The sequence below is a fragment of the Gopherus evgoodei genome, chromosome 2, assembly GCF_007399415.2.
Source record: "Gopherus evgoodei ecotype Sinaloan lineage chromosome 2, rGopEvg1_v1.p, whole genome shotgun sequence".
Classification (NCBI taxonomy): domain Eukaryota; kingdom Metazoa; phylum Chordata; order Testudines; family Testudinidae; genus Gopherus; species Gopherus evgoodei.
In genome coordinates, this window is record NC_044323.1 from 201,075,753 (window position 1) to 201,219,931 (window position 144,179).

At 39.4% G+C, this 144,179-nt stretch overlaps 1 protein-coding gene across 1 annotated transcript; it reads right to left on the minus strand.

Moving 5' to 3' along the window:
- Window positions 1-4,421: 4,421 nt before the first annotated feature.
- On the minus strand, window positions 4,422-115,452 carry LOC115646637 (cadherin-7). Its single transcript, XM_030552678.1, has 12 exons — window positions 115,230-115,452; window positions 105,774-106,167; window positions 59,175-59,469; window positions 52,319-52,438; window positions 48,670-48,837; window positions 47,186-47,373; window positions 27,928-28,181; window positions 22,173-22,309; window positions 21,046-21,167; window positions 18,699-18,816; window positions 15,484-15,735; window positions 4,422-7,003 (listed from the first exon to the last, which is right to left on the minus strand). Exons 2-12 carry the CDS (start codon window positions 105,981-105,983, stop codon window positions 6,510-6,512), a joined length of 2,358 nt encoding a protein of 785 aa, XP_030408538.1. The 5' UTR covers window positions 105,984-106,167; window positions 115,230-115,452; the 3' UTR covers window positions 4,422-6,509.
- Between the last annotated feature and the right edge of the window lie 28,727 nt (window positions 115,453-144,179).

Consider the following 144,179-nt stretch of genomic DNA (forward strand, 5'->3'; position numbering starts at 1 on the left):
TAACACCTTCTCATCTGATGCTCCTTTGTATATAGGTCTTTCTCCCCAGCCCGTTAGATGAGAGAAGGAGGTGCCTTTCCTCTGACTTCCACAAGAGGAAGGATGGTTCTTGTGGTTATGGAACAAGACTAGTATTGGGAATTTAAATTTAGGATCTGCCACAGAATCAGCATGCCGCTTTAGTTACTCAGTGCCTCCTGTCCCCATCCATAAACTAGTGTTAAAACTTAACTCGCTCCTAGAGATGTTGTAAGAATAAGTTCACTAATGTTTATGAGGCAGAAAAGTAGCTGGAGGAGCTATGCTGACTCATGATCTTTCCCTGGGAACCAGTAGAGAAGTGGGGGTTGGGTTGGTTCTTCTCTTTCCCTCATCCCTTATAGTTGGGAGGAGTGAGGGGCCCAGCAACTTACAAGCTGTTCAGTCTTGTAACTAAGGAGAGCTAGGATCTGTTAGGCAATTAGCATTGTGGTTTCTGGAAGAGTGACAGGGTTCAAACCAAATCCCGGTTGCTTCTTCCTGCTTATAATTCTCTTGTAACTTAAACTGTGGCACGTTGCTGGGTGTAAAGTAAAATAGCTAAATCATTCCATCTCAGAAGAACTTCACAATCATGGTGGGTAAAGTGAACTACTCTGTGTTCTTAGTTTGAGACTACAGCAAGTATGCAACAACACAAATGGACTATAAATCTCCTGGGAATAGGAGTTCTGCAAATATTTCCAACACTTCCCGAATTTCATTTGTGTCAAAAATATTATAAACATAGCTGATTTTCCTGTCAAAGCCAATCTTAGCATTTCTGAGATAGGCCTGAGATGTAATCATTTACATGTGTTGGTGATTGTTCTTCACTGCTATCACAACATTACGCATAGGGATGGCCTAAGGTTTTAGGGAAGATTTTTTTGAACTGATTTTTTGCGGTACACACTGATGCTGGGTCCTTTTACATAAAAGAAAAGTGTATGGGATGGTTAAATGCACATTTCATTGCACATTCCATTAGCTTCTGGTTCTTTAGAACAATCTGTATACATAGATTAAGAAATATTTTCAATATATTTTATTTGACAGCAAATATTCCACTGATTTGAGAGTTTATAGAGAGCAATATCTATGTTTACAATCTTTGTTCTTTCTTGTGATTTCCACATATCCCTTTCTTTTGTTGCAGAATCTTCATAATAATTAGGTACGTTGATTTCTTCAGGCAATACATGTCCAGTTGTTCTCTGACAGTAACAATATGATCTAAGAGTTCGCAGATTTTATGTAACATCTCTCAGGTATTTTCAAGTATCCCACTCATCTTGTAGATAATGATCCCCTAGCAAGCCAAAACATAATTTAAACTATGACATTTTTGCCTAGCCAGCATGCTTTACTACACACACTGGTTGGTAAGCTTGTCTCAAACAGTGAATTGATCCATTAGAGGACATTCTGGATAAGGCAGACTCCTGCTTTGGTCTCTGACTCTTGTATCTCAGAGAACAAAAGGACAATTAGTTATCCTTAAAACCATTTTTGTGAACAGTGCTGAATGTTACCTGCTGCACTTGTGATGAATCTGAATTAGACTGTTGTTTATATGCAAGACTGATATATGCACTGAGATGGACAGTGTGGGAGGGGATGTGATGTCATGGCCAGGGCTCTGAACTGGGACTCAGCAGACCTGCATTCTATTCCTGGCTTTGTCATTGACTTTCCTCATCTGTAAAATTGGGGTAATGATGTTTCACTCCTTTGCAAAGCATTTTGAGCTTGATGGATGCTATATTACAATTAGCTAAAATAACGATCACACATAAACAATACCTATCTGTGCTGATGTGAATGTGAAGCTGCTTAGCATTCCTCAGATCAGTATAACTATGAACAGATTTTTAAAATGGGCATAGCCCTTCAAGGACAAGTGCTCTATACAAAAAATCAGCCATGTGATCAGCTACAATCATGAATTTGATAACAGATTTGCTGGAAACCACAGTCAACAGCAATGTGTGTTCCCATTTCAGCTCTGCAATATTCTTACAAGTGCATACAACTATGTGGTTTAGAGTGTATTTGCTTTTCATGATGACCAGGTCAGAAAATACCACTTGACTTTGTGTTATCCAGTGTTGGATACTTTGGAAACATAAGTGATTGGTATTTTATGTTGAACAATATGGCTTCACCCAGAATCTGTACAAGAAAAGAGGATGAGAAACATTTTGATATTGACAAGTGTGCATACACAGAAAATCAATAAAGAAAAGTAATTTAGAAGGGAAACATTGATTCAAGAAAGAAATCTGTAAAGAAAAAAGTCTCAGACAGTGAAAAAGAACAAACACAACAGAAGCAATAATATCTTTGATCCTGAATAATCTGTTTTTGTCACAACTGATGTCATGACACCTGGTAAGAGTACTGGAGTGATCACATCAATCCATCAAACAGGATCATATATTTCAAGAAGGACTGAGATCTATCTTGAACATTAGTGCTGTGTAGACTGACCTTATTCCTTTGGTAATAAGAAACATAGGGTCAGATTACTCACTCCATTACATCAGTTTTACACCAGAGTAAATCCACTGATTACAGTGGATGTACATGTTCATAGCAGAGTGAAGATCCTGGCCCATAATCTCACCTGAGTGTGACAGCTTGACTCAGACTTTGTCAGTAGTCCTGCTAGACCAGGGATCGGCAAACTTTGGCATGTGGCCTGCCAGGGTAAGCACCCTGGCAGGCCAGGCCAGCTTGTTTACCTGCTGCATCCACAGGTTTGGCTGAATGCGGTTCCCACTGGCCGCGGTTCTCTTCCCACTGCCCCCATTGGCCTGGAGTGGCCACGTGCCAAACGTTGCCGATCCCTGTAGTAGAATATTGTAGAAGCCTCATGGAATTTCAGTTAGGCATAACCATCATACAACTCAGTTGTGACTTGGTGGGAACAGGAAGGAGTTAAATTTTAATTATGAGTGGCTGGTTGGTTGATATTCTGCCAAATGAGGACTTCAGTGAATTCTCATTAACTACAAGAGCTAGTTAGAAATTTTCAAAATTTTCATGAAAAGTTTGTAAAAAATTGTGAAGGAAAGTCCGTTCAAAGGAGCTGTTTAGGAATGTTCCTTTGTCCTTGTGGGACACACAAAAAGAAGTAATACCCTTTACTTTCACCATTTAGAACTGGAAAAGTATAGAGGGGAAACAAACATGAATAGGATTATCGAACAGCTTCTGTATGAGGAGAGAGTAAAAAGATTGGGACTGTTAAGCTTAGAAAGGAGATGATTAAGCAGGGGATACAATAGAGGTTTATAAAATCATGAATGGTGAGGAGAAAATGAATAAGGAAATGTTATTTAGCCCTTCACATAACACAAGAACCAGAGGTCAACCAATGAAATTAATAGGCAACAGGTTTAAAACAAACAAAAAGAAGTACTTCTTCACACAAGTCAATCTGGGTTGTCATGAAGGCCAGAAGTATAACTGGGTTAGAAAAAAATAGATAAGTTTATGGAGGATAGATTCATCAATGGCTATTGGCTAAGATGGTTAGGGATGAAATTCCATGTTCTGGATGCCCTAAACTTCCAACTGCCAGAAGCTGAGACTGGATATCAGGGGATGGGTCACTCGAAATTGCCCTCTTCTATTCATTCCCACTTCAGCATTTGGCTCCGGTCACCGTCAACAGACAATGAGCTAGATGGACCATAGGTCTGATCCATTTTAGCCATTTTTATGATCTTATATTTAGTCAGCCACTTAGCCTCTTATAAGGTGTTCAACATCAGGCCCCATAAGAACAACAACAAACCCCCCTAAAATAAAGAATTGTAATCCAATGAAAAGCTCTGAAACACCATAATTTGATACTCTGAAGAATCCTTTGAAAAACTGCATTATATGTACTATAGTAACTTTTTAAATGTAATAATTTTTATACCCAGGAGACAAATGTGTGTAGTATAACAACAGAGTTTCACGACCATCTTCAAATTGTGTAATGAAAAATGAATACATGCAAGAATTTTCAGTGCATTAAATAAAGTGGAACAGATTTCTTCCAATAGCAAAAGCAAGGCAAAGCTGACACATTTTTATGAGAAAGGGGATATACTTTGTTTTTATAAATATAAAACAGGAAAAAAGCAAGACAGTTGTGCTGTTTACTTAAATAACACTGAAATCTCCTTTGAGTGATATGTGCTAAAATCAGCATTTTGACTTCATAATCCAAGTGCATGAATTATTTTATCATCTCACCAACAAGGAGATTATTATAAAATTGTTCTCCCATCACCTTGTTCATTTAACACCAACATAACACATTACTTTTATTGAACTGCACACGTTTGCTACTTTTTTCACTTTCTTTTATTGAAAATCTTACATATGTGACTAAAAGTCATGGGTAATTATCTTTCAGTTCCATTACAAAATCGGTCATCTATCTATCTATCTATATATCTATATATATAGATTTAATACAACTATAAGCAAATCTACTGAATCATGAAGCAATGATTGTCTACACAAATGTTATCCAAATTAAATAACTGTTTGCAGATGATCAAAATTATGTTTTGAATGAGGCTGAAGGCCACTTTCACATAGTTAATTGATAATGCTGGATTGCAAGAATTACAAAACCTTGAGGATATTTTCCCCCATCCCCATGTGCAATCCATACATTAGAATTCCACTTTAAGGGTCCTCTTTTCAGAAAGAAGCACTTTCAGGGTGAACCTCATCCACTATGGAGTGACTACTCGCTGCATACTTAGGCCCTAACCCTTCAACACTTATGCATGCCTCTGAAGTCCTAGCGGAGTCAAGTCATTGGAATTTAACACATGAATAATGTTTGTAAGGTCAGGGCCTTATTTAGGAACTCATCTACATATGCTTCCAAAAGAAAAAAAATGGAAAGAATATTAAAAGAAAACGTTATTGTTACTTGAATATATGCCTTATTTTCTAATAATAAATCATGAAAGATGAAGTATAAATATTGTCAGAATTATAAAAAAAAGTTTTATTCTAAGAAACCCTACTTCAAAATTGTACAATATTTTAAGCTACTGCAATTGTCCTTCTATTTTGGCACTCCTGAATCAGTGTAGAAAGTATGTGTTGTGAAGTTAATTCCTCTGGGGAAAATACTTATGTGAGTCAGGATCAAAAGATGGATTCTGGAGTTTATAGCATTACATTGCTTAACATATGAAAGAAAATTTTAACTGTCTTTTACTGTGATTCATTAACAGCAAAAAAGAAGGGGAGAAAAAAGCATGGTCTTTAAAGTCTTCCAAGCTCATAGGACATGTGACCTTGAAAACTAAATCTCGCACTAAGGACACTCCCAACTACCTCTGAGGCTTCTTTCGAGAATGCAATGTACAAATATTTTATTCAAATGCCTCAGACATGGTAATAGCTCAGAAGAATGACTGTGTGTCCTTGTAGCTGTGCTCCTTTCTGAGAGATGAATGGCAGGCTTGATTGCTTTAGTGTAATTTCGCCATTTCCATGCTTCATTTCCTTCATGTATCTGAGACTGGAGAAAAATCAGCATGTTCTGACAAGTCTAATACCACAAGGCAATAAAATGGACCTGAATTTAGCAGAGACTGGAGCTCCAAAATAAATATAACTCTATATGACAAATTAAAAAAAAAAAGATAAATTCTCCTGTACAAATCAGAAGAGATAATAAAAAATAACAAATAGACAGCAACTTTTTGCGTACCTACACAGGCATCACAAGACCGTTTTCAACTTTAAGAATCCCTTTCCATGTTTTTTATTTTATCTGGATTGTAAATTATTTCAATAAGTTGATGACAAACATTGCAGGTTTTCTTAGCATGGTTTGCAATTATTTTTGTTTGTTTTGATAGCCTAGGTATTTACATTTCTGATTAAACAGCCCTTTTAACCATCATCACCACCAATAAAAATATTCTGCTGGGTTTGGATTTTTGTTTGTTTGGTTTTGTTTTTTTGAGCAAACAAGCTGCATGCAACACTGTAAATAAAATTTGCCAAAAGATTTTGTATCAGAAAAGTACAATATATATTGTAAGACTGTTCTGAGTGGAAGATTGTGTTTGTTTGTTTCCTCTTCTACTTATCCCTTATTAGAGACTTTACAATCTAAACACGGCAGTACTGTGAAGGCATCTATAGGGTATCATTGGCTCACTGAAGTCACAGTGCACTACATATTCTTAGAAGTTAATTGCCTCTGCAGGTATATGAGGGTTGCTATCTATTTGGATATGGCTGAGCATCTCATTTTATCAAAAATGCCATCAAATGCTCAGGTTCTGTGTGGTCAGTGCAGTCCCTAGGACAAGTCTAATGAAAATATGCTTCACCAAGGCAAAAAAAACCCTAAAAGGTTAAAAATGGAAAAATATTTACAACTTGCCTTAGTCCAGATGTTGAGTTTTTGTTTTTGTTTTTCTTCAGTTCATTTACATAGAAAGGCTCCAAGGCTATGAGTAGAAGCTGTCAGGTCCAGTTCCGTACATATCTGCAAGTCGTTTAAAACGAGGCCCCCAGTCACTGAGGTAATCATAATTCTGATCAGAGTTTGAACTGATGGAATCTAAAGAGCTGAGTGACTCAGCCACTGAGCCATTTCCCTCAAAGGCATATGTCTGCAAGGAATCATATGGTGGAGCACAGGGATCCACATCAGCCTCTTTTAGTCTCTCCCAGATAAATTCCCTAAAAATGACATTATCTGGGATACTTTTAAAAGTTGGTCGGCTCAAGAACTGAATCTCGGGAGTCACATCCCTTCTGGTCTTGGTGTCTCGGATGATGTTGAGGTTTCTCAAGGCAGCCATATCAAAAGCCTCCGTGTCTTCTTCTCCACCACCTTCATCATCATATCTGACTATGTTTTCCCTGATATCTCTCTCCTCATCAAAAATTAGTGGCTCTTTTTTCCGCCGTCTCATGGTGACAATCAGCAAGACCAGCACTGGAACACAAAAGACCAAAGTTTTAGTGAAGCTGAAGTTTGAATTTATCCTCCACTCAGATCTTTCCCAGTAGTGGAACTATTCCTTAGTTTACACCATACAGATCCTTTCCTTATCCATGGAACACAATGTCCACATCATGCAGTTAGATTTCGAATCACCAGTAGGTTCTAAAATGGCTTTTAAACAAAGACCTTTTAGATATTAAAGAATCTATTTCTATTTCCACAGTAATTCTTCATCTTTAATGCTATATCCCACACTACCTGCTAAACATAAATTTAAGAGCCAGTTGAGGCTGATTATTACCATCTTACAGTCACAAAATGAAAAAAGAGACCTTTTTCTGAACTCCTAATTGCCCAAGCGGTAAAAGCACATTCATAAAGATACTGAATGGAGTTTAACAACCGTAGTTTGAGAATGGACTGAAATAAAGTATGTCACCATAGTTTCATTGATAAAATACCTGTTCCTTGATTGGGAAACTCTGAGTAGTTAAGTAATGTCTAATACAAGCCTGTTTTGAGTTCATGGATTAAAAGCATCTCTATATTAGACTGCATTTTGCTTTAATGTGCAAAATACTATAGTTGGTGCCTGTGAATTATGTTTAATGAGAATTGCAAAGGCAGCTTGTAAACACAACCCCTAAAGGTAATGCTTTAAAAAATTCTGATACTTCAGGTTTCTTTTTTTAAGCTTAAAAGCCAAGATTAATTTATAGAGACTGAGCCAAAGTACAAGGAGGAGATTCACTCAAGGCATATAATATACTTCCAACCATTTACAGTTTAAATACGTTTTTGGTAAACAAACAGGTACTATTCATAAACATAATTTGAAGGGACTAATGTGAATACTATATTCAAGTTTGAGAGATGACAGACTGTTACTCATCCTCCTAAAAATGATTATTTTATTTTAACATTGAAGCATCTGAATAACTTTGATGGGATTAGTGGGAGCTATAATTATACTTAAGGTTGTAAAAATCAAAAGACATTCAGTAGTAAAGCTGCTCTTCCACACTATCTCATAGCATTGTGCCTTGGTGCTATTTTAAAACTCTCCTACGAATATATTTTTATAAAAAAAATACATGATCCAAGGTTATATTCTTTGCTCCACAGCACTCATGTACTTCTGTTGGAGGTTACACAGACTTCCTGAAGGGAAAAATTCCTGAAAGCTAATTTAGATCAGTTTTGATTTAAAGGAACTCAGTTCTTCTTTAGGCTGATTCTTTGCATGCCATGCTTCTTCATGGACTGAACTTTTGTTTCAGAATTCAAAACACTGAATATAAAGTTTTATAATATAAGCAGAAGCACAACCAGATATATAGCGATATTAGGGCATACCACAATAAGAGTAGTTGAACTGAGATATTACATAATGAAATATAAATTAGACACCATTAACCCAAAAACATATTATGGGCATTAAATACATAAATAACTACCTTGGAACACTCCTCAACTACGTGAACTGTCCCCAGATATTCTCAAGTGTGACATCAATTCAGTACATAACGCAATATGGTAATCCTCATGAGAACATCTTTTCAGGGAGGTATTTTCTACAAAGATGTCAATATACACACAGGGCATAATTTAAGATGTGGGTCAAGTGGTAAAAATACCTAAGCAACTCAAAGCCATTCAGACTTCTATTCTGTTTAGAAGTACCACACCATCCTTCTTATGTAGCTTTTCCAGTCCAGTATCAAACTGGCCTACAGCACAATCAGACTTCAAAGACAAGTTTTTGCAGTTCCTTCCTGGACGCATTGTGTGCCTTCTAAAAGTAAGACTGAAACAAGTTTTCTTCCTGAAGTTTTCTCTTTTTGACAAATATAGTAAGCAATACATTATTTTTCATGTAGTAGCTACAGGGCATGCATCTAATGATCCATCTATTAGCAGATGCCTTGTGATTGTGAATTATTGCTGCACCAGCCTATATTTTTTGCATGACATCTACTGGCACAAGAAAGACATACATTACTTTAAGGCGGCACTGGTTTGATGAACACTATTCTGAGTCACATTTACATCAGTTTTAAATATTAGGAGTTTGACCTTTAAAAGGGATTTGAGTCATTTCCAAACATTTTTGTGTTAGCAGAATATATGTTTTGTTGTAAATTACGGTATGGTGAACATAATATGTACACTCCCTCTCTCCCTATACACGTATCTATCTATCTATCTATCTATCTATCTATCTATCTATCTATCTATCTATCTATCTATCTATCTATCTATCTCCTAGACACAATGGCTAAATTTCACTCATAACAGGTTTTCTTACTAAAAGTGATATTTTTAAATGAAAGACAAATTATGTCACTATCAGTGATAAATTTGTGATTTAATTTAAGATCACTATAGACAGAACTAAGGGTTTTCTCCATCTTTTAGTTCTTCTTTTATATTTTTTACCATGTCAGTGTGACAATTTTTATTGCCATGTAACAAGCACCTAATCACTTCTTTTACTCAAGTGTAAATGTGTTTTCACCCTCCTGTCATGCTGAGCAGACTTCATTTTAAGATTTAAATACCTGTTAATAAGTGAAAAATATGAAACTTAGTAGATATGCCTGCCTAGAGGTACAATAAAAATCAAGATAAAATGAATGTTTTATGTAGTATGCTTTGTACATCCCACTCTTGCTTGAAGCCAAGAAAAATATGAAGTCTTTCAAAAGGTTAAACATTTTAGCATTTAGATGGCTTTAAAAGATTATTAATTTCTAACTACTTCAGCAGCCATGAACAATAATGTTTAACCTCTAAATGAACAAAGCCTTAGCTGCATTGCAGGGACTGTGGAGATTATTACAGACCAAAACCAAACATCTGTGGTACCTAAAGCAAGCACGTCTGATTTAAAACGTAGTCTATTTCCCATTATGGCCTCTTTCCTTTCCCATGTTCATCACAGAACCAGTGATCAAGTGGTAAAGTGTGCCTGACTGACTAGAAAAGCTAATTTTATAGATTGTACAGTGGAAATAAAAGTACAGTACAAGCATTAGGTATAGATATTAACACTAAACAACCACACAGACAATAACATCACTGGTTGTTATATTTAATAAGCAAAGCAGCTAATACCAATTGTTACAAACAACTAAGCCATGAATAACCAGAACAAATAATGGCTGGGACTACACTTGGATTTTGTATCAATTCAACTAGCTTGGTAGAAAAAAGCCATTGAGTTAAATCATTACAATGCCCTTATGTGGATGCAGTTATACAGATATAAATATATTTATATCAGCACAGCTTGTTTGGGTACATTTTGTCAAAATCAGCTATGCTGATAATTGACACCTTTCTGTCACTGCAACCATAGTAAGGGTTATAACCGTTTACCTTAATCTGTTTCTGAACAAATATAGTTCAGTCAGTGGAAAAACTGTGCGTAGACCAGTCCCAAGTATATTCCTTTGTAAATCAGTGCCTCTCAAAGCCATTGTGAAATGTGTGTAAATTTGAAGTTCTCACTTACCTTAGTAGGCTGTCACCTAGCATGTCTCCCTGTCTCTGTTTTTGTTCTAGACTTTCATTTTGTACTCAAGACAATTGCTGTATCATTGTAAAGATGCAGTAATAGCCAACAGACAACCCAGAAGAGAGGACCACAAACAGGGCTATAAAGAACGGCATGCAGCTAATACCCACTGTCATACAATAGTCCCTTAAGCATGTTCTCTAATATAGCAATAAACCACACCAGGCTTTGAATTAGTTGAATTGGTTCATGCCTTGGATGTGTTATGAATCGTGAAGGTAAAGGCTGGATATCTTCAGCCATCTAAGAAATGCCTCAGTAGCATTCTAATTCATATACTCCTATGGCTAGTGCAATCAGATAGCTCTTGTGGCTAAAGTAGATTGGGACTAGGAGATCTGTTCCCAGATCTGCACAGGTTTTCTGGGTGACCTTGAGTAAATCAACCTGGCTTAAATTTTCAAAAGTGACTGGTAATGTTGTATGCCCAATTTGAGAGATCTTAGCAGGGGATGATTTTCAGAGAGCAGGTTCTTAGCACTAATCAGTCCCCCTTCAAGGTATCTCAGGTCGGGTATCCCAATATTGACTCACTCCAAAACACCATTTACTTAAAAAAATATAGGCCATAATCTCTTCATGAGTCAGTTTCACATCCTGTGTCCATCTTATCTATTTAGAATATAAGCTCTTTAGGACAGGGACTGTTTCTTACTATGTATTTGTACCAAAATTGCACAAAGAGTCGCATATCTCATTAGGACCCATGCATGGTACAATAATATTAACAATCAATAAACAATTTGTATCTACTTTTATTTTAATTTTTAAATCTACTTTTGGAAGTTTAATCATATTATTATATAATATAGCACATAGCAGTGTATATAATGAGGTACAAATACCTTTTTTTTTGTATGGGTTAGGAAAATGGGTGCTGATGGTGGGTTACCATTTCAAGTATGGAAGCTAAAAGTAGAAAAAGCACATTACTAACCAGACTCTGATTCTACTGCACTGCTGTTTCAACGTAATGGAAATTCCTGAGCTCTGGAAATAAGTTATGTGTAACTTTATGTACAAATAGTTCTTTTTGTGAGCTTTTACATATACATATTAAGTGCTTATTATAAAAACAATTATTATTGCATCTGTGAGATGTTAACTGAAAAATAAATTACACTGAATGAAATTACCATATAATTTTCAAAGGAGTTAAAGATTTCCTCTCTTATTTCTTAAAAGAATTATGTACAGTATAAAGTGAATGACACCCAGCATGGAACTTTTCATATGCTCTTCGTAGCATAAATTACAGCCATGTTTTTGTTGAAAACAACAGCTCTGCTGCAGAGTTGATACTGTGCAGCTTTTCTAAGTAATTGATTGACTATTGGAACTTTCTTGTGGAACACAGTTTAGAAATCAATCTTCATTAGTCAAACTAGAGGGAGAAAAGCTCACCCCTTTGGCCCCTCCACTTTGAGGCTCCAACTCTGACATTCACACAGGACTACATCTTCAAAGCCAGCTGTTTAACATGTACCTGCAGCTTTCCATGTAAGTATCAAAATGTGACTTTGTAGGCAGAAAGTGGTAATGGGCTCAGCTATGCAAATGTCCATTTGGACAAGCAAAAGTGAGCTTTGTGGGGATATTCAGATGGCCAGTTTTGAAACCCCACAAAATGCAGTTACTGCCAATTCTTTTGACACCTAACATCAACAGCCAGGCAGCAAGCAGCCATGTCCTTCATATGCCGCAGAACAAATTATTTAGATAATATGTTCTGAGATTCTCTCCTCTTCTCTTTGCCAGTGCTTATGAACAGTCTCCAAGGGATGAGAAGGAGCACTGTGGTGCCACAAGTTATCTGCTGCATTCCAATCTCGTTGCACTGAAGAGAATAAACAAGTTACTACCTGACAACTTGACAACTAACAAGTTGGGTCTCTGTTGAATGATTTCCCTAAGAAACACTGTCTTCTGTTTAAGAAACACACACACATACACACACACACAACAATCCTGTACACCATGAAATATTTTTTACAGGTCTTTGAAAATAACTGTCTCATTTATTTATATGCCAGAAATGATGGTATGTCAGTGTTGGGTGAAATGGCTTTCTATGAGTACAGAAATTGTATTTCTGTAAAGTACTTTGAGACAGATCCCAAATTGTGCAAACTTGTATTACTCTGTCAACTTCAACCAAGCAATGCCAATTTATACCAGATAAGGATCTGGCCCTTAGTCACTGATCCAAGTGTGCAAATATGGCAGGGCATGTGTTCAGGAACTTTCTTGAGTCATGCTGATGATCAGGGCAGTAATAATTTTTTCCATATGGCTCGATTCCATTTTTAACCTTATTAACCTTACATACTGTTCTTAAGTATTGACCAAGCAATTTAAGTACAGCAAAATAAGTAAAGAACAAACTTGAAAAGCTCCCTGCTTTGTCTGTCACAGGCTTAAAACACCAGAAACAAGAAACACTGCAACCTGTGTACAACCACTGTGTAAATTGATTGGGTTCTCCATACTGTTGTTGTTTTATTGTTCCGTTAACAGTGATCCAGGCAGTCTCTGCCTGTTAGTTTTGAGCCTGTCTGGGCAGTCCAGAGTACCAGAAGATATGATGTCTCAGGGAGGCACAAGGCATTCTTTGGGGAGGTGTGGCCTGCTCTCCACCAATGCATCAAATTAACTATGCAGGCTCCTGCAGGGAAGGAGAGGCAATAGACTTCACTTAGGCCATGTCTACATCTAAAATTTTGCAGCGCTGGTTGTTACAGCTCTATTAGTACAGCTGTATAGGGCCAGCGCTGCAGAGTGGCCGCACTTACAGCAACCAGCGCTGCAAGTGGTGTTAGATGTGGCCACACTGCAGCGCTGTTGGGCGGCTTCAAGGGGGGTTCGGGGAACGCGAGAGCAAACCGGGAAAGGAGACCAGCTTCGCCGCGGTTTGCTCTCGCGTTCCCCGAACCACCCTGCAAACCGCAGGGAAGGAGACCTGCTTGCTCGGGGGTTCGGGGAACGCGAGAGCAAACCGGGAAAGGAGACCAGCTTCGCTGCGGTTTGCTCTCGCGTTCCCCGAACCCCCCTGCAAACCGCAGGGAAGGAGACCTGCTTGCACGGGGGTTCGGGGAACGCGAGAGCAAACCGGGAAAGGAGACCAGCTTCGCCGCGGTTTGCTCTCGCGTTCCCCGAACCACCCTGCAAACCGCAGGGAAGGAGACCTGCTTGCACGGAGGTTCGGGGAACGCGAGAGCAAACTGGGAAAGGAGACCAGCTTCGCTGCGGTTTGCTCTCGCGTTCCCCGAACCCCCCTGCAAACTGCAGGGAAGGAGACCTGCTTGCATGGGGGTTCGGGGAACGAGAGAGCAAACCGGGAAAGGAGACCAGCTTCGCCGCGGTTTGCTCTCGCGTTCCCCGAACCACCCTGCAAACCGCAGGGAAGGAGACCTGCTTGTTCGGGGAACGAGAGAGCAAACCGGGAAAGGAGACCAGCTTCGCCGCGGTTTGCTCTCGCGTTCCCGGAACCACCCAGCAAACCTCAGGGAAGGAGACCTGCTTGCTCGGGGTTCGGGGAACGCGAGAGCAAGCCGGGGAAGGAGACCAGCTTGATTACCAGAGACTTCCTCAGGTATGCTGCGATACCTGCTTATTCCACGGAGGTCAAGAAAAGCGCTGGTAAGTGTCTATACTTGATTACCAGCGCTGGATCACCAGCGCTGGATCCTCTACACCCAAGACAAAACGGGAGTACGGCCAGCGCTGCAAACAGGGAGTTGCAGCGCTGGTGGTGCCCTGCAGATGTGTACACCTCCTAAGTTGCAGCGCTGTAACTCCCTCACCAGCGCTGCAACTTTCTGATGTAGACAAGCCCTTAGAGACTTCAAAGTAGCCAACCCCAGGAAGGGCACTGGATCCAATTGTTGTACACACAGTGGAGGAAACTACAGTAAAAGCCTATTGATTGGAAACACCTAAACTGATTCTGTATTTTAGCTACCTCTGCGGCTACGATACTAAACTGTGGACATTACAATCTCCCTACGCCTTTTGGGATAAAACGTTCACCAAGAATATTCATACAAACCTTGATCCAGCAAAGCACTTAAATATGTGCTCAGCTGGGGCCTCAAGAACACTGGGACTGCACCAGAATCTTGCACTGGGTGTGAAAAGATTAGGGAAGTTTAGTTTCCCTTTCTATTCCACAACCTTGAGTTTTTAACACTGTCACTGCCTAGTCAATTTCACTTCAGTCTCCACAGGGAAGTGAGAAATCCTGATACAACTAAGCTTCTAGTGTGATTTCACAATTTCAAAATCAGTTTTTCTCCCTCTTATCAAGTTTCAGTTTTGCCACGGAATGTAAAGTGCAACTGTGCTAACAGCTGCAGGTATAACAAAAGGACAGTGTGCAAATGCTATTCAATTAAATATGCTAATTCTCATCAAGAAATTAATTTGTGGCATTTGCTGTGTCTTTTGCTCTTTGCAAATCAATAAATATTATAAATGAGTATCTTTACAAGAAACAAACTATTGCTTATAAATATGCATATTATATATTCAGTAAGTAATGTGAATGCTACCAGCTATATTATGTTCAACAAGAGAGAGATTTCCATAAATCCATTTTTTCACCTGCAATGTCTATCTATAACTATTGTATTAGATGCAACTGATAATATTCCTTCTACCAGTACTTTCTGGCAGATTACCTTTGACATTATTTACCCAAATGTGAATAGCCAAACTAAATGGCTTTGTGTGGCTCATGTTATAAAATGCCTCTGTTGCTGGATTACTAGCTTTTTTTGCCTAAAGAAAACTGAAGATATAAAGAATAAACAAAGTGTGTGTGTGTGGGGGGGGGTTGTTTGTTGTTACTACTGTACTTTGTGTGTAAATGAACAAAACACCAAGGACATACCTAATAATGTCAGTACACAAGCAAGTATTGCTATAAGTGCGCCAGTGCTAAGTCCTGCAGGCAAGATGTATGCTTCCGCATTGCATGTTTGGGCTATGCCGTCGGCATCACAGTCACACACTCTGATAGTGAGGGTATTGGTGCTACTAAGTGAAGGTGAGCCACTGTCCACAATGAATATTGGCAAGTAGAAAACAGACTGTTCCTGCCTCCGGAATCCATTTCTCCTGGTTAGCACAGATGCGGTGTTGTCTACAGGAAGAAAAAGACAAGTGTAAGAAACTCAGAATTTTTAGAGGAATAGTCCACAGTAAAAATGCATTTTTTTCTGATGGACTTTAAGTTTTATATTATTTTATTAACCTCTATTTCCTGGTCCTCCACCATAAGGACCTGCAATGATATGATCTGCTTGAGGTTCTAGTTCTAGCTCATGCAAACACCATTAAAGCCTATATTTACCAGTAAAACTTATGCTGGAATTGTGGAGACCTATAAACTTTAGTCACACTTGCAGTGCCACATTCACGAAGCAAAATCCCAGAACGGGTGGGACACTGTAAATGAGATGAAAAAGTTTGTGCTTCACTTGTTACTTTAGGTAGCTATACGGTGTATCAACACACATTTCACTTCTAATTTTACAGGCTCTGTTTCCCCACCCTAAATGTGCACTGATATTAATGGAAGTTAGATTCACACAGGAAGAGGAGACAAGGAGAATAAGCCTCTGAAATCCACATTGTCACAGCTTGGGTCACTGTGTATGACTACCACAGGCACCCCCCACCCCTCCACAAAAAACAAACAAAAAAACGATGGCAACCACACACACAAACACATATTTGTGTGTGCAAATGCACAATTAGGTAATAGCACATCTAATTATTTGTCTGCATGCACAAAGACCCATTAGTGTACACAAATAATGCAAGAATCTGCACGTATAATGGGAGTCTGCACTTTTTTCAGGCTTACTCGGTGTACAGGAGTTTAAAACTGATCTAGAAATGACAATTAGTTTATATATTCAAGGTTACAAGTGAACTCCTCAAAATGGTGCACCGAGTAGCTTAAAGACATATGCAATGGAATCAATCACTTCAAAATCCATAATCACATCTCAGGTATCTTTCATAAGAAAATGAAAAGCTATATAGCCTCTAGTGACAATAAAATAGTAGAATAGCTGAGATTTAATTAACAGCTCACAAGCACTCAAAGATAGGTTTTTAAAACTTAATTAAGCTGCTCAAATAGATATGGCGGTCACAACTGATCTGTAATGTTTAGTACTACGTTTTAAAAGATATAAATAATAATTTTTCCTCCTGAATAAAGACAGTGAGAAATGACTATTTGCTGACGGTTCCTACTGCACTCAACAAATAAATGGATAATAAAGAATCAAACCTGTATATTTGGCAGGTATTTAAATTTTAAAATATTTTTTATTAAACGTGTTCTAAAATATATTAAAACAACTGAATAGCGTATTAGTGACTTGTTTTGTGACTTTTTCTTTTTCTTCCCCATTTTAAAGTTTCAGTAGTTCAGAATAACACATAATTAATTTACTTTTCCTAATAAACAACAAAATGAACACTTTGTGATCAGTAAATACTTGTACCCATGCTTAACTGTTCCACTGAATTCAACAAGGCTACCAACATACTTAAACTTAAGCATATGCTTAAGTGCTTTGCTGAATTGGAGCTTAAAGGCCCAGATGTTCCAAGAGTGATGCACAAAAGTGTGTGTGTTTGTGCAAATCCTGACATGCAGGTATTATTGTCTCTCTGTGGTACATATGAAAAAGTACATATACACTTTTGCCCACACCCATTAGAAAATATGAGCAATTATTTCTGAGCACCCAAGTCTGGTAAGTACAAAGTTAGATAATCAAAAAGGGACAACTTCTGCCCTAACACCTCTGTTGACTTTATTGCTGTGGCATGGGGTGTATTGATCTAGATTGTATGTTCTCTGGGGAAGAGACTGTATTTTTACAATATTATGGCACTTAGCACAATGTGTCCCAGAATCCTGCCTAGAATCTCAGAGGGCTAATGTATTCTAAGTAATAATATTAATAATAATAATAAATGCATTCAAGTCTTTAGGTCATGATCTAGAAAATCACTTCAGCATATGCTTACTTGACTTCACTATTATTGTTAATATAAGTAAAGTTTAGCACATTGGAGAAACAAACTATGGACAGCTGAATAAGGTTCTTTATCAACAGACTGATTTTTTGTATTGTGGTCCAGGAAAGACACTTCATTTCATTTTATATTTAGTTTGTATTCTTATTTTTATTCAGGACAAAAGGTGAATCAAAGTGTGGATACAGTTTGAAAAATAGTCCATACCAATAGTGCTTTTTCACTCAGCATATGTTTAATCATTTATTTTATTAACAAGAGCAACTTTTTTACTCCATTTCACATTGCAGAGCAAATAGAGCAATGCAGCAGTGAGATGGCTATTTTATTCTATTTGCTTCAACTATTAGCTAAGCAGACTGACAATGTCCAGCTGCCATACATATATAGCAACTAATGAGAACGCCAATTAGGAGTGTGTTCTCATCTATTTTCAGTGGAAATGTGATGTCAATGATGGTCCTTTGTGTAGATCTTCAGGGAAATACAGTCCTAGACAGTATGTGTAAATATTGTAGGCAGCCTAAAAATTGAGCACTCAGCCTTCTCCTCTAAAAACATCATTCAGTTGCTGAAAAGGTGGAGGGGTTTTTTTCCAAAGGAATTCTCATTTTGCCATGTCTTTGGGGCTCATTTCTTTATGCCCTGAGTTATATTAATAAAACATGAGGCCCAGGACATTTTTCAGTCACTGCTCCCAAAGTAATATCTAATTTGGATAAAGACCTAGAATACAGAAAAAAAGTGAAAAAAGGCACTTGGAAAAAAAAAAAAGATTTGAAGCCCCGCGGTTTAGCTCAAGGCTCAAAATTATTTAAATAAAAGTTTTTTCCTCTTGACAGATAATCTCTAGATAAAAGCTATTTTGCAGGGTTGATTGCTCTTAATTAATGTCCTCACTGGCAGGGAAGTTCACCCAAATGATAATCACCATGTGTCTGAAAATAGGGTGGTGGTCACCAAAGGCATCTAAGTCAGTGCTCACCAAAGGCACCTACTAAGTCAGTGCTCACCTACGGCACCCAACCACATTTATATTTTTACCTTTGTTGTCTTGCAGAGTAAAGTTGTGGTTATTTGCTGCTTCTGCTGTCAAACTGAAGTAGAACTGGTGACCGCTGGGTGGATCATCTTTATCAACAGCACTGATTTTCTGGATCACCTGAAACGAGAGAGTTAGTTTGAAGTTACATTGGGTTTTATATTTTATATAATACAAAGAAATAATACACACATGCCTTATACATACAGTGCTCATGGTCAAGTGATAAATTGCATTTGTCATGCACCTTCAGCCACCTGACTTGCATTCTGCCCCCAACACCTTGTTCTAACATTTCAACCTCGTAAGCAATTTTAGACACCATTAACTTTCGTCTCCCATCTCCCCACTGAAAATGGTGCAAGATAAATACTTTTCCTTTCCTTCCTCTACCCCAAACTGCACTGGCCTGAGGCATTATGTGGCCAATATTCATCCAGTTACAGGTTAAGATCTACTACATCACCACTCATTAGGGCTAGGAATAAGAGTTTTATAGTGTTGGAAAGGGGACACCTTATGTGTGAAAATAACAGTGGATATAATCTAGCACTAGAGAAAGAGAGACAAGCCTCTCACAGTTATTTGTGGGTGCAATTAATGCCACATTGTGTCTGCAAACCACAGGTGTAAAAGTAAAGGCCAGATTTTAGAGTTAATTTAGGATGAGTAAAACAGAATTGAGTATTAACTTAATCAACATATTCTGAAACATGACAAACCATACAAAATATAACAGACTAGACCACGGATCGGCAAACTTTGGCACGCGGCCCGCCAGGGTAAGCAGTCTGGTGGGTCGGGCTGGTTTGTTTACCTGCCGCGTCCGTAGGTTCAGCCGATCGCAGCTCGCACTGGCCGCGATTCACCACTCCAGGCCAATGGGGACAGCGGGAAATGGCAGTCAGCACATCCCTTGCCTCACACTGCTTCCTGCATCCCCCATTGGCCTGGAGTGGTGAACCCCAGCCAGTGGGAGCCGTGATGGGCTGATCCTGCGGATGCGGCAGGCAAACAAACAGGCCTAGCTCACCAGGGTACTTACCCTGGCAAGCCGCGTGCCAAAGATTGCCAATCCCTGGACTAGATTTGGGCTGCGAAACATTTTGCTGACGTTGACTGACGTCTGCAGGCCCGGCCCCCGGCAGCTCCCAGTGGCCATGGTTTACTGTTCCCAGCCAATGGGAGCCAAAGGAAGTGGCAGGCCACAGGGATATGCTGGCCACCACTTCCTGCAGTGCCTATAGGCTAGGAACAGCGAACCATGGACATTAGGAGCTGCAGGGGGGTGTGCCTGTGGATGGTCAATGTCAGCAAAATGTCTCATGGCCCGCGATCAGATTATCTTGATAGGTTGCATGCGGCCCATGGGCCACAGGTTGCCCACCACTGGACTAGATTCATGTCGTTGATGTTTATAATTTGTGAGTATGTGGTCATGAGTATCTGGACTAATTATTTAGAGCCAGGAACAGTGTGAGCAGATACTCATATGTAATTTGGTCAGTCCATCTTAATTCTCATGGCTTACAAGACCCACGCTGGGTTCAGTTCTAGGTTTCTTTTGAGCAAATGCGGCTAATTATGCTAATTTCTGTTGTAATTTTAAATTTTGTTGTAATTTTGAAAAATGGACAGAACAGTGATGTCTTTCATGAAAGAGGTGGAAGGCTGAGACTCTGGGAGATAGCACAGAGGTGGAAGTACTTCATGCAGAATAAAACTACTTCCAGTTTTTTAGGGGGTAAGAGGTTGGAGCAATGTGAATGGATCTCTTTGGGTCTGATTTTCAGAGGTACTTAGAACAAACAAATCCAGTTGAAGTCAATGTGTGCAAGGGGTGCTCAGAACCTCTGAAAGTCAGGCCTTGTGAGGGCAACCTTGTGCAAGTTCTAATACAAGAGAACTGTCATAGGGGATATTGTGGCCCTGAGACCCCTTTTTTCTAACTCAGCCAAACTTGTGCCACCCACATTTAAGTTTTAGGAGTGCTAGAGGATATAGGACTCAGTCATGTGAACTGCTGAGCACTCTTACTTCATAGTGGGAATTAAGGGTGCTCATCCTTGCACAGAATCAAGCTCGCATAGCATCATTTTGCTATGCAAGGACATCTGGAGTTTTACACGGCTTGTGCACATCTAATTTTTATTTCTGCAGCTCTTTCACCGTAGCCAGTATGGTGGAGTTTTTAGACTTTGTTTAATATTTGTTTATGCTGTGCAGCCATTCCAAAGTGTCGTTTGTATTGCAATAAGCTAACTGTCTTTTATCTTAAAGCTGGCATCATTTCAAAAGAAATTACTGTCTAACCAATGTGAATAAACATCTGGAAGTACTGATCTGCACCTGGCCAGGCTGAGCATTTTCACAGACAGTGGTCTCGTACTCCATGGCAAACTCGGGGGCATTATCATTGATGTCAAGGATAGTGATGGCCACATATCCTCTCCCAATCTGTGCTGGGTTCTCTGTGGAAAACAAACAAAGGCATAAACAAACACATAAACAAACAGCCTTTACAAGTTCTTTTTTTTTTGATCAATATGCCTTTCATTTGCATTTTTTCTTGTGCACAAACCTGTCAAAATGAATTAAAATACCCCCTAGAAATATAATGAAAAATAAACTCTAGGGTAGAAATCTGGCCTTTTTTCTGACAATGGGAGTTTTGCCATTTACTTCAGTGGGATAGTATTTCACCGTAGGGGTCAAATTCAAATTCCAATGTATAAACCTCAGGAGCAAAAAGTCCCTGGGGTGATGGGAATAAGGTGACATAAAAACCCTGCCATCTCCTGTGGGCTCACAGCCAGTCAGCATAGTACCATTCACCTAGGATGGGGCATGATTTGAATGGATATGAGATGCATTTATTCAGTTAATTCCCCTCAGTAATTGAGGGGAGCCCATGACAGAATGTATGGCTTCCCTGTAACTGTGGGAAGCATAAAAAAGTACCATCTACCCACCCAAGTCAATCTCCTTGCAATTCCATTACTATTAAGGGTGAATCTAGCTCTAGGATTTAGCACTTTTACTTGCAGACATGGTGTAATTCATCTCAAATCTGAATTACATCCCCAAATTGAAGCAATCATGGATTTTAGCAATACGGACCTATACTTTCTACTGGTATACAGGACAATTGCTAATCTATGGCAAAAGGGGTATTGCACAGTAAACTGATAATCAGAGTTGAGAGGACATGTGTCTTAATAAATAAAACACCTGTCTGCAGTGAGACAGGCCTAAATGACTGCACAAAGTGTGAAGCAGAGCAGGTGTTAGGTAGGTATCTATCTATCTATTTATCTATCTATTGCTTATTCATAACACAGTCCTCATCACAGTATCTATAATAAGATCTAAGATCTCAATTTTCATATTTTTATTCAATGCCATCAAGCAATTATTATGATTGAACCTGAAGCTTTTGTTTCTTCTATGTATAAAACCTTTAAATTGTAACTTACGACTCTCCATAGCCAAGACAGTGATGTTATGAACAGCATTAGTTTCTCTATCCAAAGACTTGGCAGTTGTAATGACTCCAGTGTTGGCATCAATATTGAAATATCTCTCCAGGTCTGTGTTTCGGTCGATTGAGTACCTAGGTGAAAGATTAAAGAAAACTTTTGATTTATGTTCAACTATAGTTTGTTAAAATGTTTCACTAATTTCTCACTAGATAAAAAGAGCACTCATTGTTTCCCTCTTTTTAGATGCTTTTTCTCCAATATCGCTCAGGTTTCCTGGAAGAAACAAAGCTGTATATGCAGCCTCTCAATGCTACAAAGTGAACGGTGCTGAGAGATGCTGGCTCTGTTCCCATACACATTGCCTTCTTAAGTTAGGTTACAGATATTGCCTTCTTTTTTCTTACTTTCTTCCTTAAGGTAGCCATTCATTTATTCATGGAATAGCATATTCCTGAACCCAACCTAATGTGAATGACAATCGGAAGCTTGCCATAGGGCTGTATCAAATTCATGCAGCTCCCAGCAGAGCTGGCACTGAGGGTATGTCTACATCTACAATTTTGCAGCGCTGGTTGTTACAGCTGTATTAGTACAGCTGTATAGGGCCAGCACTGCAGAGTGGTCACACTTACAGCAACCAGCGCTGCAAGTGGTGTTAGATGTGGCCACACTGCAGCGCTGTTGGGCGGCTTCAAGGGGGGTTAGGGGAACGCGAGAGCAAACCGCGGGGAAGCAGGTCTCCTTCCCCGCGGTTTGCTCCAGTGTTCCCCGAACACACACCCCCCCAAGCAGGTCTCCTTCCCCGCGGTTTGTTCTCGCGTTCCCCGAACCCCCGTGCAAGCAGGTCTCCTTCCCAGCGGTTTGCTCCGGTGTTCCCCGAACCCCCGTGCAAGCAGGTCTCCTTCCCAGCGGTGTGCTGTCGCGTTCCCCGAACTCCCGTGCAAGCAGGTCTCCTTCCCCGCGGTGTGTTGTCGCGTTCCCCGAACCCCCCTGCAAACCGCGGGGAAGGAGATCTGCTTGCACGGGAGTTAGGGGAACGCGAGAGCAAACCGCGGGGAAGGAGACCTGCTTCCCCGCGGTTTGCTCTCGCGTTCCCCGAACCCCCCTGCAAACCGCGGGGAAGGAGACCTGCTTGATTACCAGAGAGGCTTCCTCTGGTATGCTGGGATACCTGTTTATTCCACGGAAGTCAAGAAAAACGCTGGTGAGTGTTTACATCTGATGACCAGCGCTGGATCACCAGCGGTGGATCCTCTACACCCGAATTTCAACGGGTGTACGGCCAACACTGCAAACAGGGAGTTGCAGCGCTGGTGATGCCCTGCAGATGTGTACACCTCCTAAGTTGCATAACACCCTCACCAGTGCTGCAACTTTGTGGTGTAGACAAGGCCAGAGAGGAACAGAACTTCTGTCAGTAGTGGAAGAGCTCCTGTCTTCTCTGTGCGACAAGGCTGGGGAAAAAATGCATGGAGGAGTTCAGGGGATTACATGTTCAACTGCCAGCTCCTGGTGCTTTATTGTCATTAGACAAACACATTGAGTTTCTTGGCTTAACATATTGTTTGCTAGGAAGGGAGAGACAGCTCAGCAACAAACAGAAAACAACACAGAGGAAAGGGAGAACCTGTCCACTGTTTACTTTTTCTGTGTAAAAATGGGAGATGGGATTATGCAGGTTTAGGTTTGCTAACAATGATGCCTTGACATACCATTTTTATTTACTACTCAGTGTGAGTTAAAGAATCATCATCTTTTCAAATGTTAAAATTACTGTCATGACAATGCAACTACTTAACTTTTGGTATACAACTGATCAAACCTTTTAAAAATGTGGAAGGTCAAATTACAGTAGCTATCTCAAAGAGATCACTTGCCAGATATAATGAAAATATACCATTATGCATTTGTATTATATTGTACTATGCCAGTTAGTTCTGTGCTGTAGTACATTGCTTTCATTTGTCCCTTTAGATTGCAAGTTGCCTGGAGCAGAGACTTGTTATACACTTGGTGTTGCTTTACTATATAATATTATTGACTGAGGGTGCTACGTCAACAGAAGCACTAATGAAAACTTTTTGACTTCCATCATTTAGAACTTTCCCTCTCTCATCAGTAAACACTCCTTTTTATTTGATTGTATTTCCTGTCTTTTCTATTTCAATTTTTCCTTTTCTCCATGCCAGAACTGCTGTGTATTTGGTCAGCAGTGCTCATCAACTGTTTCATGGCTGGCATGTTATCCCTAGAGAGTATGCTGTACCTGTCACTTTTGCAATGCAGTCAGTCTTCCCCAGTAGCAGGGAGTCAGTCCCCTGCTAAACTCCAGGTTTTCCAGTTATTAAAACTATCACTAAGCAATCTGATGAGCCAAAGATTTACTGTTTTAAAAACAATGGATTACATAAATTGCAACACATATGTGTAGAACAAGAAGAAAAATGAATGTTCTATAAACATTCTGAAAAAGAGAGTAACATTTACTTACAAGTACTGCATCCATACTCAAATTCTAAAAATCTATTTCAATGTGATTTAATCTTTTAATTCCTGACTATCAGCTGTATTTGAAAATTAGTCAGGCAGGTCCTTTGTCAAAAATATTTCAAACCTCAATAATTCCTATTACCTTTTGAGATAACCCCTGCTTTTCTTACCGCATCCTCTATTTTTCTTAGATGTCAAGGTTTAGAAGTGTCTACTCTTATAAGCATACTATCCCACCCAAAATTTCAAGACATTTCCAGCCAATTCAGTTCTTTAGTCAAGATCAATTTTCCTTCTTGGAACATATATTGTTGAAATAATCATCTAAACTTACTAAATGGCTGTTTTATGCTCTTCCAATCCTGGTGAGTCTGATCCTTGATGTAAATTATAGCAGACTCAGGACAGATCTAATTTATATCAGAAGTTTCTCATGGCGTGATTTTGTCACCCAGGGATTATGATGTCATTGGCACACCCTGGCTATTTCCGTATTGTTTTCTCCAATCACACCCCCTCTGTGGAGCTGAGCTAATACCTGATTTTTTGGTTCACATGTAATTCTGAAAAGCTGAAAAAAAAATTGTTTCGGGACAAATTTTCAGAAAATTGAAATATCAAATAATAAAATTTAATTTTCATTGTGAACAGTATTTAAACATTTTTATTTAATTAATAAAATTAAAGGAAATTTCAAGAGGAAAACTCATTTTGAATCGAAAAATCAAAAAAAAGTTTTGTAAATGTTGAAACAAAATGTTTCAAAGAAAGGGTGGTATTTTTTTTTACACAAGCAATCTGGTGAAACAAATGAATAAAGAACAGGAGTACTTGTGGCACCTTAGAGACTAACAAATTTATTTGAGTATAAGCTGTCGTGGGCTACAGCCCACTTCATCGGATGCATGCAGTGGATAATACTGTATTTTCCACTGCATGCATCCGATGAAGTGGGCTGTAGCCCACGACAGCTTATGCTCAAATAAATTTGTTAGTCTCTAAGGTGTCACAAGTACTCTTGTTCTTTCTGAGGACACAGACTAACATGGCTGCTACTCTGAAAACTGAAATGAATAAGTGGACCATTTTGATATCGCTGAATCTGCTTCTTTTTGCAGAAAAAAGTTTTATCTGAAAAATTTTGGCCTGATCTACCCTTGAGTCCTACACAACCTTGAGATGCCTGGAGAGATCATCAAGATGCCAATTAAGCTAGTTTTATGGCTGCTTTGTGCTGCTGGAGTGGTGCAAATTGACAAAAGTGAGATCAAGAATTTGACCGTCACCTTTTTACAGGAAAAAAGAATGCAGTGAGGATGGATTGTATATAGATGGAAGTTGGAACTAACACTAACACTTGCAGTTCTGCTAAAACCAAATTTTATAAACCAGATGCTAACAACACTGCCAGAAAACACTGCCAAGGCAGAGAGAGCTTAGTGAAGATAAATTTCAGCCATAAATCCATGCCAACTCATCCATCTAGTACTTGTTTGTACATGTATTTTGAATTTGTTGCTAATCTATATTGAGGAAGAGAGAACACATATGTCACCTCTTTAAGTGAGATACATGCTTTATTTGTACATATTAGGGTTGCTGCATTGTAAATTACAGAGCCACAAGACAGTGACAAAATCACCTTTAATAAGTGTAAATAAAATTAGATAACAGAAAAGGTGAAATAATTAATTAGCACCATATAAGGTTTTCAGTGTGTATGCCAAATGAATAATATTAACAATAATAACATTTAGTAGCAACTTTCTCTTAAATAAATTGCCCTATTTTCCACGGACCTTGAATAGGTTAGAATTTTTGTGGGACAGAAATATTACATAAAACTGTTATTTATACTGTCTGTATCCTGTGGATGTCATTCTGACATCTAGTATTAACACCTATACAGTACTTAGAAAATGAATTACAGTGATCTGGCTGTGTTTTAACTTATGTGATCATTTTCTGTCACTGTCCCTCTCTCCCCACACAACCACAGACATAAAATTCACTCTTTTTATATGAGGTTCCTTGTCATATGTTCATAATACTTGGATCCCAAGCATGATATTATGGAAGAATGGCAGATTCTCCACCTAACCATGCAAGGGAAATACCTGAAATAGATGTTTCATTCTCTCCTTCGTAGAAGGGAAATGTGATCACATCTTTCCCTGTGGTGATGGCAGATATTTGACCTCAATGAGACCAGTAAAAGGCACTCAGCCAATGTATCTAAGCCATCCTCTCTATCCTGTTTAGGACATCATTATACTTATTGTAACCCCCTGCTGAATCTTCATCACCTACATGCAACCAAATATGTTTCTTGACTCTGTCCATTTCTATGATACATGGACAATTCACACTGTGGTGATGATATGGAGAAATAGTTAAAATTATTTGTGGAACCTCAGTTCCAAGTTTCTAAACTACAATATTAAAATGTTTTTGTTTTTACTGTTACTCATATATATTACTGTAGGGCTTAGTTATAAGGTTCTTTTCACTTATAGGCTGCGAGTAGGAATTTCAGAAGCACCTCAGGCTGAAAATCAATAGGACTCATGCTCCTAAATTCTTTTAAAAATCCAACTCCTTATATATATACAACCTTTATCTTAAAAATGATTTTTGCCTGGTAATTATACAGAGTGTGGGAAGTATACACATAATATATAATTAATTAATAATTATATTATAGTAGAAAGAGTAAGCCTGAAGCAGTTGAATAATAAAGCTGAAATAATGCAAACGCATATCTTTCAAACAAATAGATATAAAAATATAATTTGCTAAACAAATGAACCTCCAGTTTGTTCTTCGTGTGCATACAAATTCTACAACATACAAATTATCAATGCATACAGAAAATGCATCACATCTTTTTTGTACATAGTTTTCTCTGTAATAGGTTTGGCATAATTGATTTAATAGGGACATAAGCTATGGTTTGTAGATTCTTCCCAACCGCTGCTGAACTTGGATAATCAAGTGATTTTTTGTTTCAGAATCCTGAATATACATATATTTTAAAGAGATTTAAATAAATTGTTTGATCAAAGCTACTGCAACAATGGAGACAAAATAAGAAAACTTTTCAAACAGCACAGACATATGCCGCAAGAGAAAAAACTAAATAATCCCTTCTGGTACAAATGAATAATCCTGCAATATAGTGGACAAAATGACATGAAAGGACAACATACATACATATGTACGTATGTACTTACATACATAAACAAAGCCTTATAATTACCTAACAGGGCTGTTCGAGACATCAGGGTCATGGGCTGCAACTGTTCCAATGATGGTGCCAACCTTTGCTGCTTCAGACACTACCATGGAATACAAACGGGAGGTAAATACAGGGGGCTCATCCACATCCTCCACAATTATCTTCACTGTTGTCATATCGCTAAAGGGTCCCAGGCTTTGAAAGTGAGAGTCAACATGCTTATTTGCTGCTTCTATTCTCAGTGTATAGCTTGTCTTAGCTTCGAAATCCAGCTCCTAGAAAGAGAAAGTTATTTTGAAATGTAATTACTAATTAAAGAGATGGTGCAGCAAAGCTCTTTCATTTACAAATGTCAGTATGTATATAAAGAACTTTGCCCCTGGTATTCAGGCAGCATTTTTGACTGGCAGATCATAGAAAACTACTGATTTTTACCATTTAGCTTGCCATTATTTGCAGTTTCTCCTTCCATCTAATCCAAGATATTTTGATTGACTCCAAGGCTGCCAATTAAATGCTAAAGTTATTTTCCATCAGTGCATTAATTTAGTAGTTATAAAACAATATGCAACTGCCAAGGGAAAGAGCAAAAATTCAACAGGAGAAGCCAGTTCTGCTTAACCAAAATGGAGTGAGAGTACAAGCCGAAAAGCAAAACTTTACCATGTGGTTTTAATGAATCCTTGTTGTAGCATATAAAGGCAAATGAGATGTATTGTCTGAAGGGGATTTTCAAAAATGCCCGGTATTGGCCTAACTCTGCTCCCACTGAAGCTGATGGCTAGTGATGATTATTTTTGAAAATCCCTCTCTACAGATGAAATCCCCTTGGTTTCCCAGGGCCAGAATTTCACCCAATGTTTTTAATGTGTGTGAATCCTTCATTTTGTATTATGAATATTTACCATTAATATAATATCACCTTATAATTTCCTTTTTACTGCACCATGTAGGGCTACATGTTTGGCAGAGGAGTTACTCATTAGAAATTCACATTTAAAAGACTACAACAGTTGGACAGAATTTTGAGACAGTGTTAGAAAGATACTGACCAATGGGATTGTCCAAATGCAGAAGCAGTTTGGATACAATGCACTGCAGCAAATCAGCATCACATTGCATTGTCTGCATCATAGCATATTGCATCTGGATGTAGTACAGAGAACATTTGATCTAGACTATTTATCAAACAGTCTATGCAAAAGTTGCTTCGCTTGGTTTTGCCTCATTAATATCCACTATATAAATATATTTTTGCAGACAATTAATACTATATTAGAAGTCAATAAGAAACACACAGTACTCAATATTCCAGACCCAATAATCTTTTCTAGAACAGAAGGGTATGATTTGGAGAGTAGCCCCCTTGAAACTAGAGGACAAATTTTACTGATGTTGATATGACATCCTGCTGCAATAGAAGTCCCTGAAAGAAAGAAGTGAATTACCATCAGGGATATGCCCATACTCTACAATGTAATGTCTCTGGCTACCATGAAGGTCTAAACCTGATGCACTGAGTGCCTAGCTACCTAGCTACCTTCTACATTGCAGAAGTATTCATTTACAGAAAACAATGAAGGGACTGAAGCCTTGCTAAGCCTGCAGCTGGGTTAATCAGCTACACTTTCAAACTATGTTCATGAGACTATAAAATACTTACAGAAAATTGGTTTGATTGTACAGATACTGAAAAAAATGGTTAGCATCTGAAATGCCCTGCCACAATAATCTGCTGTTTTCTGCAAAACATTTTTATACACGCTTGGAGGAACAGTGTTTATGGGAATTATTAGCTAAATCAGAACCAAAACACAAATTGCTAACCTGCATACACTGTGGGCCAAGCTCTCCTCTCAGTTACACTGATACAGATAGATAGATATATATCTCCAAAGTAAGTCCATCAAAATCAATGATGTTTACATTAATTTTGCTGTACAACCTGTAACAGTGTATTACCTGCATAAATAAGAGAAGAATTTGGCTCATTGTGTTCAAAAGAAGCTGAACTTTTCTAAACCCCACTTGGAAGTTCACTGCTTTGCTGAAGAGGGATGGTCTTAACGTGTGCTTTAAGTTATGCACTTAAAGAACTGGTAGGGGAAGTAGAAGTGGGTGGCAACCTGGGCAGCAGTGACAATGGGATGGTCGAGTTCAGGATCCTCACAAAAAGAAAAAAGGAGAGCAGCAGAATAAGGACCCTGGACTTCAGAAAAGCAGACTTTGACTCCCTCAGGGAACTGATGGGCAGGATCCCTTGGGAGGCTAATATGAGGGGGAAAGGAGTCAAGGACAGATGGCTCTATTTTAAAGAAGCCTTATTGAGGGTCCAGGAACAAATCACCCTGATGTGGAGAAAGAATAGCAAATATGGCTTAAACATAAAAAAGAAGCTTACAAGAAGTGGAAATTTGGTCAGATGACTAGGGAGGAGTATAAAAATATTGCTCGAGCATGCAGGGATGTAATCAGGAAGGCCAAAGCACAAATGGAGTTGCAGCTAGCAAGAGATGTTACAAGAAGAAGGTCAGGAAAAGTGTGGGACCCTTACTGAATGGGGGAAGCAATCTAGTGACAGATGATGTGGAAAAGCTGAAGTAGACAATGCTTTTTTTGCCTCGGTCTTCAAGACAAGGTCAGTTCCCAAACTGTTGCACTGGGCAGCACAGTATGGGGAGGAGGTGAGCAGTCCTCAGCCAGGGTCGGCTTCAAGTTTTTTGCCACCCCAAGCAAAAAAATTTTCCCGCGTCCCCTTGGCCCTGCCCCAACTCCGCCCCTCCCCCAGGCGTGCTGCATTTACCCTCCTATCTCTCCCTCCCAGGCTTGTCTGGGAGGGAGAGGGAAGAAGTGGAGCGGCGGCGCATTCGGGGGAGGAGGTGGAGGTGAGCTGGGAGGGGAGCGGTTGGCTAAGCTGCAGTTCTGCAGAAAAGGGCCTGGGGATTACAGTGGATGAGAAGCTGGATATGAGTCAACAGTGTGCCCTTGTTGCCAAGAAGACTAACAGCATTGGGCTGCATTACTAGGAGCATTACCAGCAGATCGAGGGAAGTCATTAATCCCCTTTATTCGGCACTGGTGAAGCCACATCTGGAATATTGCGCCCAGTTTTGGGCCCCGCACTACAGAAAGGATGTGGACATATTGGAGAGAGTCCAGCGGAGAGCAATGGAAATTATTAGGGGGCTAGGGCACATGACTTATGAGGAGAGGCTGAGCGAACTGGGCTTATTTAATCTGCAGAAGAGAAGAGTGAGGCAGGATTTGATAGCAGCCTTCAACTAGCTGAAAGGGGGGTTCCAAAAAGGATGGAGCTAGGCTGTTCTCAATGGAGGCAGATGACAGAACAAGGAGCAATTGTCTCAAGTTGCAGTGGGAGAGATCTAGGTTGGATATTAGGGAAACTATTTCACTAGGAGGGTTACCTAGGGAGGTGGTAGAACCTCCTTGGAGTTTTTTAAGGCCCATCTTGACAAAGGCCTGGTTGGGATGATTTAATTGGGATTGGTCCTGCTTTGAGCAGGGGATTGGAGTAGATGACCTCCTGAGGTCTCTTCCAACCCTAATCTTCTATGATTCCATGATTCTATGTTTAATGATTTGGGCCTAAAGCATTCAAAAATCATGTCCAAGACAGTCATTCTGAGCAGTTCAAGTATTAAAATAAAGCAGATTCTCTTGATCTACTGTAATTTTGATATATGAGTGGACTATTTTTTAAATTTTTATTACAGAAACAAATACAGTTAGTTTGAATTTCAACCTCTATTTGGTTTTACATCTGAAATACAACAATCTGAGGAACCCACTTCAATCAGCCATTAAGTATCAGTATGCATGGTGCTAGCAGGGCCGGCTCCAGGCACCGGTGAAGAAGCAGGTGCTTGTGGTGGCCAATGGGAAGGGGAGGCACCTCCGGGTCTTCAGCGGCAGTTTGGCAGCAGCTCCCTCAGCCGCTCTTGGACCAAAGGACCCTCCCCCGAATTGCAGCTGAGGAATTAAGCAGCGTGGTTGAGCTACCACCAAAGTGCCGCTGATCGCTGCTTTTTTTTTTTTTCCTTCACCTCTTGGGGTGACAAAGAAGCCTGAGCCGGCCCTGGGTGCTAGCATGGTGTAGCCTGGCAGGAATTGTGGTATGTATAGTATCTAAAAGATGTTACAGAAATGGCAATGAAGCAATTGATATGATATGCTGTGCATCAGGCTTACAGAGAGAACAAGAAACCTGCAATGTGTTAAGGCTATTCTTATTTTCTAGCGCAACTACCCATACAAGTGAAATAAATTAGGTTCCAAACAATGTCATAGAGAGGAGGGGAAAATATTAAAGATGAAAAGATGATATGTTTTGAACAAAGCCTGGGAACTCTGAGGCAAAGTGCACACAAATTCTGTAGCCAAGTGTCTGAATTCTGTGGCACTGTGCTCTGGCAGTGGAAGCTTCATTTAAAATTAGAAAATTGAGGTTTTAATGAGCTAGCTGTGCAAATAAATAATACAGTCAGTGCACTAGCCCCGTTCTGTTTATTTTTATATTAATTTCAGTTTAATATGTACTGTCCCAACATTTTCAGTCTACAGCTGGTGATTGTACTGACAAGGTTTAACTGAATCATAAAAATTATCATGGGAGTAGCTGAAGCTTGGGGCAGCTTGGCAAAGGTTGCATATTTCTGCTAAAATGCTCAGAAATAAAAGAGTTAACATTGCTGCTATTTAACATATTAAGATTTCAGAGTTTAAAAACCATAAAGATGAATAGGTCAGCTCACATCCCTTCGAGCTACTATTTTAGGCTGTCTGAAGATTTAGGAAAATGTTGATCTGTTGGTTTGCACTTGGTTCACATTTTCAAGCCTATGTTCCCTCACAATTATGAGGCCAGAAACACAACTTCAAAAAGGAAAGAAAAGATTTTATTCTGGAACATACATCTGTGGGTTTTAAGGCTAGAAGAGACCACTGTGATTATCCATTCTGACCTTCTTATAACACAGCCATACAATTTCCCTGTATTTATTCCTGCTTCAAGTCTAATAGTGGTGCATGAACTAAAGCATAGCTTCTAGGGAAAAAAATCCAATCTTGACTTAAAATATCCAGTTATGGAAATCCCTCACAACCCTTGGTTTTTAAAAAAGTGCTTTCTTTCTAGTTTGAATTTATTTAATTTCAACTTCCAGTCTCTGATTCTTGTTACTCCTTTGTCTGATAGATTGAGAAGCCCTCTGTCACAGTTCCAGGGTTAACTGGACTTCTGCTGCTTCTGGGATCAGCTCAAGGGCTCTCCTATAGGTCTCATACTTCCAGCCATCACCTCTCTGAGTGGGGACCTTCTTCCCTCTTCCTCCAGACTAGGGATTTAGCCTTACTGCCCTCTTGCAAATCACTATGATTATCCCAGGGGTCTGACCTTAGTCCAGCACCTGCTATTCTGCTCTTCCAGTGACCAGAGAGCTTTCAGAGCACAGTACATTTACTTAGGAAAAAAATCATTATAGAGAAAATATATCAGAAACAGAAAACAGTCTATACACATATTAGCTTACCAGGTGTTACCCATCTTCCACTTGGAGATCCTGGTACATTGGCAGTACTTTAAAACCTTCCAGGAGGGTTTTGCCCTCTGGTTTACAAATTCATATCAATTTGAGGATTAAATGAGAGGCCCTTAGACAGTTCAGAGTGACCCTTTATACACAAAGCTCTTTCTTTGACTCCTGGACCTCTTGAACGTGGTCAGAACCAGTATATGCAATTACCCCTAGGGGGTGGTAGTTCTTTGGAGTTGTTTACCTGTCCTGAGATTTGCAGTAATTACACCTCACTGATTGTAATTCCTGGAGGAGCTTGGTAAATCTCACCTATAGAGCTAGAATACAATTCCTAGCTCACAAATGTTTATAAATATTCCCTGTGACAGAGTTTGGCACATCTCAATATAAGTCTTTTGAAGTTTCCATGCTTCCCAGGTCTCACATTTGGTACACACATACCCTTATCAGATTTCTTTTCTTTCTCACAGATGCTGAAAAAGTCATCCTTTTACCTTCTCTTTGTTATGCTAAATACAGTGAGACTTCCTTAAGTCTTTTATTATAAGGCATATTTTCCAATGAATTCATTCTGTTGGTTCTTCTCTATACCCTCTCCAATTTTTCAACATCCTTCTTGAAAGTAAGAACTCCAGAACTGGGCATGGTGTTCCATTAGCAGTCACAATGTGGCAGTTTCAAACACAGAGGTAATTTAACATCTGACTCTATAATTCTGCAACAACCAATACATTCTGTGGGTGAAATTCTGGCTTTATTGGAGACAATGTCAAAACATCCACTGACTCAAGCAGGGCCAGGTTTTCACCCTATGTCAAATTCTGATGCTGCAGAATCAAGTAATACACAGGGCCATAATATGAGCTAGAAACACTGGACACAAAATTTATATTAGAGGTTTCTTAGTATACTATATGCAAACTATTGCTAACTCTCTGCTGGATGATACTGGTAGCAGTTATTTAAAAAAATACATTGGTTTTATGTTTCAAATGTCCCTTTGATTTTAGAATTTTAGGCTGATTTTAGGTGGTTACAGTACTTAAACAATGGTTTATGTTGAAGTAAGATGTTTTAGATTACAGGAGGATTTCATCACATATGTAGAAATATATTACCAGGATGCAGAGTAAAATATCTTTTTATTAGACATTAGTGACCAGCTAACATCACTGCCAAAGTTGGCACTCCAAAGGAAAAAAGTTCATAAGGAATTCCATTTTAAAAGAAAATGTGTAAACAGTACAATATACTGCATCAGATAAACTCTGCAAAGCCTAATTCAAATAGGGAAGGGCACAACAAGTTAAAAAAAAGGTATGATTCAATGGTCAATTTTTATAGTTATTCCTGTTATTATGTGCAGTTCATAAAATGATTTAAATTAAAATTTCTGGTAAGTTTAAAAATTAAAACACATCTGAGCCTTTGGTTTGCTTACCACATACTAATATTCATTTGACACACTGACATGCACCTTTAATTTTTTACCATTTATTGGCCTCTTTTTCTAAGGGCAGAAATTGACTTCTCTTTTAGTTTGTAATTCAAGGATACACGAGTGATAGAGGATGCAATGTGAAATAATAAAGGGCAAATAAAATACATATTCATAAGAGGGAGGTATTTCATTACTGAGACGGATGGATGAATAAGATCATGTAGTTTACATATGTTTTACAAGCTGGCTTACTAGGGTATCTGAAGGGCAGTGAGACTGCAGTATGGGACATTCAGTGCTACTAATAGTTTCCTAAACCTACAGGGACCCTTGCTAAAGAAATATGGTCCAAAAACTGGTAAAATACATTTTTGATGGGGAAATATATTTAGTAATATAGTATAGACTTTGTTCACAAAAATAATTATACATTTTTAAGAAAAAAATTGGACTCATCATTAATTCTTGTGAATTGCCAGTCTTGGAGGGTGTTGGTAACCTCAGATAAGATGATGGAAGCCTTCAACTCTCAAATAAATCAGTGGTAACTAAGCACCCTGCAGAGGGTGTTCAGCACTAGACCTGGACAGAAAAGGGCATTTCTCTCCGGTTAAAATTTAGATTTTTTTTTTTTAAAAAATCATCCCAAATCCAGAGAAAAGCTCAAACGTTCAAAATTTTTCACAGGAGCAAAAAAAGTGAAAACTTCTGTTTCAGAAGAACTGAATTAAAATATTTCAGCTTACTGGACAGCCTGCCTCCCTGCCTAGTTTTGCATCAAAATTTTCAACAGAATCAACATCTTTCCGCGGAATGATTCAGTTCCCTCGAATCAGTATTTTTTGACTGAATAGTGTTCTGTCAGAAAATTTTCAACCACTATACTCACTACCTTTTAGGAACAGAATCTTATTTTTCAAAACTAATCACTGATATCAAGAGGTGGAAAGAGAAAACATTACATTGTGGAAGAGAAGTGGTGACTGCAGGAGACATCTTAAGTCTGTCTAGAACAGGAGTAGCCAACCTATGGCACGCGTGCCAAAGGTGGCACACAAGCTGATTTTCAGTGGCATTCACACTGCCCGGGTCCTGGCCACCGGTCCGGGGGGCTCTGCATTTTAATTTAATTTTAAATGAAGTTTCTTAAACATTTAAAGAACCTTATTTACTTTACATACAACAATAGTTTAGTTATATATTATAGACTTATAGAAAGAGACCTTCTAAAAATTTTAAAATGTATTACTGGCACACAAAACCTTAAATCAGAGTGAATAAATGAAGACTTGGCACACTAATTCTGAAAGGTTGCCGACTTCTGGTCTAGAATTACAGTTCTTCATTCCACCATTCTTTCAGGAGCCCCAGTTGAGTAAAACATTTAAATGCACACATTCCAAGTCAATGGGACTAGTTGACCCAAAGTTCACAGAAGTCAAAGGAAGGAACCCCATTGAATACAATGGACTTCGGATCAGGCCATTGCTGAACAGAGATGGGATAACTAATCTGATTAAAATTAAATGTGTGTATAAGTGTTTTGCTGAACTGGGACCCAGATCTCTGCAGAAAGTAACAAATGAATCATTGGCCTCATAAGATAAAGAAAAAATCATACAGTATATAATCCCCCTGACACCTCTGCAGGTACAAACTCAGGACATATGGGGTGTACTTTACCTCCTGAGATCCTGGGTCTTTCTGCCAATTTGTGTCTCTCTGATGAACTCATGACTCCCCTCCCCCGGTGATATGGATTAGTCAAACTGCAACCCTAATGGTGGTACCTCCTGGGAAATAATGGATGATCCATCCTAACTGTGAGTACTGAATTCCCTTCATAAATAAGTATAAAATTTTCAATTTACCAAGCAACTCCAATAAGCTTTGTATAAACAACAGAAATTATGAACACAAAAAATGCCAGGGACAAGTTATATTAAATAAATATATATTAATATGACTGGATTTTTAAAATATATAAACAGGTATCCATAGAGGACACCATAAATCTCTTCTTTTTTTTTCTTCTTTAGTCACTTAACACAACCACTCAAAGTTTCCCTGATTCTTAGTTGTTAAGTCATCCTGTGATGTTGCACTCCATATGTTTATGGAAATATGCTTAAGAGTGTGAATATATTGTAACTGAAATACGCTTTATGCAAAAGGTCTCTTTTAAGGTATCATTGCAAAGCTTATAATCTACTGAGGGTGTTCATCCTATTTGTGTGAATGTATCATTCCTGTATTTGAAGCTAGAAATATGAAATATTACTTTGAAATCCTATTGTAACTGCAAAGTGTGGGCCATTAATGATGGCTTGGAATCCTGATGGCTCCCATTAACTAGGACAATTATTTGTAAATGGCTCTGTTTACTTCTAAGCCTTCATGTATACGTGTGTGCCAGCCAGTGAGTAATGAAGTCTCAAAGGACATGTGAACATGTCACCTGATACTGGAATCCATCTTAAACCTGATGCTTTTCCATTTAGAAGGAAGGGTGGGAACACAGAGAGAGACAAAGGATTCCCGCCTTGTGCCAAAGATATAAAGGACGTGGAACTGGACAAAGGGGGCTGAAGTCATGAGAAATCCCCTAGTCACCACCTGAGCTGGAACTAACAAGAACTGTACCAGGGAAAGGATTGGGCCCAGAGTAGGAAGGAGTCTAGTCTGTGAAAGAAGCTTATTGGAACATCTCTGAGTGTGAGATTTACCTGTATTCAGTTTCTTAATGTATTAGGCTTAGACTTGTATGTTTCGTTTTATTTTGCTTGGTAACTTACTTTGCTCTGTCTGTTATTACTTGAAACCACTTAAATCCTACTTTTATACATAATAAAATCATTTTTGTTTATTAATTAACCCAGAGTAAGTGATTAATACCTGGGGGAGCAAATAGCTGTGCATATCTCTCTATCAGTGTTATAGAGAATGGACAATTTATGAGTTTACCCTTTATAAGCTTTATACAGAGTAACATGGATTTATTTGGGGTTTGGATCCCATTGGGAGCTGGGTGTTTCGATGCTAGAGACAGGAATGCCTGCTGAGTGGTTTTCAGTCAAATCTTGCAGCTTTGGGAACATGGACCAGACTTGGGTCCGTGTTGCAGCACGCCGGCATGTCTAGCTCAACAAGCAGGGTTCTGGAGTCCCAAGCCATCAGAGAAAACAGGCTCAGAGGTAGTTTCAGTACATCAAGTGACAGTCCCAAGTGGGTCTCTGTGACTGAACCCATCACACATCCCTCTAACATGGAAGTCCCACGTGCAGGTACTTATTCGTGGTGCAACTCGAGATGCTACAGGCACTATGGTCTAATGTGTATTTTGACTGAGAGATTGGATGATCTGCAGAGTCTTAGAAATAGCTTTTCAGCTCTAAACCCTCCTCACTCTGGGTGACAAGCATACCTATAAGCTTTCTGCTTTTTCTTCTGCTAGGCTGTGGCAGCTGTGGAGCAACTGAAAAAAAATTCGTCAATCTTCTGAGGGGAGCTGGACGCTCCCTTCCTCTCTGGCTCTCTCCATCGCTCTCTCTTTCTTTTCCTTTTCAAGTGACCCCAGAAGGAGGGGCTACTTCCTCTCTCCTAGGCATCTGGTCCCTGGGTAAAGAATTAATCAGACCTCCCCTCTTACAGGACATCTGGGATTGCTGCTTTATTTCCTTCCCTCCAGCCTCCTCTCTAAGAGAGTGTTCCCTGGCAACAGGATAGTAAACCTTCTGGGATGCAATCTTCACCCCTGGCTGGTCCCAGGTAAATTTCATGGGCTCCCTTATGGTATGGGAGTTGAAGATTTTTTTTTTCCAGGTTTTTTTTTTACTTCAGTAGTATATCCCAGTATACTATAGTATATGAAGCTACTGGCATTTCCTGTCTGTATTAGATCACAACTCAAAGAAAGTACTATTGAATGCATGTTCCACGTGCTCATATAATACATAAATAAAAAGGTCTACCATTTAGCACTTGATCATTATTTATATCTTTTAAATTGCTCATGCTCATAATAGTAATAGTGGAATCTGCCTGCATAAATTATTTTATGAAGAATATTTATTTTTGAGAAGAATATATTTCCTTGATTAAAGAAAATAATCCTTAAAAAAATTACTGATATTTTTCTAAAATACAATCCAGTGGCCTTGTGAAAACAATGTGAACTCAATCCAAATATTTATACATTGCAAAATAATCAGCAATTGTTCAACAATGGAGGAAATGTGATTGTTGATTGAATTACTAATTAGCTATCAGGAAATGATGAGAACAGATTTTCAAACCCATTTTCAAGCCAGTTACTAGGACAGCTAATTCAGCAAGGTTGTAGTTTTCTGCTAAAGGAGGATCCAATCTTACAAATACTTTCTAACAAAAGTAATGATGAATACTAAGTACAATTCAGTCCTGAACAGGTGCCAGCAGAGGAATGTGTTCTACTCTACTGTGAGCAGTGCCACACAGACTTCAATGGAACTACTTAGAGTAGAGGTTAAGATGTCCTGTTTTTCAGGCAATGTCTGGGGTTTAATTCCTGACTATCACTTCATGTCTAACTATGGCAAGTCACTTAATATCTCTGTTCCTCATTTTCCCATCTGTAATATGGAGGTAATAATAACTCTAGTATGGGTATTATATAGGGATAATAATATTGTCTGCCTTGTCTTTTTAGATTATAAATTCTTTGGAGCAGAGACTGTCTCTTAGCATATACGTGTACAATATCCAGCAAAATGATACCCTAATAATAAGATGAAGCAGCAGTAGGATCTAGCCATAAGAGTTTGATTCTGACATAGGATATAGTTCCCAAACTTCATAAATAGGACACTTGTGCCTTCTATGGCAGGCTTTAAATCAGAAAATCAAGCTACACACTTTAGGTAATCTGGGAGGATGGAAAACCCTTTCTCAATTATGATATAAGCAATATATATTACTGAGCTGGAAGAAATGTGTGTTGAAAAAAAGGTTAACTTTCAATATAGAAAATTACAAAGATACTGCACATTACAGACACTAATAAAAGGAAGAAAAGTACACTGGAAAGATCTGCAGATTTTGTTTTTTTTCCCTCTCTATCAATCTAATTAGCACTGATGCTTACATTATACAGAGTGTCATTTAACTGGTCTTCAGATTATCCTCTCATTACGAATACTATAACAGAAGCACAGTTTCCAGTAAAAGAATACCAAGCCAAAAGCTTACAAATCACCACATCAGTGTTGAAGGTTAAAAGGACAATGTATACTTTAGTTCTTTCTTCAGTACAGTGAATAGAGCTTGACAGCTTCATTAATATCTGTGCATTAGTGTTATCTGATTAGATCCTGTACAGGATCCATTCATCTTGTCTTTTTTTTTCCTTTCTTTCTTTTTTGGGGATAGGGATTTTGTCCTATCTGAAGGAAATTACAAAACAAGTCATCCATAGCACAGAAGCTGGATATTCAGTTATCCTTCACAGTAAGCCCATTTTTGTAATGTTCATTTTTTACTGTACGGTAACTTTGTAATAATGTACTTTACAGAGGTGAAAATTCCATTTTTAAGCCCAGTTGAGGTCTCATATTGAAAACCACAGTACATCAAACAAATGCACATTATATCTCAAAGGAACCAAGAACAGCTCAAGTTCTTACATTGTAAACTCTGATACAGAATTGAAAGCAAGTTTTCTAGCTGGAAAAAATGGAATGTTAACACTCAAAGGCTCACTCATAAAAGCCCTCTTTTTATAATTGCCAATATTACTCTTAGAAGCCAGCTCAGGTTTTAAAATAATCACTCAACAGCAACACACACACACACAAGTTTGCATCACTTGTTTTCAATTTTTTTCATATAACATTCAAATTGGGTGGTGATATTGGTGATGGAGGTGTATATGAGAGGAAAATGAAGACAAACTCAACAGCAGCTCTACAGGATCTTGCTTCTTGATACTTGTTACTAGACAAAAATTAAGTATGACCATCTTCCAACTGCTTTTCAGGATTTCTCACTGCAGTAAAGGTCTGTTCTGAAGTCCACTGAAGTCATTCCATTGACTTCAAAGGGCTTTGGATCTAGCTCTATCACTTTTAAGGACTTTATTATATATCCAATTTAAATAAAATAAGATATGCACAACCTACCTACTACTACCATTACCACTTTAAAAGCTGTGTATTTCACAAGACTTCTGGGGAAGGCAAACTTTTAGATGGAGTGGGATGGGATGGATATAAGAGACTTTGTTATCTATCAAATGCCTTGTACAATCATTTTCTTAATGTATTGTGTTATGGGGTGATGTTTTTGTGACTGTAAGATTAACTGTCGCCTACAACCTGGGTACAGACACTCTTTTAAATAAAACTGAAATCAGTATACATGATTCTCTTCTCCTATTACCCTTGGGTGTAAATGCTTAAGAACGCATATACAATATGGCCTGTGCAAAATTGTGGGTATGCTTTTTCATACAGAAAGAGAAGCATGTTCAAAACATCAGATGTGTGTACACCAGTCAGGATTGTGCAAATGGCCAGTGCAAATTTGTTTTGCAATTGTCCAAGCACATTTCTGTACAGACACTTTGAAAAAGTAAGTTTCCTCTATTGTAATTGGGGGTAATAATTGATCAAACCATGATTACACTTCCACATATCCTATTTCAACTCCAAAACTACTTCAGGGGGGAAGAATGTGATATAATTTCTACAATTACTTTATCAGTAGGGAAATTACTCTTCCCTTCAAAATGCTGCTAACTACAGTGTGTAAGTAATTTATATGGGTCCTTACTAAATAAAATATTAATAGCTAAATGTTGATAAGGCTCATTCAAGAACACCAAAATCAAAAAATAGAAAGAACAGTCACAGGGCAGGTCTACACTATGGGGCGAAGTCGATCTAAGTTACATAACTCCAGCTATGTTAATAATGCAACTGGAGTCAACGTACCTTAGGTCAACTTACTTTGGTGTCTACACCACTCTGGGTCGATGGGAGAAACTCTCCTGTTACCTTATGCTTCTCATTCCGGTGAAGTACCGGAGTTGACAGGAGAGCGATTAGTGGTCGATTTAGCGGGTCTTCACTAGACCTGCTAAATCGACCCCCGGTGGATCAATCATCACGGGTCGATCCTCTGATAAGAGGAGACAAGCCCATAGTCATGCTCCCTCTGTCCATTCTGAAATTGCTACAGTCATGTTCCCTCCATTGTCTCTTCAGCTCACTCTTCCAGCAAATAAAACCCACAATGTCAACAAAGTCATATCCCTTTTTTAAAAAATATAATGAATTTGAAGCATTCATACTTTAAAAATAAAGTGAATTTTAAACATTCATATTTCAAAAAAAAACAGCTAAAAGGTTAGAGAGACTAACACAGAGAATGACAGGCAAAGTTTTAAAACTCCATGTACGACTGGTAAGTACAGTTGGCACTTTTTCTTGTGAGTGGTGAGTGGTATACACATCTGTAGATTTTAAGCTTTAAAAAAAATTTTCTATCAATCATAGTTATTGATAATGCCCCCTTCCATGCCTCACCACTTAAAATATGTACACACACAACACCCCTGTGAGGTAAGAAAAAGCTATTGTCCCCACTTTAGAGATGGAGAACTGAGGCACAGAGAGACCAAGGGTAAAAATTTCAAAAGCACCTAAGGGACTTAAATCCCATTTTCAAAAATTACGTAGGGCCAGATATTTAAAGGAATTTAGGCCCCTAAAGATACATACAAGTGCCTAGCAGGGTTTACAAAAGCACCTAAGTAGGTGAGTTGCCTAACTCCTATTGATTTTACTTAGCTATTCACTAATGGTAGGAAAAATAGAACCTGAGGCTAGAGGACACACAGAGAAGCAAAAAAAACTCTCCTTCCATTTGAAGCAGCCAAGGGAGTAGTGAAGAGATAGTTGTGAAGATATGCCCTTACAAAGTTCAGGAAGTCAGTTTTGTGCTAGGAGAAAAAATAAAGCTAGCATACTCTTTCCCCCTTCCAGCAGCAAGAAGAATTGTTTTGTTTTGTTGTTTTTTGGTGAGGGAGGGGGGGAATCATGGTGGAGAGAGGAAGGGGCTCCAAACTGATCAGATAACTACAAGCCAGGAGTTGCTATGAAAGATGGACACCCTAAGCAGGTTACTAGGACAGCACCCTGCTACTAGTCCCAGGACTTTCCATCCTTCCAGTAGCTGGGAATAGGTATGGGCTGGGTTTTTCATGAGGCCACTGCCTCTGGGATGTTGATAGTGGGTCCTCATTCATTCATTATTTGTACTTGCTTCTGACCAGTAGGTTTTGTCTTCTGACTCATACAAATCTGGTAAATTTCTCAAGTCCTGATTTCAGGCAGTAAATGAAAACTGACATGCTAGGAACAATGTATCAATATATTGGTATGTGTATTTCTAAATATATGCAGATAAAATGTTTGCTCATACGAACAGTGCATGCATTATTAGGTAAGGAACAGATTAGTAACTCAAATGCATAATATGTGCCATGTGATATAGAAAGGATTTAATTTGCTGGTTGGTTGGGTTTTTTAAAATGCCAATAGCAACGTAAATGGCTCATTTCTATAATTATTATTATTTACTAGATAGATTAAACTTGGTCAATAGAAAAACTCCCATTGATTTCAATTTTCCAAGATTTCACCCATTACTATTATTTAATCTCCAACAGAGTGTTCTGCTTTGTAGAAGACATGACTCTTAACCCAAGGAATGATCTCCAAAATCAAAAGAAAATAAAAACAATTAATTTATGTGACATGAATTTGAAGCAAATTTAAATATCGACTGTTTCTCCTTTTCATCCAGTCCAATCCTAGTTTGCCTGGCATGGAGTTGGGTAAAGCATCACAAGCACATGCACACAATCAAAAGATGGGTCTTGTTCCCACCTCTTCCATTAACTGAGGGAAGGATTCTTCCAAAATGTTCAGGGAAAAGAGAGTTCTGGAATCTCTACTGATCTATATGCAAGACTTCTACATGGCCCTGCATAGCAATGCTGACTAAGATATTACTGGCCAAATCCTGCTCTTTATTGTGTTGCCAGGGAACAGTGGGAAGATGTAGGGATCCTATCTTCCCTTTGCTAAGTCCCTCCTAATGCTCAGGGGAATGCAAGTAGAGGGCAAAGCTACTGTCACATCAGGCAAATATTGCCTCAAATGGGGCCTCAACTAACAGTTATGAAATGTGACTAGGAGTCCAGTCAGTTATTGTGCATTGTCATTAGGCACTAGGCAGCAGCAGTACAGCATTCTCAACACCACGTCCTCCCAGGTCCTGTCATGGCAACATGAACCATGAGAACAGCAGATCCACTTTTCTTCCCTGTGGATCTCTCACCACTAAAAGATTTCATCCAAAATCAGCCTTCATGGAGCCCCCAGTTATACCTGTGCAACTCCACTGAATTAAGCAGGAATGAAAAGGTGTAAATAAGGGCAGAATATACCCCATTACCTTTATTTTTATTAATAATGTATTGGACACTTTAGAGTACAGCTACAAAGACTACAACTCCTTGTTTTGGAACATGTGCCCCTAAGATACAGATGTGTATCTTTCTAAAACCCTCCCAAAGTTCATACTTCAATCTCAACCTCAGCAAAGACACTAGCCATATTAAACGGGCAAGATATATTAGATACAAATAATCTCACTGAATACACAACTATAAATTAGCTTCTGAGTCTTAATATCAGCATCCCTGTGTCTGGCCCTTTCCAAACATCCGCTCAGCTCTTTCCTGAATAGATTATTTTACAATACATTATTTACATCTTTTGCTGACTTGGATAGTTTCTTTCATTTTCCCATTCAGTCTTAATATACACAAGTTCTGCTTTATTTGCTAATATCCCTAAATCTCAATCTATATCATTGATATCTTCATTTTAGGAAATCTTATCTTCATTTGTTTTAACTAATGATTCTATTAGATCTGTGTATGATTTGTAATTAAGCAAAATTAAGTTCTTTTAGCAATGGGACCAAAATTTTAATTATCTCTAAATTTGTGCCCTACTAAAGCCAGAATGTAAAATCATAATTTCTAAGAGAAAACCAAGTAGCAAGAAGCCAAAAATTAAACAGAGAGGCAAGTGTAACTGTGCTCCTATATTTATTCTAACAGCAAGTGGTCCTTTGCATGCCTGTTTGCTTGATTTGCACAGATGACTGTAGTAACTGTGCAAAAGCCAAGAGGCACAGTTACACATGCATTTTTGTACACTGAACACAAGCCTCCTTGTTCAGAAGTGTTTCCCATGACATCTAATTGCTTGATGTATGCACACAAATGACATCTGCACACACAAACAGATTACATATTAAATTATGGGCAAAAAATTTGGAGGCTGGGTTGAGGCTTCTTTGAAATTTTGTTCCTTAATACACACTCTGATTTTTGGGAAGAAGGCAATGAATTACTGACACTTGTGTAGAATACTTCCTGCAGTTGGTAGTACAGAATTGCTATTAGGTAAGTTCCAAGTTACGCTCATTCTCTTACACTTCTATGCAGAGCTCAGTCACGTTACCATGCAGTGACACCCTCTGGCTGATTCAGTTGTGAGCTAGCATGTTCGTCATTATAGTTGAAATCCACTCCACCTGCATACAGAACCCGTAATTGAATTCTGTATAAGTGGACTGCAGAGAAAGGGAATTGGGAAATGAAATCCTAGCCGCAAGCCTGGGATCAGTCCTGGAATCTTCCACTGTCAATCCCTCTCCCCCTCACTCAATGTTGTCTGCAATGGGATATACAAGCGTAGCAAGGAGGCTATTTCAACTGTTCACAGGCACCCCTACATACCCATCCCACTGTGTTCCCTTGTGCAACTCCAGTGTGGAGCTTATGTACTGTGGAGGGTCTTAAGCTTGCCATGTGCTTCAAGGGTAGATTTTAGTGTGTGAGGGTATTGCAAATAAGGCCAGGCTGCTAAAGGCAGGAAAATGGATGGGATGCTGGAAGCACCCCTATATGAGAAAAAAAGTCTGACTTTCCATTTTAAAAGATTACCATATTTCTGAGGCACTATTTTTTGTCCCAAAAAAGGTTTCAAATGTTTAACAGAATGGAGTAGTAGAGTGAGTCAAAATTTGATAACCTTCTTTTTAATGTGGTTCACCAGACATTTCATGAAACACTTTTCAGACCAAATTTTCACCACTGAAAAAGACAGGTCAAAACCCAACAACAAATATAACAATGACAACAGAGATAATAATAATAATGAATGGCAGTTATTTACCCCACTCTGCACAACACTGAAATTGAGATTCTCTGAGTCTAAGTTCCATGCCTACAGGCTGATAGCAAAATTAAAACATATGCATCAGCTCCTGACTTGGATCATAAGAGACCCCAGACTGATTCAATATTGTTCAGTGTGACACTGACAAATGTTCTCCCTCTAGGACACGTATAATTCTTCCAGAGCTGTACTTGGAGACATTAAATGAGCAAGCTGAAGAAGCCACACTGAATTTGGCTGCTGAACAAAGAAAAGGCTAACTTTTCACAAGCTATATTTCAAATATGTGTTAAGTAGAAATCAGCACAGTATTCAGGAAGTATGCTTGATCACTTCTGCCTTGAAAGAGGATATTTGCAAATCATGTTGCAGTGTTAGGAACTGATTCTGGGGGAAGCTGAACATTCTCACATTGCTCTGACTTCAGGGGAGTTCAGCAGCTCTCAGGAGGTACTCAGTACCTTCACAGGATCAGGCAGTACATTGCAATATCATGCAGAAATCACCTCTTCAGCATGTCAAGAATTTGTGGAATTTCCCACAGAACGGAAATTCTGGATCCTACACAGCTCTAATTGTGAATTCAGGGCCTTAAAAATTATGAGAATGGCTTAAAAATCATGAGATTTAAAAAAAAATAAACTTGGGATCCTTTTTATTTGCCTTGTGGCTTTTCTCTGCAATCTTGAGGGCTAGAAATCTACATGTTTATATATGAAAGCTGAGATTCTCAGATAATTCTATATGTGCTGGGACTTAAAAAAATTACACCAAAGATCATTGGCTCATGATAAAATCATAAGAGTTTTCAGTACAAATGATGTTCAGGCATTTTTTTAAAAAACTGAAATCAAAATGACATCTGCTAACATGACCCAGTAACAGCAGGTGAGGATCCTTCTCATCTTAACCATACAGTCTCATCCTTATACCTACTACGTTGGTCTTATTCCACCACAAATATAAAAAAAAAGAGTCAGTGTTACCTTCTGAATTGTAATGATTCCCTCCTGTGTATCTTTGTCAACAGAAATTTTGAAAACTCCAAGGCCATCACCATCCACAATCTTATATTCCATTTCAGCATTAGGTCCCACATCAGCATCTGCAGCTTTTATTCTGGCTACTACTGAAGCCACAGGCAAGGACTCTGGGACATTATACTGATATGACCCTGTGAAATTTAAAACAATCATTGAACCTGAGGTCATGACTTATATTAACTTGACAACTCTGTTGAAGATACCACATAAAAATTTTAGTTGAAAAACAGAACAACTGCCCTTTCAGGTGAAAGACAGTGGATATCATTTCTCCATCCTCTACTCTCTCCCACCAGGTTTGTAGGACTATTTAGACAGCATTTCTCTAAAGTAAGGTGTGAGGAAATAAGATGAACTGTTATTAAAAAGTTCAAGAGAACAGGATATTTTTGGTATATTTCCTATAATATCAGGGGAATAAAGTAAAAGCCAATAGAATGAGTATTAGCCCTAACTTTTATAACTGTAAATCTCAAAGAAGCCCTGCCCGTACTTGACTTGGTTGGATCTTGAGATGTACTCAGTTTCTGACCCTTTAATAAGTGCATCTCCCTCTCCCTTGAAAATTTCAACCTTGTAATTCAAGAAGAAGGTGATATACAATGCAGCTAGAAGAGATTTCTGAGTGTAGTGTGCAGCCAATACCATTCGCACCTCCAGAAATAGATTCACTGTTGTTCTATTAATACCACAAGCAATTGGTGGCAGGAAATCTAATTCTCCTTCTCTTTGGACATATTTGTTTTTCATATACACTTGAGAAGAGGCCAGAGTGGGCACGAATACATTCTGCATGCTATTCTAATTTCCCATAGCAATGAAAGACCATTGGAAGAAAGAAAAGGGATGAGATAAAATGTAATTTATAAACAGGGTGCCTCGAATTTGGTAATATACTTGTTTCTTTCCTCTTCTTGTTTAAGTCAAGAACCATTTTGGTCAACACAAGTAAATTGAGGGCAGATGGTTTTCTGGTTCTTCCAAGATTGATTTCTTATGAAACACTGAGTGTCTGCACAAGAAAGATCTTGCTGAATTTCCAAAGGAATGTGAACCGTATGCAAGAAAGAAAAAAATATGCATCTTGAAACCCAAGAAGTAAATGCTGCACTATAAATCTTTTATCTTTCCTTTGTCAGGGAAAGAGCAGAAGATATTAATACATGTATATAGTTTGCATCACTTTACTTAAACTGATCTGAAAAATATTTTTGTGTAGACTCATAAACAAGATAGATTTTTACAATATAATAATACTAATACTACTAATAATATAACCTAGCTGTGATATAACAATTTTTATCCAGAGATCCCAAAGCACTTAAAAGAAGAGATAAGTATTATAAGCTCCATTTTAAAGATGGCATGTACAGCATGCAAGAACATTTAGAAATGGTAGCAGTTGTTATAAAGTACCGGTAACTTACTCCGTGGAAAACGTGGTGGGTTATCATTGACATCGGTCAGGGTGACAGTTACAGATGTGGTCCCGGACAGTCCACCATTTTGTCCAACCATATCCTTTGCTTGAATAACAAGTAAATACTGGTCTTTGGCCTCCCTATCCATGTTCGGAAGTGCAGTCTTGATAATACCTGGAGAACAAAACACACAATGTCACTGGTTGCATTTATTATTGGTAAATATATTGATATAAACATTATGTTTGCCTTATAACATAACAATGATGACTTGACCCAGTATCTCCATGTCTATAATATATTGTCAGGTACAATGGTGAAAATCCTTGTTAGGTCTATCTGAGACAGCATCAACATTTATAGATTTATCTTTCCTATTGTGAAATTAGTGATCAAGAAAAGTAGTTTATTCATAGAAATCTTTTACATAGGCATCAGCCATGTAGTGTAAGCTCCTGCTAATTGTTTGAAGCTTGGTCTGAAATAACTACCTCTGGGTCAGTTTCCATGTCCATTCAATCCTTTGCATCTCTGCTGAGAGTGACAAGAAAGGGGGTAATTAGTATCAATTTTGTCATGGCACCTTTTCACTGGGAACTGAACTGAACCCACACACTCATTTCAAATTGTCCACCATTCACTGCTGTCAGAAGTTAACAATTTTCAACCAATGGTACCATGGGCTTACAGCTCTCTCTTCCTTATGGTTTTATACTGCCACCCACTACTGTATTATGAGAGCCTTCTATGAAAAATCAATAGCAATATCAAAGTCCCTAGTGTACTTCATGTAGTTGCTGGCATTTATACATTTTTTGGGTCCTCAACCATCCAGTCTCTCATATACCTTCATTTCCCCACTATTTTGGTGATACGGAGAAGGACATATTTGTTATTGTTTTTCAAGATTCCAAGCTGAGCGAACAATTTAACAAATGTCTTGAAATTGTCATTGACCAAATGGATTCTTAGTATTATTAATCTCATATCCTACTAATGCATTCAAATGATGCTATTTTGTATTGGCTACTATTTATTTAAACAGTAGCCACTTCTAAAGCATTCCATGCAATGAGGTGGCTTTGATGTATTAACTGAAATACTCTAATATATGAAATAATATTATTGTTATATCCACTCAGTCATTTACATATAATTTGTAATTATGGTTTGAAATTATTATTATTTTTTAAAAAGCAGCAAAAAATCCACTGCTTTACCCATTCTGCTCTGTCGATACATATCAGATAAATAAATATTCCTTCTCAAACCATGATGACTATATGAATATTTCATGTTTGGTACATTATACAGTTGCTAACTGATTTCCAGAGAAGCAGGCATTTACTCTACCAATGCTTAGTGTCACCAACAAAGGAAACAAATAACCGAAATAAAGGAGAGGCACACTGGGGCCCGTATCTCTTCATCGGAGATTTGTCAAATGTTTAGTTACACTTCTATTTATCTTCTCTTCTTTTGAAGGCAGGGCTCTGCATTAAACTTTTCAGTGCAAAAATATTTGCTTTACAAATAGATTTCATGGTACAACAAATGTGTGGAAAAAATGAATACTTAATTTCACAACATATTTGTTTTTAATTGTTTCTAAATGTTCTGATTTGCTTGCTTTTTGTCATTTATAGCTATTGTCATAACTCTTCCAATGCTAGTCATCCTTTCTGGAAGATGATTGTCATGTACATAGAGGACTGTGGCATCACAACAAATAAAAACATAACAAAACATTTCAGTCTCATTCTTCAAAGATTTTGATTGAGCAGAAGTTACCATGCCACTATTCAAGAGGCTGGTCTACACAAATTTTAGATATCAGTATATCGACTTAGAAACAGGTACAAAACCCCTGATGTGAATGCAGTTATACCAAAATATAGCTCATTTCCATAAATTCAGGCATTATTAAAGTGCTGGAGAAAGAATGGCCACATGGTTTAAGCTCTGCACTGGACTCAGCAGAGTTACATTTCCACCACTGCCACAGACTTCTTAAGTTGCCTTGGGTAAATCATTTTATTTTTTTGTGCCTCAGTTTGTGTTAACAGGGATAGTATTATTTCACAGGAACATTGTGAGGGTAAATTCACTATGACTGTTAAGTACTCAGATACTACATGGTAGGGGCCAGATACATACTTAAAGAAAAAAGGGCAAAAGTTGCTAATTTTGTCTTCATAAGAACTGATGCAATAAAATGGATAATGTTCACAAACTTCACGAAGACTGTAAGGACACGTGCATGATGTTTGGCTGTAAAAGTTCGTAAATTCCTGTGAAACATACAGAAAATTGTTTTTAAAAATATTTCTTTTTGGTAGTGGCTGGAAGAAAAGTGACAAGTGATTATTGGCATTCAAAAGCACAATGCCTTGTTTTTAGCCCTGGTCAAAGGGAAAAAAAGAAAAACATTTTCTATTAATTTTTTTCAATAACATTTAAAAAGAATTGTCCGACATTTCTCACAGAATTTTCATTTTCACTCTCTGAAGAGGAAATCTGGAGTCAGAAGACATCCCAAAGGAGACAACATTTACAAAATGGGAGAAGAGAATAAAAACACAGAACCGAGAGGAGTACAAAATAAAATCAGGCAGGAGGCAAGTCTTAATCTGTATTTCTTGTACAGAATATCATGAATGCTTAAATGTAAATAATAATGATAACAGTAACTGCAGCAGCTATGCAGCAGCTGGTGGCAAATGTTTACCAATATCACAATGATGAGTACAATATGCGGATCAAAGCAGAATGGAATAGAATAATGGATTCTTCTGCACAAAATGCTTGCAGGCCCACATTGTAAACCATAGAGTTTGTTACAGTCTACTTTTAAGTAAAATAAATGACACCGATTTGTCATGTGTGAAGAACATCTTGGAAATTTGTGCCAAAAATTACTTTCTCTGATGCTCAATCTCATTGTGTTGCTACAGATGTGTACTGAGATGGTGGAAAGTGGGAACAGGCTTCAGGTGGAGATGTTGAAATTTTGATAATTTCATCAAGAAATGTCTGAATTTTTTAACCATTTTTCATCCAAATCCACAACCCTACACCAACCTAAACGCCCAGATTTAAACCTGGACCCTAGCTGGTTTATGGCTTTGTATTGGTTCTGAGCTGGCTACTTGCATGTTGATGGGACTTCTTAAACAGGCACATCCGGAGAATTATGCTCATCTGAGAATGCCTAGAGACAATCCAGAAATGTTCAAAGTTTCAAAGGAACAATCTAGGCCAGGCCCCATACAGATATGGAGACTGGTTGAGACCCACAGTGAAGTTTTTGGCAGCAAAGATAAGTTTAGAAAGGTGGTCATATAGAAGAGGAATCTCAGGTAGCCTGAAGAAGGTTGGTGTGTGTAGGGGCAATGGACAAGGAAGCTGGTGAGATCACAGTGAGGGACAACACAGATAAAATATTTTCAAGTAGTTATATATTTCAAATGTATGTTGTTAATTTACAAACTAAACATGTTCTTGACATATGGAAATAAGATTGCTAAAACCACAATTAATTTTCTAACAACACACTGTACTAGCAGGTATCCCGTCTGAGTTTCAAACAAATGTGGTATAAACTATATTTCAGCATTATTGCGGACTTATCTGTGGGGGAACCTGAAAAAGTTACCTGTCTTTGGCTCCACAGAAAAGTAAGGTTGTCCTTGCAGAATACTGTACACCACTCTGGCACTGTTGCCGTAAGTAGGGTCATCTGCATCAGTAGCTGTTACCTGAACCACAGAAGTTCCTATAAAAGGTTTAAGACACTACTTTAGTTAAATGTCCCACAGTTCTGAATTACATTAATGCAATAAACTAGACTTACAAACAACATTATATTTTTTCCATCCCTCTGCTTCCACATAGCATAGCAGGTGACTGCCCACCCTACATTTCCACACTGATCCCACTCAGAATGTTAGCTCACCTTTCTAAATGACTACTACAGGCTACTAAGATACAAGTTTGCAACATCAGTACAGATTAACAGCTGCCCTTTAAAACCTCCTCACCAAATGTATAAACAGTACATAATCTTATTGAATATTGTAATATTTTGCCTTTACAGTTATTTTTCATTCTGATGAAAGAGCTGGCTTGGTTGTTTTTGTGACGTACGTACTTTAGTAGTCCACAAGATAGGTACACCACAGTAAATGGTAGTGAGAACCACCCCACATTGCCCCATCAATGTAGCTCAGTCCTGACCTGGAGGGACCAGATTTAAGTATGAGGGACATTCATTCCCTATGACCACTTAATGTTTGACCGCAGTGATCAGACTACCAATAAGGGAATGCATTAGGGCCCCTGTGATGGTAATTTGCTATGTAAACACTTGACCACCCAGAAATGGGTTGACACCCCAACTCATTATTAGCTATGGCAACAACTCTATACATGCCTCATCCCCACCACCCTTCCCTGTCTGGGGCCAACTGGGGAAAGAAAACTTTTAGCCCCTTTAAGGACTGCCTCTCCTCATTTTCCTCTCCTCTTTCTGGGCCCTCAGCCTCCTCATTGGCTTGGGGAGGGGAGGCTGGCTGGCTGGAAGGGTTCAGCAAAAGCCCATTGGCTCCCATGCAACTGATGAGAGGATTAATAAGACGCTTCCTTTGCCTGAGGTATCATTCTGCATCTGGGATGAACAACTCCCACTCTGCCCCTTTTTGGGATTAGAGAACAACTGGGTTTCTGGGCGTTGGGGCTTGCATCAGGCTAGTCAGCTTTTGGGAGCTGGGAAAGAATTTTTCTCTGTCAGATCAGACAGGGAATGGTGGGTTTTTGTCACCTTCCTCTCAGCAACCTACAGACCTGGTAGGTACTTAAGACCTTTGATTCAGTACTTTAAATTGGTTTTACAGCGTGATCTACAATGAAAGCTAATACGGAGGCCTAGTTTAACCCTGCCAGAATCCTTAAATTTGGCATGTATGAATATTATAACTATTATTCAATATTCTGTGCTCCTTGTGAATGCCAGGCTTACTATGTTGGAATTTACAATGTCTCTAAGCATTGCCAGTGGAGCTTACAAGGTCTGCAAATATTGCAAGTGATGCTTACAACATCTTCAGACGGTAAGGTCTTTGTTCACTGCTCATGGTTTTTTCAAGGTCTACAAACAAGTGTCTGCAAGGAAATGATAAGCTCTGCAGACACAACACAGGGAGCTTGTAAATTCTTCAAATCTAACTGTGCTTGTATACTTTCAAACTCCAATGATGAAGCCAAATGAGCTTCTAAACTTCATGAGAGGAAAAGATCAGGGACTTATTAAATTATTAAACCATTCTTTAGTGCACTTGGATCTCCTCTGGAGTGAAGATAAGTCCCTTCATACAAATATCTCCCGCAGAAAACTTTCTAGGTAGGAAACCTTTCATATAGAAATCTTTCTACCATGTGTGTTTCTGAGCAGATATTCTATAAAGGACTTTTTTACAAAAGAAATGTTGTGCGCAACCTACTTATTTATGTATATGATATTTAGCATGTAGAAGCCTTTGTGTAGCAAATTTTCAGCATAAAATCACCTCAGATAGAAAGTTTTCTATGTGACGGTTGTGTATAGAAAATTACCCCTGGGAGGAAGATGTGTTCTAAGGGAAGTACAAGACAAGGTTTGGAGAGTAAGTACTGGTAGCTCTCAGAAAATGCAGCTAGTGACAAAAAGACCTGATAGTCTTGCTTTTGGGTCTCTCAAGGAACAGAACATGCATGCCTCCACCCCCCACCCCTACTCCACTGTTGTAACCTTATATAAGTTAACAAGATTTTTATTTCATTCTCTTCCAAAAGTTTATTAAAATAATTTAAAATAGCAGTGGAAAGAAATGGAAGTGCTTGGAAGTTTTACTTAACAAAAGAAAAGACAAGAAAAATCTCATTGCCAAAAGTTTGTTAAAACAGATTTAAAGACAACTATCTGTATTACTTAAAAACACTAATAGATTTTTCTATTGTAGTTACAATTCAAAACCAACACTTTTAAGTGAGGAAATTGGAAGTTAAGATTCCTACATCAACTTTAAAGCTACCTGTTACTTCTGACCAATTTTCCTCATATAATATTCAAATATATGCTATATAACCTCACTAGCCCATGGACAGTTCTACATATTAGCTTGTAAGGTATGAACCCACCTACTACTTATAGACCACAGACCCAAACCCTTTCTGGCCTCCAGGTATGAGATAGGTATGCTACATCTTGCAATTGATACTCCACATACAAACCACACCCCACTTTATTCCCCTTCTGTCACCAGTAATAAACTGTTAGCCCCAATGAATCTCATTCACCATCCCAAACTCCAGATACAAGCAAAAGATTAATCTGCACCATATCCACCTACATATGTGGGCTGTGGAACACACAGCAAAATACACATCCTCACAATGTCTTGTGGTTCACTTATACTTGTATAGGCCAAAAGTAAGAGTATAAATTATTTTATCCTCTGTACTTGCCAAGGAGGTTTCTTCCTTTTCTTTTAGATGTGGATGTAGCCACAATTATCCATGCCTTAGTCACTTCCAGGTAGGACCTCTGTAATTAGGCTACACCTTAAACTCTTCCAGAAAATACAGGTAGTGCAGAATGGGGCAATGTGCTTATTAAATGGTGTTTCATGCAGGGAGCAAATATTACTATATATATAGAGAGAGAATTATAATAATCTGAAACCCGTGACCTAACTACTCTCTTATTTAAACATTTGGGGGACAGCAGCAGGACATTTGGAGTCAGGAAACCTTGGCTTTAGAACTCATTCCCACTTTGATTCACCAGAGCCCAGATTTGGTGCCATTCAGGAAATGCTGCTAAAGGTCACCTATTCTCCCAGGGTATTCATGTTGGTAAAAGGTTGCTTGAGGTTAACTGGTTGTTACAGAGGAGCTTATTTGGGGGTTTGAAGGTGTTTGTAGGTTTTTAAAGATTATAAGTACCTCGAGAAAAAGTGGTATGGGAAGCAGGGGTTTTAAATGAGGTTGTGCAAGGAATATTGGGGAGAAGATTGCTTTTAAGGCTGACATGGTCCTGTTTTTAGTGACTGGCTATGCTTGATAAAGGTCTGGTTTAAAAAATTTAAATAAATAAAAATTGTAAGCCCCTGCAGAGTTGACCAGTGGCACAATAACAGATTAAAAATAAATAAATGTAATAAATCACCATACAATGAAAGCCCGTACCATTATACATCATATATGTAACAGGACAGACATGTTTCTTTTATGTGGTAATGGAGAGGATTTCTTGTAAATGAAAAATTGGCAGAGCAAAGATACAGAATTAAGGTAGGCGTAAAAATCTTAATTTTCAGTCTCCTTACTTTTGAAGCACATAGGGCCAGATTTTCAAGTGTTTTGCAAATCCATTTTTTTAGATGCTTATGTGGGAGCTTTTGCATACTAAGCCCTTTTGAAATTCCAGCCTATATCATTAGATCCATTCGCAAAGGGGGGTATTTTTTTTGTTTGAAATATAACATTCTGTTACATTTTTAAAATAAGCAAAATACATTGTCATTCATAACTCTATCCATAATTTAATGTTTTATTGTCTCTGACATTCCTATAGGCCATACTTTTTGAGCTTTTTTATTTCCATGGAAAAATTTGAAACCATCAAGATTTAGTGATTTAGGTTGGACATTAGGAAAAACTTCCTGTCAGAGTGGTTAAGCAGTGGAATAAATTGCCTACAGAGGTTGTGGAATCTCCATCATTGGGGATTTTTAAGAGCAAGTTGGACAAACACCTGTCAGGGATGGTCTAGATAATACTTAGTCCTCCCCTGCAAGGGACTGGACTAGATGAGGTCCCTTCAAATTCTATGATTCTGTGAAGATATCTCCCTGCCCAGTATTTTCATAAAAAGTCCAATCCAAAGCCCACTGAAGGAAAGACTCTGGCTTCAATAGTCCTCAGATAACGTTCTAAATATTTGCCAAATGTAATGTAGAATCATCATGCTTACATAATAATACTATTTGGAAGCGTGGGGTTATAGTTCTCATGCTTTTATAGTTCATTTTGGTTTATAAACCTGTGATCTTTTTTCATTCTGTTTCATATTCAGTTAAGGAATCTTTTGTCATGGATATAATTTTAGACAAAATAGGAGAGAGATACTTTGTTCCCCCTTAATATTTCACGAATGCTGTAGATGTTTAATTAGAAATTATGTGATATGAATAAACTATGAATCAATGTGACTATGTAAGATAAATGCCACACAAGGACTTCATGCTACTAAACCCTTAATCCAATATTAATGTAGTATTCAGTATTACTATAATGCAAACTCCAAAGATGTTTAAAATGCATTATTCTAGAAATCTCAAAGGAGGTGCAATTCAGTCCCATGCAGAGGTCAGCAGAAAGCCTCCGCACCACTCAAGTCCCACTTAAGCTCCATTTTGAGTAGGTAAGTAGGAGTTAAATGGTATATATACTTCGTGCTGATCCCCTGCTTAGGGGAGAATTTCACTCAGTCATTTATGTTGGTGAAGCAGCAAAAGAATATGTGAAAGTAGCTCACATTAAACAATTGTGTGGGTGTTCTCTACCATATAGAATGACACTAGTGTGAGTTGCTATTTAATGGCAAAAGAATCAGGTGCACAATCCAGTTTCAAATGCACAACCAAAAAATTGTTTCCTGTTATATTTTGAGGGGGAAAGCCCTCACCTTTAGTGTGGCACTTACAATATAAATCAATGTGGGAAAAGGCAGAAGTTACACCGGGAGGAAAGATGGAGATATTGTTCTTCAGTGTGCAAGATACAGAAGTTAGATGCTTTAAAACCTTACTTCCTGTTGCACTCTGGATGAATTCATTTGAGCGAACACTTTAAGAATGATATATATTTAGTACAAAGATGACTGAAAACAGTGATGCTGCAGTAAAAGTAGCTTAACCCTGGGAGAGGTCACTTAGTCTGAAACATTGGTATTTTGGTTTTTTCTTGTTAATGAATATATTGCTCTTAAACTTTTGGATTATTTGTTCTTAAAAGTCTCTTGAGTTATCTGAATTATCTTCTCTTTCCAGAGTACAGCAGGAAACAGTTTTTAGAAGTATCTGTCCTCTTCACCTTCCCCCTAATGTTTTACAAGAATATTGATCTCTCTCTTTCCTTCAAATGTTACTCCTGCCTCTTCTGACACTGATCTAGAATGAAATGATCATGAACAAATGCAAAATATCAACTGAGGGATCATATCTATGACTTCTGCTAAGTAAAATCAAATGGCAGTAGCAACATTCTACTTATGTTCTCTCTGCTAATATTTTGGGGGATTTCAAGTGAGCATCCTTTATTTGTAATGGTGACTAATGATTTCAGTAGAGTCCTAAATAAAGATATTTTTTTTTGTTCTCTCTCCTCCTTTCATTTTGGAACCGTAACACAGGGCTTGCTAACATACAAAAGTGAAACTGAAAAAAACTAAAATGATTATAATTCACACCGTTAGTGCAAGTCTGTGTGTGGACTTTGTTCATTCAGACTGAATGCCCTGTTTTGATATTACTTAAATCATTAAAAAATCAATTTAAATTACATTGGCATAGGGCAGTCTTAATCTGAAAGAAGAGTGTCCACACATACAGTTGCAAAGTAACTGAAGTAACAAAAGGTTTGAATTACAACATATTTAGTTTTTTTTTCTATTCCAGTTTATGCATAGACAAGCCCTTAGCTCGGAACAAAACTATTTGTAAGTGAGTCAGTTTCTGGACTGGATTCTCAGCTGGTGTAAATCAGCATAGCTCCATTGAAGCCAATAGAACATTGCCAATTTACACCTGTTAAGGAGAAGGTCCTTTAAAATGACTAAATAATGGTTCTGAATGTAGATAGGGTTTAGATGTGCCTTGTTCATTTTGCTATATTCCAGTAGAATACTTGAACTACTTACAAGGCTTCACTCTCTAATTCCAATAAACTTCAAAACTCTTTTAAGTTGGGTCAAGTTCTGCTCTTGGGTCCATGCATGTGTTTCCACAGAGCATAATTGGGCTATTACAAATGAGGTACAGTTCTAACACACCAATATAAGCAATACATACTAAACACTTTATGTACTAAATGGCTTTTAAAGGAATTTGTTCATAATGGAGTTGATGTATACAAAAGTAGATATTATCACTTCTCTGTGCCAGAGCATAGGTGTGAAACTTTCTGTTCTTAATGAGAATTATAAAACAAAGGTTCTGGGCACTGAAATGAGAAGTACACCATAAAACGCCTATCTAAATCCCTGTATAGCTAATTTAAGTTTTTCTACATTTTTGAAAGAATAAATATTTTCTAAAGCCTTATTTTCCCATCAAGCATGCAAACATCCAACTGTTGCAGGTGGCTCATAGATAATTAAATAGTTTGGTGTAATACTGTAAAAAATAATGACATTTTAAAAAAGGTAATACGAACAGATTTCCCAAGACATGAACAATGTATTCTCTACTTACCCACGGGCGACATCTCAGGAACCCCAGCAGTGTAAGGGCCATCCAGAAATTTTGGTTCATTGTCATTGATGTCTTGAATCTTAATGACGAACTCCGACTCTGGTTCCACAGGTTTATTAGTCAGCCTATCTAGTGCTTGTGCTCGGAGCGTGTAGTAGGCCTGCTCTTCCCGATCCAGCCTCTTTGTAGCATGAATATCCCCAGTGTTCTCATCAATAATGAAAATGGAACTTGCCCCTTCGCCTGACAAGATGTATTTGATGGAGCCATCTCCTTTATCAACATCAGAGTGAAGCTGGTGAAAAATTGATGAGAGATGAGATTAACTTACAAGAGAGTCAGTGATATGGAGGTATGTAAAACTAATTCTTGTCATGCAGCAGTACATGAAATTCTATTGTTCTTGGAAAGATAAGCTGAATGTTTATTGTGTGCAGCATGTGAAAGACTATTAAAATCTGTCAGCTTGCTCTTGTGAGCAAGAAAATGTCTTTCCTTTCTGTATGCAATCTCACTTTCAAAAGCATTTTATGACATTTCAAAACAACAGTAGCCTCCTGCTGTATTTCAGTTCTAGAATGCTGTCTGTTCTTAAATAGGTGTAACCATGTAGTAGCTATCAATGGCTGTCCTACAGGATGTTTGTGATTTTGGAGCAAAGTTACTATCAACTAAATCTCAATAATTGTTTCTTCGCTTTTGGGTACCCTAGATCAGCTGCAAGATAGTTTTCCCAGTGCTCATTGTACAAAATAGTCTGGAAGAATCAGACTAGATTAGAGAATCAAGGAGTCTTGCTCTGCTACTAACATAATGTATATCCTTGAACCAGTCACTTCATCATGTGCCTCAGTTTCCTCATATGTAAAATGTGGATAACCCTTACCAGCCTGCAAAGAGTTGCACTAGTGCTAAAAATTATTATTTCACTGAGATCAAGATGAAGTTCACAAAATTTCATCCAAAACATGATCAAAATGCAATTTTGTAATACAAATGGCAGAAGAATAGATCAGTAAAAACCTGGAAAATAGTCACACCTTTCTATGCTCCAGGAATGATATCAGTTTATTCATTATACATCATCTAAAGCCTGTCCTAAAATACAACCAATCTGCACCTACATAGGTAGTAATAGCACCGTATGCCACAGCTGCATTTCATGGCTGGAACCAGCCGTGCTTCACACAGGTATGTGGCTAGAACTTGAAAAGAACCAAGAGATGGCCTAACACCTTTATATAATGTCTACCACTTCACAGCACAATTATTATGGGACAAAATAAAGGTAACAGAACCCACACATGCACACCCCCAATTCCCCCCTCCTTCCCCCACACAATAAAGCCCCAAACAAACAAAAAAACATTTCTGTAGGGAACAAGTGAAAACACTAGTCATGTGCACTTTAGCACCTGCTGTTTTGTTAAAAGATTATGTTACTTGAGGACAATGACAAAGATGTTCAAACTGTTTGCTTCTCTTATCCTCTTTGGAACATCTTTTACCCCATATCAAAAGATGTTTGTACTTTACCTGTTTGTACTTTACCGTCATGGTTGAGCCTGTTTGTACTTTACCGTCATGGTTATCATTCTTTCCATCACTAATATATATTTTTTTCTCAGCTGGGAGTATCACTAGGATTGTAATCACTGCCAGAATTCATTGGCAGAAAATTGCTGTCTGAGTCAGAACTTAATACAATTGCAAAAGGCCTGTGTCATTTCAGCAGTGAAAAATCAGAGACCAATTTTGAATTTTTCAAATGGATAAAGAGCTACATATTACTTATACATTACCTAGCTTATATCCTCTGGATAGCTATTGTTTATGCAGTTGCAGTATGCTCCTTCTACCAATCTTAATAGATGGACTGCAGTCTGAGCTTTTAGTGGATAACTGATACTCTTTGGACTGAAAGAATGACCAGCAATATTCTTTGATAGTACAAAATTCAGGCTGGGGGTGAGCTACACTCACTGCACATTTTATTAAAATTACAGAATATTTGTTCTACTAAATCTTTAAAAAAGAGTGCCCCAGGCTCAACTAGCTGCAGAAGCACTCCCTACTTACTTAATCCTAGGGAAAACCCTATATCACCACAGAAGGCACTGTGGTGCTCTCATTCTTTAAGAACACCCTAAAAAGTTTGTTTAAACACTTTTTTGAATATTTTAGTACCAGCATGAGAATAATGAAAGTTCTGTGCAAGGAACAATGTAAAAAATTCAACTGCACTGAAAGGATCCAGATAGCTGGAGAATGTACACATCAACCTTGCTTTAGGTCTCTTTAGTGTAAGTCTACTGTGAACATGGAGGAAGTAACTCACCTTGTAGACTGAGCACAGGACTTAGACTCAGGAGTTCTGGGCTCTACTTCCATCTCTGCCACTGACTATTAATGTGTCTGTGGACAAGTCACACTCTCAGTTATTCAGTTTCCCCAACTGAAAGTGGAATATTTACCCAGGTCAGAGTCTAAAGCTTTGTAAAGATTAATAAATGTCTGCAAAGTACTTTGAGACCCTGGGAAGGGCTAAATATTGATATTTGGCCTTGTAACTGACCTGGGTTGATCCTGCAGGATTAATATTCAGAATGATATGGTGCCACTTCTGCAGCACTCTTTGCCAGCTGTTTTCCAGGAAAACCCTACTCTGGAACTCTGTGTGGAAGAGTTCCAGAGAGTTTCTGCAAATCAGATTGTGTGTAAGGTAGAGTAGTATTGCTCTGTGGCAACGCCCTCAACATGCTCTCCACTGCACTTGTGATTTCTCACATAGAAATCCAAGAGGGACCTAGCACAGAAGTCTAAAAGGGGGCCCAGCCTGTAGTAGGGCAAATACGTTATGATTTCAGGGGAGAGGTTATCCAGTAAAGCAACATAAATGACTCATGTCTCTGCAGAGGGGGTGGTCCCAAGGATCCAAAGAGTTTGGAAGTTTTGCCCACTCTGGAGTTTCCCTAACTCATTGCCTTTCAGGCACAATTTGTAGGAAATCAGAGAGATCTCCTATCCCCACCAGCCACAGATTTCTTTACAAGAGGCCATAATTAGGGGGGAATGGTCTTCATTACTTTCTCTGAACCCAAACTTTTTTTTCAAGGATTTCAGATCACTTCATTTCATGAAAGGACTGTATGTTCCCCCCAATTCCTAGTGCCTCCATGCAAGTCCACCTTTAGTCAATTCCCCATATAAGCTACCCCACACATACACACATGTGGGGATCTAGGTCACCTTATCTCTATCTTCCAAGATCTGTTGAATGGGCTCAGATGCCTCTCAGCTGAGCCCCAAGCACATCTACTATTAGGCTTTGTAGGTTCTATGGTTTAATCTTCCCTGGCATGCATTGTGCACAAGAGCTCACGAGAAATAAAACTGAAGGCACCAGCTCTAAAAGAGAAAACACCGAATGCATCCTTAACAGTGGGAGGATGTTGCCATAATCAGGAAGATTTAGGGAGAACTAACAACTCTAGAAAGGCAGGGCCATGTTAGCCTGTTGGGAGTGAGGAGATCTCCAGAGGTTTGGTAGTTATCTGAACTACATATAAACATTTTTTGAGGTGTATGTATCACTAATGACAATTATTTTCACTGTGTGCTTGACACTGCAAGTTGCTGAGAGCCCTTAACTCCCAATGAAATCAACAGGAATAAATGTCAGTTAGCGTTTCACAGGATCGATCCCTAAAAAACCATCACTTTAAAATATTCTTGTGCATATGTGTGTGAGATATACAGTGATCTCTTTAGATTTTGACCAGCAAAGACACTACTTCTCTAATAAAAAAATAAACCAAATTCTGTCCTCAGTACACCCATGGGACCTGCTGAACCTGAAGGGCTAAACCTTAGGATACAGTCTGACCTGCTATGTTTGTATTTATTTAATTAGGACAACAATTACTCTGCCATTGAGGGTCTAACAAATGACTAGTCCATTTCTTTCAGATTCACTGACACTAAATGCTCTATGCTTTCAGACATCTTGTGGGTTGTGATTCACAGGGCCAATGATAACATCATTTTCCATTACTTAGAATTATTGTGTGCTATTGTAGTATCTCCTATAGAGCTAAAAATCTATTTCCATCAATAACTATGGATACCTGTGCACTAGAGTCAATTTATCTGACCAGCAAGACTCTCCCTGACTTCTGGAGGCATGGACTGCTATTTCCCTGGTTTCAGACTCCCTCAAAATAGGTGGAATGCTAATATTCCTGTCTTCCTCTTTCTAACATTAAATACATTTTAAATCTATATCTGAAGCTGTTCCTCATGGTGACAGGATTGTTAATGGATCCTGTTTCATTGCAAGGTCCAGAGATGCAAAGCCTGGGGCAGGGTAGAAAAGACAAAGATAGAAAGAATATGAGGAGCTGCAGGCTTTCCACCACCAACAGGATCACAAAGGCTGTGGTGAGAAAGAGGGAGAGAAAAAGAGTATGAGATACTGCAGTATTCACAGATTCAAAAATATTGGGCTTTTGAATCAAATATAGATACTTATTCTCAGCATAACTAAGAAAGTCTCTTGAAGAGGAGTCACCACACTTCACCCCTTTTCTATCCCACTATGAAACGTATGAGAAAGGAATGGGGGACAGAGGAGAACTGATTCCTCATTCATAGTTCTCTGTACTGTGGTGATGACACAAATGTACCTGCTCTCTTGTCTTAACACGAAAACCGAGCAGGGATGATGGGGAGATAGGAGGATGAGGGTTGGGGGAAGTAATAAAGAAAGACAAAATGGCAGAACTCTCTGTTTTGGCTCTACAATTGTAGACTCTTCAGGTCTTGTGTCCAGGCAACAGTTTGGATGAGCTAGGTCCTTGGCAGCACCTGTCATAAACAGATGGTTAAGGGTTAATGTCTCTTTTACCTGTAAAGGGTTAACTAGCTCAGTAAACCTGGAACACCTGACCAGAGGACCAATCAGGAGACAAGATACTTTCAAATCTTGGTGGAGGGAAGCCTTTGTCTGTGCTTTTTGGGTTTTTTCTTTGTTCTCTATGGGTTCTGAGAGGGACCAGATGTATACAGACTCTCCAATTTTCTGAAACAGCCTCTTCTGTTCAATTTAGTAAGTACCAGTTAGAAAGGCGGTTTAGTCTTTTGATTGTTTTCTTTATTTGCAAATGTGTATTTTGCTGGAAGGATTGTATCTCTGTTTGCTGCAACTTGTATTTGTGCTGGGGGGAGGATTCTCTCTAGTGTCTATAAACTGAAAGACCCTGTAACATTTTCCATCTTGATTTTACAGAGACAATTTTTACTTTTTTTCTTTCTTTTATTAAAAGCTTTTCTTTTTAAGAACCTGATTGATTTCTTTTTTATTTCTAAGACACATGGGGAGGGGGTCTGCACTCACCGGGGAATTGGTGGGAGAAAGGAGAGAAGGGGGGAGGAAAAGCCTGATTTCTCTCTGTGTTAGGATCACTGTCTCTCTCTCAGGGAGAGTCTAGGAGGGGGAGAGAAGGGCGGGAAGGTGAATTTCCTCTCTGTTTTAAGATTCAAGGAGGTGAATCACAGAGATCTCCCAGTGTTACCCAGGGAGGGGAGAATCGGGGAGGAAGAAAGGAGGGGGGAATGGTTTATTTCCCTTTGTTGTGAGACCCAAGGGGTTTTAGGTCTTGGGGTCCCCAGGGAAGGGTTTGGGGGCCAGAAAGTGTCCCAAAACACTATATTTTGGGGTGGTGGCAGCTCTATCATTTCTAAGCTAGTAATTAAGCTTAGAGGGGTTCATGCAGGTACCCCATCTTTTGGATGCTAAGGTTCAGAGTGGGGAATCGTACCTTGACAGCACCCTTCTCCCCATTCTCTCCCCTCCCCACTTCCCGGCCCCCATCTCACCAAAAAGACTGAATATGGATTGTGAAGTGAAGGGGACACACTCACAACTACCTGATGCCATCCCATTGGCAAGACTGACAAGTGGGCTGGGAGGGAATGCGCAGCCACATGCCCAGATGAAACTAAAGGCACTTTTCAAATATTAAATTGTCCGAAGATGGAATGAAAGTAGGGGGAATGTCAAACAAAATTATCTTATCAAAGACTATATTTGCCTCCTTTCTTTCCCATCTTATTCATTTCAATGGTCACGAACAACAATGCTGTTATTAAATACTTAATATTATTAGATTTACTATTTTCTTTGATTGTAACTATGCAATTTTGCCATATATTTTTATATTGTTGTTTGTATTGGCATTTTCAATTATGATTGTTAATTTAAAATTAGTTACATATTTCCATAAAATATATACCTGTACAATATTTGTTATATGGGAGGGCATTTGGGGATCAAGACTCAGTGAACTGGAATCATTTCAACCTGAGTTAAAGTTTCAATCTGGAATGAAATTAGTCTATGTAGGGGTGTTGTCAAAATTAAATTTAATTTGGAGACTTGTCATATTCCTGTTAAAATCAGGGTGCACTCTCTCCCTGGCTCACACCCACTTACTTACCTTACTGTTCTCAAAATGGGTTCTTGACTACTGAGCACTTTTGAAAATCTAACCGTATATCATGAATTGCCATTTTGCCTCATCACAAAATCATGTGAAATAGAAATAGATAATTGTAATACACATAACTGATTGTAATACACATACACATACAAAGGCTTTTAATTCGCATCATTCACCTCACACCCAGGAGCTAGCCATAGTACTTCTCAGCCGATAATGATTTTCTTTTAGAAACTTGCTTCCAAAGAACACTGAGGAACAACTCCTGGAGGGCAAATGTTTCCTTTTGTTTTGTTTTGTTTTGTTATTTTATGTTACATTGCTGTACAATGCTAGGATCAAAGGGGAAAAACACTATTCTATGTTCTGCTTTTTAGTATAAGAATCAATATAGGGAAGGGATAAAGTAAAGAGAAAAGCACCAAATATAAATGTATGTCCAAAAATAACTATAATCTTAATCAGGGAATGTTAATGGGAGGGGGGACTATTTCTCTAATAATATGCTTTCTAAAGGCTTGACTTTTGTCATGGTGTCCAAGCCTTCAGTATCAGCAATGCCATCAAATGCTTGAATGGAACCAATGTAAATAGTTATGCCACAATGGCACTATTCACCCTTCTGACATACTAGCCACATGTGTTTGGCTCTCTTGCTTTGGGATCTTGAGCAGAAATTACTCCAGTAGAGGAACTAGCACCACAGTAACACAGGCAGAAACATCAAGGACTGCTCAGAATCTGGTCCAAACCAGAGCACAGCATTTGCTGGGCACTGGCCTGAAGATACAATGAGGAGCAGATGCCGACGGGAGCGCAGATTGCAGAAGAGACTAATATTGGCTTTGCAATGCAGAGACATGGTCAGAGGTCCAGAGATAATGGAGAGTACAGATCCATATGGGTCAGGAAGAGGAGCAGTGAGATATGAAGAAAAAAGACATCAGGGAGAACAGAACAGAGTAGACATGACACCATAGACCAGGGGTTCCCAACCTTGCTTTGCAGTTTGTGCAGGATAAGCCCCTAGCAGGCCACGAGATGCTTTGTTTACCTGAGCGTCCGCAGGTACGGCTGCTCGCAGCGCCCAGTGGCCATGGTTCGCCATTGTCCCACATATATTCTCCCCAGATATGGCCATAGACCATATCTGGGGAGAATGAAAGAAAAGCAGATGTCAGACATGGAAAGGGTGGGCACACCAGACATGGAGGTCAGAGTGATAACGGAGGAGGAGGGAAGGCACTGGGGTAGAAGAATATGGAGGGAAAAGATAACAGGAGAGATAGAAAGTGAAAGGAATGGAAGGCAAAAACAAAGAGCTATAGAGATGGTAAAAAAGAAAGAAAGCACAGAATAAAATAGAGAATGGGACTGATTTTGCAGTCTAGGGGTGGAGAAAGAATCTCTGGGATAGAATGGTAGCAGCTCACCAGCATTTTTAATATTCCAATTTGGGCACTGGATATCCTATGAATGTTTACAGCATTTTTTGCTGCTGGACAAGCATCATGTAACTGTAAATGTTTGCTGTAACTACTCTGTGTTTACAGAGAAACTATGTTCTCCAGGGAAAATTTGTATTAACAGTTTAATTATATATTAGGAGGCACAGTGAAGGCTGTAGTCAATTTAAAAAGATTCAGAATCAGCAAAATCAGGTGCTAGGAGCAGAAAAAAAGAGAAAAATGCAAGTGACCACACATGCACAGAGCAGTGAAAAAAATTAAGTATTTTTCAAAATTTAGAGTCACAGTCTCAGACCCTCCGCTGTTCCAGAGCTCTGAACAGCGTAATTGAGTGATAAAATGGAAGGAAATACAGCTTTAAGCAACTTTTGTACCTCACTAAGCTCTCCGGTTGCCATGGGTCATTGCAGTCTCTAGAGTAATTTAGAGCAGCCCAGAGCTGCTCTAAATTATGCGTGTTTTGAGAGCCTTCTTTAAGGGCCTCTGTGCTGGCTGATTGCCTCACCAACTCCTGCCCCTGTCGCCCTTCTGATACAAGTGGCAGTCAGAGAGATCGCATAGGGCTGGCTATGTCAACTCTAGCCAATCATCTTCTCTACTGTGATGCTGTATGATTGAAATATGACCATTTGAATCATTAATATTGCCTGTTAGACAACTGCGACAAATCTTGTACAACGTATGTCATGGAATGTGCCAATGGAAAAGATGATTTGCTAAGTATGATTATCCTGTTTATATGCATGTATCATTTTTGTGTCTGAAGTTATGAATAATGGCTATATATATCTATATATCAAATGTATTTGCTCCTGAGATAACACCTCCAAGGTAATTTATATCCAATCTGACCAGCACATTGTGAATGAACTATTCAAGTTGATGACCCATTAAATAACACTTAAATCTCACAATGGGCCACAGAAAAAGCTTCTTCCCACCTGGTGGTCCTTACTGTGGATGCTTTAGTCAAAATATGGGTAATGGCTGCTTCTATGAGTCATCAAAACATGCAAAGTTATGTGACTTGCTCATGTGACCCTGAACTCCATCTTGTGCCTGTAATTTTCCATAAACTAAGCACTCCCTCCACATGGGAGAAAGCATAAAAGAAGGACCCGTAAAGCATCTCCACTTTGCCTCTTTCCAGGGCTGGCTCTAGCTTTTTTGCTACCCCAAGTGGCGAAGCGAGGGGAAAAAAAAGAAATAAAGTCGATCAGCAGCACTTCAGCGGGAGCTCAATCATGCCGTTACCTCTCTTCCTCTTCGGCGGCTCTTTGGCAGCAGCTCTAAGAGGAAGAGAAGGACTGAGGGACTCACCGGCTAACTGCCGCCGAAGACCCAGATGTGCTGCACCTTTTCATTGGCTGCCCCAAGCACCTGCTTCCTTTGCTGGTGCCTGGAGCCAGCCCTGCCTCTTTCTGGCTCTGATCTCTGGACTATGGATTTACACTAAAAGGACCATATTTACTATGGTCAGAGGATCTTCCAATCTTATGTAAGTTACCACAGACTTTATAAGTGAACAGTCTGTAACATCACTGCTACAAACCTGATCCAATAACTTTGCAATGATTGTATGTATAAGACTTCCTTAACCATTTTAAATCTCTCCTCTTTCTTTTTTATAAATAAACCTTTAGATATTAGATAATAAAGGATTGGCAACAGTGTAGATTATTGGATAAAATCTGAGTTAAATATTGACCTGGCTATGGCTGATCTCTTGGAATTAGAGGACCCTATATGTGACTAAATTGGTTTTCAGTAACCATTCATCATAAGAGTCCAGTGTCTGGGTGGTAAAGCAAGGGCTGGAATGCCTAAGGAGACTGCATTTTAGACTTATTGTTAACCAGTATGGTGAGACAGAAGTTTACTTTTGTTACTGTCTTGGTATATCTTATGATAGAATAACCACCAGTTCGAGAGTGATACTGCCCTATTTCTCAGCAGTGTGTCCTGAATCTGCTATTCTCAGCTGTGACCCACTGTGACACATACGCCAGATGACTCTTCACTGATCCTGTTACGGAAGCTTTCTGGCCCTTTTTGGTGCTAGAGCAACACAAAGGGACCGGAGCTGAGAGTAGGCACTGGGTCACTGAGATCAAAAATTAAGAACTGTATTCATTTCCTCACAGGAAATATAGTTGCTAGCTCTTGAGGCCAAGTTTTGAATTGACAAGAGTACTCAACTGTCCTCTCACTCCTACAGCTCAAGGATTGAGACATTTGATGGGACAGTTTGGTGATGCATGCACTGCAAAAGCCACATGCAGTATCAGTTCTGTGAATAAGGAGGACATCACCCTTCCACACTGCCAACCCTCCAACTTCCACAAGCATTATAAATTTCCTTTAAAAAGACTCATTTTTTATTTTAATCTTTATATCTGTAAAGTAGCAAAAGAGCTTTTATGACGTACAGAGACTGTCTACTCTTCCAGACTGGTACTATATGGTGCTAATATCACACAGTCTAGCCCATATCAGATTTTTAAACACCCTGGGAGCCAACTGAACATTCATTGAACCAACACTCAAATAAAAAAATGTTGAAGCAAACACATCTGTATTGCTTGATAAATTATTATTCAATCATAATCCATGCCAATATTCTTAAACCTACTCCTCAAAAAATTTCAGTTATAATCTATGTAAGCCCTCAAGGTTCCTGAATGAAACACCAAGTTCAGATGACAGGGTCCGCCTAGGAATATGAGGTACTGTCATCTAAGGACTGGAGGTTGAATAATTAATAAGAAAATACAGAAAACTGGATGTGATAAGAGCAGCTAAGTCACACACATGTTCTATAACATGCACACAACTTTTTTTCCTCTCAAGCAATGTCACTCAACTAAATATATACATAACATATAATGTCATACAGAGACATAAATCTCCTTCTTCAATTCTCTACATGTGCAGATGCTGCAATCCTAAACCTCTGCCTTCCTCTGCCCCAGTTTTAATAAAGGCACTGGATGCCCTGTGGCTGCAAGGAAATGTGCAGCAAGCCCATTAAGATTAGCACAGTTAGAGAAAGAGCACAGAGGCAGCTGCTGTTGAGGATGGCTGAGTGGCATATGCAGTATTCTTGAGGAGTTTTAATGGGCCATCATGATGGTATGTCACTCCTCAAAATGGTCATTTGTTATTCATGCTCTTGAATGACAGTTTGGCAGCTCTGAGTGGTAAAAACAATTTGTATAATGTACATCTTTACATACTAATTGCAAAATATTTAATTTGAAAAAGCAACAATTCTGTACTGTAGCACCACCATCAGCCCACAGGCAACATCACACTTATATAAAGGGAAATGGGCAAGTAAGGAGGGGTAACTGTGGTTACATAGATAGAACCCAATTTTGCCCTCACTTATACACATGAAACTCCACTGAATTCAATCAGGCTCTAACAGAACAGTGAAAATAATGTACATTGAACAATGCACTGGATGAAACATGCATTGAGAGGACTGTGTTAACTGTGAATATTCCTTCAAGTACTCAGTATTACTATTTCAATATTCAAACTGTGTAATTCGCCAGATAAGTTATATGGTATTGTTTCTTCTTTGTGACCTAACCAATATAAATTACTTCTGTTCTACCCAAAACCGATTTCATTTTGTGATCAAACAAATCTCAGTGGTCCAACTTTGCCCATACAAGTGCTTACGAAAACAAACAGTGTGAGAATATGCTTGAAGCACAATTCGACTTAAAAGTTGCTGAATAATTATTTGCCTTAGCTGGAGAAGGCAAATTTGGACCTTTTAATTTACTTTCGATGTCAAGACAGAGTCACACCTCTCTTCCAAAATGCTACAGGTTTTATCACATGTTCCATGTCTATTCACAATGCACCAGGCTTCCTGATATTATTTACTATGCCAGTGTATTTACTAGTCCAGTGACTTACTTGATTTATCTTGTTGCCAGGAAGCACTGAAGCTGTGAAACAAAAGCCAACTACTCTCTGCTTCAGTTTTCTAAACAAATTGTGTAAGGATCTACGCTCCTCATATTTCACATGTATAACTCCTATAAAAGTGAATAGGCATTAAGAATGTAGTGTAATAAATGAATTCCATAGACCCCAACCCTGCAAGGTATTCCATGTAGAAGGACCGCTATGTTTGCACAGAGCTCCACTGACTTCAATGGGCCAGCTCACATGGAGCAGTTAGAGGTATCAAATGCATTTGATAGGGTTAAACTATCTGTCCCAATTATCTCCCCCAAACATGTAAAACAAATCCCATTTCCAACCTCTACTCCCACAGTTGGAAACCATCCAGAAGCACTAGCTAGCATAATGTAAATAGAGACTAAATTTGCAAGAGCAAATTCTTTTCCAGAAACTGCATGGTTTTATTGCATTATGTAAGTCATCTATTTTTTATGGAGTTTGCAGAATATTAGAGAAAAAGTGTCTTTTTTTCTTTCTTCTATTAATTATTTAATGTTTAGTACTCAGATTTGTTTTTGACATTACAAGATTCTGTTCTGTGCTCTGGAGTGTGTGTGTGTGTGGGGGGGAATCTACATAGTACATGCAAGTGCAATTCTGCAAAATTAATACTTTCCCCTCCCCCTCACCCCCCACTCACTGCTTTTGGGAATACATACAAGGAAATTTTTTTTAAAAAAGCAGACCTACTTATAGGAAATCTAGTTCTGCCACAATATTTATTCTGCTAGTTAGGCGTTATATTGAAACTTGAATAAAATATCCAGGAGTCTGGGGTACATAAAAAAGTATATTTTTTCCATCAACATTTTTGGAGCATTTAGACTAAAAAAAAAAGAAAAGAAGCAAAGAAACAAAGACCTCAGAAGTAGATACAGTAGTAGCATCACTCACAATATACAGCATTTTTATGTAAGTAATTAAAGAGTGGGTAGATAAGCATACACTGTACCTGTTTGTCCATGTCCATAATATCTAATTTAGAAATGAAAAATCATTTGGCATAAAACATAAAGTCTTATATATGGACAAATATGTACATATATCAAATCTCCATGTGTTTACAGAGTATAAACCGTATTATATAAACTCTGTAGTCTTTTTTGTCAAATTACTGATCTACAGTTTAGAGAGATTATTCTTTATCCGTTTGAACTATCTAAAATAGCTTGCAGCACTATTTGGTTGATAATGATTTTCTCATAGGAACCTGCTTTCGAAGAACATTAATCCATTAATACAGAGAAATAAATTCCTGGAGGGTACATGGGGGTTTTTTGTTTTGTTTTGTTTTGTTTCAATGTTTCATCCACTTATTGACACTTCCTTTGCCTTTGAAATTTTAATGTTACTGAAAATTCTCTTGTAATATTACAGTGCACGTCAGTGGGTCTGAGAAATGCTGAAACCCTAATAGGATGGGTGAAAATGGTAAAGTGTGTAAACGTAAAGCAGTCAAAGTAATTACTGTGACTAATTGTCTCTGTAGAAGTCTATAAAGTGCTGGATTGCAGCACTATGCGTGATCTGATCATTTTAATGATGAAAGATTTATAATGCAGAACAGATACAATAAACTGGGTCCAAGCTGGGTCTAACCTTTAATTCCCTGAAAACAGTTAAAGACTAGTTAAATAAAATCTATGAAACTATTAAAATAAAATAACATTATCATCACTTGTCTCCCTCCTCTTACTTTCAACCCTACTCATAACATACATGTATCAAGACATCTTGCTCAGCTCTAGCTGTTTTGCTTAAAAATCAAGTTACTATAATTAAATATAGCACCGTATAACTGTATGAGTGATCTGAGCTGAACAATGAACAAGTCTCTGCCCTGACAAGCCTACAGTTCGTTACAATCAGTGCAGTGCTAGATAGTATAAGAAAGTTATATGGTTATACTTAGAATGTTCCACAGACTAGGTTTAGGAGAGTTGTTCATTCCTTCTTTCATTTAAAGAATGATCTTTAACCAGGAATTACTAAAGACATTTGCTCAGTTTTATTCCTATTAGTATTCCCACTAAATTAAATGGGACTATTCACAGATTTAAAATTAAGCATGAGATTAAGTGCTTTCCTGGATCAGGGCCTTAATGTGCATACAATAGGTGGCTATTCCATGCTTATGGCACATCACTGAAAAACAGCAAGGAGTTTAAAGTGGGCAGAGAAATTTAAAAAAAAAGAGAGTAGCAGAGAAGCATAGGTAAAGGGTTTTAGCATGGGTAAATTATTTAACAAAAAAAGGGAACCAATGGAAATCTATACCATGCCATAGACACCCCATTCCTAATATATCAGAGGGTATCATATGAAACCAGTACGTAGCTCAGTTTCTTATGTTAGTGAACCTCACAATTTAATTATGCTCCCTTAGATGCTGGTTTGTGTTTTAGTGCCAGTGCTGGGTAAAGTCCATTAAAAAAAAAAAACAACAAAATCCACTGTCGTTGTTTAGCCCATCATTTCAAATCATTTATCACTGTTGCTGTCATAAACAGATAGTTAAGGGTTAATGTCTCTTTTACCTGTAAAGGGTTAACAAGCTCAGTGAACCTGGCTGACACCTGACCAAAGGACCAATCGGGGGACAAGATACTTTCAAATCTTGGTGGAGGGAAGTCTTTGTTTGTGCTTTTTGGGTTGTTCATTGTTCTCTCTTGGAGTTAAGAGGAGACATGCAACCAAATTTCTCCAATCTTTCTGAAACAGTCTCTCATGTTCAAAAATAGTAAGTATTAGATAGAAGACGGATTAGTCTTTATATTTATTTTCTTTATTTGCAAATGTGGATTTTGCTGGAAGGATATTTTACCTCTGTTTGCTGTAACTTGTATCTTAAGCTAGGGGGGAGGGATTCCCTCTAGTCTATATAAGCTGAAGACACTGTAAACATTTTCCATCTTGATTTTAGAGAGATAATTTTTACTTTTTTCTTTCTTTAATTAAAAGCTTTCTTTTTTAAGAATCTGATTGATTTTTTCCTTGTGTAAGACAAGGGGATTGAGTCTGAACTCACCAGGGAGTGGTGGAGGGAGAGAAGGGGGGGAGAAAAGGTTAATTCCTCTCTGTTTTAGGATCCAAGGAGTTTGGATCAATGATCTCTCAGGGAAAGTCTGGGAGGGGGAAAGGAGGGGGAATGGTTTATTTCTCTCTGTTTTAAGACCGAAGGGATTTCGGTCTTGGGTTCCCCAGGGAAGGTTTTGCGGGGACAGAAAGTGTACCAAAACACTATATTTTTGGTTGGTGGCAGCGTTATCAGATCTAAGCTAGGAATTAAGCTTAGCAGGGTACATGCAGTTCTTCTTCGAGTGATTGCTCTCATCCATTCCAGTTAGGTGTGCGCGCCGCGCGTGCACGTTCGTCGGAAACTTTTGTACCCTAGCAACTCCAGTGGGCCGGCAGGTCGCCCCCTAGAGTGGCGCCACCATGGCACCTGATATATACCCCTGCCGGCCCACCCGCTCCTCAGTTCCTTCTTACCGCCGTATCAGTCGTTGGAACTGTGGAGCGCGGCATAGCTGTCCTCCACGTCCCTAGCTCTCCTTGTTCTACGGTTGATAGTTGTAATTAGTAGTTACGTGTAGTTAGTTATATAGTTAATAGTGTAAATAATATTTGTAGATTTTTGTTAGCCGGTTTGGGACGTAGTCCTTCCCGGCACCCGGCACCGGGCTCATGCCTGGTTCGCCGGGCTTCAAGCAATGTGCGGCCTGTAAGAAGCCGATGCCGACTAGCGACCCTCACGACGCGTGTCTAAAGTGCCTGGGGGAATCGCACAGATCGGACAAGTGCAGCATTTGTAAGGCTTTTAAGCCTAGAACAAAGAAAGAGAGAGACCAGAGACTTAGGACTCTCCTCATGGAAGCGGCACTCGACCCGGCAGCTTCGCAGGCCGTCACCTCGACACCGGCACCGGATCGCGCCGGCACCGGAAAGACTCCCCGGCACCGACCTTCCCCGGAACCGGGTGCAGAAGCAAGACCCTCGAAGTCTGCAATTCCATCCAGGCAGACTCGAGTGGAGCGCCCGGCACCGACATCTGCCACGGCGCTACCGGCACCGTCGACTCCGGGCCCGGAGGGTCCGTCGAGTCCAGTCCTGCCGAGCTCCCCCATAAGATCTGGGGTTGAGTTTTGGTCCCATCGACGCCGGAGACCTTCGCCTCGGCACGGGACCTCATTGCCCTGACTGAGTCAACTCAGCCTCCACCCCCGGTACCTCCGGTGCGGGTAGCGTCCAGGGGCAAACCTATGATGAGAGCGCCGTCTCGGGACTCACGCTCGCTGTCGAGGTCCCGACACCATGGTCGCTCAAGATCCCGCCGCCGCTCGCAGTCCCGGCACCGCTCCCCTCGGCAGTACCGATCGTACTCGCGGCACCGATCGGCCTCCAGACGGTCACGGTCTGGTTCCAACCACCGATACCGGCACAGGGACTCTAGGAGCCAGTCCCGCTGTCGATCAGCGCCCCGGTCGACCTCCCGGCACCGAGCTGGTGGCAGGTCCCGGTCCCGGTCGACCTCCCGACACTGCGTCGGTGGCAGGTCCCGGTCCCGATCCCGGCACCGAGTCAGCAGCCGGTACCGGTCCCGATCCCGGCACCGAGTCCAAGACAGACCCCGGTCCCAATCCCGGCACCGGTATGACTCCCGGTACCGGTCCCTGGCACCGAGAACATCTTCAGCGCCAGGACGCGGAGACTCTTACCAGCCGCGGTCGGCCCCTCCGTGGCCTTCCCGACAGCCATCGGTGTCATCGCAGGCGGACAGTGTATATGTGCTGGGCACTGACAGACAAGCGACCCTTTTTCAAGACCCTCCGCAACAGGACCAGGGTCCGCAGCAGTGGGCGTTCTGGACACCCTGAGCGTATCACCAAGCCCAGGGCCCCCAACAGCTTCCTCCTAGGCTTGCAACGGCAGAGCACAGGGCGCTGGAGGTGTCATTGTCTCACCCCCCTCCCTCCCCAGACGGGGAGGACGGGTCAAAGCAACAAGACCCTGATCTCCCTCCTGAGCCAGAGGCGAGGGCTGAGGCGGACCCCCCGCTGGACACTCTCTTGCCGGGGGTCTCCTCATCGTCTTCTCCCGATGAGGCGGTGGCTGGCACTTCCTCTAATAGCCCTCCTCCGCTAGATCTCAGGGCACATCAGGACCTCCTCAGGCGCGTAGCACAGAATTTGAGCCTGCAAGCTGAGGAGGTCTCTGAGATCGAGGACCCCGTCGTCAGCATCCTCTCCTCCGATGTTCCCACCAGGGTCGCCCTGCCCTTTATTCGGACGATCCAGGCCAACGCCAATACGATCTGGCAATCGCCGGCCTCCATCCCCCCTACTGCAGGGGGCGTCGAAAGGAAGTACATGGCCCCCTCCAAGGGCTATGAGTACCTCCATATTCACCCGACACCATGCTCCCTGGTGGTACAGTCGGCGAACGAGAGGGAGCGTCATGGGCAGGAAGCCCCAACCCCCAAATCCAAGGAGGCCAGGCATTTGGACCTCCTCGGCCGCAAGGTTTATTCGGCAGGGGCCCTTCAGCTCAGGGTTTCCAATCAGCAAGCCCTTCTTAGCCGCTACGCCTTTAACTCTTGGGTGGCAGCGGATAAGTTCAAAGAGCTGCTGCCACAGGAGGCGCGTCAAGAATTTGCGGCCATTCTTGACGAGGGCAAGAAGGTTGCACGAACCTCATTGCAGGCCTCCTTGGACGCTGCGGACTCGGCTGCCCGTACCCTCGCCTCGGGGGTGACGATGCGCCGCATCTCCTGGCTTCAGGTTTCTGGCCTTCCATCGGAGCTCCAATACACCATCCAGGACCTCCCGTTCAAAGGCCAGGGCCTGTTTCGGAGAAGACAGACCCCAGACTGAAAAGTCTTAAGGACAATCGGGTCATTATGCGCTCCCTTGGGATGCACACGCCTGGGACGCAACGCAGACCCTTCCGGCCGCAGCAACAGCAGCAGCGTTGGCCGTACCCCCAGTTCCGCCAGCGGCAGGACCTTAATAGGCGCTGCGACAGAAATGGCAAGCGCAGGCCGTCGGGCAATCAAGGGGGGCAAAACCAAAGCTCCTCTGAAGCCCCACCTGGACCCAAACCTTCGTTTTGAAGGTGCGCCCGAGGGCGTAGTACAGGTATCCCCCATGGATCCTTCCCCCCCGTTTTCCAACCGCCTTTCGTTTTTCCTCCAGGCGTAGTCCCGGATAACATCCGACCGCTGGGTCTTATGCACGGTGCAGACGGGATACCGTCTGCAATTTGTATCTTTTCCTCCCTCCCGTCCCCCACCCTCGTCCCTCTTCAGGGACCCCTCTCATGAGCAATTCCTCCGCCAGGAGGTACAGACGCTCCTCGACAAAGGAGCTATAGAGGCGGTTCCGGAGAACGAGAGAGGCAAGGGGTTTTATTCCCGCTACTTTCTGATCCCCAAGGCCAAGGGAGGCCTCAGGCCTATCCTTGACCTGCGAGAGCTCAACAAATATCTAGTAAAGTTGAAGTTCCGCATGGTATCCCTGGGGACCATTATCCCATCCCTGGATCCTGGAGACTGGTATGCTGCCCTCGACATGCAGGACGCTTATTTTCATATTGCCATATGGCCACACCACAGACGTTTCCTTCGGTTCGTGGTTGACCGCCATCACTACCAATTTGCGGTCCTCCCATTTGGCCTTTCTACGGCTCCGAGGGTATTCACAAAATGCATGGCTGTCATTGTGGCACGTCTTCGGCGCAGTCGCATTCACGTGTTCCCTTACCTCGACGATTGGTTAATTCGGGGCACGTCGGAGCTGCAGGTCCGCAGCCACGTCCGCAGGATCACCGGCCTGTTTGCTACCTTGGGCCTCATGATCAACATGGACAAGTCCACCCTGCTCCCCTCGCAGAGGGTGGAGTTCATTGGGGCCGTCCTGGACTCCACTGTGGCCAGGGCCCTTCTGCCGTTGCCCAGGTTCCAGTCGTTGTCGGCGATCGTTCAGCGCTTGCTGGCAGCCCCCCTGACATCGATACGGACATGCCTAACCCTGTTAGGCCATATGGCAGCCTGCACGTTTGTGACCGGGTATGCACGGCTCCGCATGAGGCCCTTCCAGTCTTGGCTCATCGCACATTACCAGCCGGCAAGGCAGTCACTAGACATGCTGATCACAATCCCCCAGGGGGTGTTGGATTCTCTCAGTTGCTGGCTAGACCAGTCCGTCATGTGTGCGGGGCTCCCATTCCGCCCACCCCAGCCCTCGGTGTCCCTAACCACGGATGCCTCAGATCTCGGCTGGGGGGCCCACCTGGGAACCCTGAGGACACAGGGCCTGTGGTCCCCACAGGAGGTGGAGCTACATATCAACATGCGGGAGTTGAGAGCGGTCCACCTTGCTTGTCAAACGTTCTGTCACCAGCTTCGGGGTCGTTGTGTCGCGATATTTACCGACAACACGACGACCATGTACCATATCAACAAGCAGGGTGGCACCAGATCCTCTCCCCTATGTTACGAGACGATGCGACTCTGGGACTTTTGTATAGCCCACTCCATTCACCTCACGGCTTCCTTCCTCCCCGGAGTATGGAACACGCTGGCGGACCGCCTGAGCAGATCCTTCCTCGCGCACGAGTGGTCCCTCCGCCCGGACGTCGCCCTCTCGATTTTCCAGAGGTGGGGTTGTCCCCGCGTGGACCTCTTCGCGTCCAGGGGGAACAGGAAATGCCAGGCGTTCTGCTCCTTTCAGGGCCGGGAACCCGGGTCTATAGCGGACGCCTTCCTTATTCCGTGGACGACCCACTTGTTCTGTGCGTTCCCCCCGTTCCCGCTGGTCCACAAGGTCCTTCTGAAGGTGCGCAGGGACAGGGCCCGCGTGATCATGGTAGCCCTGGCGTGGCCCAGGCAACATTGGTACCCCATGTTGCTGGACCTGGCCATAGCCGACCCAGGTCCCCTGCCCCTTCACCCGGACCTGATCACCCAGGACCACGGAACTCTCTGTCACCCGGACCTCCAGTCGCTGCACCTAGCAGCATGGCTCCTGCACGGCTGACCAGTTCCGAGTTGCGCTGCTCCACCCCGGCACGTGAGGTACTCTTGGGCAGCAGGAAGCCTTCCACTAGAGCGACGTATTCGGCCAAGTGGAAGCGTTTCTCCTGTTGGTGCGTGGAAAAGGGTCTCCTCCCGATGGAAGTTTCGGTGGCCAATATTTTGGACTGTATTTGGTCCCTTAAGCAACAGGGCCTGGCGATATCGTCCCTGCGGGTCCACCTGGTGGCTATCTCCACCTTTCACCCGGGTGGGGATGGCCACTCCGTTTTCTCTCACCCGACGGTGACTAGATTCCTTAAGGGGCTGGAACGTCTATACCCTAACGTCCGACCCCCTGCCCCTACCTGGGATCTTAACCTGGTGTTGTCTCGGCTCATGGGGCCCCCCTTTGAGCCGTTAGCTACTTGCTCCCTGCTCTATCTTTCTTGGAAGACTGCCTTTTTAGTAGCTATTACCTCAGCTAGACGGGTGTCGGAACTCCGGGCTCTCACGATAGATCCCCCGTATACAGTCTTCCATAAAGATAAGGTGCAGCTGAGACCGCACCCTGCCTTTCTCCCCAAGGTGGTCTCAGCCTTTCACATCAACCAGGAGATCTTCCTCCCAGTTTTTTTCCCGAAACCTCATTCTTCACGCAGGGAGCAACAACTCCACTCGCTTGATGTCCGTCGGGCTCTCGCGTTTTATGTGGAGAGGACCAAACCATTCCACAAATCCCCCCAGCTTTTCGTGGCAGTAGCGGACCGCATTAAGGGGCTTCCCATTTCCTCGCAGAGGTTATCCTCATGGGTAACGTCCTGTATCAGGACCTGCTATGACTTGGCTCACGTTCCTATGGGCCGTGTGACTGCGCACTCTACCAGGGCGCAGGCATCGTTGCTGGCTTTCCTCGCCCGTGTGCCCATCCAGGAAATCTGTCGGGCAGCGACCTGGTCATCGGTCCACACCTTTGCTTCCCACTACTCCCTGGTCTAGCAGTCCAGAGAGGACGCGGCCTTCGGATCTGCAGTGCTCCATTCCGCTACTTCTCACTCCGACCCCACCGCCTAGGTATGGCTTGGGATTCACCTAACTGGAATGGATGTGAGCAATCACTCGAAGAAGAAAAGACGGTTACTCACCTTTGTAACTGTTGTTCTTCAAGATGTGTTGCTCACATCCATTCCACACCCGCCCTCCTTCCCCACTGTCGGAGTAGCCAGCAAGAAGGAACTGAGGAGCGGGTGGGCCGGCAGGGGTATATATCAGGTGCCATGGTGGCGCCACTCTAGGGGGCGACCTGCCGGCCCACTGGAGTTGCTAGGGTAAAAAAGTTTCCGACGAACGTGCACGCACGGCGCGCACACCTAACTGGAATGGATGTGAGCAACACATCTCGAAGAACAACAGTTACAAAGGTGAGTAACCGTCTTGTCCCCACTTTTTGGATGCTAAAGTTCAAAGTGGGAATAATACCTTGACAGTTGCTCATTTAATTTAATATCCTTTCTTTCAGTTAATCTATATATAATTAGGGTGGGCATTGGCTCTTCACTGCTGCTGGCTTGGTTGATATTCAATCGTAACACTTTTTTAGTGTTCTCCACCAACCACCACTAGCGTTTGTTTAAAGTTGCAGTTTCTGTAGGGCAGACCACCAGATGGAAGGATAGATGAGATATCCCTTTATGCATTCAGAAGTTATGGGCAAGATAGTACCATTTCACTTCATCTTTTCTCATCTTACTCAATTTTTATTTATACTGATTTCCCATGTTCTCTTCTTTCCCAAGATTTTTTTTTGTCAACTAGTACATTGCTGAAACTTTAACCTCACTAACAAGAATGAAGTAATTTAATCCAACATTACACCTTACTAAATCTGTGTCAATAATGCTCTGATTCAGGAAATCAGACATATTTGTGAAGGTTCAACACATGCTTAAAACTCCCATTGAAGTCAATGGATCTTAAAGGGATGTTTAAAGCTAAGCACATGTGTAAGTGATTTCCTTATCTGGGGCCTTAATGTGCATGCAGAGCAAGGGTATGTTAATAAACAGAAATGTGGTTACCAGAGGGAAGCACTGCACAGACTAATTGCAAGAAGCAACATTAAAAGTTGACGGGATTCTATTATATAAATTCATAGTGTAACTGTTCAATGTTCAGAACAAGCTGAAGTATGGTATGCACAGTAAATGTGGATGTTTCGGAGTCTGTCTTAAATTGTTCAGATCATTTAAAGTGATCCCCAGTGAACAAGTGCTTTAAACGGTTTGGTGTCTTCTCAATTTTTTTCTTAACATTAACATTTGCAGGTCTACTGGGACTTCCGGATATAACTAGATTGGTCTCTGGATAGTGATTTGCATTTTGATAGGCACTTCTACTATAGGTGATAGAGATGAGTGGAAGAGGGCAATACAAAGATAAACCACCTACATGTGGTATGGATGGCCAATATCAGACTAACTGCTTATAGTACCTACTGACTTCAGTGGGAGCTGGATTGGGTTTATAGTGAATGGTGTAATGCTGGTCTGGTAGTTGAAGGGGACAGCATTTATTTTTTCCCTTTCCTATCTATTCCTTTGAGTATGCAGAGTGTTAAATAAGTATCATCTCATCTCACTCCTGTGCTGTCAGTACATCTAGTTAGCATTGAATATGATCAGCTGAGGACATTAAATGACTAAAATCAAAGCTCGCTCTCTGTATACATAAGCTTTTCTGACCTTGATCATTAATACCAGAAAAATGACATTATTTTTATCTATTTTTCATATGTGTGCCATTGTCTCCATGTTTCTTGTAAATTAGCCTCCACTGTTAATTGCTGGTGATATAATGGATTTATGTTCAATTTACAACCAAATAGTAAGAAATTAGTGAAATGGCATGTGCTGTTTTACCATGGATATGGGGGGTTGCTGAATCTACATTAAAATTCAAATTGTGCAGTCTCTGTGCTACTCCTGAAAACTGTCTGGTTTCTGCCAGAAATGTTCAAAGTTTCAGTTCAGAAGCTCATTTCTGATGGTTCCACTATTCCACGTCACTGGGATCTTCTGATTTACATAAATATTTATCTGATTATATAACACAAATATTTCATTTTACCATAACGAAAGATTTTCCATAGTATAAGCAAGTTGAATGTACAAAGACTCCCAAACTAAAATTGAGGAAATTAGAGCACTTTTATCTAATCATCAGTTTCATGCTGTTTTTCCCTCTGAATGAACTCTGGTAGGATAAGAATAGAAATGATAGTGCACTCCCACTATACCAAGAGGATGCTCCATGTATTTTAAGGATTGTGATCATCATGAAGGTAGAGGAATTATTTGCATTAGTTATTTCACTAACTGCAAACTAAATCAGTTTAAGTTTCCTCTCATCTACATCAACTCTATTAAAAATTTACTGTTACTTGCATGCCTGTGATACTTCTTGATTGTGTATATCACCAACCATTTCCTAAAGGAAACTTTTATTACAGTGTCTGAACACTTCATTTTTAATCCTGAATCCCCAATGTGTTGTTTTTGAAGATTAGAGTTTAAATCAGCGTAATACTTGCCCCCAGCGTTCAAGACTGATCTTTGCTAAGTTTCACTTGACACAGCATATAAACTTCTCCACCAGATTGTTTGAGCACTCTCAAAGCTTAATTGATCCAATTTGCATGTCTCATCTTGGCAGTATTGTGTATCATTTCTATCCTCTTGGACTAAGTGATCGCAATCTAATTACTTTATATACAAAGCATATGGAATGTTTCCAACTTCTTTGCTATCCCCTTCCGTGCACTCATGTTAAAGCTTTCTAATTCTCCAAGCAATCTGATCTTTCTGTATTTTTACAGGATTATTGTCTCATTGATTGGCCTTCTGTCACCAATTATAACACCCTAAAGCCAATGTACTTTTTTTTTTTTAACACAAAGCATTTTCACTGTGTATAACACCTTCTTGTGGGCTTTTTTATAACAGGTATTTTCTTTAGCACTCTGTGCATGTTAATTAACACTATTTAAAGGGGCAGTCCCTTCGAGGCTAGATCTTCTAGTGTAAATCAGCATTGCTCCATTGACTTCAATGGAAATACGTACATTTATACCAACTGAAAATCTGTCCCTATATTTTTAGGGAGGAAAATAATCTATCATTTCTCCATTTCTCCGTATATTTGAAGGTAGTTTGAAGGGCTGCACCAATTTTTAACCCAATTTATAACTTTCAAAAGAAAAAAAGTTACTTTCAAACATTGATATATATCTTTCAAATGTTAATTATGCTTTTGTACATTCATTATTATTTTTTCACTTACCTAAGAGTAGTTGGTGTCAATATTTTTCCCTACCTAAATTAAGCATGTTACAGTAACCATCCTTAAATAACAAGGTGGTCTCTTCAGAAATTGCATTACCTATGAATTAATGAGATCTAGCTGTCTAAAATAAAACAAATACATAAATTTAAAATAAAAACATTAGAAAATCTGAAGTACGCTGGTCAAATTAATGAAGACCAAGGATGAATAAACTTCAGACATAATTAAAACCAAGCACTAGAGTGAAACAGAAAATTCTATTTGGTCAATTCAACTATCAGCTCAAGGCTTGATCTTAATTCCCCCAATGCCCCCAACCACCATTACCAAAGTTGTATTTTAAAACATGAGTAGCATGCCCCTTTTACTTGGTGTCCTCTGTGCTCAGTTTTCCTACCTCATGTCCCTTCCCCTAGGATCCATAGGCAACTAATGCCCAGTACTCCTGCACTAGTAGAATGCTGGGTGGTGGTGATTGTTGTTTTTTCCTATGTTCTGCCTTGCTGTTTTATCTTGTTTTTCATGCACCTCTCTAATCATATTTGTTAAGAGGAGAAGAAAGGGAGCTTTTTTTCTTCCATTAAAAAATATGTTAATAGACTTAAAGTATGTAGTTTACAGCACATGAATAGTCTTCAGGTTTAGAGTTGATGGCCACCTAAGGTGTCATCTAAGAGGGGGCTGGGAATCACTGGGTCTGTTGTGCTGCTGCAGATGACTCAGCAAACACAGGGAGGACAAAATAACTCCCGTGGAGAACATGTAGATGAATTATAAAGTGTATAGATCCAGGTGAGCATCCCTCCCTATCCACACACTAAGACTGCTGTGAGAGGAATCCAAGCCTCTGGTGTTCTTGATCCCTGAATTGCTTCATGCTCCTGGAACTTAAAGGGAATCCAGCCACTGCCCCAACCAGAGGGTTCCTAGGTGCACACTCAGGGTGCAGGCCTTCTATCTGGCATCTGCCTCTGAGTGTTGGAACCTGCTGTCCCGCCACCTAGCCCCTCTGGGTGCAGTGCTAAACTGTCAGAAAACTACTTCTTAAACACAGCCCTCGGTCAAAACTCCACCCCAAAGGTGTGAATCTTTTGGTTTTCGGTTTAAAGGTATGCCTACGCTGCAGTATCCCTCACTTTCTAGCTCACCCTTCCCTTTTGAGGCCTGGGGGGAACCACTGGCATCCAGGCAGGCAAGATGTCCCCTCCTCATGAAGCTATAGCTAGTCTTCCTCCCTCCTGGAGCCCCTTCCCCACTTCTGTGACCTTGTTCTATCCTGCACCAGACTTAAGGTGGTCCACTTATGCATTTCCAGAATTCAGGACATTCTGGGAATGGTGTGACCTTGATCTCATGGTGCATATGAAATCATGCCACATGAAGGATGCCATTTTGAAGAGTGTGCCGCTCTGCCCTGCTGGCGTGATTTTGCATGCATGGAGCATGTGAGGTCAGGCTGACAAGGGCAGAGCGGTGCGCTCTTCAAAGTGGCATCCTCCACCCGATGCTGGACAAACCCCTATTTGGTTTTGTGTCAGTACCGAACCGAAGGACAAACCATTCAAAAAGAGGATTGTCTGCTTTAAAACTGGACAAATGGCCTGCCTACCCACATTTTCTCTTTCTGTCTTCTCCTCCTGTTCTTGTGTGATGAGCTGCTTAAACCTAACTGGCTTCCTTTGTTCTGTCTTTGTGGTAACTTTCCACTGCTCCTGCCTCCCCCTTCTCTTCAAAGGAGTTAAACTAAGACTAGTTTTTTAAGGATGCAGCTCATCCGTTGTTCAACTGTTTGTGTCAAAATAGGATTGTTGAATTCGAAGCACTATCCCATTGTATCTCTGGTGCTACAGAACTTGTCAGCAGTGATGGACATATAGGCATTCATGACATGGCAGTTTTTCATTATGCAATTTGATATTATGAATCTGAATTAAAAAATCATACAGATATAGCCCCAGTTCATCACACTAAGCTGGATGGATAAGTGGATAAGGATGCAAGAAGAGGCTATCCAAATGCCATTTTTTTTGTCTTGGGCAACAAAGCTTTGAGTCTATGCAAATGGAAAAATATTGGTTTGGACAGAGGGCAAATATGAATGTATGAAATGTCCAAAACAAAAACACCATGAATTAAATACTGTACTGGTCAAAGAACTGATTTAATCAGCCCTACCAATTAAAACAAAAGGAATAATAAAAATATTCAGAGGAAAACAGATTTGCTCTTAACATGCACTGTACTCTGAAAATAGAATATATGGGTTGGAAGGGACCTCAGGAAGGCATCTAGCCCAATCTGCTGTTTAAAGCAGGACCAATCCCCAACTAAATTCCCAAATGGCCCCCTCAACAACTGAACTCACAACCCGGGGTTTAGCAGGCCAATGCTGAAACCACTGAGCTATCCAAAATGGCATTGTGAAAATCTGTATTTATTGCTTCCCAATTTATTGCATATCTAATAGGCTCAGTGGACAAGTGAAAAGCAAACTGTCTATCTTGCAACCTTAATCAAGTCTTGTAAAGCTGTGGTCTACTAGTCTGCTGCATCATCACTAGAAATAAAAATCCTGAGTTATACCAGGAAAAACTGTCTGATTTTCAAATTCTGCTCTCATCAAATGTATAGTCACATTGCCTGCAACTGGATTACGCAGGACTAACTCATTGGAACTTCATAAAGAATTCTGTAGATGATACACACACACACACACGCACAAATAGAAAACAGCTCTCTCTCTCTCTCTCAGCACTATTGGCTCAGCAGGGCTAACAGAAATAAAAAGCAGAACAATTATTTTTGTCACCAAAGAAAGCAGATATGATTCTTACAGGGAGCTGATCTGTTGTGTAAGCAAGCACCTCATTTTACACAGTCACTTTTCAGAGTAAAATCACACTTTAAACAAAAGTAATATATGGAAATATACAAGAAGCTTTTGAAACATTCTAAAAGGACATCCAGCTAAAGGTATGAACTTTCTCTCCTTAACTATCAATATCAAAGAGCTCTCTGAGCTGAATTATATGTGCTAGTTCATTATTATTAGAAATAGTAGTAATATATCTTATTTGTATTATGGTAGTGCCTAGGAGCCCCAGACATGGACCAGGACCCCACTGTGCTAGGTGCTGTACAAAAATGGAACAAAAAGATGATCTCTGCCCCCAAGGAGTTTACAGTCTTAGAATTGTACCATTTCTTTGTTCACCAGTTCAATAAACTTTACAACAGATTTTAAGGACACAAAATATGGACAAACAAATTTCTCTTTCCAAGATTCTGTAAAACTTTGTAAGTCAAAATAATATATCCTGGCATTTATGAATGTTAGCCTCTTAAAATCTCTGCTAAAATATCATTTTATCCTCTGTCACATATAAAGAATCTCTTACTCTTTTGGACTGGAAAAACCTATCCAATCTTATGTGATATAAACAACTACAATACCTCCATTGTCACCAACTAAGCTAGCAGCATATCTTGGTTTTGTCAGTGGATTAGGAGAGTGTTGAACACATTATCCATCATTAATTGTACTTACACTTTCAACAGAACAATCTAATCATTGGAAAAACAGTCTGGTTTCAACCCATTACTCTGTACAACCACTCTCCTTGAATTCACTGAACACATCTTTTCTGTTATGGATAAAGGGCTGTTCACAGGTGCTATAATGTTGGACTCAATGAAAACTTTTAATACTGTTAATCACTCCTTTCTTTATTACAACTTTATTCTTCTGATCTTAATGTTCAAGCCATAATTTGTTTCACATGATATCTTGCTAATCATTCTGTAAAGTAATTTTCCAGGGAAGTGAATCTGAACTACAACTGTTAATTCTTAATACTGTGGTGCAAGGCAGTGTTCCTGTTTCCTCTTTATGGCTTAGGAATTTCTTCAATATTTGCATGAAAAGTATGAGAATGTAACCCACTGGTGAGTGTGTATGAAAGGTTCCCCTCTGTGTGTATGAAAGGTCCACAGAGAATATAAATTTGTCACAGTCCCAACCCAACAGCATTGGCTCTTCAGCTCAAACTATCAAGACTCTTGCTTTTTAACTCTGGAGGTTCCTGGTTCAAACCATGGTGCATCAGCCAAGAAGGCAGCTTTCCTACAAGGTCAATGGGATCTGATTTAATTAGTTTATTTCCCTCTTTCCTTTTATTTTGTAGTTAGTAAAATTAGAAAAGGTTCTGAATTAACAGACTTGGAGACTGAAGTTTTGACTCGGACAGTTACAGCAGAGGCTGTGATAGCGTATGCTTTCTTACACTGGTATATAATAATACTGCCAATTATTATTAATTTATTTTTGTTTAATAATAATTAGAAACTAATGAAGATTGTGTGCAAATAACCATTTTAATAAAAATGGGAATGAAATCTTTGGAAAATTTGAGCATGCAATAAATAAATCATCTGATCTAGACTATATGCATTATGTGAGCATTGAGAATAATAATAAATAGAATTAGCTGAATTTTGTCAAGTTTTGGGAATATAAAAAGAATTTATATTATTTTTAATGACCTATATTGATCCACAGACAGCAGAAAACTCCTTGATATTAGAACAGGGGTAGGCAACCTATGGCACGTGTACCAAAGGCGGCACATGAGTTGATTTTCAGTGGCACTTACACTGCCTGCGTCCTGGTCACCGGTCCGGGACACAGGCTCTGCATTTTAATTTAATTTTAAATGAAGCTTCTTAAATATTTGGAAACCTTATTTACTTTACATACAACAATAGTTTAGTTATATATTATAGGCTTATAGAAAGAGACCTTCCAAAAACGTTTAAATGTATTACTGGCATGCGAAATCTTAAATTAGAATGAATAAATGAAGACTTGGCACACCGCTTCTGAAAGGTTGCTGACCCGTGTATTAGAAGAAATTTAAATGTATCTATTTTCAAAGAAAAGCATAGAAAAGAATAGAGATCCTGATAGTGACCAGTAAGTCAAAATTTTATACCTTGTACAATAACGGAACAAATTTTAAAATGGAAAACCCCTAAACTTCTAGATGATGGAATCAAAACTCCAACAACATGGCTTTCAATTGCTTTTTTTGCCTTTAGACAAAATTATTAAATTAGTTGATTGTGGGTAAGTAGTAGTTGTAATTTTTGATTTCACATAGTATCTCAGAAAAAAAACTAACCAAGAAGTACCATTATCAGTGGACCTGGAGTTAGAGGGCCCAAGTGCTCTGGAGGGGACACCACTGGAACATGGAACACAGAGAGATAGGCTGAAAGCAACTCATTGGCATGGACAGAGAAGTCCACAGGGTTTAATAAAGTTCCAGTGTTCAACTTAACCTGCATTTAGCTTCAGTCTTTGTGAAAGAAACATGATGGCAGCATCTGAGCTGTGAGTTCTCTGAAGTACAGCAGCTGGTAACATGAGCCATGGTACTTGGTTTGAAGCCCCCTGGATTTTGCAGACAAAAATCTAGCCTAGCAATGGACAACAGTGGAAGGAGGAATGTTAGATGTACATAGACCTGGCCATGCAGGAGGATAAACACTTGCTGCAATCAGCTTGCATACAAACTTACTCACATAGACTAAAAGCCAATTGCATGATATTCTTATCGATAAACTAGGCAAATACAATTTGATGGGGCTACTATAAGGTGGGTGCATAACTGGCTGGATAACCGTACTCAGAGAGTAGTTATTAATGGTTCCCAATCCTGCTGGAAAGGTATAACGAGTGGGGGTCTGCAGGGGTCTGTTTTGGGACTGGCTCTGTTCAATATCTTCATCAATGACTTAGATGTTGGCATAGAAAGTACGCTTATTAAGTTTGCAGAAGATACCAAACTGGAAGGGATTGCAACTGCTTTGGAGGACAGGGTCATAATTCAAAATGATCTGGACAAATTGGAGGAATGGTCTGAGGTAAACCGGATGAACTCTAATAAAGACAAATGCAAAGTGCTCCACTTAGGAAGGAACAATCAGTTTCACACATACAGAATGGGAAGAGACTGTCTAGGAAGGAGTACGGGAGAAAGGGATCTAGGGGTTATAGTGGACCACAAGCTAAATATGAGTCAACAGTGTGATGCTGTTGCAAAAAAAAGCAAACGTGATTCTGGGATGCATTAACAGGTGTATTGTGAGAAAGACACGAGAAGTCATTCTTCCGCTCTACTCTGCGCTGGTTAGACCTCAACTGGAGTATTGTGTCCAGTTCTGGGCACCACATTTCAAGAAAGATGTGGAGAAATTGGAGAGGGTCCAGAGAAGAGCAACAAGAATGATTAAAGATCTTGAGAACATGACCTACGAAGGAAGGCTGAAAGAATTGGGGTTGTTTAATTTGGAAAAGAGAAGACTGAGAGGGGACATTATAGCAGTTTTCAGGTGTCTATAAGGGTGTCATCAGGAGGAGGGAGAAAACTTGTTCACCTTAGCCTCTAATGATAGAGCAAGAAGCAATGGGCTTAAAGTGCAGCAAGGGAGGTTTAGGTTGGACATTAGGGAAAAGTTCCTAACTATCAGGGTGGTTAAACACTGGAATAAATTGCCTAGGGAGGTTGTGGAATCTCCATCTCTGGAGATATTTAAGAGTAGGTTAGATAAATGTCTATCAGGGATGGTCTAGACAGTATTTGGTCTTGCCTTGAGAGCAGGGGACTGGACTCAATGACCTCTCGAGGTCCCTTCCAGTCCTAGAGTCTATGAATCTATGAAGGACCTTAAGCAAAATGTAATGATTAATGCCAAAGTATCAATTTGGGGAAACGTATCTGTTGAGGTACTGAAAGGAATCAGTGTAAGATCTCAGTTAACATTTTCAAGAGCACCTAAGTGAATTAAAAGCCTAAGTCCCATATTCAAGATATTTAGCAACAGATATTTAGGAGCCTAAGTCCCATTGAAACTCAATGAGATTTAAACTCCTAAGGGTAGTTTATACTACCCACCGTATCGGCGAGTAGTGTTCGATGTGTCAGGGACTGATTTATCACATCTCGTCTAGACACAATAAATTGATCCACAAATTGACGCCCGTACTCCACCTCAGCAGGTAAGCGGAGTCGACAGGGGAGCTGCAGCGGTCAACTCGCCACCGTCAGGACAGCCAGGTAAGTCGAACTAAGATACTTCGACTTCAGCTACGTGAATAGCATAGCTGAAGTTGCGTATCTTAGTTCGAATCTCCCCACTAGTGTAGCCCAGCCCTCAGTAACTTAAAGACTTCTGAAAATGATACCCGTGGTTTTATTAAACATCTACATAATCTAGAACAGGATGAAAGCAGCATATTCGTAAAAGTTACCAATAATAAATTAATGGGAGTTGAAAAACTAGTAAGACCAAAGAAATAATAAAAAGGGAACTAGAGAATTTCTAAAACATTAAAATGAAATTCATCTTAGAAAAATATAAAGTAATACTGAATGAAAACCCCATTCCACTAAACAGCACTATCTGGCTGGTCATAAGGGCTTTGTGTTTCTAGGCTGGGATGTCATTGGTTTGCTGTGTCATTGGTGTAGCAACAACTGGAATTGGGCTAATAATCAAGTGGACTCAGAGTGTTACCTCCAGATCCCTGAGGATGTGTATACAGTTGGTGTCAACCTGCCTCTGACAACTTTCTGAGAAAGTTCTGCCTCTGAAAAATTCCAATGCATAATATACACAGTGCTCTAAGCAGAAACAAACAAAAACAACCTCCCTCCTCCTCCCCCGCCCAGCTATGATCATAAATACCTCCAGGTACAGCAAATTAAGGGAGATAAGTATGGGGGGGGGAAAGGACTTGAAAGGAATAGATAATAGTCTATAAAACAATCAGTTTATCCATTAACAGACCCCAAAACCCAGCTGTCTGCTCCATTCGGTCCTTTAGGCTTCTGCATGTGATCCTAAAGGTGCAGCTAGTAGATTAATGCTAAAATAAGATTTTTAAGAGCTCCCTTTTGTTTTGGCCATTGCTGGCGTACAGATGGTCTGCAAAGTGCAGCCAATGGATCAAGAGCAACTTTAAACCATTTTCAGGAATACAAGCCAAATGAAAATGACATGTTGAAGTGGTTCTTGAAGACACATAAGCCCACAGTGATCCTGTGCTTAAACTACAGGGGTTTTAAATCCAATACAAATAAAAATCCAACACCACACCTGTCCTTTCTCCAAGGGTTCACTAACTAAACCATGATCGATGGAGCATCCCCTGGAGTATTCACATCAGTCAGAGGGTGATGTACATGGGCATCTAAGGGATCCCAGCTAGCTAGTCAGTCCACAGCAGGCAGTGTGAACTGTGGAGCCCCTTGTAGTCTTTGTTATTATTTTCCCCTCCAAGAAAGTAACCCTTATTTGCTCTGCAATATTCAGCATGGCATTGGCTGCAGAAGAGAGAACAGAACAACCGGTTGCAAGAGCTACTGTTTCCATTGCCAGGGAAAATTTTATAGTGGTGCAATGGACTTCACTCTCTCAAGAGCACTGACCATATAATGACTCTGACATAAGTATGTTGCAGTCTCAGGGGGTAACTCAGAAAGAGGATATTGCATTTAGTAGGGTGGGAAATCCTGAGAGGCAGCTATGCTTAATAACCTTCACCCAGGGGTGGTAGTGGACATGAGTTTGCAATATAGTATGGTATAAAAAGGGGCATGCAACTTTTGAGTTGTAAAATCTGCATAGTATAATGGAGCAGGAGGTAACAGTTTCCTTCTGCGGCTCTTAATGAGCTGAAGCTATAATATACTGTTCACTTCTGGGCTTTTCATTACCAGGAAGAGACTGAAAAATTGGATGAGTGAAAAAAAGAGCAATAAAAATGATCAGAAGGCTAGAGCAGTGGCTCTCAACCTTTCCAGATTACAGTATCCCTTTCAGGAGTCTGGTTTGTCTTGCGTACTCCCAAGTTCCACCTTACTTAAAAACTACTTGCTTACATATCAGGCATAAAGATACAAAAGTGTAACCGTACACTATTACTGAAAAATTGCTTAATTTCTCATTTTTACAATATTATAAAATAAATCAATTGGAACATAAATATTGTACTTACATTTCAGTGTATAGTATATAGAGCAGTCTCTATGAAATTTTAGTTTGTACTGACTTGGCAACTGCTTTTTATGTAGCCTGTTGTAAAATGAGGCAAATATTTAGATGAGTTGATATACACCCTGGAAGACCTCTGCATACACCCAGGGATACTGGTACCCTTGGTTGAGAACCAATGGGCCAGAGGGCAGATTATTGAGGAAAAATCACAAGAGTGAAATATACATATTGCTTGACTAAACAATAGCTAAGTGGTTGCGGGAAGGGGCATAATAACAGTCTACAAATATTTGAAGAATATAAACACCTAGGCGTGAGAGGAGTTAATAATGGTCTTCAAATAAACCCCATACAGTATCACAGTTCTGTAACTTAAAAGGGAAACATAAAAATGCATAACACAATTTCAGGGAAGTTCATACCATGTAATTTTAGCACCTTTAATGGAAAGCTAGTTAAAACTATTTACTTATTTATGGTATCCTATGCATGCTGTTGTGACATATCTAGGCAAAAAAAATATGGGTATATGCTTCCCAGATTGTGACTGAAAATCTTTCATTGTTGTAGACGCACAAGCTAAAATTATATTAGCAGAACACTCGTGTGACCTTATAGAAAAAACTGAACGGGCTTTGATTTACTAGCAGACAGGAACTTCAAGTTAATACTTCAGTGAGAAATATTTTAACAGCTTATCCTCTTTGTACTGTATCTAAGGCTACATATACTGTATCTAAATCTACTGCACCCAAAGTGTAATTTGCAGCTCATGTAGAAATCAGCATGCTAACTTTAACCAAGCTAGATTGCTAAAAATAGCAGGGAGGGCATGGTGGAGCAGGATTCAGAGTGGGCTTGCAACATGAGTACAGACCCAAGCAGACTTGCGTAACCCATGCCATGTACATGTCGCTGTGTTCTCACTGATAATTTTAGCAACCTAGCTAGAACGATGCTATCACACAAAATACAACCTGACTGCAGTGCAGACATAGTTTAAGAATCAGACTTGTTCTTAATTTTCCAATGCATTACACAGAGACACAAACCTTTGGGCTCAAGACTCCTTCTGCTCACACCAGTTTTTTACATCAATGTAACTCACTAGCTCCATCAATACAGTTGCTCCTGATTTCCACAGATGTGAAAGGATAATAACGCCATGTGACTCCAGTTCATTTCAGGGGAAGTCAGAAACCCAGACATCACTTGGCAAATGTGGGGCTTTATTCATTTCTCTCAATCCACAAAAAAGTGGTAGAATTTTTGATCCAGATACTCTTTTCCTGTTCTTAAAATGTATCCTGTTCATCCATGGGAAACTCTATCAAACACTAAGATAAGCTGCAGTCTACCAAGAACACAGAACTTTAGGAAGTTAAGGCATGCTTTTTCCACTGCTAAACTGTGGAATATATTGCCACCTGTTGTCCATCAATTCTCAGCACTCTTTGTTTAATAACTTGTAGAGTTAAATCTTGTGACTGGATTTTAAAAAATGGACTGAATAATTTTATTGCCAAAAATAACATAGGTAATTATGCATGTGCTGTAACAGAGTCGGTAGCACTTATGCTACAGAGTGTAAACTGATCATCTCAGTTTGTGCCTCTTTGAAAAGTGGCAGGATACATCCATTTAACCAGGGCTGTAATACCAACCCTAGGTGACTGGGCATCTGGCCACATCCCCTAGCAGAATGGCCACTCCCCCTTATATCTCCAATATAATACAGGCATTAGGACTGACTCTTCAGCTCTACCCCACCATACAATCAGCAAAGCACCTTACAGAGTATTCACCTTCTTCTGAAGCAGTCAGTATTGTCCCCCCTGGAGGCAGTATACTGAGCGACACAGACTGAGACTCTGAGACATCATGGCAAATTCTGTGACCTTTATGTACCTTCAAAAGGTACATGCACATATTACAAATTACTGTACTGTACTTGCATCTCAGTGATTTCCTGTTCCATTCCCACTGTTTGTCTTCCTGTGTATTTTAGGTTTGTATATCTTCATACATATACAAGGATAAGGTCTCTACCACAACGATCCAGTCTTTCAAAACACTATTGAGCACTGGGGCTATTCAAGGCAGCACATGCAAAACTTGTCTCTAAACATCTGGAAGTCTGAGTCTTGAACATACACTATTATTTAGCACACATGTATTTTCCAGCTTTGGTTGCCCCTGCCATTTTACCACATGTTCCTTCAATATTTCTAGTTGGTCTTCCTCTTCAGCTTTTCCTGAACTAAAATGAGTGATCCTAAATAATGATTGTACAAAATAAATGTTAAACAAGTGAGGTTTTTTTTGTTTGTTTGTTTGTTTTAAACTGGAAGAAAATAAACTTTGGTAAGCAAGATAGATGTTTTCTATATAACCAAGAAATAGAAAGGGAAATGTTTTTAATCTGACTAACAAAAGTTCAATTGTTATGCAAATATGTACTGAAAGTCATTAATATTATATTTAGGATATGAGACTGATGGTTATTCTGTATCTTTTTGCATTTGAAAAAAATATATTTACCCTAAAATAAAAATCCATACATAATCCTTCTCCTATCAATGTTTTGGGGGCAAAATAAAATATGCATTTTATGCTATTATAACCTGCCAGCCCTTTTGTAGTATATAGCTTAGCAGCAGCATATTTATGCAATATATTTTTTGTCCAAAGCAAAAGGTACAGCAAAAATACGGGTGCAAATTTAAATTAACTGTATGATTCCTTTCTTGCTTATATGAAAGTACTGAAAAATATCTCCAATATAATACAGAGCATATAAAAAAATAACGGTTGCTCTTTGAAGTTGAAAGAATTAGAAATAGAAAATTTCCAGCTACGGTAGTTAATTGAACTATAAAATTATAAAAGTTAATACTACTCACTAAGCAGAACATGAACATAAAGAATATATAAGCAATTAGGGCTATGTCTTGCTTCTACTAAAATCAATGGGAGTTAGGCCATTGACTTCAGTGAAAGCAAAAGATAGGCTTTTTTTCCTTTATTAAGAAGTTGTTTAGGTGTTGTGGGTTTTGTTTTTGTTTTTCCTCTTCAGACAGCACAGATGAATGAGACAAAAGTAAATGTATCTTCTGATGTTCCATTTCATTTAATACAAAGCAAAAAGCAAAATAGATAATCTGGGTTAGGACACAAATATTGAAATGTAAAGGAATGTGGACTTTCACCAGTACTGACAAATATAAATCAGCTGTAGTGTTCCTGAAATACAGTACATGTGGAATTGTGGAACTGATACAATAGAACTACTTTGAAGAACTTAGTTATTACTGTGTGCCCAGCTAGGAATGGATTATATGCACACATGGGTTGGGACAAAGTGAGATATAGTGAGGGATCTAGCTTTACATTCCAGTTTTGATATTCTATGCATACAAAAGGTTATATAATATTTTTAATTGGAACACAGAACCTCCTATGCCCCAATAACCCATTCAGATGTAGCTGACGTTACAAAATACAGTGAACTGATTGTTGCTCATTGATCCTCATCCATCTAGCCCCATTGGAAGCTAGGGCAGCAGGAGACCTTCTTTAACTTCCACCATTAGTGGAAGCTGGAACTCATGTGATGGCCACCATTTTGGCTGACACATTCAGGACTGAATCAGAGCTAGGAGCATGAGCTTGTATAGCTTGCACTAAAAGGTCAATCCTCTCTAAGTGGGGCTTTATAGTCACATATTCTCTGCAGATCAGACACAAAGGAGGATCTGTAATACACACTCATTAATGGAGAGGGGAGGAAATCAGGCATAACAGAGCTCAGCTCCCCCATACGACCACCTGCCCCTGACATGCACCCCTCCTGCACTCTGTGCACCCTCTCCTCTCAAGTATGTTGTCAGCGTAAAGGAGATGTACACTTATATAGAGGAAATTATGCAACATAAATCTCCATTATGTTTAAGTTCACTTGGCTGTGCAATCAAAGAAAACTTTGAGCCTTTAATCTTTAGAAACTAGGACATACAGGATCTCCAAGTGTCTTAATAAACAATTCATAAATGATCTAACAAAGAGGGAAAGTTCACACAGAAAAAAGACCCACATGCACTCACACATACACATACACACACACACAGGAATATGGTTTGCATGTACTAGATCTTTCCATTAGAAACATTTTGTCAAGTCTCTAGAATTATGGAAGAAACAACGAGTTATAACAAGAAGGCAAGGCTGTCATTTAACAGCTGGAGAAACAGAGTCTAGAAGAGATGGCACAAGCACTACAATGCAAGTAATTGCCCATAGCACAGCAATAGGTCCAGCATTACTTTATGATTGTGAGAGGTGAAAAACACTTAATACCTGGAATGAAAGCCTCATGGGTCTGTAGATAGACATTTGTGTCAAAAGCTTCAGGAAGGTTTGGGGAAAAATGTCAAAGAAAAGAGAAAGATTGCCTGGAAGAGATGCACTATGCTAGCAGATTGTAAAAGAATCAGACTTGCTAGGCATGTTTCTGATATCACCTCACAAGGGGCTTGAGCCAAAGCCCCTTAAAGTCAATAGAAGGACTCCCATTGCATTCCTCGGACTTTGGAGAAGACCTATGAACAGCTAGCTAGGCACTGGCATGGAGGACAAGGGGTCCAAACATACATCCTGACCTGTTGTGGGCCACAAATGAGAGACCATCTTAAAGGTGGGACAAACAGTTATCAGTGCATGAAGTTTAAAATTATGTAGGATTCTTTTTTTTTTTTTTTTTAGGATAAACAGCATTACCAATAACTTCCATTTAATGATCCTGCATTTCAGATTTCAGTAATTTGCAACAATAAAAGTATATGACAGAGGTAAAACTGCACAATTAGTCATGGTCAAAAGCTATGGGTACAGAAGTAAAGAACAAGTTCAGAAGATGAAAAGGAGGTGAAATGCTAGTGCAAGACAAAAGGAAAGGAAAGCAAATAAACTAAAAAAAATAAGCTGAAGCAGCATTAGCTTGACTGTCATCAAAATTTTAAATCTGCTCATGTCCTCATACAGAAAAGGCATTTTCTGATAACTAGTCAAGCATGCATGAGACCTGCATCTACAGTAGGTCACTGCAAAATTAGCTTTACTTTTCTATATTGTTAGATAAGCCCTTAAAACAGGGGTCTCCTACGTGGTGCCCATGGGTGCCATGGCACCCGCCAGGGCGTCTAAGTACGCCCGCGTACTGGTCGGTGGACGAACATCCGCCAAAATGCCGCCAAGCTGCATCATCCAGAGGCTTTGCCACCAAAATGCCACCAATTTTTGGCAGTATTTTGGCAGCAACACCTCTGGATGACGTTGCTTGTTGGCAGCATTTCGGCGTTGCCGCTTGTCGGTGGAATTTCAGTGGATGCTTGTCCACCGCCACGGTCCTCTGTAGCTCGTCATCTGGTGCCCGCCAGATGAAAAAGGTTGGGGACCACTGCCTTAAAAATTGTTTAAAATAACCTCCTAGGGAAACATCAAGCATAATGCTATTGCTAAAGGCCACTGGCCAATCAAAATGCAGAACTGCTATTAAAAGATGATCTAAATAGCATGACTGTGTCATTGAAGAAAAGTTCAGGTGAGGGCAACAGTGGTGATGTCACCACTTCCATAAAACTTTCCCTTCCACAATACCTCACATTAAATATCAGTGTTCTATCTTATGCTAAAGGATCAAAAAAGTGACACTGTCCACTTCCTAGTTCAGTAGGTATCCCATTAGCTCTTTCAATCACACTACCTTTTCTAATAAATAAATTACGTCTAAATTGTCCTTGGCCCTTGTGTGGGTGCATGAGTGAGGTTGTAAGGAATCTTCTTCCCATTAAATCTCCTCCAGAAAGAGCAATCACATTTGCTATGCTTACGGAACTGCAAAGACTACTTCCTCCTGTTGTACCTCGGGAACACAACCCAGCATTAAGGTGGTGGGGAGGAAATAGGGCCATGCCCCATGCCATTTATCACCACACCAGCCCATAAACCTGACCAAAAAAACAGAGGGGAGCTTGCAGCCCCTTGTATGCCCTAGAGCACAATGGATAGTGTGGCTGTGCACAGCCCCTAAGATAGACATGCTGAGATATCTAAGTAGAGTTTAGATTCGTTTTATTTCTCATTTGTTTCAAACAGCAGCAGCACTTGCATTGCAATATCATTGACAAGAATGGTGGTGTCCCTTTTTACTTAAGGGATCAACTGTTATCACTTTGTATTATATGAAGCAATAAAGAGCGGCTGAGACTGATAAACTTCAGAAGCACAATAGAATTGTTTTATCAATCTCCAGAACAGTTTATTGTGAAATACAAAGCAATAGAGCTTATACATATTATGCAACAGAAAAAGGCATAGACAAGAAAAACTTGCAAATATACATATTTCCTCCATGTGAGTCTGAAATGACTGTGTGGCTACTTTTTCATGGCTAGGAAAGACATGGCTAGGAAATACAGTGCAAGACCACTTAAAATATTTGGGAGCCCAGATGTAAGTGACCATAACCTGGCATTTGCTTGCAGTTTCAGAGCTCAATTGAGAATTGGCCCACAATGTCAATGACAAATTCTTTGGTAGTAATTTCTAATAATTGGTTAATAGCCAATATTTGTATTAAGAGGTCTTCAGCTTTCCTACATTACTTTCTTCACTGAAGAAATCTCCTCAACTCTGCAGGAACTGGTGTACCATCCTATTGGCAGGAGTTAGACTGAAAGGCCAACGTTTTCAAAGTGTACTAGGTTGGGCACTCCAAAATTAAATACCACAAATAAATGGCTACTTCTGAAAATGGTGGGCTATGCTCTTTGGGGTAGTTCTTTGTTGCTCTTGTCTACGTGTTCTGTACAGTGTGCTGTATGTTTTTGGAACAGCATTAATAATGTATGTGAATATCGTCCCTCCTTCATCAGGCCCCCATCTCCTACCTTTATAGTGAGGCAAACGAAATGTCCTGTACCCTAATAAATCTCCTCTCCTGGCCTCAAGGAGAAAAGGAAGAAGAGCACACTCACCATCCCAGTAACCCTCTTTCACAGGCCTGACAGGGCTGGAAAAAACCCACTACCATCTCCCATTTGGTCATACAGAAAAGAGAGGAGACATTTGGACCATTCCATTCCCCTACCCATAGATTCCCTTTCCCAAATATCACACTGCATATATATACACTCTCTTAAATATACCGGCTCTCCAGGCAGTGGGCTAATGGTCTTCCACCTACTCATTAGTCCACAGGATTCTGGCATGTTTCAGCCAGAGAAGTAAGAGGCCTTTATCAGTAAGTGTTTATGAGACAGTGTAGATTGCAGGGGAAGAGATGTGGATTGATTATCTGGCTCCAATTAAGAACATTTAATAACTATACAGTATGAGCCTATTTGCCCAATTTCCCCTCTGAAAAACTGTAGCTAGAGTAAGAGGGCCACCTGACCACCCTATTATAAAAAATAGGAGGAAGGAGAGGAGCAGGTGATGGTCCTCTGCACACGTCAGTACAGGAGATGGGACAAGTGGGATAGAATGATACAGGACTACACTTCAAAAGAAAGTGTAAGTTGCATAAGAGTTCGGGCCTAATGGATGACAACTACTTACCACCATCTCATCCATGGTGGTTTCCACAGACCAGTTGTAAGATTAGGGCCCTAGTTTTTGAGTTCTTTGGGGAAGGGACAATGTCTACCATGTTGTACAGCATCTAGTTAAACAGGGCTCTGATCTTGACTGGGACTTTAGGACACAGCTGCAATATAAATTAATAATAATAATTACATTTATACATCTTGGCCCATATTTGAAAATTGTGTCCAATTGTCTTTTTAACTTCAAGTAGTAAAGAGAAAGCACCAAGAAGCACCTAACGAATAAGCAAAATGGGGCTGGGAGCCAGCAAATCCTGAGTTCTTAAATCCTGCCAGTTAAAAGTCCACAGAAATTTTTCTTCTTTTTCCTTTCTGCTCATTCATACCTATTTTCCTTTGTGTTTTGTTTGCAGAATCTTTCAGATTCTATTGAGACTGTATTAAAAAAGAATGGATCTCATTAAACATATTGCACATAACTGGAGATGGACAGCACTGCTCCCATTGCTCCCAAATTTGGAAGATTTTAGAATCGAGATCTGGGTTTGGATCTGATTTTTACAGCTAGTGCCTCTCTCTAGACAAATGCTGATTAAATTAGTGAAGCCAGAAATCAGACTATAAACTAGTACACTCTCGTTCACAGTCTTCTTCTCTTTTCCTGATTTGTTTATGTGTTCATTTGTTTGCTTGTTTGTCTGTTTACTTGTTTAGACAGGCAAAAAATGGAAGAGGTTGCGGCTGAATGAGATCTGGTGTCATGCAATTTCTCACAATGTTCTTGAGGAGACTGAAATTCTTACCCGCAGTTTATCCAAAAAAAAAACAAAATTAAGAGAACATTAAGGTTACAGGATTAAGCAATCAAGAAAATAGAAAATTCCCAAGTTATCGTTGCACTCACAGTTTTAACTCTGACCCCGGTGCATATATGTTTCCACACAGACTTTAATTACATGATCACATATTCGTTCTCAAATAGTACAATATAACAGCATACAATTTTTCTACAGCTTTAGACACACATGCACAGAATTGTTTAGTACTGCGCACTATAATTTGTATGCCAAACAGGCTTCATTAAAGTAATTTATATGGAAAATACACAGTAAGGCATTCTTACACAAAATACTGCAGAGTAATAGTAAACATTTGCCAACAAATATAAGCCACCTAAGTTTCCAGATAAATTGGCTTCAGAGTTGACTGGCTTATCCCCTACATTTAACCTCTGGTATGCATGAATGCTCAGCTCGATTTGCTAAATAATTTCATATTCAGTTAGATTTGCTAAATAATTAACTGCTGCATCCCCTGAATTGTACCTGAGGTATGCCGTGCTGATGGATGGAAAGAAATTGTGCCATATATGGCTAAGCACCTTATCCTATTGCATATTAAGCACATCCTAGAAGCACTGAACATAATGCAGGATTGAGCCATTGTGATGGGGTGTCCACCACACACAAGGCCTGAAGTACTAAACAATTCTCTGCATGCCTGTATAAAGCAGTAGAAAAAATGCATGCTATTATATTGTATTACAGGGATCATCAACCTTTGACATGAGGGCCATCAGGGAAATCTGCTGGCAGGCCAGGACGGTTTGTTTACCTGCAGCAAACACAGGTTCAGCCAATTGCAGCTCCCACTGGCCACGGTTCACCATTCCAGGCCAATGGGGGCTCCAGGAAGCGGCATGGGCTAAGGGATGTGTTGGTCACCACTTCCCGCAGCCCTCATTACCTGCGGAATCTGCGGGTAAACAAACTGCCCCAGCCTTCCGGCAGATTTCCCTGACAGGCCATGTGCCAAAGGTTGCCGATCCCTGTTATATTATTTGAGAACCAGTATGTGACCATGTAATCAAAATATGTGTGGAAACACATATGCACCAGGGGGGCAGAATTAAAATTAACCTACAGGCTGCCACTGGAGCAAAGCCAGGTAGTGCTAAGACCTAATTTGCTGATGAAGTTCAGCTGGGGGAGAAGGTAGGCCATATTTATAAAGACACGAAGCTGGCAACAGAAAGGGGCTGCAGGGAGGTAGTCTGTCATCACTCCCTAAGAAAAGGGAGATGTTGAGGCTACAGTGCCAGGTAGCCTGCAGTTAATCCCTGGAAAGAAAGAAAACCTAGAGAGATGAGGGAGCCAGAAAATAGAGCTGAAAAGTAGGAAGGAGTCCAGGGAAAGAGGAACATGATCTGAGAGTGAGCAGGCCACCATTGTTAGAGATAGGATCCCTGGACTGGAACCTGAAGTACTGACTTGGCTCCAGTTCCCTACCAGGCACTGGGGAGGTGGCACCATCAGGGTAGTGCATGAGAAGACAGCCTAAGGCCTTTGATATGGAAAGTCTTTGATACCCTAGAAGGGGAAGACTATAATGACCTGGCCAGAGGACCAAGCCATGAAGACAAAGTCACAGGGAATGTGAGATAAATGTCAGGGTGTGTAGTGACTAGCACAGCGGGTGTCAGACCTGAGTGGAGCTAATCCCCAGATGCAGCCACAAGGAGGTGCCCAGTGGTGAGCAGAGTGCCCCTGTGACAGACCTGAACCATTAAAATTCAAATCTTGGAGAGAAAAGAATGTATATAAACCGGTTAAGGGTCTCATTCTCCTCTGACTTGTAACAGTTTTAAACTGATGTACCTCCCCCAACAATAGTGAAGTTACACCTGATTTACATCAATGTGACAGAAGAAGCAGACCCTGTTTAATATAAAAGTATATTGATCTATTATGGCAGTGGAAATTGTTTAAGGATACAATAATGCAATATTACAAAACACTCCACATATTCATCTAAAAACTAGAAAAACTATGATATTATATCATTTGAAAAAAATATTATGGGTGAAATTCTGGCTCTAATGAAGTCAATGGGAATTTGACCATTGACTTCACTGGGGCTATGACTTTACCCTCTGTCATCATGTACCTGATGTGTCAAAATGCATACAAAGAAGAAGATAAAATTAATGTTAAGCATGCATTTAACGTTGGCACTTTGTGACTTTGCATGATTTCCCATGCAACTCTAACGTCCTCTAACACTGCTTTTTAAACTGAAATGCCTAAGGCTTCTTAAAGAAAATGATAGGAAAACACATACCATTAACGTGGATCTATCTGTCTAAATGTTATTGAAACACTTTATCCCACACAGTTTCTGAGGGCTCCAGGAAGGTGTCTTGTCCTGTGCAGTTAGACCTAGACTGCACCTTGCAATGCATTTTGAACAAGGAGCTATGCACAGCTGAACTGTCCCAAGAATAGACCAGGTTGAAATGTGACTTGAGTTTGGTCCTGTTTCCCCCTTGCTATCCCAACTATCCCAACACAGCTTGCTTCCCACTCTCCTGGAACACTGGGGTTCAAGGCTCACCTAATCACCGCTCCCATCTGTCCACTCACCAATCATTTGCATAGAGGTGGAAGCAGCAGCTCATCTGTGCCTGTTCATTCCACAATGTTACAGTTGCCCATACAGAAAAGTAACTCTGCATTCCTTCACTCCCCTGCATGGAAGCATGGCTAAAGTCACAATCTGACCCATAGGACGTCCACACTACAAATCCCCTTTCCTGTTAACATTATGATCAGTGTATCTTATCTTACAATATGCACAGCACGGGGTATTTTTCAGTAAAGCATTGTCTCTTTTCCACATGCAAATTTATGTCTGTATTTTCTGCATCTGCAAAATGATTTTCTGGTGCAAATATGAGCTCTGGTACCAGCAAAACATTTTGTGGATGAAAAAGAAAAATAGGCAGCATACAAATTGTACCTAGAAACAGAGAGCTCATACTGTAATCCAGCTTCCGAAAATGTACCCCTACCTGAGAGAAGAGTGCCTTTAGAGGCCTGCCTCATTCACTATGCACCTTCAATAAATACCTCACTGTACCACTAAATTAGCCATTCATGTGTGGTGTGGATTTCTTTACCTGTGTATGGTACTGCTATAATAAGAACTCGATGCAAAATGTACTAAACATGTGACAAATGTGAATTGCAATGGATCAAATCAAAACCAACTTTCTCTAAAACATCTGTAGATATTTCTCAGCTAGGACTATTTCCAAGCCAAACTTCAACTTTCTACTACTAGTCAAAAGTGGCTGAATATTTAAACAGACCTATCCCTTCAGATAGAGATCAAGCTGGAACAATTTCAACCTCAAAGGTTGAAACCCATAAATGACTGAAAATAGGGTATCAGAATGGAAACTCTTACATAACCTTAAATATAGCAGGCCTTTTCATGACTCCTATAATAAGAAATAGCTGGAATCTGATCATCTCATCATCTCTGATCCTAGTAGGTCTTTAATGGGCTCAGCTGGGCAAGGTGCTTAGAACTCTGAACCCTCCCGAGCACAGTACTTCAACATGTGCATAACTTTAAGCATAATAACTGTCCCTCTTTTGATCTTTTTGGGGCTACTCATGTGGTTAAAGCACCTGGCAGGATAAAGGAGTACTCAACTTTGCAAACACTTACACCATAAGTAATTTTGACATCACTAGGACAGATCACATATATACCAAAATTTCACATACCCAAATGTTTGCATTAGTAGGCTTTGAATTATTTTATTTGGACCTTGGCTCTTATCGACTTCTTATAAACTTTTATAATTTTACCGGAAATAATTATTATATTGTATTTTATGTTTGCTTTAATTTAGCCAAGAAACTAACTACTTCTATTAACGTGTATATATTTCTTAATAAGAAACTAGATTGTAAAATAGGAGAAAAATGTTTCTTTCAATAAACAATTACCAGAGATATTAAATAAAACCTAACCATTTCTCATTTGGAAAGGTACTGATCAAGCTATATTACATGCCACCACAAAACAGTGACTAAGCTTAGGCCCTGCTTCACAGCTGCGCTCAGTATACAGCTAAAGGGGCTACAAAAGAGCCATTTGGGACTCCCCTGATGCTGGAGGTTGTTTTATACTGGCCCAGTGCCCCCTTTATTGTAGCCCAGCATTTGGATTGTGCTAAAGATTATTGGCCAGCTATGCCCCCAAAGTACCAGTATGCCAGCCAAAGAAGACCAGAGCATAGCAACATTCCAGACACTCCCTCATTCTCCTAGCCACCACCTACAACCTGCCATTCTGCCTTTTCACCACTGTCTTCAGTGATGCAGACCCCAATCTTAAGACTGTAAGCAATATAGGGCAGAAACTTTGTTTTCTGTTTGCCTTTTTTCTTATTTCTTGTAAAGGACTACGTACAGTTATGTTGCTATATAGCTATGTAACAAACAAATGTCATATTGAGTGTAATGAGCATCTATTAACTTTACATGAATAATTAAAAATCATATTTGTGACAACAATGGTGAAATGCTTAGGTTATCCTAATTCTTTTTTTTAATCGCTACAGTATATGGCCCTGGAAAAAAACTGAGTGAAGAATCAAAGATACAGTGTATTGTTACTGTTTTTGTATTTCCAACAATTTTTTATTTAAAAAAAAAAAGTATTTTATCCTGGCCTACTCTTACCAAGTCAATAGAATGACAATTCAGAGTCATACTGTAAAAATGCATCAAGAAAACAAGCATCTTCACTTTCCAAATGCTGATCAAATCCCCTACCTTTCCTACATAGAGAGGGTCTGTACCCATGTATTCCTCCAGCACAAAGAATTGATTCCACACCCAGCTGCGCTTGGTTCTCGGCCTCCCTGATTGAAAGTAGGGCTTTGATCTGGACTTTGGGAGTTCTGCTTGATTCATCCCAGAAAGACACAGGAAAAGAGCTATTATCTGCAAAAAATGGCAGAACTCCACTTTGCCGAACTTCATCTTTTTTTCTCTGTGTAAGAAAAAACCTTGATAAGAGTGTGGGCGCAATTCCAGTTGGCTCAGTAGCTCTAGCCTCCGGCAGGGTGTCAGCTGGGAGTCCAGAGATAATAATTCGTGGAGTGTTCGATTGGAAGAGGTCACCACTGCTGAATAGCCTTCACCAGAGAAATGGTATAATAGGTACCTATCAGAGGAAAAGACAAGAACTATTGTCAGGAAGTTAAAAAACATACATTCGCTTTCAGCTTTCACTTGCTGCATCTTATACTTTTCTAAAACTTTTCTCATCATCGTTAGTAGTATTAACAGGCTTTAGCTTATACAATAACGCTTTGACATTTTATATTGTCTTACTTTGATTATATTAATCTTGCTGGTTGAGCTGTATCTTAAACATAAAATCATACAAAGTTTTATATTTTTCTGATGAACGTTCTCTTGATTTATGCAATTTTCCTAATACAAACACCACAGTCTTTTCTCTTTCCCCCTCCTTCTAATTATTTTACATTTACTAGCTTTGATTTTTTTTCTCCTCTCTGTTACAGCTAATTTTACTTATTATTAGGACATAAGAACAAAGCATTTAACAGCAGTGATTCATACCAATGCATAGGACATATGTTAGCTTAAATATCTTGCATTTAGCAGGAAAGTGATAGAAAGTAGTATAAGGTGACTCAGAACAACTTGACTGATTCTGAGTCACAGCACACCAGATGTTTTGATGTGTTCTGATTTGAATCTGATCAGCTAAAAAGCCAGGAGTTTCCCCATTCATTTTTTTCCCATTTCAAAACCAAGCGTCAGATATGATATGAAGCATGTTACACAACTATTTATAGCTTCAAAAAGGTCAGAAAATAATTTGATTTTACATGTTCAATGCAATGTTGGTGTGAGGCTGAATGATTCTTATGTAGTAACACAAACAAACATTTTCTTATATTGTATGTTCTCTTTCACTTTAAAAATTCTGGTTATTCAGGAGCTGGCAGAATTTACTAGGAAAGATGACAAATTCCAACAAAATGCCTCAAAATAGCATGGAAAATTTACAAAACATGGATTTAAATCATTCTGTTATACTCTCTGTCCGCTTGCATTTATTAAATCTGTTTTAATCTATCAAATAAATATATCATTATAATGCAAAGTGGTTATTTTCCCAAAATCTTTAACCTAAATAATTAAATAAAAATAGAGTTATTTGAGAGGGCCAAAAGTAGGTCTTACATTGCAGATATATCATCTGACTGCTTTAACTCTATGTAAGCAATGTTTCCTCCTGCAGTAAGTATTTCTGCTTCTTATCAGGCCAACATGTCAGGCAGTCAAGATGCATTAGATATGTGTCAAATATAAAAGGGCAAATGAGGATGAAGTTAAAATGGTTACCAAGTAATTCATACAGAGTGAAATACTGTGATCTAGGAAGCCTTGGAAGAAAAAAAGAGTTAATCTTTTGCATGTTTTACTTAACTGAGTGGACTAGTGATTACACATTAAATGTTTTAGGTACATTATTTTATTACTAACCCTCTTTATTAGAACTGAGTGAAATACAGTTTCTGATAGTTGTGCACAGTATCCACAGTATTCAGAGGTTTGGTTTTTTCAGCTGTGCAATTTCTATATATCTCCCAAAGGTAGCTAGAGGGCAAAAAACCAAAACAAATAAAAAGCCCTTCTGATTACAGTCTGTATTTAATGCCTTTTTATAGTAATCCCTTATGGGTACTGCCTTGCAACAGGAAGGCTCTACTTAGAGACTGGCGGGATAAACCACAAACCCACTAAGCATGTTCACTAAGCAGCAGTAATTTGAAAGCTCCATATGTAAAGAACTAGTGTCTTGCTACAGGCAGTGAAGAAAATAAGCAACTTATTATCTCATGACCCTGATTTCTAAATGCTATAATTCTGAGGCATCTCTGGAACATGGAAGATTCCCTTTGCAGAGGAACTAACATAAAGGTGCCAGTTTCAGCTAACTGGGTGTATGAATTATTTATTATATGTTTGAATGATTACTTCTTAACAGCCATAGCTCAACTTTGATGTGAGCCTTAAATTAAGACAATAATCTGATTAAAAAAAACACAACCAGCAAAAATAATAGCATGAGAATACAGGAGAGGATTTCTTTGTGGAATGACATATTTCTCACTCCACCACTCAGTTCAGTTAAGAGATGGTTCTCCAGAAAAGTGCTGTTCATACCAGCAATTGTAAATGCACCCTTAAAGTACCAACTCAACATCTCTGTTACGCCGGTTAGTTGCAGACATCTGATACTGATAAACTCTCTGTTTATTTCAAAGAGGCAGCACACTAATGTCTATCAGAGATAAAAATATGAAATGGGTTTTCATTAAAAATGTCAGTAAAACATTTATAGTATGTTAGAGTCTCTCTACAGAGCACTCTGAAATGTCTTGCTCTGAACAGAAATTTAAAACCTAGTATTTTTGTAACCTTTATCCTGAACATTTTCTGATCCCTGTCCTTTTACACCTGAAGGAAAGTATGAAAACCACCATATGGAGTTCTATCCTTGTTGTCCCTAGCATGGAACTGAAAGCTCACCCAAAATACCAGTCTAAATACAGTCCATATCCTACAGAGCACAATCTGATAAAAAGCAGAATATACAATACCCATGTACTTCGGAAAAAATCATTCCTTACCTATTCTCAAATAGTTTTATCACCCTGTCTCATTGTTCCAATTACTTTTATTATTACACCTCTACCTCGATATAACGCTGTCCTTGGGAGCCAAAAAATCTTACTGCGTTATAGGTGAAACCGTGTTATATTGAACCTGCTTTGATTCATCAGAGTGCGCAGCCCCCCCCCGAGCACTGCTTTACTGTGTTATATCCAAATTCATGTTATATCAGGTGGTGTTATATCGAGGTAGCAGTGTACTTTATTCAGATAAATGGCAACACACTTTTTCCAATGGATATTTCATTCTTCTTACTATTAATATATGTTATTTTATCTGAACTAATTCTTTGAAGGGTAGGGAGTTTCAGTCCTTCCAGCATGTTTAATAGTTCAACATGACTATTCCTTTAAAAAAATCAATATCCAGTGCATAATATTCTTTGCTTCCTGGAAGAACAGACAATTATTTATTAAAATGATTTTCATTTTCACTCTCATTAATATGTCTATGTATGCACAGATATACAATACAGTATATTCATATATATCATATCTTATATTCTCTCTGTCACTGTATGTATAGAGATTAATATGCATATGGAGAATAACTATCTCTTCTGGATGATCTGTTGCATCTATACAGAATATCATTCTGATAGCACCAAAAGGTAAACTGCAAGGCTTTTTTCCTACCAAGGCATAAATGTAGGGTTCTGTGCTTCACTTGAAGCAACTAACATTGAAAGCACTGTATGGAATGCAGCTCTGGCCTCTGATTTAAGTGTCATTTGTGTCATCTGCTGTTGAAGGACTGGGTACCAAGTGAAGGAGAAACTGATTGTCAGTTATTGACTATCTTGTTTTTAAATGTTTTTGTTTTGAATAAGGTTGTCCACACAGTATGCTGGGCGGGTGCTAAAGGAGATATTATATGCAGATTCAACTAATGTTGTTAAACATCTAAGCACCTAATTACACCTTCTGAAAAGGTACAGTAGTCAGACATCCAAATGATGTAGGTTATGTCCACACAAGGTTTGGGATGCAAACCTGTGTCCTCAAATTGTTAGTGCAGAAAAGCAGGTCAGTTTTTAAATGTCAGGGTGTGAAATAACTTGGGATTGTATATGTTTTTAAATCAGTGAGTGCTCAGCTTTGTAATTTACTTTGTGCAAAGCTCTCTGGTCTGCCAAAAGTGCCAAACACCAGTAAAAACAATCAAACTGTACTTCAAGGGATAAATCCTATAATCTAAGGGAGTATACTCTGTGACCGGGTCTTTAATGTTTTGTTTGCTACTGGCATATCTCACAACAGCTGAAATGTGTGCTTTATGGAATGAGCCTGAAGAATCAGAAAAATCCAGAAGGAGTGACCATTGAACATTTACTGTATATTGTTTGTGTTCTCACACAGACATTTAGCTGGTTGATCTGTAAAACACTGTGGCACAAAAAATCAGAGGTCTAAAGGAATCTTGCTACTGAGATTTTAACTGCATTTAAGCTAAACACTACAAGCAAAGGAGTTTCAGTGAACACTTTTAAACTGAGAAACGATATGCTTTTATTCTGTAAGCACAATCTGATGGTGTCAGAGTGAATATTGTACATTGTTTCAGAAGGGCAATAATGACGGGAAGAAAAGAGCCAGCTCATGGGTCCTTAGCTGTTCTGAACTGGCAAAGCCCATTAACTTCAAAGCAACAAGGCCAATTTAAACCAATTTAGATCTGGCTCAATATTTTGTTTCAGTTGCTAATGTCTGTACCAGTAATGAAACTTTTTCTTGTTGTTTGTGGCTAGGGTTGAGCCTACTTCTTCCTCTCACCTTTTCGAGATAACCAGGTGCAAGTTCTTCCTTTCCCAGGCATTCAATAGAAGATCCTCGGTTCCTCCCACCACCACCTCTGTTTTACAGAGAAAATCTATCTCATTCTTTTCATAGGCCTACACTTACACATTGCTACTGCCGTCTCGTTGCCAGTTAAGTCCATGAACCATGTTGCTCCTCCTATCCCACCTACTAAGCCCCACCCTAACTTCCTTGCCTTTCACACCCCAATACATGTTTCCTAATACTTCTAGGTTGGGAAATGACTAAAAGCTTTTCTAATCCTACATTTCTACACATGACAGTGTAATAGTCTCCCAGCCAGCTCATGACAATTTTTTATGTGTGTAACTGAAGAGTTTTACCAGTTCTAACTACTTTTCCTTCCCCACAACTATTATCCTTTCTTTAAATGGCTTTCACTTCTCAATACCATGGCAATACACAGGAGTTAACCCTGATCTTCACTGTCTCTGGAAACATCCCTGAAGAGGGACTCAGACAATACTATCCAGTAAATGATGCCCCAGATGGGTCAATAGTGCAAAGTTATCCCTTAATTTTCTCATTACAGGTCAGTCACTCAATAAAGCAACACCGTCTGTGCTGAGATAATTGTAGAATTGACTATTGCCACTGGAACTCGAACCATGATCCCTTGAATACAGTGGAATCAGCAGGTTAGCCCCTTGATAGCTGAGCTACTACAACTGAAATATTTATGTTTTGACATTCTATTTTACAATGCCATTTGGAAATGGTACCATTTTCTGTGCAAAATAAAACTCCTTTTTAGTGACTGCGGGCTCTAAAGCGTGTCACACATGGCTTTCCTATCACAGGAGTCTCTTTTACATTAAATCCATGCCTGTTTAGACAACTACGGGTAAAGATACGAGAACAAATCTAGATAATTATAGTATGCATTGCAACTGCCGGCTTTACCTTTCTCTAAAAAAAAGAGCTCCTTTGAGCAAGTGAGGTTCTACAACTCAAGCTAGCATGATCAAACCCATTAACTCCCTGTGCCAGATGACATTACAACTACAGACCACAACCTCCTGCTGCTAACTGGCCTAAATATTCACATGGGAGCACTGTAAATGGAGTGCGCATCCTGTAGTCTGCATCTGGTTATCAAGTAAGAAACTAACACTGCTCTAACCATATGGCACTGTTACACAAAACTAGCTCCAGTACTCTCTGACTCTGGTGTAAGGATTTGGCAAGACAACAGAAAAACAATGGGCAGTCTTTAATAAATAACACAGTCTCGCATAATGTACACAGAAAGCAAAGTGATTGTTATTCAGTCTTCCATGGTATTCTGGAGTTGATTATGTGACATTGTATGGCTGAAATGCTATATTTTTAAAGCATACTTTAAAAAAGTCTGTCATTTTCTCCATATGCAAGTTCTTTGTAGTCTCCCAATCTGCTTATATTAAACTGTTGTTGAAAAGGATCATGCTAACTTGATCAGTTATGTAGATATCTGAAAATAAATGTTTAACAGTATTTTTACAGTTGTTACTATACAGCACAAATAGTCAATTTCAGCAATAGCCTTAGTTTGATTTTTGCATTCTGTTAGTTTGTAGAATTTCATACAATACCTAGGGGAAGAAATTACTTTGTGGTATTTCCCTGTAGAACCACTAAATCCCCAGAGGAGGCACTCCTATATTACTGCTTATGGTTAAGTGTGCTGTGACAGACAGGGATTGAGGGAATCATCACATATCTTATGCACCATCCCTCAGTTAGAATTAACTGATCCTTTATTGCCATGAGAAAGTAATACCCAGTAGTGACATGAAAGCAGACATCAACAAATTGTATGTGATTAACTAAGGCAAATTAGATGGCTAAGGAGTTGGATCCATTGAAAATGGTATCAGAATATTAAGTTTAGAAATAGTCAGTGAAATGAAAAATGAAAACTTATTAGCCAACACCGCACTCATAAACTAGCTCCTAAGTAGCAAATTTAGCCCAAAATCACTTCAAGTTGAAAATACTCAACTCACAATTTTCTATATACAGAGGATGCAATTTGTGTGTTGAGAACCCTCAGCAATGCTTATTTAATAAATAAGGACTTTGGCTCAGGGTAAAGTAACATGGAGTTTTTTGAATATACATTAATGAAGATTTCCCCAAATCTTTTCTGCCTGACTGCTAACAAGATTAAACAGAGAGAGATGCACACAACATATACATAAAAAGTTGCAATGTATTGAGTATATATGTGAAGGATAAACTGAAGCCTACACTGAAGCAGCACCACTTTCTGTTCATAGGACATTACAGTCAATTCAAGGATAAATTGTAGATATGCAGATGCTTTACAGTTACCCTTTTATACAGAAGGGTAAAAGCACTTTGCTATTAAATCAATAAAAGTAAACTTAAAAGAGTTGTGAGGCTATCAGCTGATTGTTAACACAGTCCTAATGACCTATAGCAACCCTTAATTACAATAATATCTCACATTATAAGGGCACAATGCCCTCTGATTAAAACTGCAAAGCTTAATGACTTTTTTTTTCTTCAGGAAAATGTTCTGCATTACTGATTATTGTTTTGTTTTTTTCTTCACATTAACTGACATGTTTCCAAGGTATGCAGTATTGTTTAGCCGCATTAGTCCCAGGATATTAGAGACAAGGTGGGTAAAGGAATATCTTTTATTGGTAAGAGTGAGGAGCTTTCCAGCTTACAGACTTCTTGACCTGAAGAAGAGCTCTGTGTAATCTCAAAACCTTGTCTTTCTCACCAGCAGGAACTGGTCCAATCAAAGAACTGGTCCAATCTAGCACAGTACTAGGTCAGACTATTGACTCTGATATTACCTAACACTATTAGAAGTTTGTATCTGTTAAGTTCTCAAAACAAAGACAACATATTTTTTTTTAATATAAGAAGTTGTCACAGTCATCTCTTAGCTCTTTTTCTGTTCTCTCCCTTGCCACAGGCGTTTGTTTGTTTGTTCGTTCGTTTGTTTAAAAAATTGTTTTCATCTTTTTCACTATTCCAAAAAACACAAAAGGTTGTCCCGATTAGATGCCCTGGTAGTTGCAAGCTGGAAGGGCTAAAAAGTCTACACAAGGATTTTCAACAAGAAGTCACATTTGGGCCCGAGCTGAATATTTCAAAGGTAATAACAACACAGTCAAACCATGATAGTTTTAATGAGGCATGGCCAGATTATTTCTAAACAGCCTAAGTACACTGCTGTCATTTATTAAACTGTTTTAATGTTGCTGACAGCATGCCAGCATGATCACTCCTAGCTAATTTTTACCTGCTGTGTCCTCAAAAGCCTTATTCTAGGCAGCAGTTAAAGCAAGTTATAGCTACACAACTTTTCTGGAATTAATGTAATCTGTCAATCTTGGTACTTAAATGACCCTCATCACCTTACCTGGTTCTCATTAATGACTATGCAATAAAATACCTTGTCATGCTAACTTCAAAGCATTTGGCAAAGAGAAAAAAAGTATTAATACAATAAAGTCTGAGAAAAGTAAATTGTCTACTCCTCATTACCAAGCTGAGGTGCTTCTAGAGACTGGCATTCAAGACAGTTTAGCTATAGGATTGGGGGAGTTGGTTGTTTGCTTATTTTTTCCCCTTCCCTGAGAACGAATTTATTTTCTACCTGTTTTATGATTACCCATTTTGATTTGAAAAACGGCAGGGCAGTATGTCTTGTGAGAGGCACTATAAGGTATACACTGCCCTTGCAAGTCTCTGCTCTGACTTGAGAAGTTATCAATCAAACAGAAGATTTTTTCTTCTCAGTTGAAATGGATTAAAGTACCAACATTTCAATTAGCAGAATCAGAAAGCCTCAGTGGCATTAGCCCCCTCTCCCCCCAAAAAGCAACCCTCCCTGTATCACCAGGGAAGTCAACCATAACAAAACTCTGACTCACCTGAACTACATCACCTATTGAAAGCACAGGGGTGAGAACTCATCTTTAGGGACGGGGGCGGAAAAAGCCATTTTCTCCGTTTATCAACTTGAAACCTGAGGATCCAGACCATGAAACACTTACCAGCAATGCATATATACTCAGCTCCAAGAAAGCAGGACGTGCTTGTATGTGTATCGATGCGGGGGGGGGGGGTCAGTATTAAACACTCAAGCACCGCAGAGCTAACCTTACCAGCTGAATACTAATTAAAGAAATAAGCCTTTCTCATGTCCACATTTGCAAACCTGATGCTGGATTTTGGGTGCAACAAAGAGAGCCACTTGAGTTTTGCATCAATTAATGAGAAAAGACTTGCTCCTTCCTAAATGTTGCAGAAGTATTTATTTTTCTCCCTTTTGTCTGCGTGACTTACGTGCAGAGACAGGGCGACTGTCTTGCTATTTTCTTTTTGAAATCGTTATTACAGTTCTCGACGATTTCTGCTGTCACATCTAGTGTCTGTATTTCTGATGGCTTTTCCAAACCGCACTGATCTCTCCCGCTCGCTCTCAGCTCAGGCTATTTGCATACAGTCTCTTTCCAAATACAGAGACGGGAGAACACAGCGAAAAGGAAACTTCTGAAGGTGAACAGCGCCAAGCCACCTCCTGACTCTGCAGATCAGCACCATCTGACTTTGGACTGGGAACAGTCTGGCGAGGGAGAACGAGCGGATAAAATCAGAGACAAATACCGTCCCTGCAACTCCTCAGGCCCCCCGAAAACACCCGCACCCCGTCTGAGCCGGCACTTACCTGCCTCCTCTTCCCCTGAATCGGCTGCTGCAGTGAGGCTTTTAATCCAAACGGCTGGGGGTGGCCCGCCAGCGAAGCCCTCGCTGGATGCTCTCGCACATGTGCCCGGCCAGGGCGGCTGCTAGCTCCACTGGAGAGAACTTGCGCGGCCAGCCGAGTCTGTCCGCGCGTCGGGCAGCTCCAGCGCGGGGGGCTCCCCTGCCTCCAATCACACCAGGCAGCGCCGCGGGGGACTCCTCCCGGAGCGCGATCCCCCACCTCGGTCCCCCCCCAAGCCCCCGCGTTTGACGTAGCGGAGCCCCCTTGTCCGCGGCGGCGAGGAGCGCGCTCCTTCCCCGTGCCAAGCGCGGCTCAGACTGGGCGCGGAGCTGGCGGGGGGAAGAGGAGCATGGGGCGGGGGCAGAGGGGGGCGATGGATGCTCTTGTGGCTGGGGGATGTCCCCGCTCAGCGGCTGGAGCCTGCTGTTGCTCCCAGCTGAGGCTGTCCAGAGGAGGCACTGAGACTTCGCCTCCCTCCCGGAGACCCACTGGTGGCTACTGGAAAGGAATCCAAAGAAGCAGCCGTCCTCCCCATTCCCACAACTCCCCCCACTCCCTGCTCCTCCTCCTTGACAGGCTGTACAGATGGAGTCCTTTGGAGAAAAATCAGGAGCAGGGCTTAAAGGGGGTGGGGCTGGAGCCAGTCGATCTCAGGGTGAGCTATTTGCATTTGAAAGCTTGGAGCTGGAGGAGCGAGTTTACATTTTTTTTTTAAGCTTGTCATAGGAGCCGTGATCAATCGAGCTCCTGAGGCATGAAGGCAAAGTCATCAAACTAATCAGAACTTCTGGCTTTTGAGTGGTGCCCTTTCAATCTCCTCTCAGCCTGTCCCACTTCCACTTCTCCGTGCTTGGAGAAAGCCTCCCGCGCTCGGCTCTCGGGGGGGAAACTTCGCTTCGGTGTGAGCGGCTCCCCGTGTGAAACAGGCACCTGAGCAAATGGGGGGGGGAGGCGCCTCGCAGCCAGCTGCTGCTGCTCGAGCGAGGAGCGGCTTAGGAGACAGTAGGGGGACGCTTAGTGATGTGAAGAGATTCTCTCCTTCAAGGGTCTCTCCTTGGATGAGGAGGGCGCCAGGCTTGTAACAAGGTGGCGGGGTGTTGCGGCTTTGACAGCCTAATTACACCGCGCTACCAGCGCCTTTGGTTCAAAGAACTTAAATACAGAGAGAAGGTTTGGAGCGGGCTTAGGCTGTCATTGCGATCCCATTAGGATCCTAGAACTGTGGCTGCTTTAGCCTATAAAGTGCAACTGCCCCTCCTACCCACCGCAGGTTTCAAAAACCAGAAGAGCTTATCATAACCCACGTGGTGGAAATAGGAGATTGAGTAAATGGCAGTGTTTCAGTGCTGAAGCTGTATGTACTGGAAGGAGAAGGAAACACGTTGTCACACACACACATACATCTAAAATGTACGCACACTTTCTAAATCTCACAGCTCACAAGAGAGTTGACAAAAAAGATATGAATCGCTGACTTACTGTATTTGGATAATCTTTGAAAACAGAAGTACAACTTTGTTTCATTTCAACATTCTTTACACATTTTCCTCCTGCAATAAAACAGGAAAACCATTTAAGTGATATTACCAGAAAATCAGAATGCTTCCTTATATAAATGGCACAGGATACAAATGATGTAGTAGGTTGACATTTTCCTTAGATTCAGAATATTTTTAACACCAACTGCTTTTAGAACAGTGAATCATATCAAGGGCAACTGTTTGAAATGGGCCTGAGCCTATGTTGTTTTTTGATTTATAGCCTTTTTCTTGAAAGCCTTCTTAAGCTTTCAAAGAGCAAAAAGAAGCGTAGTTTTTTTAATTTCATGTTGCTCTCTGATAGATCATACTGTGAAGTATGGCACTATTTATAACAAAATACCTTTAGAGTCATTTGCTTATTTTTACAAATAGAGGGCTATTTTAAAGTACTATATTAAATAGTGTAAATCTTTGGATTTGTTTGCAGTTTGCAATAATTAAATTACAAACACAAATGTTTTAATAAATGCAAAATGGAACAGTTGCTGTGGTAGTATACGTGTCTTGTTGTTTAGCTTCATTTTTAGCCATGTGTTTTCTGAAGTCATCCTTCTAGAAGAGATAGGCAATACAGCATCATAGCATTTGTGAATTGTGGGAGAAGTGATTTAAAGATGTAACTAGAAACAATCTGCATTCTGTAACCTACATAGCTCCCAAGCACACGGTCATATTCTAATAGGATGAATTGAAGCAAGAAAATCCTGGTACATAACTATACAGAACTATTCAAAATTTGTCCAAGATTGCAATAAAGGATATTTTAATGCATCTTCATGATTAAGGGGAATCAGGGAGGTTGGCACTAGTCTGAAAAAACAAGGTTCAAGAACAGAATATTGTTTAAATTACCAAAAACAATAAATTCCAGGTCTTGCTTCCTGTCACATTTTATGAGATTTAATCAGAATTTGAATTCTTATATTTTCATACTTAATTTGATAGCCACAACTACAATGATGAAAATATGTTTTAAAAAGAATCTTTCATTTTTGAACATGGGACAAGGATGGGAGGTGAAACAGTAGGCTGGAACTAGTATTATACATTTTAACTGAAAGCAACAAGCTTTGTCCTGTTGAGACTCATAGTGTGGGCTAATTAATTATCTGATAATTTTAAACTATCCATGAAACAAGGGCTCTTTCATCTTTATTTTGATTCTGATATACTACTGAGGCAGAATACTAATACTCAGTATTAGCCAAGTTAAAAGCTTTCAATGTCTTAAAAAGTTTAAAGGCACACTGTCAAGTATATTGTGCCAAAGATCTACACTCTGTAAATCAAAACATGAATTAATAAATGCAAATGGAATAAATGGAAATAACTGTATATTTTAAAAACAAATTATAATGAAAATAGGCACTTTTTCTTTTGTGTTAATTTTTACATTCCCAAATTGAAATTAAACTTATTTAATCAATTGATTTACATGGGAGCAAAACTGAGCCCAGTGACTCCAAAAACAAAAATGAAATTGACTGCACAGGCCAGTTTAGTTTCACTGCACAAACTGAATAAAATATAAAATAATAAATTATTCTTATTCAGTTTTAGAAATCTAGTCTTATTAGTAACACAAGCAAATATTTTAAAATATATATATAAATATTCTTCACTGACCTATTGATGAGTTTTTGATAGCGAGGCAGGCTATATCCAACCCATTGGCTAGTTGAGTTTGGTTGTTGCCTACACTTCTAGTGATTTTGTCTTTCTTTTTACATGTTTTCTATGGAGTGTATTGATTGTGAGAGGTATGGGCCTGAGAGTTCTCAGTTTGTCAGAAAAACAGGTGTGGCAGGGGGAGCAGCAACATAGGCTGGATCACCCTATGAATATACCTTGGCTACAGCCTGAAGGTGTGAAAAAATACCTTGATCACCATGTCCTTTTACTTCTTGATCTGTCTACTAAGACTTCAAATGGGGATGCCTTTTTTTCTTTCATACCAGTTGTAATGGATGATTTTTGTGCTGCAGACATTTGGTCTGAACTGAGATCACAAACTCATTTCACATAGACTCTCAAACAGCCATCAGATGGTAACAACTTTTGGCCATTGCTGCTCAGGGCTGGTTCTGAACTGATGATATAGACATAAAAAATTTTAAACCGCATTACCAGTCCCCTAAGCTGTCCAGTCTCCCAACACTGTTATTTATATTCATACTCAAAAGTATGTGCTTTAAAAAGCAATGACTAGATGCTGGTAGTGTTAGCTCAGTAACTGTAGGCAAAAATAACAGTCATTATGTGTTCAGCAACAGCTTGCACAGTGCCTTGGATATTAGAATATATTACACTCAGAGACATAATGTTAACTTTCCCTTACTATTCCCGAAAGTAGAAGAGTCTACTGTTTAACATTTCATCTGAAGGATAGCACCTCTAATAACTATATCATATGGTTTGAAAAAAGCACCAGTACAACTATAAGTACCTTTAGGAAAGCTCTCTTCCTATTGCCCAGAAGTACTCTGAGAATAAGTCCAGGTGTATGACTTTAATTTATGACCTTCTATCTCAGAAGTGAGATTGTTGTCGATTTCCATATCCACACTGATATAGTTATAAATCAAATACAGAACCTTGCTCTGACTGTCTTCAGTCTACAATTATTTCCTTCATTCCCATTTCTCAAAACAGCAAAAAATACCTGTCAAGACACGGCAAAAAGTTTTCTGGTAGCAGAGAACCTAACCTCTATCACTAGTATATTCAACATAAGGATATTCTTGGCCTTTCTGCATTCCTCCAGCTTCCATTAATTCATTATCTATCAACACTATGTTTTTTGAGGTAGGGACTTCGTATTTCTACATGTCTGTAAAGGACCAGACACTGCTTGGAGCTATTGCAAGCATGCATAAATATCTACAGTACATTACACTGATTTGAGATATAAGATATTTTGATATACATTTTCATAGGCTATTTAGCTCAACTTTTTTGGTTTATATTGTAGCACACATCATGACAATTTTCCAACAGACTGCAAGAATGCAGGCATAGCCTTGGAAAGAGTGAAGTACAGTCAGCCCCATGAACTTGAGTGGGACTCCACTCCACATAAGAGGTCTGCTGCATGCTTCTTTTTGAAGATCTGGGATGAACTAACTCTTTGTGAGTACTGACTGCATTTACATGTGATACAAACTGTTAAATACCCATCAGTTTAGATATGGTGTAGTTATATGTCTACAAGACACAAGGGGCTAGATGCACAAAGGAACCTAAGTATGGTGATGCTGAACATTGCCATGACTAACTTTTAGGCACAAAGACTGAGTTCAGTGCCAGGTTTCCTATCCAATGAATGGGATGAGATATGAATGAGATATGTGCCTCACAATGGGACTGGCAAAAACTGCCATAGTGGCTCCTAAATTAGGCAATGGCAGGCACCAAGCCCAGGGATGTGTGCTCAGTCCTGCCCCTCTCTCAGAGATAGGCACCTAAATCCAGGCTTCAGGGAAGCATCCCCAGATTGCCAGCTGCAAACCTTCTCTTGGCAATAGGCACTTATACTATTTTAGCAAGAAGCCAGGGTGGGGAGGAAGGACCTCCCTTGTAACTTTTAGTGGTTAAGGTGTTGACCTGGTATGTGTGAGACCCATGAGGCAATTCCCCTCTCCACCTGAGGGGGGGAAGGGATTTGAAGTAGGCTTTGCCACCTCTGGGCCATGGGATAGTCTGAAAGGTATGTCCCTCCATTTCTCCTGCTGAAGCTGTTCCACTGTGGTAAATAATTTAAAAATCCCATTGGATGCTGCATCTCCCACCTCCTAGATGAGTCCTCTAACCACCAGGCTACTGAGTCTCTTGCTCTTACTTCCCTGCCCCCAATGATTCTTTTATTATTTATTCAAGGCTCCACCTGTTCTCTTCCCCCATGTCCCCTTCAGTCCTGCCTGAATATGTGTATAAGGAGGGATAGAAAGTAGCACCCCTGTGGAGGAAGTGGTGGTACAGTGCACTGGTGGTAGAAAGTAAAGGGCACCTTAACCCTTTTACTCCTTTGCACTGGTACACAGGATGGGCCATCATCTGGCTTTCAGAAGCACCAGATGTTGTCTACTGCCAGAGCCAGGATGCTGTACTTGCTGGCCCACAGGACGTCTCTAGTGTTGTCAATCCTAGGCTCCATTGATTTTAAATAGAATTACTACCATTTTCTCTGATTCATTAGATTTTTTATTACATATATGATATACTACATTCACTGTGTGGTCTTTGTAGAAAGAACTATCTTTTTGTCATGTGTTTGGGGATAACCACACTATCACAATGCCAATAAATAAGAATAAGCACACACACACATTGATATATGTAAGTCATTTTAAGGTATTTTGTATCACCTGATACTTTGAAATATTTATAGTCAAAATATACATAACCTATGACATTTATATGTGTATGTTATTTATTTAATGATTATGGCATGATTTAAAAAAGTACAGTTATAAACCCTGAATAGCAATATACTTTCTTGTAAAAGATTGTTGAGCTCTCCTCTTTGTTTAAACCTTTATCTTTATATCTACACATCCTTATTGTTAATCTACATTGACTGAATCTATTGGAATTCTTTTGAGTAGTTTTTTATTTAATGTACTTTATCTTAAAAATAGTGGAACGGCTGTAAGAATGGCTTCATATATGAGTTACATATACATTTTCAGTCCTAAGACCAACTAAAAAATAGGTGCTCTTTGAGCAGCAGATGCCTGCAGGAGGATAATATCCCCACTAGTTACTCAGCTGCTTCATCTGACATTTTTATGAAGGTGTGTCATGGTTCGACTGAGCAAAATTGCTTGTGAAAAGCAATGTGGAAAAAAAAAAGCTGGTAACTGTTTCTTAGCGTTGGCTAAAATTAATGCATATTGCAATTATTTTGAGGGGAAGAGGGGAAATATAGGTGAAAATGGATATGAAAACATTCAAATACTTTAAAAATTAATCTTCATATAATATCAGTCATGGCAAGTGTTAAAAGATTGCAGTGTAATCATTAGTCAGTTTAAAAGTTAAATTAATGAGAAAATTAGAAAGTAGCAAATATGAAATAATGTTAAACATAAATTCCTTCATACGTCTTCTCGAGTATGTTTAAGATTTGCGCTGTCAACACCCTTTAGTTAGGAGAATATAAGCAAAAAAGGGAAAATTTAACTGTTCTTCAATGCTATAAACCCAGTGAGTTCGGTAATTGGCTGAAGATTTGTCTTTTGACAAATGTTCCAGAAATGGGAGGAAGAGGGATAGAAAAAGTGTTTTTCCCAACACCTTCTGACAGACACCCATAAAAAAGACCCAACTGTGTGTGTTGGGAAACATGTCCAAATGCTTCTCTATTTAAAGCTTTTTTTCTTTCAGTAAAATGTCAGTACCTCTTTGAAAAGATATTGTCCTCAGCCAAGACCTGAGTGAAAGGCAACAGATGTTGCTAAGATTGTACCCAGTCTGTCCTCGATCCTGTTTCATTTCTAAAAGGGAGAAAGAGAGAAAGAAAGAAGAAAACTTGCTTTAAATCACTTCACCATTTTGTACTTCAGCAAATCTGTTTGCACATGCTTGACTGGCCTAGTAGAAAAGGCCGAGCCTTTTTCATTCAGCCTGAGGTCAGTCCTAATGCTCTGTTCAGTGGTCCACACTCCTTTCACATGGAGCAGCTGCCTCTGATTGCTAGGACAAATTGAGGTGATTCAGGCCACCAGCAGGGCAACAGTATAACTTCTATTCACCAGAAAAGGAGGAAAAGTCTTAGAACAGGACCGACTGGGGCTGCCCACAATAAACCGTAGGATTAGATTTGATACACTCAATATTAAGACATGCTCCTGTTGAAAAGTAGGCTATAATGACATAAACTACAAGACAGTTACATGAAGGAGAACAGGGGGGGAAATAGAATTTAAACATTTATTAAGTTACACCTAATTATTTAATGTGTGACCATTTCAAATTGACACACTAATGATTCAGGTTAAGGAAACAAACGGCTTGTTGGTTAACACTTGGAAGACTGTCCTAGGATATAAGTGTTGAATGTGTGATCAAAGATCAATTTCTCCCCATAGCATCATTAGAACCTTGCCTCTAAATGACACCAGAAAACTTTTTTGTTTTAAAGTGGTAAACCACCAGTTCACACCACCTTATCAGTCTGTTTCAGTGCTTGAAAACAGCATGCTACATAATTGCTACATAAAGGAAATGTAACATAAGACAAATGCTGAGGATTTGGTATTTTCCACTTATGAAACTCTTTCTAATCTACCAAATGAGACAGAACACAAAGCAAGCATTAGCAGGGAAAGATGAAGGCATGACCCCTTGCTTAGTGCAGCCAAGCTCCTGCAATTACTCACTTCAGTCCCAGATTTCTCAGATCTCAGTGTTTTCTGCTGTGCTAAGGATCAGACAAGCAATTCTCTGAGACTGAGGCAACACAAAAATATCCACTAATGCATTAAGCCAAAATGCCAACTACTTACCACTTCTAAAGGAAATGCTCTTTGATAGCTCCAGAATGAAAGTGAAATCTGTGCTGACACATAGGTACTTTCACCAGATTGGTTCAAAAGAAGGAGGCTGAGGTTGTGGCTCACCTTAATTCATAAAGCTGTACATTTAAGACCAAGTTAAATTGGGTATTACTGCATTTATTTAGTCTCTGCACTCAAACAGAATGGCTGGGCATAAAAACTGGTCTTTGAAATATAGTTATACATGAGGTAGGGTAGTAATTGAGGAAGAAAGAAGATGGGATCTCACTATTTCATCACTTAGATGGTACAGAAGCCAGAATTAGGAGGGAAAACATGTTGATTCAGAAAGCCTGAGGTGTGGGTATAGAATGGTATGTTGGAGTCCTGTGCTGTGTTACCTCTGAGATTTGACCTCTGAAATAGCCGAAGGAGATGGCCAAGTTAAGCACTGGTTTGATTTCAGAGTAGCAGCCGTGTTAGTCTATATCCGCAAAAAGAACAGGAGTACTTGTGGTACCTTAGAGACTCATAAATTTATTTGAGCATAAGCTTTCGTGGGAGACAGCCCACTTTATTAGATGCATAGAATGGAACATATAGTATGGTTTGACTTCATTAGAATTTCAATCATTTAGGCTACAGTGTAATTTGGCCCTGCAACTTCTAAAATGAATGCTGCATATTCAAACGGGCCTTTAAAACAAAATCCAGAAAAAGAGTTTCCAAAGAGGAAGTACTTTAGTTTTAAGATAAACCTTTTTCATCACATTTGTCTTCTCTGTAAGGTGTTGGGACACAGTAAGTTCTTAGAGTTTTCATTGTTACAAAAACAGTTTTGAGGTGTTCCTTCTGAAAACACAGATAGTTACATTACATAGCCATAGAAAGAATGGATATTAGAACTGATAAAATATGTGTGAATTGTTTGAGGGAGCCTTAGTGTAAATGAGAATCAGGTCCAAATACTTCAACATTGGCCACCATTTTCAGATCCCTTTATGTGCCCAGAGCCTTAATGTAAAGGATAATCAGGCCAAGAGTGTGTGTACTAAAGACATTTAATACTATCTGTCTCACTTCCTGATTGCTTGATATTCTCTTGTGCAGGACTTTTTAAAAACTCTTGAAAGTCACAATCTGCCAAAGAGATTTTACATGTAGATATTGAATAGGAATGGGAAAAGTATAGAACCTCATCAAATTCTATACGTGAGAGCTCTTGAGGTGGAGATAGGGCCTTCTGGCAGGAAGGGTGAGTCAGTTCTTTGTACGTCTGCCTTTGCATGCCAGAACTCTATAGCAAGTAAGTTACACCGCACGACTGAGTGTCAAACACTACTGAGAAAACCATTTTGTTTTGATATTTCGATTTCAACATTTTTAAACTTTGTTTTACTGTAAATTAACTTAAAATTTGAAAGAAAAATCAATTTTTCATAGAAAAAATGGAACTTTTTAATTTATAAACTGTAATTTTGAAATGAACCCAAATAGTCAAATCTGAAAGGGAAAAAACAAACAAACAAACAAAAAAAAACCACCCACAACTTGCTTTTTCTTCTAGTTGTGACCAGGAGTGTTTGTTCCATGCTGCCAATCTTGGACTTGGTCATCATACATTTTCATACAATGTAATTAAATATAGAACTCACTGCCTCAGGAAGTCATTGAGGTCAAGAACGTAGGAATTGGATAGTTATATGAATATCAAGAACGTACAGAGTTATAATCAGTGACAACAGCAGTTCTGAGAAGGATATTAAACCTTGTGCTTCAGTGCTTAAGCATATCTCTAACTTTTAGAGACCAAGATGAGATCTATATGAAGGGAAGATATGCCTACTATGGCATTCTTACACTGTCCTCTGAAACATCCTGTGTTGGTCACTGTTAGAGATGTGATATTGGATAAGATAGACCTTGGATCTGATCCAGTATGGCAATTCCTATCTTTCTCTCTAACATAGGAGGATACAGTGACCACAAAGGTAACTGGAACTCATGGACTGCAGTGTTTTTGTGGTCTGTTTGTTTGTTTTGGATGCACTTCTATGTAGCCACAGACTATCTTCTGAGTTAAGAATATGGTTCCCCCATGACCCTTCTAGAACCACTACATCCACTCAGCTCTTTCACTCAGGCTCTGCTTAAGAAGGAGGGCTTATCAGTTACTGAACAATGTGAATGAATATATTGTGAAACTTTATACTGACTGGAAGAGCTGAATGATATAACATATAATAATAATCATAATAATTAATGATCTGCCACTTTTATGTAATGCTGTACTTCTTCAAAGCACTTTACTAACATGAATTAATTAACACAGTTAAATTATTCCATGGGGACAGAAAACTAAATGTCTACTATACTGTATCTTTCCTATGTGAATTACCCGTAACTTCTTTTGCTTTAGTAGATAAAACAAATCAGCATTAACAATTTTCTGACAAAGCAACTGCATGTCTTTCACATCTTCCCTGATGGAATAATATCACAAACATCCAGGAATAAAAATATTTTATTGTTGTTGAATTTAAATCTCTCTTCTCCTAGCAGCTGACAGGGTATATTCACAATTTCTTCAATCTGACACTCCTATCACCCTCTGTTTTTCTCTACCGTTGCTCTATCTCATTTCTCTGATTGTGCAATTTGATCAAGTTCATGTAATATATATTGAATCCACTATTATGGCCACAGTCCTGCACTCCTAATTCAGGCACAATTCACACTGGAGACTGGGAGACTTTGGCCTAAAGATGAAGTGTAGGTTTGGGCTGAAGATCTCTAGCTAAGAAAATCTGGATCTATTCCCTAAAGAATTTCAAAGAGTAATTTCCCCTAACAATCTGCTGGAGCTTTATACTCTGGGCCAACAAAGGTTGACATGCTGCTGTGGGACCACTCAGTTCTGCAGACTTTTGCACCCTATGAGTCTGCCCTGTAGTTTCTTTTGGACCTTGGTCACTGGGATGTGTGTTACAGGCAACCAACTGAAGATTTCCATTATAAATGCCTTCTGTAGTAATTGTTCAATATTTTGTTTAACTAAATACAAAGTTGCTAATGTCTCCTTGTCATGGTATAATTCCCCACTCTGAACCTTAGCGTCCAAAAGATGGGGTACCAGCATGAATTCCTCTAAGCTCAGTTACCAGCTTAGTACTTGTAGCGCTGCCACCAACCAGGAATTCCAGTGCCTGGTACACTCTGGTCCCCCCAAAACCTTGCCTGAGGACCCCCAAGACCCAGACCCTCTGGATCTTAACACAAGGAAAGTAAACCCTTTCCCTCACCATTGCCTCTCCCAGGCTTCCCCTCCCTGGGTTACCCTGGAAGATTACTGTGATTCAAATTCCTTGAATCTTAAAACAGAGAGGAAAATCCACCTTCCTCCATCCTTCTCTCTCCCTCTCCCAGACTGTCCCTGAGAGAGAAAGTAATCCTAACACAGAGAGAACATTAATCTTTCTCTCCCCCTTCCCTCCTTTCTCCCCACCAATTCCCTGGTGGATCCAGACCCAGTCTCCTGGGGTCTCACCAGAATAAAAAAACAATCAGGTTCTTAAACAAGAAAAGCTTTAAATTAAACAAAGAAAAAACAGTAAAAATTATCTTTGTAAATTTAAGATGGAATATGTTACAGGGTCTTTCAGCTATAGACACTGGGAATACCCTCCAGCCTAAGTATACAAGTACAAATTAAAATCTTTTCAGCAAAATACAAATTTGAACTCCTTCCAGCCAAATACACATTTGCAAATAAAGAAAACAAACATAAGCCTAACTTGCTTTATTTACCTAGTACTTACTATTCTGGACATATAAGAGACTGTATCAGAGAGATTGGAGAGAAACCTGGTTGCACGTCTGGTCACTCTCAGAACCCAGAGAGAACAACAACCAAACACTAGCAGCACACACAAAAACTTCCCTCCCTCAAGATTTGAAAGTATCCTGTCCCCTGATTGGTCCTCTGGTCAGGTGACAGCCAGGCTCACTGAACTTGTTAACTCTTTACAGGCAAAAGAGATATAAAGTACTTCTGTTCTATTAAACCCTACTATTTGTTTATGACACTCCTGTCTCTGTTGTTTCCTTGTATTTGAACAGGGGGGTTCTCTTCTCTCCCTCCGGGGGGAATTTAACATACAGAATGTCTCCCAAATCTCAGGTGAGTGCTCTAAACATTGGTCCAGAAGTTATAAGGTGTGCTCCTTCTCCTCTTCCTGTTTTCTGCTGAGCAAGGCAGGCATCTAACTCACTCTCACAAGAAACAACTAAGCCTAAGCCATCTGACTCTCACAGAGGGATTCCCAGTTGTGGATCTTTAGCAAAAATAGGCACCACCCTGCAGCCAAGATTCTGTGCCTATTTCCATGTAGGAGTCAGGTTTAGGAAACACCCCTCTTACTAACATCTCTCACTGGCTAGCTCCCCATGCTGGCTTTTGTGGATCACATTCTTAGTTGCCTCCTCTCCCCGTTAATTGTATAGAAATGCTAGGACTGCAGTATTGATCTTATGATTTTTCTAGGTGCCTAAAAGTTAGTCTTTGTGATGCATAGCATCACAAAATCTCAGTTTCTTTGTATATCCAGGTCAAAGAAACTGTTATAAATGTACCTTAGGTTTCTGTGTCACTTAGGTACTTTTGAAAATGTTACCCTGTGAAAAAAAGTGCAGGAGTAGTCCAGTGAAAAATGGAGCATTAACAGGCAGAGAAAGGAACAGGACTGAGGCCATAGTTTACAAACATTGCAGACCCTAAAAATAGTTGCAAAGATCTGCAAAACCTCAGTGTCCATGAGATTGCCTATTCAGCCATAATTAATTTATAAAATTAGTATTAACTTGAATTTTGAATTCAGTTTTGGTCAACACTGTGATTGGGTGTCTGTCCCACACTGGCATGAAAGAGGTTAATAAAGCCCTAGGGAGGCTGTGCAGGAAGCAGCCAATAGGAGAGGGGCTGCAAAGAGCAGCCAATCAGGGCCTAGAAAGCCCATATTGCTTACATATTCATCACTCTTTACATATTGATTACATATTCCTAAGCATGAATACAATTGCTAGTATAGCTTTAAGCAAGCATGCAACATCAGTGGGGACTTCCGCTGTAATTTGTGGTTCAGACAGGAAACTGTGCAACTGCAGTTTTAGACATGATACGAAGTCTACACAGACACAGGCCAACCTCAATTGAAAAAGCAAAAAGGGAGAGAGTAGATGGGGGAATGGGCTTCCCCTCCTCCCGAGGAGCAGAAGATGTTGCTGTCTGGGGAAGGCTGAGCCATGGATGAGGGTCAAGCCAGGAGGGGCTGTGGCCAACTACAGGAGCCCCATCACAAGTACATCTAAAAAATGAGAGGAAAAACTGGAAAAGATCCAAAAAAGGGCTTCCAAAAATAGCAGTTATGAAGTCTTTGAAATAGGTTTACATTAAAAAAAATTCTGATTATTTTGTGTGGAAAGGGAAAGAGTAAGAAGCCAAAAGGTAGCTGACTTTCTGGGTTCTGGAGGCACATTTCTCATTGAAAGAGAAATCTCTGACATGGATTCTGGATATTTCCTTAGTGTAATTTACATACAGTATATACACGAGTCCTTGCTCAGAAGTAGTAACAGCATGTAGGTAAATCCCTCTTTCAGAAATCTCATTCACAACACCAATTCCTAGTTCTGCCAAATCTGCCCCAAGTATGTTCTCCAGTTAGAAAGATTAAGGCAGAGTGCAATTTCTGGTACTTGCAACAGCTTCCCCCCAAAATAAAATACATTACAAAAATAACAACCACAGCATTTTTTGGAAAGACTAACCATGCTCACATGCTGGGAAAAATAAATCATAGAACTCTTTCTAACAATGACATCTGGCGAGGATGGAATTTTTCTCCTTCTGAGGGAACAGAGTTGGGCATCTAATGCCCTCTGGCCATTTGAAATTCCCAGTCTTATATTATATAATGAATTCTATAGAGAAAACCAATTTGCCACACTTTTCCAATAATATAAAATCAAGAAGGTCCTCAATGAAAATAAAAGGCAATACACTGAAAAGATAAAAGGAAATATTTTAATGCAGTATCTGATTAACCCATGGAATTCTATGTTTATTGAGGCAAAAGGGAAGAAAGACTCAAAAAAGGATCAAACACATGAATGAGAAGAGAATATGACATTACAACACCTATCTAGGCTAAAATTACAAGAGCTACCATGAATCCTAATGCTTCAGGATATTGACAATCAATTACGATAAGGAATTTTTTTTCCCCTCAGTACAGTTAGGTGTACTTTTGGGTTTTATGGAATCCTGTGAAACTTCAGTCACTGACCATCACCAAAGACACAAAGCTGAACTAAGCGTACTGTTTGTCTGTTCTGCTATGGCCATTCTAAAACCACATTCCATGCAAAATTGTTCAAAATAACGATTTGAAAATAATTCTGATGAGAAGAATGACAAAGTTCTGAGGCTATCAGAGGCATTTGGATAGAGTGCTATTTATTTTACTTTAAAAAAAATTAAATAATTTTGGGTATAATTCTCAATGAACAACTACTGTATATTGTATGGGTACAATCAAATCTTATAGAGTAAGAAATAAAAAATAAGTAAAATAATTGTGATGTAATGAATCCTCTTTCTATTTGGTGCATCAATATTTGCCAATGCACCTGAAATATAATTAGAATTGCAAATGTGAATTCACTTTTTAAGAGACTTCATTCAAATTTTGAAACACTATCAGAATGGTTCCAGTAGAACTTTCAAATTTAAATCAGTAAAGCCATACCACTTTGCAGTGCAAGGGATGTTAAAGCAATCAAAATAGAAGTATGTTAAAGAGTTAAAATTACAATACACAACATGAATATAAAAATAAATTCAGTATAATCAATATACATCACATCTAAAATAGATTATAGCAGAGTGATATTATGAGTATTATCTATTACAGTGCTTTTCAACCTGTTGTCTGTGGACACCTACGTGTCTGCAGGCTATGTCTAAGATTTCCAAAGGGTTCTGCACCTCCGTTCGAAATATTTTAGTAGCCCACCAATGAAGAAAGATTGAGAACCACAGATCTATTACATATATTGGACCATCCTTGTTTGACTGAGAATCGTAAAAGACCTGTATCTCAACTTTTAAGAGTACATTTTTGGCACATTAACAACTCTGGGAGTCATTTTCTGTGTTCCAAGTAGTTATCCTCACCACTGATGAACAGCTGCCCAGAAGGTACAGTGCATTGCTGGACAGAACTCCCAGGGAAAACATCATAATAGCAGGAGGGTTTGATGTGTGATAGATTTTGTTTCCACCAATCAATGCAGTCAGCTGTCTGTGGCAGAATGGGCTGAGAGTGATACGAACAATATTTGTTCTTCACTGTATTTCCATTTGTTGGAGACTAAGAATGAGCAAGTATCTTCTCCCAACAGCTCCACATATTTGTTTTATTCACTATTTGCAGAGGGCAGCATAGGTTGCTTTTGTACAGGTAACAATTTGCTTTATAGGTTGATTTTTTTTGACTCTACAGTTTTGTTGTTTCTGTGCATCCTTCTATTCTGACAAATTCACAGTGACATTTCCTGCAGCAGCACATGCTGTATCTGAATGAGATGGATAGACCTTAAGCTGTGGATCCACAGGCTACAGGATAGCATCCACTTGCTGTGTTTCAGTATGGATGGACTGGTCTGAAATGGATTTTAAAACTCTTGATTTAATTGTTTGGATGCCTGGATGTAGAACTTCCTGGTTTATGGGAGTGACCGGTGTTCAAGCAGCAGAAACTTCCAGAGAAATACAGTCTTGGGTAGAGCTTTCTTCTTGAGGTAGTTCCTCAAATACCTTTAGCTTTTGGAGACACCATTGGAACAAAGTCAGTGGGGCCACATTAAGATCCTGGGAGTAAAAGATAGTGAGAGCCCATTTTTTCCCCAACAAATATGTATGTTGTAAATGGAATTCTACTCACTCATGACTTCTTTAAGTCGGTATGGTTGCAACCAAGCCTCATTCTCATTGTAAATTTTGCAGCTGATAAATTGCAGGAAAAGAGAATCTAAGATGCCCTGCTGACTTTCAGCTGATTGAGATCAAGCTTGTTATACTGGACTGGTCTAATAATGCAGAGCTACTGACTGTGTGTGAAGCACCCCAAACTGTAAAAATTAATCACTAAAAGCTTTTGTGTTAGATTCATTGTCTTAGCCCAGTCATGTACTAGAGGTGATTCTCTTGTGGTTGCTGTCAAAGTCACTGCAATACATCACAGCTGTCCTTTAGAACCCCTCGTTCCTTTGGTGTGCTGTTAATGTCAGAAAGGACCATGCAGTGTCTCTTTCAGTCATATGCCTGAAGTAAGAGTAACAGCTGATGGTTTTTATCAGAACTGATACCTGCTGCTGAACATGTTCATTCTTACTGGCTCTAGCACTGCAAGCAAAACCCCTGAGGGAAGGGGATCTTCTGTAATAATGAGGCTCCAGTCCTTTAATGAGACATTCAAAACCAGCACTGGACAAATAATAAGCCATGTTTAAAATTCATTATGAATGTGGGCATTTTTTATTCATTATCCACAAATATTTCCATGATTCACCAGGCTGTACCCAAGGCACGCAGCCGCTAAAATAGACATGTCTATAGTTGGCAGTCTTTAGCCATCAGCTCAGTTAAGGCCATGCAAACTACTTTTGTTGCTGGGAACCAATCTTCTCTTTTAAGCTGACATTTGTCTGTAGCCCTCAGAAAGTGAGACACTTTCCATCTGAGTAGCTCAAAGCACTTTACTACTTGTTATTTTTTTACAACACCCCTCTATTGTAGGGTAGAATTACCATCATTTTACAGGTGAAGAAACAGAGGCACAGCAAGCTCAAATGACTTGCCTAATGTCATACAGGAATTATGTGGCAGAATTAGGAATAGAACACAGCTCTTGATTCAGCCATATGACTTAGCCACAAAACCAATGATCAGGACAGTATCTCAGCTGGCATAAATTGGTATAGCTCCAATGATGTCACCGAAACTATGGCAGTGTATGACTGAGGATTTGGTCCCATACTCTTAGGCCCAAGAAGCATCTGACTGAGTTCAGATGACAACTTAAACACATGGTTCTCCTTGAACCTTTGAACAGTATTTTGTCACACCTCCATTTTTCTGATTACCATTTCTTTCTGTATGGGTAGTGTGGAGCAACCAAACAGTGTGTTACCCTGAAGGAACCTAGCTTTGCACACTTTGCTGTCAGTTTTTATGGATTTTGATTCACAAGCAGAAAAAAAGCCATCCCAGGCTGCTTTTTTTCACTCGTATCTGAAAAAAAGTGAAAATAGATTCACTCAAACCAAGTGTCAAATGAGTATTTGTTTGTGAGAACTTGGAGACCAGTCATATGACTTAGGAGAGTGAATGATGTGACATCATTGTGATATTTGGTTGGTTGTTCCTTTTAAACTTGTACAAATAATCTGAGTGACTCTGAATATGTCAGTACCTTTGGATTCATGTGCAACTGGATTTTGAACTGGGTATTATTCCATCTCTAGTAAAGTTGAAAAACAAAATAGTGATGGCAAGATAATCTTGTTGAAGAGATTATGGGCTAGATTCAGATCTCACATAGGCTGGTGTATATGTGGAATAACTCCACTAAAATCAATGAAGTTTCCCTAGATTTACACTCATTTAAATGGAATCAGGATCTTACCCCTTCAATATAGTCTGCCTGCTGGTGGGAAAAAACAAGAAGTTTAGTGAAACAATAATACAATCCTCTTCTTGAATGTCAATGATGTCACTTCAACAAAAAGGAAGTTGATGTTTGTGCTCTGTAAGAGGAAAAATGCTTATGTATTATTTTTTCTAGTGAAGCTAAGATTAATTCTTAGTGTTTTATATTCATATGCAGAAATATATATGTACACACATTCACACACAAGCACACAGTGTATATACAGTTACAACTTGTGTCTCGGTGAGGTAATTTACAAAACTATGATCTGGAAACTGAACTGAACATGAAATCTGAAGGAGTCATAAAGCAACATGGCTTTGCTGATTAAAACTTGAAATTGATTTGATTTTGTATTCATTTTTGCATTTGACTGTTTTTATGGTGATTAATTTGTGCAATTTTTATTATATTAACTTTAGGCCTTGAATGAATATTTCACTTGCAGTTTACATTGATCTACTGAATATCACAAGTTGTATGTATTCCTGTATTTAATTCATCATTCGGTTTTGTTTTCAGGGTTGCAAGGCAGCACTGCTTAGCAGTATAAACAAAGAACTGGGAGTCAGGAGGCATAAGGCTATACCTACCTCTACAATTTAGTGACTGTGTGGTCTTGGGCAAGTCACAGTCTTTCTTCATCTCAAATTCCTCATCTGCATGGGATTATATTTACACATCTTTGTTAGGTGCTTTGAAATCAGTGGAGGAATAGTGCTTTATGAGCCTAATTTAGCCCTAATATAAAAACTCACAGCTTCTGTTTACTTCAGTGGGAGGTATGCTACTTACTTTCCAGCAGTATTTAGTCTCATGAATATTAAGTATTAATAACAATATTCATGAGCATGTATGAGTTTGAAGGGTTGGCAGCTCAGGACTGTGATTTTACACTTTAGAGAAGTATAAAGATGGCCTTGTAGTTAAGGTAGTGGATTGGGCCTCAGGCGATCTGGACTCAATGTGCATTTTTATCACAGACCTCCTTTGTGATCCTATGCTAGTCCCTCAATCTCTCTGTGTGGGACTGTAGCCTTTATATTTAAATGTTCTCAATTAATATTAAGTTGTTAAAGATAAAGGTGCAATAAATCCAATTTAGTTTTCAGGTTTGAGCCTCAAGGTCAGTTGCAGAAAATTTATTTAGTAGAGGACCAATAGGGGACACTTGGAATGAAACCACCAAATGTTACTAAAAAGGAAAACAAATGATTAGTTAAGCAAATAGGAATGAAATTGCTGCTTACACAAACATTATTATTATTCTCACACTCAAAGATGAAATGGTGTATCAGTGGGTGATAGTCCACTGGCAACAGAGTGAAGTACAGCCTTATAATCCTGGAACCTAACAGTACTCTTTGAATATTAGTTGGCGATCTCTTGCAATTTAGCAAGGCTTACTCCTTTTATATTCCATTATAATACTAATTGACACTGAACTGTCCTTTACTATAATTATAATTCCACCATCTTCTTATTGGCTCTTTACATTACACATTATTTAAATTAACATCTGCATCCATTTCCTTCCCACACTATCAATGCAGATGACATTTTAATAAAACATTCATGGTTCTCAAAAATGCTTATTAAAAACTTTGCTCAAGCCAGTTATAGCATAAACATAATGGTAATATATGCTTGGGTCATGTCCTTGTCTTCCTATAACACTTTGGGTTTACCTACACTTACAGCGCTGCAGCTGTGCCTCTGTAGCACTTCAGTGAAGATGTACTACACTGATGAGAGAGCTTCTCCCATTGTCATAATTAACCTACCTCCGCGAGAGGCAGTAGCTATGTCAATGGGAGAAGCCCTCCTATCAACACAGTGCTATCTATCCTGGAGGTTAGGTCGTTATAACTGCATTGCTCATGGGTGTGGATTTTTACATCCCCAAGTGAAGCAGTTATGCCCATGTTAGTTTGTGGCCTTAGTGAAGACTTTAGTGAAGAGACTACCTATAGTGATGGGATAGCTTCTCCTGTTGACATAGGCTTCACCTGTCTGAGGGATGGGGATTATTCCTTTTAGACTTTGCTTGTCTTGTCTATTGTTGACTCATGATCATGTCATACCTTTGTAACAACCCTATCGGGCTATAATATTGATAGATTTTAATTTCTATTAACTTTAAACATTCTGAGGGCATGTAAGAGGACACAAATAACTGGGTTGTTAGGCTTTGCTATGATATAAAGCCTGTTTTATTACTGTGATAAGCTTATGCTAAGATTTTACTTTAGATGAACCAAACAAGGCCCAAAGTCTTAAACATAAATCATGAATTATGCCTTCTCATTCCATGTGACAAATAAGTGACCAAAGAAAGACTGGTATATGGCAAGCTTGCAAAAGTTATTTGAAACAAGGGGACAGTTTGAGGACTTTTACCATATTTTATAATTTATTTGATAGGGCAGTGGTTTTCAACTTTTTTCATTTGCAGATGATGACAGGCAAAATTTTTGAATTGAGGTGCAGATCCCTTTGGAAATCTTAGATGTAGTATGTGGATCCCCAGAGATCTGAAGACCACAGGTTGAAAACCCCTGTGCTAGGAAATTATGCTGCATTGATAGATATAATCTATTAAGAAACTGACTCTCATGCTTAGGTTAATGATCAGAAACATTAATATGGACACTTGCAATGCCATGTATGGACAAGGGCAGGTAAAAATCTTGTTATGGTCACTGAGTATTAGCAAATATGGTTGTGCATCTCAGGAAATAAATAAAGGAGGGGGTATAAAGGAGGGTATATAAGGAGGGGTATAAAGGAGGCGTATATAAGGGGGTATAAAGGCGGGGGGTCTAAATTTTGGGATCCTGAGGGTCCTGAAATGGCATCCACTAGTTTGTGACTTGTTTTTTGATGCTCCCCACTCACTGATTTCTTCTATCTGTGTTTTCCATAAGCCTTAGGAATATGCCTACATGTCTGAAATCCTAAGAGCTATCTCTGTGTATGTAGTTTTAGGTTGTTTGACTATATTAATTAGTGGACTCATTTGGATGTTAAGTGAAGCTTGTACTTCTTTTTATCATTTCTATTGTATGGGTCATCAATCCCAATCAGTCAATCAATTGATTCCAATTAACAAGAATTACAAAAATCTTCTGAATAGCCATCTAAGGGGAAGGGACCAGTGTTAAAACATAATAACTCTGTTATACATAATTGCAATAATTGGTTAGGCTACACTATTGATGTAGACTCTATTGAGTATACATTGAGTATGTACAGCAACTAGCACAATAGAGCATCTAGGAACTACTGCAAATAATAATAATAATAATAATAATAATAATAATAATAATAATAATAATACCTCACTCTTACATAGAACTTTTCATCAGTACATCTCAACTTATTTAAGGAAGGTAAGTCATTATCCCCATTTTACAGATGGGGAAACTGAGGCACAGAAAGATGATGTGACTTGCCAAACGTCACCCAACAGGTCTCCTGTGTCCCATCCAGTGCTCCATCCAGTAGGTCACATTACCTTTCCAACTCATAAAAAGCTTGTAATTTTGTTTTGTTTTGGGGGAAGAGGGGTTATTGGTTCACTGGTTTGTTGTGCAGTTAATAATTACTAATGTATAATTAATTGTGTTATCATGCTATGTGTTGGTGTTTTTCCTCTTTATTTTTTTCTCTAATGCTTATAAAATGGAGAAGATTGACAACACTTGAAACTGAACAAGGATAACATGGAGAGCAAAAGATCATTGTTTCTCAGGTCTGTTCAGGTGTGATAATTTCTGAAGGGTAATTTAGTCTCCAAACCCTTGACTTCTCTGCTAAACCTGCTGTTAGGGGTGCTAATTAGCAATATTTGTGTTGGTGATTGGTTTGATGTAGATGCCTGGCCCAATAACAGAAAATAGAGTAGCTGGGTGTTCTGCCTCTTTAACAAAGCTCTGCTTAAGACAAAGGTGCAGCAAATTGGCAAATGGATATGCCTTACGAGTTCTTGGGTGGCAACACTTTAACGTGGCTTGTGTGGTTGTGGCAAAGCGCTGGGAGAGAGCTCTCCCAGTTCTCTAAAAAACACACCTCCATGAGGGGCGTACCTACTAGCACTGGTGCACTGGCTACACTGGTGCTTTACAGCACTGAAACTTGTTGCACTCGTGGTTATTTTTTCACACCCCTGAATGAGAAAGTTGCAGAACTGTAAATTGCCAGTGTAAACAAGCCCTTATTTTGGGGTGGGGGCAGGAATGGAGATAGGAGATGGGTAGTGGACAAACGACTGGTGGGCGATAAGGACTTTTAGCACAAGAGCCTTTTTTTTTTTACTGGGGCATCTGGTTGTGGTTCCTCATAGAGAAATAAATACATTTTATTTCTATTTCTTCAATGTGATTTTTCTGAACCACATTATTTGTATAAGGTCACCCAGCTGAGGATAAGCAAATGACCATTGGTTAGATCTCAATTAATGGCCTTAAATTTGGACTCTGTAACCCATTTCCCAACTTCTAAACTCTACAATCCCCTTCCTTTTATTTTTATTTTTATTTTTATTTTTTTTATGCTTAGAGCTAATGCACTTTTCATTCCTCACAACGTGGGGGATATTTTGGTGGTCTAGATTTTGACAACTTCTTTCCTTGACATTATATCTATAACCTAACTCTTTCTGCATGCAATATACACTTCAACTACCCGACTACATTCCACTGAGACTGTCTTATAGAAAGCTGTGTATCCTGTCTATTGAACTTATGACATAAATAAAAATACAAACATGTTTATGTCATAAAGAGCAGAAGGATTCCCATCTGAGTGATTTCAGCCTAATATAGATTATGGTAGCCATAAGGGAATGAGGAGTAAGAGGAAGAGAAGAAGAAGAAAAATAAATCACTAAAAATAAGATTTTTTTTTTTTACAAAAAGCTATGTATGTCTTGTAAGATGATCTTGTTTCTCCTCAGATGGAAGAGGAATAGCAATACTCTAGCTCTGATTTCAAGCTGGATAATCACAAACCTATCATTTTGGGGGGCAAGTTCAGTACTAACTTGTGCAGAAAGTGATACTGTCACATAGAAAGATGATCAGGGAGAAAAATATCTGATAGCCCATCAGTAATCTACAAAAAGATGAGTGTTTAGGAAAAAAAATACTCTTTTGTTCATTGGGCAATGACTAGTTTTACTAATGAAAGAAGCCCCTCTTTTCCTCTTTCATATGCCCACCTTTTAACTACTCACTGAATTCTGGCCAAGAACATCCTCTTCCATAATAAAAACCTAAAATAAATATAGTTATAAGCATGTGTGAAGGAGACATCTTTTCAAGAATCCTCCTGCAGAGCATCTACCCTGTTCTTCTTGCAGGCAGAGGCAGGGTTTGCCTCAAGTGGAATAGGCTGTGGCAGACCCCAGGGATCCAGAGGAAACTAACAACATTTGTTTTCTAGAAGCCACTCGCTCTGTTCTTCCATTTCTGACAGTAGAAATCATCTGAAGCTCCACATTTTGAGTTGCCACTATGACATGATTATAGGATACTGTACTACATGTACTGCTTTACATACGCATTATATTATGTGAAATCTTTATGGAATACCAAGCCTAGAGACCGAGGACCAGAAGGAATGCATTTGTTAAAATATTACACCGCAGGTAAAAACTACAATGACAAATTCTTACTTTTTAGTAACTACCCAGACTTCGCTATTAGAATATATTCCACAAGAGAAACAGTCAGCCCATGTTAGCATGTGTTTTGCACAGCTTTTAGAAGAAAGCTCTTTTGCCATTTTACAATGTGAAAATGCATATTTCAATCAAATGGGTAAATGTAAATGACCCTTGGAAAGAGCAATGTAAATTATGGCAGATTACCTCGTGTAAATTTGTACATATCCTATGATCTTAGTGACACAAGATCCTTCAAAACAGAGTTTTGTGATGTGTGACCTGGTGAAAATTATTGTGGAAGCAATATATGTAACAATGTTTTTAAAATATAATGCTTAGGAGTTATCCAGAGTTTCTGATATTGCTATAATTTAAGAATATTTTTAAAAAATCATTTGGACATTTAAAATATATACAGTACTTTAAAATTCCTCTATATTGCTGTTTTCTAGAAGCCAGCAGCATCCTCCTTTGAAAAAAGGGGGGCACTTTTGCCCCACCCAGCGGCCACCACCTAAATTGTCAGCTTTGCTTGTCTTTAAAGTAGTCCCCATGACATGCTGAATGGATATGTGACTGAAAACTGAACAAAGGCAGCAGCTGTCCCCCTGTTGCTAACATTAGTATATTAGGCTATCATCATCAATGACACTGCCATCTGTAATGTGCTCTGGGGCAAACACAGAGAGTGCCAGCAGCTTCAGCACCACCGGCAGATGCTTCATCATGCAAGGAGATATATGAAACCAGACTATGCTACACATGAATCCAAACAATTGAGAAAAGGAGGAAGGAAAGGAGGGAGGGAGAGGGCAGGCAGGAAATACCAGTCCATACTCTTCACTATTAATATAGCACTGTAGACAGGGCCGTCCTTAGGATTTATGGGGCCCTACGCAGTATTATTAAACTGATGCCCCTATGCCGGATGGCAGCCCAAGCTCACAGCCTGGTGGGGGAGGGGGAGGAGGGACTTGACAGCAAAGGATAATGAGATGCCCAGCCTGCCTCATGGTGGCGGAGAGTCACAGTTCCCCGCAGAGACTTCCATGCCCTCTCCCTCATGCAGAATGGACATGAAGAAAGTACCTAATTAAAAGCATTAAAATTTGGGAATAAAAAATGTCAGTCACAGGTTTTTTGATATGCCCTGAAGTTTGTCAGAGATTTATTTGCAAAAACTTCATAGTAAGGGTGAGTCAGCTGTCCTGCTGAATACAACATTACATATAATGGAATACATGATGCAGCTCTTCTCTGTTTTACATTTTCTTCATCAGTATTTCTAAATTGAATTTATATTTTAAGTGTACTCAAATCTTAAGCCAGCATTCCAAATTACTACATATTTAACTCACTGAAACAAAGATATTCTTTTAAATTAATCAGAGAGGTTTAGTGTGTTCATAACAATGTTCATTGCTTTTAGAAAAAGGGAACAGTAATTTACTTTGTGTGATCTCCATAACAAGAGACATGGTTATGAAATTTCACCAACTTTAAAAAAATATGTTTCCAAAGATTTTAGGTATAACAAGGATTTTGTCTTACTAAGGTACTGATTTTGCTGGAGGGTTCTTTTAAAACTAGTTTGTCGGATAGTCAGAAGTAAAGAAAGGGAACTCTTTGTCCAGCTATCTGGAAGGGAAGGACTGTTGTCCCTTTAAGGGCTCTCTTCAGTGGGGAGTGGGGGGAGAGGTGGTGAAGGGATGGACAGAAAGGACAGGAAGACTTGAAAGCACTTGTTTTTTAACTATAGTAATTAAAATGTGTATTTTAGATAAGGGAGGTCTTTTGAAGGATTTATTTAAAAAACTATGTGTGAAGATCCACACATTTAAGGCTAAAGATGATTGTGCATCTAAAACTCTATGCAAGCATTTTTTAGAAATGTGATTTTATAATCTTCACCAGCTCACTAATGAAATATTTTTAAAGCAAATTTTAAACAAAGGTCCTGTAGATTGACATGTTCTGTGTAAATATTACATTAATGCACAACTGTTTTTGTCAGTAAAGTCAGAAACTGACAGTATAAAAATTTATTTGGGCATAAGCTTTCGTGGACATCTGATGAAATGGGTTCTAGTCCACAAAAGCTTATGCCCAAATAATTTATTAGTCTTTGAAGTGACACAAGGACTCGTCCTTGTTTTTGCTGATACAGACTAACAGGACTACCACCCTGAAACCTGTCAGTATATACCTTGGGGTTGCCAAATGCCTGTTAAATGGCTTTATTACCCCTTGAATGTCTCTTTAACAGTTTCAATGTTGTGCTAATAGGTCTGGCAGGCTGGAGGTTTTTTCACTGTTAACTACTAGATTCCCTCCCAAGGAAGGCTCACCAGGCTAGAGCAGCCATCTGTGGGAGCCTGCAGGAAGGGTCAGAACAGGGATAGGAAAACAAGAGGGTGGACACTAAGACCCAGTGGTGCCCCAAATTTTCAGGTGCCCTACGCAGCTGCCTATGTTGCCTATGCCTAAGGACGGCCCTGACTGTAGAAGAAAGAAGCACTGATTATTAAAAATAACCTAGCCACTCTTAAGGAGTAGCAGAGTTAAACGGGAACCTTAATTTCAATTCATTTTACTAATAAATCTGAATGACCAGACTTTTCCCACCTCTTTTCTTTCCTTTTTTTTCTCTTTGATCTCTTCCCTACTCTCCCATATAATTCACAGAAATTGTTTACAAGTAAAACTAATAAGTAGTGGTTCTTTTCCCGAAATCCTAGTGCTCTCTTAATTCTCTTCTTGCTAAAATGCTAACTCTTCATGTGCAATCTCACCATACTCTCTCTGACACAAGGTTAGTGTTCTTCTCTAACATTAGGATCCAGAGAAGATAGTATTCCCTTGCTGGCTTCACCTCTGTGGGGACAAGTTCAGAACAGCTCTAAGTTCCTTTAACAAACAAATAGGAAGGGAATAGTGGTCAAATTGTATTTGTTTAATGTAACATTATTATATACACATTTTATAGACAGACACAACATTGATTTGGTTCTATTAGAATGTAGTTACATAGATTATATATATGAAGGCACAGCACTGTTTCTCACATGTGGTAACATGTAATCCATTCTGTTTTGCTTATATTGTATAGAATTTATTTGCTTATATTGTATAGTGTCCTACATGGAAGACATCCATATAGGGCTGGGGCAGTGCAAAGTCTACCAAATACATCCTTAGTAGAGAAGTCCATCTATGTGGACAGCAACTCAGCTGATCTCCACAAGGTCCTTGTTGGTGTAAGTGATAGAAGATCTACCTTCTAGTGATGGCTCTTTTGTATTTTATTTTTTCCCTGTTTTGGCACTTAAAAAGCCATCTTGCACCATAGAGTACAGAGAAGCAGTTTAGATTATTCAGGATTTAGATTATTTAGATTTGCATTGAATCTAATGCCTAAAATTTATATTAGATTATAAATAATTATTTTCACCATTTCTCTCAATATAGTTTCAATTATTCTTCAAATATGGTTAGTTACCATTGTATATTTCTCAGGTAAAAATGATCCAATTCATGCAAAACCATTCCTCTACTATACAATTTCTACTAAGTGTATTTGTAGAACTCCTGCATCCACAGGAATTACAACATAAAACATCAAATTATAAAATAAACAATGCATAATACTCATAGGTTATATGTTTAGTTTATCTTTTATTAATTAAAATTCAGTTCTTCAGCTTAAATAAAATAATATAGACTCATCAGAAATTGCACAGTTTTATACAGTTAAGAGTATAAACGGAAGAGCCAAGACCTTCGAACCCAAAAAAATCTAAAGATCATGGGAAATTATTTTCCTTTTTCCTTAAGGAGCTAGTCTATGGAACAAAATAAAGTAAAATGGTTGGTCTGTGATCAGAATTTCCCACCTCTCTCTCAAATTCAGAAAGCCGATTTGGGAATCATCTTTAAAGAGTGAAACTCTTTCAAGAATTACATATTGCCAAATGTGAGAAATAGTGCTGTGCCTTTATATACATAATCTAGGTACCTACACTCTACATGGAACTAAAATAATTTAGTGTCTTTATATAAAATGAATATATATATGAGAAATTTAGCACAATTTTGTCTGTTTCTCAAACTGGTTCTTCTCTATGTTTGCAGCGTTATGATTTCAAATTATTGGAGGGTTGATGTTAAAAATGCATTTATTCATCATGAGGGATAAGGTGTCACTTGAACTGTCATCTTCCACAAAAATAGAGGTAGAGGTTTTAAAATGAATTACTTGAGTTGCACAACTAGCTTTCAGTTACTAGGACCACATTTGCAATGGTGGGCTGTTCTAATAATGTATTTTTAATGCATAGCTGTAGACTAAAGCATCTCAAGTTGTATATATTACAGTCACCATTAGTCCTATTGTTTTAAGCATTTGCATAGCTAAACTTTAGGGGAAGGATTAACAAACCTTACATTTAAGTTGTCTAATGCTGTCCATTATAAAAATGCTTCTGGTCACTTTCTTAGAAGCTCTAGCACCTCCAGGTTTTGCATCAGGAACTTTGAAATTTGGCAAAGAAATAGACATGGGATAAAATAGGTGATTTTTGTTATAACCCTAAAAAACAGAAAAAGACAAGTTATAAACTGTAAAAATTTCCATTTATTTTTTCTGTGTTCTTCAGTAAATCTTGCTAGAGATATTGGATAAAATCTTCAAACATTTCACAAGAACAGAGCATGCACCATCTTGGCATCTTGCTTCATGTGTCATACTCAGCTGAACCTCTAGCATAGAAACAGACAAAATGGATCCTCCTTGTCCTGTCAGTGCCTATTGAAATATCTTTTGGTACAGAGAAGAGTTGCCCTAGAGACCATTATCTAGACTTACTTGCAATGATGAGTTAATAATCCTCAAGCCTGATAGAGCTTACATAACATGGAAATAGAACATACATTGCTACTATGCATAAATCTTAGCACCATAATGATAGCGTCTTTCAGAGAGAATCGGCCAGATATAAATACCTAGCCGTGTAATATACTGTTTCATTGTATTATACAGATAGCAACACATTACAGACCAACATAAATATTACAATTGCTCAGGAATTTTGTGACAAAACATTTTTTAAAAAGTTGATTAATCAAAAATGAACCTTTTTTTCAGGAAAAGGTCAGTGTGGCAGAATTTCTCAACTTAAAAAAAAGTTTTAAAATTTTCTAAATGAAAAAATTCAGGTTTTTTGGTTTAAAATATTTTTTTTTGGAAGCAGTGTAGATTATTATAATAATAATAAAAGCTAATTATAATACTAAAAATAAAAATTGTCAAAATCAAAACAAAATATTTTGAAGTTAACCATTTTGATTGATTTGAACTGAATTTTTTCCTAATTTTGATTCATTTCCAAAATCTCATTTTTTTTACACCAGACATGAAAACTATTTCCTGCCCAGCT

What these genes read in the sequence shown, in the direction of transcription:
- LOC115646637 (XM_030552678.1), bottom strand. Translation starts at nt 105,983, where the DNA reads ATGAAGTTCGGCAAAGTGGAGTTCTGCCATTTTTTGCAGATAATAGCT. An exon ending in ACCCTCTCTATGTAGGAAAG is followed by an intron (nt 59,470 to 105,773) that starts GTAGGGGATTTG and finishes ATTTTTCACCAG; the next exon opens with CTTCACTCTGATGTTGATAA. An exon ending in TTGTGTACTGACATTATTAG is followed by an intron (nt 7,004 to 15,483) that starts GTATGTCCTTGG and finishes TTTGTGTTCCAG; the next exon opens with TGCTGGTCTTGCTGATTGTC.